Consider the following 144179-nt stretch of genomic DNA (forward strand, 5'->3'; position numbering starts at 1 on the left):
ACTTTGATAGTTTTGCCATAAGGATGACGCAAAACGACAAAATTAAGAACCGAATGAGATGTAGAGAATAACAAAAAATGGCTCTGAGCACTATGGGACTCAACATCTGTGGTCATAAGTCCCCTAGAACTTAGAATTATTTAAACCTAACTAACCTAAGGACAGCACACACATCCATGCCCGAGGCAGGATTCGAACCTGCGACCGTAGCGAGAGAATAACACAGATGAGACCAGTTGAATGTAGGTTCTAACAACCCTATCACAACAAAGGTAAAAAATCAATTATGATTCTAGTGTTGCTCACGCTGCTAAATATTGCATTTTCGGGCAACAACAAAGTTATATTATATGGCAGGTGTCATTAGAGCACAGTTAATAAAGTCATTTCTTGAAATAATCGATAAACTAGGCACTCATCTTTTCGTGTTTCCCGCGCTGGTCTCGTTGTGAACTGATGGCTCAATCGTCGAAAATCTAGGTAGTGATGATTCCAAGCTCGGATGCAAAGAGGCCTAGGTGTTATTCTGCGATATTCAAAAGTTTTATAGATGTGTTTCATAAACCATTCTTGAATATTAAACTTTTGCAAGTTAGGACAATGGTGATGTAAAAAAGTAATCAGCACTTCGAATTTAAGTTTTTATTATTTTTGTTGCAATATCACGTAACTCGTTCCAAAACATCACTTCACAATATAAAACATACTTGAAAATATCTTCTTCAGTGTTAAAGTTCACATTTCATAAACTGACTACAATTTGCGTCTTTTTAACATGACGACCAAAACTTGACTCTCTAATAACCGCTTACGCGCCCAAAAATCAGAGTTACTAGTACGTCAAAGATCATAGTGATAAAAGAAAGAACACACATAAGAATAATATCACTGCAATATTTAGACATCGATGTATCGAAGTACCTCTACATTAATGAAATCAAATCTGAATGTTGTCACAGAAATATGTTAACAATTTTACAGAAACACAGTAGAATATTGCTGGTATCGAGAGGTTGAGGTGAGGTGTCGTAATGGTTACGTAATTCAGATACCATTATAAGGTTTAGAACTAGAATTTGGAATGAATAACTGATGAGCTAACGACAGTAATATTTAACAAATTTCGTGACAGGTTCGAATATCAGGATAACATATAATTACAGAAGAGTAATATATGTTTTAAACTAATCAGTCTATTTAGAAATGTAGTGCACAATGACACAAAGCTACAGAACAAAGAGCATGAGTAGGATGCGACAGCCAATACAAGACGCGAGAGACGCATTTAAGAGAGAATTTCGTGTGTTTTTCACTTCATAAAAAGTAGATCACTATTTTCAAAAAATTCTTAGTTATTCATCGAAACTTCATCGCATGTAAACGTAACAAATTAGCAAAAGATTTAGGAGAAAGATATCCTAACATTTATTCCCTCAGAACCAAACGTATAGCACTGACATCAGTTTTTCCACGATTCTCTCTCTCCGGTTTGCAATGAAAGGAATGACCACTTCTTTCATACCTGATGAATGTTTCATTGTGGAGTGTAGAACATGAAATTACAGGCAGTGCAATATCGCGTGTGAGTGATACTTGACCTCGTTATCAGTTGCCTGTCTCACAGTAGTTGGAGATATAGGCCAAAACGTGACTACTTCTTCAAATGCTCGACCTTCTCAAGAGCTACCGAATGATGAAACAGGAGGCTGTTACTCAGTATTGATTGTCGGTGTGCACCATAACACAGTTGGAAAAGTTGCGTTGCTTGTGGGAATCCAGCACTCACTAGATCTCACAGTTCGGTCGACTTCATGTCTATAAAGAAAATAATGCGCCACGCAGCATCATACTGTTGATAAACCTGTGGATCTTAAAGTATTCGCGGCGCAGAGACTGATCCATTAGATTTCTATGGGCTCACTCGGTAGATGGCCCGAAAGGTACATGGCAGAAATATCAGTTGAAGCAATGGCCTTTCTGCTGCTTGAAATCTAGTGCATTCAGGTACAGTTGATAGAATATCCCTCGGACAATTTTTCTGTTCAGAAAATGCGCTCCTTTTTGCTTTTCATAATGCCACGTATGTTACTATAATTGACAACGATACGTGTTCATGTTGTGCGTGCCGATAACGGTTGCCATTTATGCGAATAATGTTTATTTATTTATTGGTGTTTGGTTTTAATATCATACAGGTAGCGGATTGTTATATAAGTGGTGTATTTTTTTGTTTAATTTGTGGTCTTCAGTCTGAAGCCCAGTGTGATGAAGAATTTCTTGCTAACCCATCTGTGAATGCCGCTTCATCTCTGTAAAACTACTGCAAGCTACATCCATTTGAATTGGATTACTGCACTCAATTCTTGGGCTCTCTCTACACTTTTCACCCTACCCCTCCCCCTTCCCCCACGTGCCAACACACACACTTTCTTCCATTACTAAAATGATCGCTGCTTGTTACCTTAGGATTTGGCCTATCAATTGATCGCTTCTTTTAGTCATAGTTTGCCAATAATTTCTTTTCTCGGCAGTTCAAATCAGTATGTCCTCGCCAGTTTGTGATCTTCCCATCTAACATTCAAATTTTATGTGGCGCCACATTACAAAAGCCTCTATTCTCTTCTTGTCTGAACAGCTTATAGCTTACTTTTCACTGCCGTAAAAGGCTACATTAGGCGCAAATGCTTTAAAAAAATTTCCTAACATTTAAATTAATATTCGAAGTTAATAAATTTCTCTGTTTCAGAAACATTTTTCTCGTTATTGTCACTCTATATTTTCAGGGCGTCATCAGTTACTTTGCTACCCAAATATCTACTACTTTCAGTATTTCATTTTGTTATCTAATACCGTGAACTTCGTCCTGTTTAGTTTGACTGCATTCCTCTTCTCTCGTTCTACTTTTGTTGATTTTCATCTTACATCTACTTTTCAAGACACTGTCCATTCAATTAAATATCCCTCCAGGTCCTTTTGCCGACCCCGAGAAAATTACAGTGTCGTTGGCGAATCTCAGAGTTTTAATTTATGCTCCCTTTGCAGCTTTCTCGTTGATATCATTTATAGCTTATTCAACGTATAGATCGAATAGAACCAGTGATAGGCTGCAACACTGTCTCACACCTTTCCCAACTATTGCTTTCTTCTCAAGCCTTTCAACTCTTAAAGATGCAGTCTGGTTTTTGTGTTATTTATAGATGACTGTGCGACTGCCTTTCTTCAACCTATCTCCCAAGAAAGTTGTAGGGTCGATAATCCGTTGCGTGTTCTGGTCTTCATTGAGATCGATTCTACTAGTCATTTCAATCTTCTGTGAATAATCTGTGTCAGTATTTTGCAACCATTAGTTATTAAACTGCTGTTTCAGAAGTATTCACACCTGTCACCATCTACCTACTTTGGAACCAAAATCACTCCACTCCATGACTACTGCAGTGGCACTGATGCAGCAACCGTAACAGATCTTTAGAACAGAAAAAACAACCTTCGTTGCTCAAGATAGGTTTATTTAACCTTCACACGTAGCGCGCTTCACCTGTTCTAAGCATCATCTGGCAATCGATAAAAATTCTTGCCATCGTAACCGAGACGTCGAGCGTAATTAAGAGTCCCATAGGGCTGGCAGGTAACAGCCAGATAGCCACTGTCAACGCTTTGTAACATAACAATAAAATTCTTTCTATTCGTAACCGAGACGTCAAATGTAATTAAGAGTCCTAAAGACCTGGAAGGCAACAGCAGCATAGTCACTGTCAGTGGTTCATTACATCACCCATTGCTATCTGACTGTTGCCTCCCAATTCTTTGGGACTCTTCATAACGTTTGACGCCTTGGTTACGACTAGGAGGAATTTTATCACTGATGTAATGAAGCATTGATTGTGGTTCGTACTTCTCAGTCCTCTGGGGCTCTTAATTACGTCCGACGCCTCGGTTACGAATAGAAAGAATTTTATTGTTATGTCACAAAGCGTTGACAGTGGCTATCTGGCTGTTACCTGCCAGCCCTGTGGGACTCTTCATTACGTTCGACGTCTCGGCTACGATGGCAAGAATTTTTATCGATTGTCTGATGATGCCTAGATCGGGCGAAACGTGTCACATGTGAAGATTAAATAAACCTACCTTGAACAACCAAGACTGTTTCTCCTGTTCTAATTTGGAACTGGGTTTATACATAGCATTCATCTGAGGATATTTAGCCTGTGTCATATATCTTGCATACCAAGTGGAATAGTTTGGCTAGCTCTAAGAAGGATCCCAGAAATTTTTAGGAAATGTCCTCTACTCAAAATGTTCAAATGTGTGTAAATTTCTAAGGGACCAAACTGCTGAGGTCATCTGTCCCTAGTCTTACACACTACTTAAACTATCTTATGCTAAGAACAACACACACACACCCATGCCCGAGGGAGGACTTGAACCTCCGGCAGGAGGGGCCGCGCAGTCCGTGAAATGGCGCCTCAAACAGCGTGGCCACTCCGCGCGGCTGTCGTCTACTCCAGGCACCTTATTTCGACTTAGGTCTTTCTGTGCTCTTTCAAATTATTATAGCAGTATTACATCTTGTATCTCATCTACACCTGCTTTTTGTTCCTTTTCTACAATATTATTTTCAGTTTTGTTTCCAAGAATACATATGAAGCGAAAGGTTATCTACAACTTGTACAGTAATTAAATAGAACTTACAGGATTAGAAGATGATGAAAAGGAGTGAGACTGTGTGACAGCCTGTGCCTGATGTTATTCAGCATGAACATTTAGCAAGCAGTAAACTAATATACTCGTTTATTCACACTGGCCTTTAATCTGGGGCTTCACCAGAAAACAGCACATATAATGCACACATCTTCACCTACCCCCCTCTCTTTCTCCGTGTCATCTGCATTGCTCTCTCTTTGCATCTGCTTCTTCCGACATCTCTCTGTCCATTCTCTTCCCCCTGTCTCGTTCCCTCTCCTCGTCACCCCGCCCCCCTCTCTATCCATCTTCTCCTGCCCTCTCTCTCTCTCTGTCCATCTCATCCTGTCTCCTCTATTTGTCTTCCGCGGCCGGCCGCGGTGGCCGTGCGGTTCTAGGCGCTCCAGTCCGGAACCGCGCTGCTGCTACGGTCGCAGGTTCGAATCCTGCCTCGGGCATGGATGTGTGTGATGTCCTTAGGTTAGGTAGGTTTAAGTAGTTCTAAGTTCTAGGGGACTGATGACCACAGCAGTTGAGTCTCATAGTGCTCAGAGCCATTCGAACCATTTGTCTTCCGCCTCCTCCCTCCACTCTCTGTCCATCTCCTCTCCCCTCTCTCTGTCCATCTCGTATTCCCATCTCTTTCCGTCCATCTCCTCCACCCCTCTTCCTGTCCACCACCACCCCCTGTCCATTTTCTCCTACTCTCTCTTCCTTATCCGCCTGACCACTACCCCTCTCCGTCTCCCACCCGCTATGCTAGGCGGTTGTTACCCCTGCTGTGTTTCTTCGCACATAAGTACGATTCACACCAAATTTTGTTGAGGAGAAAATGTGGAACACACACACACACACACACACACACACACATACAACCATCCATACAAAATTGTAATACCAGGAAGGTAAGCGAATAACGAGACTTTGCTTTCTGTGAGTATACTGCATAGTTGGAAGAATACCTGATTAAATTTGTAGGTGACTTGATGGTGTACAGGGTAACAAAAATAGTTCTAACATGGCTGGACATCGAGTTGAACTGAGCTTCGATGATATTGAAACAAATTGGCCAATAAGAGTCCGTCAATTAAGTGACTGACTGGGCTCATATTGTGCTTCTTCCACCACCATAGAGGAGAAAGGAAGAGAATAGTCGTAAACAGCATTAAGAATCGCACGATATCGATTAATAACCCCTTGCAGCATCCCATTTTCTATGGGTTTAGATACATCTCTGTGAAGCAATGATTGAGAAATTGTAATCATTTATAAGTTTCTCGCGTTCTTGTTAGATTCTCTAATAGGCGCATCCTGACTGCGTGGAGAAGCTTTCTTTTTCTTCAACCCAGCCGGAAATATCGGGAGCCCTATTTGTTGCCTTTTAACAGAATGTGGGTTCCACTTGAAAGGTTGGAGTAGTTGACTCTTTAGAAATCCAGCATCATCCGCAGCGTGTTTGGAGAATTGGCGTCACGATGTCACGAGGTGTTACAATGGGATATCTTCACATTCTGTCTGCCTGAGAGCAAGTCAGTTACAAACCTAATAGCCGTGTCCGTAATACAGCCAGCGCGACATGCTTGCTTGGTCACGCGCTGATCGGAAGAGTAGGAAAAGAGGTCCTTCCTCTCGATAAAGCTATTCGTCATGCAGTATTTCTCAAAGTGTTCTCTGGCGCCGACCAGTCTGCAGCCACACCTCAACATGCAACGAACGTGTGGGATGACGATACTGGTGGTGCGTTCCTGTGATCACAAAATAGCTATTGTCACGGCAAACTGGCACCACACGTTTCGGTAAGCGACGAACTTTCCCACTCACGGAGCGTAAAATCGGATTGGCCGATCACTAAACTTCATGGGGAAGGGGATTAGAACTTCGCATTTCTCTCGCCTGACAGTTGGACCAGAGATTGTACGATTGAAAAGACGACATGGTGCCACTCATGCGTACAGTGTTAGAACTGATGCACTACTGTCGGGTTTCCTTTCTCTGTTGCCTCATCAAGGAAAGCCGCTACTAGGGTCACAGTGCTGACAATCTGTCTTGCTCGAGACGTCACACTGTCCATGTCTTGCATACCTGACTTAAGGTATATGCCATAGGTGTATGATCCTGCACGGACGAACGAAAATATCTCTCTCCTCTCGTGCGATGGTCACGTGGGTCCACTGACATCCAGCATAGGCTGGGAACCCATTGATTTCATATTCTCATGACGATCGTAGGATCCGACCAAACACGAGCAGCAATATCGTGAAACAATAAGCCGCAGTCTCGATACTCCATGGTCTGCCGCTCTCAAATTCTGACATGTGCTGGTAAACGTTTCTTCTCCTACACGAGGGGTGACACTGTCTTCTCGTAAACAGTCAACATTCACATGCAATCTCTGAATGAAACCCCGAGTTTGTGAAACAAAGTTCACTGTCAGTTGTCATTAAACGTACACTGGAGTAGCGAGCAAATTTCCACTCGACTAACGTTTACAGAAACACAATGTCCAGCAGGGAAGTGCCGCTAAGATGCTTCTATTTTCATACTTATTTACATATGAAATGTTACAAATCCTTTGAGTCAGAGTTAAAGATCAACATCACTAGCGTCTCTATGCAGTAGAATCCCACCGTATATTCTGAACTCGGATACTATGACATTACTCAGGCAAAGCATTCACACGGGTTCTGGGGAACTATTCGTGTGAAATGGAGCTTGGTTTTCGCACATTAAATGTTGCAAGTGGTGGACACGTGTAAAGAGATAGACTCTATCTTTCGATATCAACGGAAGGCATTCAGCATTGTATCAAACCATTAACTGATAACCAACATACGAACTTATACCGTATCTTCATTTATACGTAAGCGGCTCTGAGAATATTTGACTTACAGCACCCAGTCCGGACGGCGAACGTTCAAATAAAACTAAAGTGAACTCGAGAATGAAATAAGCAGTCATAAAAGTCGCTAATGTTTTGAGCATGTTAAAACGATTTATCAGACAGAATCATCAGCACTCTGGAAGTATTTGTTATTGACTATAGGAAAGTATCGTTTCTGGATTATCATAAGGAATTGCATAACGACGTGGCAGAACGTCCGCTTAGAGTAATCACTGGTGGTTCCCAGTAAACGCATTATAATACGAGATAAGTAGATAACATAGAGGAAGACCTCGATACCGATTACAAGGCCACGATTAAACTATAGGAGCTTTCCACATCACTTAAATATATATATAGATACCAAGTAAACAAATGCTATGTGTGCAAACCTTCCGATTGAATGCCCACTCACTAGCCAGCTTGTGAGTCAAGTTCAGTACTTGCTTTATCAAGTATATTCGCATTTAACCTCACGAGGCTGAGTGAATTCCATTTCTGACCTTGCCAGCAGGGTTAATACAAAGAAGGAACATGAAATGGGACGAAGTTGTGTGATCAGTCATAGGGAAGCCTAATGATGTCACAAGAGACACCTTGAGTGCGAGGTCGCAAGTTCAATCTTTAGTAAGACTCATTTGAAAGTGCTGTGTTAACAGTTATGATAGGAAAAATATCAGCTCCTAATGGCTCACGATGTACGTCAGGAGGGCGATAGAAAAAGAGTGTCCGGGAGGCGCAGAGAGCAGTATTCAGTGTGCTGTATACGCTTCACAAAATGGACATTGTCGGAATTCAGTAAACGTTAAAAACAAGCCATTAACTTACACCATGAACACTAAATGAAAAATGACGCGCCACAGTGAGCACAAAGATTCGCACCAAGAAGATCGAAGGCGAACTCCTTGGGAGTTACAAGCCGTGCTGTTCGTTCAGCTAAATATCCACTCATAAAGAAAGCACATAGGATCATGTACGTGTAACGGAGTGATGAGAACTGATAGAATGTGATGGCATGCAACCGAATGCGAAACAGTTTGTCGAGGAGCTTATCGTGAAACTTTCCATCCTTTGAGGCGTAGCTGCACATAGTGCGATAATATGTTTAATATGAACGAAAAAAAACATCCAGAGCCTGAATTTGTCCACAGGTTCAATGTGGTGTGAATTGCAATGTCACACACTTTTAGACTAGCTATTGGCCAAAAGCAATTCTCACACCACAGTTGTAGTTCTCTTACGCCCATTTTCCGAGTCTTGCTTGCTATGACGTACATATTCCCTACTGCCCTTGCAAAATAACGCACGCGAGAAAGAATTGTAGGGGCCAGAGCACCTCCAACTTCTCGCAGCAAGTTTCCAGGCAGTTTACCATCCAGATTAAGAGTCAACATAATTGTATATGAAGGCGGTAAGACATTAATGTTAGTTGATCTTGATACAACTCTCTTCGTCCTTCTAATTTCCAGGATTCTTTCGGACGCATTTCCTCTTCAAATCCCGTGTGGCTGGAGTTGAAAAAAAAATCGTGATCTCATCTACAAATTTTCGGGCCGATTCCGCAGTTTGTTGTGTGTCGTCGAGTTGACGTAGCGTTTGAAATTTCATCCTCCCTCTTCCAATTCTGTAGCACTGATAATACACTCCTGGAAATGGAAAAAAGAACACATTGACACCGGTGTGTCAGACCCACCATACTTGCTCCGGACACTGCGAGAGGGCTGTACAAGCAATGATCACACGCACGGCACAGCGGACACACCAGGAACCGCGGTGTTGGCCGTCGAATGGCGCTAGCTGCGCAGCATTTGTGCACCGCCGCCGTCAGTGTCAGCCAGTTTGCCGTGGCATACGGAGCTCCATCGCAGTCTTTAACACTGGCAGCATGCCGCGACAGCGTGGACGTGAACCGGATGTGCAGTTGACGGACTTTGAGCGAGGGCGTATAGTGGGCATGCGGTAGGCCGGGTGGACGTACCGCCGAATTGCTCAACACGTGGGGCGTGAGGTCTCCACAGTACATCGATGTTGTCGCCAGTGGTCGGCGGAAGGTGCACGTGCCCGTCGACCTGGGACCGGACCGCAGCGACGCACGGATGCACGCCAAGACCGTAGGATCCTACGCAGTGCCGTAGGGGACCGCACCGCCACTTCCCAGCAAATTAGGGACACTGTTGCTCCTGGGGTATCGGCGAGGACCATTCGCAACCGTCTCCATGAAGCTGGGCTACGGTCCCGCACACCGTTAGGCCATCTTCCGCTCACGCCCCAACATCGTGCAGCCCGCCTCCAGTGGTGTCGCGACAGGCGTGAATGGAGGGACGAATGGAGACGTGTCGTCTTCAGCGATGAGAGTCGCTTCTGCCTTGGTGCCAATGATGGTCGTATGCGTGTTTGGCGCCGTGCAGGTGAGCGCCACAATCAGGACTGCATACGACCGAGGCACACAGGGCCAACACCCGGCGTCATGGTGTGGGGAGCGATCTCCTACACTGGCCGTACACCACTGGTGATCGTCGAGGGGACACTGAATAGTGCACGGTACATCCAAACCGTCATCGAACCCATCGTTCTACCATTCCTAGACCGGCAAGGGAACTTGCTGTTCCAACAGGACAATGCACGTCCCGTGCCACCCAACGTGCTCTAGAAGGTGTAAGTCAACTACCCTGGCCAGCAAGATCTCCGGATCTGTCCCCCATTGAGCATGTTTGGGACTGGATGAAGCGTCGTCTCACGCGGTCTGCACGTCCAGCACGGACGCTGGTCCAACTGAGGCGCCAGGTGGAAATGGCATGGCAAGCCGTTCCACAGGACTACATCCAGCATCTCTACGATCGTCTCCATGGGAGAATAGCAGCCTGCATTGCTGCGAAAGGTGGATATACACTGTACTAGTACCGACATTGTGCATGCTCTGTTGCCTGTGTCTATATGCCTGTGGTTCTGTCAGTGTGATCATGTGATGTATCTGACCCCAGGAATGTGTCAATAAAGTTTCCCCTTCCTGGGACAATGAATTCACGGTGTTCTTATTTCAATTTCCAGGAGTGTAGTTACGCAACCATCCACTGCTTCCCTTGAAATGACTATAATCTATATCGCACGCATTTTGATGTGCATAACGTAGTAGGCCGTTTTGTAAACTGTATCGAGCATCCTTGAAACGCGTAAACACCAGTTTTGTCCTCCCTTGAATACCTGTAGTTTTTCTTATGCTCTACACGATCAAATTGCTGTCGAATTATTCTAAATCTGTTCATAATTGTTTTTTTACGATGCTGCAGATGATCTTCCATGTACGTAATGATGTTTATTACCCGCTCCTTGGACAACGATTCTTCTTTACTACGTTTCACTGGAGACGGGATTTATGGTTCTCTATCCGATAAGAATGACACCTGTTTTAGTATCACTTTCGCTTGTTAAACACGTATCGTCGTCATTATGCGCCTCGTGCTCATTGTCTGCACAGTAGAGCGTATACGACACCTCACATTCCACTGATCCATCTTGCAGAAACGCTAATATTTCATCTGCCGCTTCTTTCTCACTCTGCGAAATTCCTTGGGTTCGTTCCTGACGAAATGTCAACTTTGGCAACTGTTGTTTTAGATATAATGCAAAGTTTGCTTTCTTTATCGTTGGCATTGTTCTGCGTTGTATCACCACTAGCACTGTAGCACTGTTGTGGGTTACTCGCCGACGTAGTTCAACTACGCTCCGTAGCCTCATGCTGTGCTCACCATGCCTCTAGTCCCATCCCCTGTTGCCATTTTAAAAGCCAATATTGTGGTGGCATGGCTTAAGATATTTAGGGCGTCGAATGTTGTAAACATCATTAGACTTTTGCGACCTCGCAATCAAGGGGTTCCTTGTAAGGGTTACGGGGAGTCACCGTGCATCTGTGCGGATAGTTGCATGTAAGACACTAGTGCGACCAATTCAAGACTACTGCCCCAGTGTTCATGTCTTTGTCAAGTGTAAGTGACGTCGTATCAGCTTATCCGTTCTTCTAATTCTCCGTTTAAAATAACTATGCGACTGACGTTTCAGGGCTTGAGTCACAGAGTTACGTTAATCTAAGTATAGTGAAGTATGCCATAATTCCTTTTCTGCCCTATTAGTTTCAATACTTCTTTATTAGTTATCAGACTCATCTGTTCCTCAGCTTTTGTGTAACATCACATTTCAAAAACTGTTCCTTTCTTGTCAGTACTGTTTATCGTTAATGTTTCATTCTCGTAAAAGGGTACACTGGTGACAAGTACGTTTAGGAAACACTTCCACATACACAAATTTAAGGAAACCTTTTCTTGCTCTTACAAGTCTACACTTTATATCTTTCATAGTGCTGCCACTGCTATTCCGCTTTCCTGCTACGAAAATTCGTCCAACTACTCTTAGTGGCTCATTTCCCAGTCTACAGCGTGTTCCATTTATCTGATGATCCCACTCGCTGGGTGTGTTTGCCGACCACCGGAGCTGTAGGCCAGTCGCTTGGGACCCAATTACTTCCATTCCACAACGAGTATATGTACAGTGTACACAGTCCACTCGTATTGTGCGGAGGTTGTTTGAACAGAAGTTTCCAGGTGTTCGAATTCCGAGTCGTGATGCAAGTCACAAATTAGTGCACAAATTTCATGAAACGGAAAGTGTTCGTGACAAGAAGCATGAACGACTCACCGATGCTTATCGCGATGAGCCGGCCGCGGTGGACGAGCGGTTCTAGGCGCTTCAGTCCTGAACCGCGTGACTGCTACGGTCGCAGGTTCGAATCCTGCCTCGGCCATGGATGTGTGTGATGTCCTTAGGTTAGTTAAGTTTAAGTAGTTCTAAGTTCTAGGGGACTGATGACCTCAGATGTTAGGTCCCATAGTCCTCAGAGCCATTTGAACCATTTTTCAGCCATCTCGACGACATAGCATACAACCTGGAAAATTCATCAAAATGGTCTCTTAGTCGTCTTCCGCGGCAAACGCCAATTTCTTGCACCTCTTTACAAAGATTTGCTAAGTTACTTTGGCCAAGACACTATAAATTAACAGTAGCGCAGGAACTTAAATCTGGTGAACCTGCGCACAGGATTGGGTTTTGCGAATGAATTTTGAAAGAAACGCATGACTGGGAAATGGATTCTTACCACATTCTATTTCTAAACGTGGCTTGATTCCATTTACACACGCATGTTAATCCCCAAAACTGTCGACGTTGGAGCCTCGATAGACCTATTCTGCTTCACGAGGATCCCATTCACGGTCAGAAAGTAGGAGTGTGGTGCGCAGTTACTGGCAGCAAAATAATGGGCCCAATTTTTTTAATGACACAGTTAACAGTGAATGACATGTGTAAAATATTTTCCAACCTTTTTTAATGGCTTGAGTGAAAGAGAACGAGTCTTCGCGTTTTTTCAACAGGGCTCGGCAAGGGCTCATATGGCCAACGTTTCTTAGCACGCAATTCACGATGTGTTCCACGACAGAGTCTTTAGCAACAATAATATTTGCCCCCCCCCCCCCCCCCCGTCCTCGCCTCGAAGTCCTGATTTCACTTCGTGAGATCTCTGTTTGTGGTAAGTACTAAAGACTAAAGTGTACACAATAGATCCGCACACGTTGTAGGAACTCAAGGGTAATATGCGAGAGTCATTCAGTTCAATTTCTCAAAGAAAACTATATCAATAATTTCTTGAGTAGATGTCAGAAATGCGTGGAAAACGATGGCTTGCATGACGTGGGTGAGTACAAAATTATTTGCATATGTTTTAAATTTAGTACTGCGGTAGTAGATTGGCGACACGGCATCTGATACGCCGAGCAGCAGAGCGCTCGCTGACGCCATGTTCTGCGCAGCGCGTGAGGTCATCAGATAAATGGAACACCCTGTAATACCCTCAACGTCACCTGGCTTAATTTGACTGCACTCCATTACTCTTCGTTTCCTTTTGTTGGTGTTCATCTTATAAAGTTCACATTCAAATAAATTTGTACTAACTAAGGCAGTATTTCATACTGAACTCAGTGGCTCTTAAATATTCATTCGCAGTTGTCTCCCATATGGCTCGTTGGTGGATCCATGTCCTCGGGAAAGTCTTGCTTCTGTTATTGTACAATACAACATTACGACAGGGGGAGTAATATTATGGGTGGGGGCGCTAACTGTCTGGGAAATAATTAAACTTTGCAAGCAGATGGAAACAAGAGTAAAAGTTCATGTAACTAGCGTCCTAGCGTCCTGCGTATTCCCTCCTCTGAATTATTGCTACAGGCTACAAGTGCCAATTACGGCAAGTGCAATGAATATATATATATATATATATATATATATATATATATATATATATATATAGCGAGAGGGATTACGTATGTATAATAAATCCGTTTCAATATTTGCGATTTGCAACATTTCGCGGCCCTGTCAGCAACTGTATAAATATTAATTTGAAATTAACAACAGCCTCAGTTGCAATGTTTACCTAGATTTACCTAGGTTTCAGTTGGGATAACCGAACTTTCTTCAGAATCAACGGAACTACGATTTGTCCGTAATGGACAACGTCAAAAACTAAGAACTATAATTTAGTAATGCATTGTCATAATGCAATAACTTAATCTTGGCAACAGCCTCGGTCCCACTTCGCGACCGCAGTACGGCAGCAACGGATGTTGAACTGGCTATAGCCTCGAGAGCGCATGCGCGATAGTGTTCAAAAATGGCTCTGTGCGCTATGCGACTTAACTTCTGAGGTCATCAGTCCCCTAGAACTTAGAACTAATTAAACCTAACACACACGTCCATGCTCGAGGCAGAATTCGAACCTGCGACCGTAGCGGTCACACGGTTCGAGGCTGAAGCGCCTAGAACCGCACGGCCACACCGGCCGGCTCGCGATAGTGTCATGCATACTTGTTAACACTGGTACCAACACGTACTCCTGAATTTAAAATTGACGTATGTTATTCTGTAAGGAACAAAGATATATCGACTGTCTTAACACTTGTAATAATTTGTTGGACGTCAAAAATGAAGGGAGCAATGCGTTTACAATTTTAAGCCAACCTAGGATATTCGGGCTAATCATCGAACTTGACTACATGAGGATAACTACGGGTATGAAATATCAGATAACCCCAGCTATTCAGCAAACGGGAGTGCTAAAAACATGTTGGCAAGGGTATAATGGTTCGACATTCGCTGAACACTTAGTGCAAACGGCTCACGCACCCAACCCTCATTGCATTGCGAAGTGAAGGGTGCGAGGTTGGATATTTTGGAACACTATATGACAAAAATAACCTTCTTAACGACCAGCTGCAGCTGCGAAACAAAAAGTTTTTTGAAGGTTTTCATCCGTTATTCCATCCGCCATAATTGTAGGGAGTAATCATTATACCCTTGCCAACATGTTTTTAGCACTATTACGAAGCCACCATCAGCCTGCACCGTTCTTTGTTGACAGCTTGGGTCCACGGCTTCGTTGGGTCTGTGCCACACTCGAACCATAACGTTAATTCGTATCAACTGAACTCGCGACTCATCTGACCAGGACACGGTTTTCCAGTCATCTAGGGCCCACCTCTTATGATGACGAGACTAGGAGAGGCTCTGCAGGCAATGTCGTGCTATTAGCGAAGGTACTCGCCTCGGTCGTCCTCTGCCATACTCACTTAATGCCAAATTTCGGCGCACTGTCCTAACGGATACGTTCGTCGTACATCCCACATTGGTTTCTGCGGTTATTTCAAGCAGTGTTGCTTGTCTGTTAGCACTGACAACTCTACGCAAACGCCGCTGCTTCGGTCGTTAAATGAAGGCCGTTGCGCACTGTGTTGTCTGTGGTGGGAGATGATACCTGAAATCTGGTGTGCTCGGCACACTCTTGACTTGTGAATCTCGTAATATTGAATTCCCCAACGTTTTCCGAAATGGAATGTCCCATGCATCTAGCTGCAAGTACTACTCCGCGATCAAAGTCTGATAATTCCGGTTGTGCGGCCATAATCATGTCGGAGACCTTTCCACTTGAATCAGCAGAACACAAATGACAGCTCCGTCAACGCACTTCGCTATCCTATAACTATTGTCAAAAATGGTTCAAATGGCTCTAAGCACTATGGGACTTATCATCTCAGGTCATCAGTCCCCTAGACTTATAACTACTTAAACCTAACTAACCCAAGGGCATCACACACATTCACGGCCGAGGCAGGATTCGAACCTGCGACCGTAGCACCCGCGTGGTTCCGGACTGAAGCGCCTAGAGCCGCTCTGTCGCAGCGGCCGGCTAACAGTTGTCACCTCAGTGAATATCTAACTTAATATACAATTTTAGAATACTCATACGCCACATATCTTGAACTTGGCGATAGTGACAGTTATATGGAGAAATACATTTATGAACAAAATTTGTTTGCATCGAAGTCATGTACACAGGATGCGGACATGTAGCGTTAGGAGTGCGAGGAGGATTTATTACAGCTTTCGTCACCTAAGTATGTGCATAATTTTGCCTATATTAGTACGGCAATGTATCTTATTTACATTACATTTATCCTATGCTGATTCATGAGTATCGAGCAAAGCACGCTTTATCAAGTAGATGAGCTGAAATTTTTAAATTCCGTGTTTGTAATTTCAGTTTGATGTTTTCCAGCATAGTTTCTGAAGATCCAGTCGCAAGTAAAATTTTATGACTGCATCCTGTTGAAAACAAGTAAATTATGATACTTTCGTTTGTAAACATTTTGGTATTACAGTTGCTGCTAGAGCATCTTCAGCCTTCTTCATCAGTACGCCACGCAAGAGCCCTCGGTTATTCTAGATTAGATTAGATTAGATTAGATTAATACTTGTTCCATAGATCGTGAATACGACACTTCGTAATAATGTGGAACGTGTCAGGTTAATAAAAGATGTCTGTACAAGATATTACATTACACAATATTAGGTGACCTAACGCTTTTGTGGCAGCATAATTTACCCCTTTCTGTACCAAAGTCAGATTTAACCCTGCATAGTGAAGATCATCCTTTCTCCTGGTGTTATAGCTATGCACACTGCTATTACTTTTGAACTGGGTTGGATTATTGACAACAAATTTCATCAGTGAATATATATACTGTGAGGATCCCTAGATCCTTAAATAGATGTCTGCAGGATGACCGTGGACCGGCTCCAGAAATTATTCTGATTACAAGTTTTTGAGCAATGAATACTTTTCTACTCAACGATGAATTCCCCCAGAATATGATGCCATACGAAAGCAGTGAATGAAAGTAGGCATAGTAAGCTAATTTACTGAGATTCTTATCACCAAAATTTGCAATAATCCTAATAGCATACGAAGCTGAACTCAGACGTTTCAGCAGACCATCAATGTGTTGCTTCCAGTTTATCCTCTCATCAATGGACACACCTAAAAATTTTGAAAATTTTACCTTAGCTACAGACTTCTGTTCAAAGTCTATATTTATTACTGGAATTGTGCCATTTACTGTACAGAACTGTATATACTTTGTTTTATCAAAATTTAAAGAGAGTCCGTTTGCTGAGAACCACTTAATAATTTCGTGAAAAACATCATTTACAATTGCATCACTTAGTTCTTGGTTTTTGGATGTTATTACGATACTTGTATCATCAGCAAAAAGAACTAACTTTGCATCTTCATCAATGTGGAGTGGTAAGTCATTAATGTACACTCCTGGAAATGGAAAAAAGAACACATTGACACCGGTGTGTCAGACCCACCATACTTGCTCCGGACACTGCGAGAGGGCTGTACAAGCAATGATCACACGCACGGCACAGCGGACACACCAGGAACCGCGGTGTTGGCCGTCGAATGGCGCTAGCTGCGCGGCATTTGTGCACCGCCGCCGTCAGTGTCAGCCAGTTTGCCGTGGCATACGGAGCTCCATCGCAGTCTTTAACACTGGTAGCATGCCGCGACAGCGTGGACGTGAACCGTATGTGCAGTTGACGGACTTTGAGCGAGGGCGTATAGTGGGCATGCGGGAGGCCGGGTGGACGTACCGCCGAATTGCTCAACACGTGGGGCGTGAGGTCTCCACAGTACATCGATGTTGTCGCCAGTGGTCGGCGGAAGGTGCACGTACCCGTCGACCTGGGACCGGACCGCAGCGACGCACGGATGCACGCCAAGACCGTAGGATCCTACGCAGTGCCGTAGGGGACCGCACCGCCACTTCCCAGCAAATTAGGGACACTGTTGCTCCTGGGGTATCGGCGAGGACCATTCCCAACCGTCTCCATGAAGCTGGGCTACGGTCCCGCACACCGTTAGGCCGTCTTCCGCTCACGCCCCAACATCGTGCAGCCCGCCTCCAGTGGTGTCGCGACAGGCGTGAATGGAGGGACGAATGGAGACGTGTCGTCTTCAGCGATGAGAGTCGCTTCTGCCTTGGTGCCAATGATGGTCGTATGCGTGTTTGGCGCCGTGCAGGTGAGCGCCACAATCAGGACTGCATACGACTGAGGCACACAGGGCCAACACCCGGCATCATGGTGCGGGGAGCGATCTCCTACACTGGCCGTACACCACTGGTGATCGTCGAGGGGACACTGAATAGTGCACGGTACATCCAAACCGTCATCGAACCCATCGTTCTACCATTCCTAGACCGGCAAGGGAACTTGCTGTTCCAACAGGACAATGCACGTCCCGTGCCACCCAACGTGCTCTAGAAGGTGTAAGTCAACTACCCTGGCCAGCAAGATCTCCGGATCTGTCCCCCATTGAGCATGTTTGGGACTGGATGAAGCGTCGTCTCACGCGGTCTGCACGTCCAGCACGAACGCTGGTCCAACTGAGGCGCCAGGTGGAAATGGCATGGCAAGCCGTTCCACAGGACTACATCCAGCATCTCTACGATCGTCTCCATGGGAGAATAGCAACCTGCATTGCTGCGAAAGGTGGATATACACTGCACTAGTGCCGACATTGTGCATGCTCTGTTGCCTGTGTCTATGTGCCTGTGGTTCTGTCAGTGTGATCATGTGATGTATCTGACCCCAGGAATGTGTCAATAAAGTTTCCCCTTCCTGGGACAATGAATTCACGGTGTTCTTATTTCAATTTCCAGGAGTGTATATCAAGAACAGTAAAGGACCTAAGACCGAACCCTGTGGGAGCCCGTACTTGATAGCCCCCCAGTTTGAGGAATCAGCTGTTGTTTTAACATTACATGAACCACTTATTTCAACTTTCTGCATTCTTCCTGTTAAGTATGAATTAAACCATTTGTGCACTGCCCCCCCCCCCCTCAAACCGTAATGATTTAGCTTATCTAAAAGATAGCTGTCGGGCAAGTTTCGGAAGTCGGACAAGGGGATTAGTGGACTTCCCTCGACTTTTTATGGGCACAAATTTCACTGAGCGCAGTTTACAGGACACCTGTGGGTGGAGAACAGGGAGAGGGGAAGGTGTCTGCGGAAGAAGGATAGGGAGGAAGGACGGTGACATTGGTACACTAGGAGATCACCGGAGTACGGATACACGTGTAGATGACATTGCACATTCTTGCCGTGAAGCTACCCAGGGCCGGCGCTGTTGTTGGCTGTGATACAACAGCAAGCCCGGCTGGTGGTGGCCTAGGGAGCAGACTGTGTCGCACTGCCGTGTTTTTCCGCGCTGCCTGCGTCATCGAAGGCTGTCCTTATCAGCCGATGCAGCTGACGCGACGGCCCGCGCTATCTGGCAACTTCACGAAGCGTTCTGCAGCCTCCATCTTGTCCTGATAAACGGCCTTCTTATCTTACAGGGGTCGCTCCCAGGTTCGACGAAGCAAAATCACTTACTGCAGAATTTAATGGCAGCCCTTGTCGTGACGTGGCAGCTTTGTTTATTTACTTTCTTGGAATTTGGTTATCACCAGCTTCACAAACACACACACACACACACACACAAACACACTCAATCACACACAATTTTTAGTTTTGTGACAATGGACAACATTGTACCTGTGGACAGGGACCAAATGAACAACAAAAACGCAAACATTGGGCTTCATGAAGTTTAAAATTGTAACTTTCGAGTACAGTTCTTCAAGAACTTGTATCTTGTTTATGCGTGTATTGCCACAACAGAGAAGCATGCAGCTGAGGACAAGTGAAACCTTCCCGTCTCCTCTAATTTTTTTTCCTTTTTACGCAACCATCCCTTCTAAAATAACCTATGAAACCTTTCCTTAGGATTTCTATCTCTTGCTTAATAATAACAAATGAAATCTTGCCTTTGAAATTTATTCTCTTTCTCAATCATCGCATACAAATTTAATTGCGGCTTATTAAAAGTGATTTTCTGATTATTTCGACGAAACATGGAATGTGTCGTCGTCGTGGCCCTCAGTCGTTATCTGCAATAACCCAAAACTGTTCCTTACCTTTCTTACTGTTACTGAATCGCCATCTGACTGCTACATCAAACTGCGACATGAATATGCTTACTCTGGTTTACTATACTCTATTAACTGCTGGTGGGCTGTCATAATAAGTGGCTGTCTTTATTACCAAAGCTGACGTTATTCTTTAATAGCAAAGCGACGTTATTCTTTAATTAATTTGACTGAAGTTACGTAATTCATAGTTACACTCGCAAAGTTTTACGTTGATGGTTTTTGGGATGGATTATAATCAGTAATGCAACATTGCTGGCAAAAATTAATTATATTCTGAAAACGTTTCAAATATTTACTGTCGATAATGAAATGATTTTACAAACGTTCAAATGTGACTTACTTTTTACAATGATTTTACAACTAGCATTGCGCAAACATACCTTCAGTAGTCTTGAGTTTCGCAAAGAAAATAATTCAATAACGTTAGTTCCTCTTATGATAATAGTTAGTAGATGTCTCTGTACATCTGTTTATAATATCTTGTAAATCATAGCTGGTGGCTGGCAGGCACACTGCTCCTCTCAACCTCTCGATTCAGACCTGCTACCAACTCGCTTCATATCTCGCTTTCTACTGACTCCCTACGAACGCTAAAGTGCGGTCTCTCCTGCCAACAATGCTTTCTGGTGCAGACATTCCCTGCTACCACAATTATTTCCAACATGACACATATTAATTATTCCTACTTAATCCTATTAATAAAATATAAACATCTTTCATAAATTGTGGTTTGACAATAGACAATAGAAATATACACGTCTTACACAAGTACTACGAAAATAACTATGGCAAAATATTTTTTATTCCTTGGGTCATTTCCCCATTCACAGGTTTGATGCGGCCCGCCCCTAACGTCTCTGCTGTGCCAACCCGTTCAACTCAGTATTTGATGTACTCCAATCTCTGTCTTCTCCTGCAGTTTTTACGCTCTACAGCCCCCTCTAGTGCCAAGGAAGATCATTTCTTGACGTCTTGACACTTGTCTGTCATCCCGTTCCTTTTTTCTATCACTGTTTTCCACATTTCCTCTCCTCACTGATTCTATAGAGAATATAATTTCTTTCCTTTTTTTTCTACCTGATTTTCTACAACCTTCTGTAGCACCACATCTCAAACGCTTCGATTCTCTTCTGTTCCGGTTTTCCCACTCTCCATGATTCACTAGCACACAATGCTGTACTCCAAACGTACATTATCAGAAATTTCCTCTTCAGGTTAAGGCCTTTATTTGATACAAGTAGACTTATCTTGGCCTGGAATGCTGAATTTGCGTGCGCTAGATTACCTTTTATGTCTTCTTTGCTTCGTCCGTGATGCGTTATTTTGCATTCAAGGTAGCAGAATTCCCTTACTTCGCCTATTTCGTTACACATTTTCAGTGTTAAGTTTGCCGTTAATATAATTTCTGTTGCTCCTCAATACTTTCGTCTTTTTTCGGTTAACTCTCAAACCATAACGTGTGCTCATTAGACTGTTCATTCCGTGTAACATGTCCTTCGGTTCTTGCTCACTTTCACTGAAGATGGCAGTGTCATTAGCAAATTTTATCATCGATATCTTTTCATTCTGAAATTTAGTCTCACTCTTGCACGTTTACGTTCATTATTGCTTCCTGGATGTGTAAACTGAACAGTAGGGGAGAAAGACTATATCCCTGTCTTACACGTCTTCTAATTCAAGCAGTTCGTTATTAGTAATTTATGAAATAATGTAATAATTGTCTTATAGAACCTAACTTGCTAGAAAATAAGAACTGAGTATAAGTACCCACTGCAGAGGTGCTGTAGTGTTAACGAACTTTAAAAAGATATTTGTTTGTATTATGGACGGACCTGAATTCCCACAAAAATAATGAATCTGTGCCAGTAATAAAAATTTGAGACTGACTGAGATTCTAACCCAACTTTCCTACTTTCCACTAGTAGCCACCGTTACCATTGTCATTGATGTTCCCATCTACGATTTCCGAATACTAGTTCCAGAGGTTCTCCCAGCACGCATGTGGGGATTACAACAATGGAGGATTGGAGACGGCGGAGAATATTAGCTAACCAAGCCGAAAGTAGGATACACCACTTGAATTAGATTTGTTGACATGAAAGGAACGATGAGGACAGAAATCAATGAAGACACGGAGACGTAAATTATGTAAGGGACATTTGGTCAGAAACTATCATTAGTCGCAGCATATTATTGCACTGAGGGCTCAGCTTTTCTGGCCGGTTTTCTATCATATAATTTTATGTTATTGCTGTGGTATCAACGTTCGGTATCACGCTTGTTAGGGGTTGCAGTTATCGACTGCGGTCCGTGCTAGTATCGCTGGACCCGCGAGCCGAGACTAGCGCCGCTCCGCGGCTTGCAACAAGTCACTAGCGTGCGCGCAGCCACTCTTGCTCGGAACGTCAAGTAGGAAAATACACTACTGGCCATTAAAATTGTTACACCAAGAAGAAATGCAGATGATAAATGGGTATTCCGTGGACAAATATGTTATACTAGAACTGACATGTGATTACATTTTCACGCAATTTGGGTGCATAGATCCTGAGAAATCAGTACCCAGAACAACCACCTCTGGCCGTAATAACGGCCTTGATATGCCTGGGCATGGAGTCAAACAGAGCTTGGATGGCGTGTACACGTACAGCTGCCCATGCAGCTTCAACACGATACCACTGTTCATCAAGCGTAGTCACTGGCGTATTGTGACGAGCCAGTTGCTCGGCCACCATTGACCAGACGCTTTCAGTTGGTGAGTGATCTGGAAAATGTGCTGGCCAGGGCAGCAGTCGGACATTTTCTGTATTCAGAAAGGCCCGTACAGGACCTGCAACATGCGGTCGTGCATTATCCTGCTGAAATGTAGGGTTTTGCAGGAATCAAATGAAGGTAGAGCCACGGGTCGTAACACATCTCAAATGTAACGTCCACTGTTCAAAGTGCCGTCAATGCGAACAAGAGGTGACCGAGACGTGTAACCAATGCCACCCCATACCATCACGCCGGATGATACGCCAGTATGGCGATGACGAATACACGCTTCCAATGTGCGTTCACCGCGATGTCGCCAAACACGGATGCGATCATCGTGATGCTGTAAAGAGAACCTGGATTCATACGAAAAAAATGAGGTTTTGCCGTTCGTGCACCCAGGTTCGTTGTTGAGGACACCATCGCAGGCGCTCCTGTCTGTGATGCAGCGTCAAGGGTAACCGTAGCCATGGTCTCCGAGCTGATAGTCCATGCTGCTGCAAACGTCGTCGAACTGTTCGTGCAGATGGTTGTTGTCTCGCAAACGTCCCCATCTGGTGACTCAGGGATCGAGACGTGGCTGCACGATCCGTTACAGCCACGCGGATAAGATGCCTGTCATCTCGACTGCTAGTGATACGAGGCCGTTGGGATCCAGCACGGCATTCCGTATTACCCTCCTGAACCCACCGATTCCATATTCTGCTAACAGTGATTGGATCTCGACCAACGCGAGCAGCAATGTTGCGATACGATAAACTGCAATCGCGATAGGTTACAATCCGACCTTTATCAAAGTCGGAAACATGATGGTACGCATTTCTCCTCCTTACACGAGGCATCACAACAACGTTTCACCAGGCAACGGCGGTCAACTGCTGTTTGTGTATGAGAAATCGGTTGGAAACTTTCCTCATGTCAGCACGTTGTAGGTGTCGCCACCGGCGCCAACCTTGTGTGAATGCTCTGAAAAGCAAATCATTTGCATATCACAACATCTTGTTCCTGTCGGTTAAATTTCGCGTCTGTAGCACGTCATCTTCGTGGTGTAGCAATTTTAATGGCCAGTAGTGTAGTACAGCCTCCAGCTGATAGGAAGCAACCTCTAACAAGGCGCTTAGTTTAAGTATTGCCTATGTGATAGATGCCTCTTTAGCTCTCTGTTTGTAATTATTTTCCTCCTGACTATGAAGTTTCCTGTACCACCATTCAAATACAATATATTATTTTTTACCAACGACTCCTAATTATTTTAGTCGTTGTAGACCCAGACCACGCAGCCAGCTCCTTATCGACTTGACTGACAAACCTGCTGTATAGGCAAAGAAGAGATTTGTATGCTTCTATTTAGCATTGGCCACCAGTCATTCACACAGGCGACGATTCGTTCGTCGTTATCATGACAATTGCATCTTCATTGATTTAATCCCCATCGTTCACTCTTTTTATATCAGGGAATATAATCCATCTGGAATCAGATATACACTCCTGGAAATTGAAATAAGAACACCGTGAATTCATTTTCCCAGGAAGGGGAAACTTTATTGACACATTCCTGGGGTCAGATACATCACATGATCACACTGACAGAACCACAGGCACATAGACACAGGCAACAGAGCATGCACAATGTCGGCACTAGTGCAGTGTATATCCACCTTTCGCAGCAATGCAGGTTGCTATTCTCCCATGGAGACGATCGTAGAGATGCTGGATGTAGTCCTGTGGAACGGCTTGCCATGCCATTTCCACCTGGCGCCTCAGTTGGACCAGCGTTCGTGCTGGACGTGCAGACCGCGTGAGACGACGCTTCATCCAGTCCCAAACATGCTCAATGGGGGACAGATCCGGAGATCTTGCTGGCCAGGGTAGTTGACTTACACCTTCTAGAGCACGTTGGGTGGCACGGGACGTGCATTGTCCTGTTGGAACAGCAAGTTCCCTTGCCGGTCTAGGAATGGTAGAACGATGGGTTCGATGACGGTTTGGATGTACCGTGCACTATTCAGTGTCCCCTCGACGATCACCAGTGGTGTACGGCCAGTGTAGGAGATCGCTCCCCACACCATGATGCCGGGTGTTGGCCCTGTGTGCCTCGGTCGTATGCAGTCCTGATTGTGGCGCTCACCTGCACGGCGCCAAACACGCATACGACCATCATTGGCACCAAGGCAGAAGCGACTCTCATCGCTGAAGACGACACGTCTCCTTTCGTCCCTCCATTCACGCCTGTCGCGACACCACTGGAGGCGGGCTGCACGATGTTGGGGCGTGAGCGGAAGACGGCCTAACGGTGTGCGGGACCGTAGCCCAGCTTCATGGAGACGGTTGCGAATGGTCCTCGCCGATACCCCAGGAGCAACAGTGTCCCTAATTTGCTGGGAAGTGGCGGTGCGATCCCCTACGGCACTGCGTAGGATCCTACGGTCTTGGCGTGCATCCGTGCGTCGCTGTGGTCCGGTCCCAGGTCGACGGGCACGTGCACCTTCCGCCGACCACTGGCGACAACATCGATGTACTGTGGAGACCTCACGCCCCACGTGTTGAGCAATTCGGCGGTACGTCCACCCGGCCTCCCGCATGCCCACTATACGCCCTCGCTCAAAGTCCGTCAACTGCACATACGGTTCACGTCCACGCTGTCGGGGCACGCTACCAGTGTTAAAGACTGCGATGGTGCTCCGTATGCCACGGCAAACTGGCTGACACTGACGGCGGCGGTGCACAAATGCTGCGCAGCTAGCGCCATTGGACGGCCAACACCGCGGTTCCTGGTGTGTCCGCTGTGCCGTGCGTGTGATCATTGCTTGTACAGCCCTCTCGCAGTGTCCGGAGCAAGTATGGTGGGTCTGACACACCGGTGACAATGTGTTCTTTTTTCCATTTCCAGGAGTGTATTTCCAATCCTCGGTTCTGATCAAAGTTGTAGGGAGTTTTTCACTCGTCATCTGACGCTTAAGTCAGAACTGAAATCCCTTCGAAAATATTTCCATTTTGGGAAACCTTTTGCCTCATTTTCCTTGGATTTTCCGATAAGAAATAAGTTATGCAACAGCCCACTCTGCCCTCAGGAGTAACGAATGGGATGTCAAAAAAAAAAGGAGGTTGCCAGTTACTAGACTGAATCGACAGCCATACTCGTAGCACCGTTATTGTTATACCCTGGAAAGAGAGGGACGGAGACAGCAACAATGTATACTTCGGTGTTGTTACAAATGAATAAAAGGAGATAGTAACGAAAATAAAACATCTGTCATTTCACATCACACTATCGCATTATAATGCTTATTTTTTTGATTTCTGGGAAACGTTACTTCAAATCTCTAGCATTTTATCTTCTTTCTGAGTTCAACATTTAAATCATTACAGAGCGATGTTGGCTCAGTTAATCAGGCTAGGAAATGGAAAGTTGCTGTACACAAAATGAAAACAAAATACTGTCTCCATGATCATGGTGTTAGCTGATAGAGAGTGTAGTGTTACATTATGAAATAGTGTGTGACTGTGTGTGACGATCACTACTGAGAAATTTATGAATAATGTAGCGTCATCTTTTTATGTTATTAACGAACTTCTTCGCAAAACAGTACTGTACAGTGGTTGCGGTAAGTCACCTGAAATCAGGGGAAGGATCGACTCGTGAGTTACAAAGTGCTGCCAGCAGTGCAGCTGGCACGGCGAGTGTGGGTAAAGAGTTAAAAGAATGGGGTACGTTGGTCGAGTAGCTACTCATAGGCACACATATCTGTAGTAGATGCTGAAGTAGGCTTGAGGTGGGGAAAGAGGGACGCAACGGGACAGTGGATGACTGGAAACAAGTGATTTACAGTTACTAATCAATGTCGCAATTGGATGGAAAGATTTGGGTTTGGCAAATGCCTGGAGAAACTTAGCTGCCATCAGTGTAGGGCCAACAGTGAAATACAGAGGACGTGATGTTACGATATAGGTATTTATTTATTTAATCGTATGGCTAGGGCCCCCCGTCGGTCAGCCCGTTCGCCGGGCGCCAGTCTTTCAATTTGACGCCACTTCGGCGATCTGCAGTCGATGAGGATGAGGACACAACACCCAGTCCCTGGGCGGAGAAAATTCCCCGACCCCGCCGGGAATCGAACTCGGGCCCAGAAGATTGACAATCCGTCACGTTGACCATTCAGCTACCGGGGGCGGACGCGATATAGGAATGTGTACTGCGTACAGTAGAAAAACAGTTCGGGGACGATGGTTATTTGTAGCAGCATAGTGCACTATGTCATAAAGCAGCGACTATGAGGCAATGGTTTATGAACAGTAACATTCCTGAAATGGAGTGGGTCCCGATTTGCATCCAACAGAGGCCTGAGAAGAGTTAGAAGGTCCACTTCGCTCCAGACCCCAGCTTCCGACAACACTACCTTCTCCTGTTTCGCCTCTTGGGGAAGAATGGTCTGCCATTCTCCACAGACTTTCGAACACCTCACTGAAAGTGCCCAGAGTAGAGTTCAAGCCGTCTTAAGGACGAAGGGTGGGCACACCTCTTGTTATTGTCCCTTAATAGATGTCCAGACGCTTTTAGATCAGGTGGTGTACTTGTCCCATCCTTGTAGAAATGGAACTTGTAAAGGGACATCCTCCTCTACCATTACTTTTAGTCAACAGTAGATGTCGATACCAGTATTATTTTTCAAATTTTGGACAGGTCAGTATTATCTCAGTTGCTTTTCCGAAAACTTTCACATAATTTTGTACGCAGTATGTTATATTTCAAGCTAAAATTTATGAAAAGGAATTACATAATAAAATATTTTTGTTTAGATGTTGTAATCGACAAGTACTAGTTCTGAATGATAATTAGTTACTTTTTTTAGAATTTTCCCGCCGCAATTGTTTAAACTTCACTGTACCCAAGCGCTGGTTAGGCCGCAAGGGGCCCAATGACAGGGGTTGCTTTGCATGGCCTCCACGTTCACCCGACCTAACGCCATGCGATTTTTTCCTTTGGGGCTTCATCAAGGATCGTGTGCACGTGCCTCCGCTACCAGCAGACCTCCCTGAATTAAGAAACCGGATTGAAGCAGCTGTTGCTACAATCACTGAAGACACACTTATCAATGTTAGGGAAGAACTCGGCCATAGACTTGATGTGTGCCGTGTGACAAATGGTGCTCACATTGAATATTTATAAGGTCCTTGGTAAAATTATTTGAGTTGCTCTTTCTTTTGACATATCATTTATAACAGTAAGTTTAATATAATAAATACTATAAAGCGTTAAAAACCCGATATTCATTTATAAACACCCTTTATTTACTTCTGGATTCATTTATGAAATAATAGTCGAAATTAATAATGTAGCAGAAACTAGTAGAAATTCATTTGTTCAGAAAAATTGTAAACCTTTTGGAATATTGTTTTTTCCGCAGAGTAGAGAGTCGTAAGCCTCTGATTTGATTGGACGTATTTTAGTGCGATCAATGTAATTTCGGCTTTGTTAATGTGAAAAACCAGAAGACTGTATGGTATACTAAAATGTGAGAAAATATATTTATGTAACAACAAAAATTTTGCAACAACAATCTTCAGATTTATTTAGTTCAGTCCAACCTTGAGATCCTAATATATTTTCACCTTCAAGAATCAGACCCCTAGACAAGAAGAACTGGAGCCAACTCAACATGATAAGCTAAATAAACTAGAAAGTTTATTGTGATCTTCGTTCCTCTCAAATCTCCATAAAAGACTGTTTATTAATTACTTACACTGGGCATTGTTTAATATGGACAGCAGATGGAAGAAGGAAGGAGGGGGAGACTACAACCTGTATGTATGTTTTTTTTCTTAAACGATAAAACCTTGACATCGTCAATATACTTGTAAAACTGATCTATAAATGAATAAAACTACTACTATTACTGCTACTGCCACTACTACTTTGATTCATGCTTTACTGGTGCACTCATTGCAGAAAAGACATCGTCCAGTGTTGTAAAGAGTCTAATGAAGAGTTTTAGAAGCTGACGTGGTGGTAATCCTTGCTAGCGTTTCTTGCTTTAGTTTGAATGGCAGCAATATTTTGCCTCCATGTACGTAATATTATTCCAGGTCATTTGCATATTTTATTCCATATGAGAGAGCGATCTACGATGGTTAAGCGGATAACTGATCACTTCTTTGGCTGATACTGGGTAGGGCCACATACAAACATTTTCTGTAACCAGTAAGGTTCCAGTATCACTGCTTAAAACATTTCCATTTTCAAGTACGTCTACGTTTTCCTGACGTATGTGTAACATCTGTTGTGACTTTATCTCGTGACTGTTCTCGTTACATTTCACGTGAAATTCTAAAATATTGATTGTCATGTAGATTTTGTGTTGTTTTATACAGTGCGGCGTAAATTTTGAAATAATATTTCAGATATTTCCTGCAATTTTTTTGACAGTTCACACCATAGATATAAAACATCTTTATATCTATAGATAAAAAACATCTACGTCGTTAACCGTCAGAAAAGTTACGGGAAATATCTAGAATATTATTTCAAAATTTTGATCTATACTGTATAAAAAGCATAAAATCTACATGAAATCGATATTTTAGAATTTCACGTGAAATGTAACGAGAACAGTCACCAGATACAGTCACACCATATGTTATACATACGCCAGAATGACGTAGACGTACTTGAAGATGGAATTCTTCCGAAACAGCTGTCGTAATAATCAATAAATGCTTAAGCTGTGTTACTGGAATCTTGCAACGTCTTTTCAAGACATGTATTTCACTGCAGGCCCAGTCATCAAGAAGCTATTTTTCTGCAGTGTTGCATGCCTGAGAATTATTTTGAGTTGGACGCAAACAGCAGGAAACGGTGACCGTTATGCGTTTTTGTGAAAGCAACTATCGGCAGAAGGGAGTACAGAAGAGACGCCAAGTCGTGTTCGATTAAGAGGGATGTTTTACTGCTGTAAAGAGAACGGAGTGGAGACAGCGACTTCACATCCCTGCTAGCGGCCTCCCCATAGCGAGGCTGGTGAGCTGATGGAGACTAACTCCTGCAGCTAGGAAAATCGGCGAAAACAGCCAGGTGCTAGACCGGGGTTGGAGAGCGATAGCATCTTACCAGGGAAAGAGATATCCTTTCAGTACGAAGGAATGCGCGGGGGGTCACGAACGGCGCATGCGAGTTGAACCTTCGAAGATCTTTGGAAGGTGACTACTAACGGCCATCAAGTAATGAATTGTTGCCATTATTTAAGTAATGACAGTTGTGCTGTTGTGGCCTAAACTGTTTTAACCGTAGTCCGTGAAGATGGTCTCTGTGGCTGAAACCGGTCGATATTTGGGTTTTAATTAAAAAGCACCTGATGATCAAACATGCATTTTGTACTTCTCATTGGAAATAGCGAACGACGTTTCCCGCCAAAAAACCGGAGAAGTGAATTTAGTTGGCGGAGTCCTTAGTCGGAGCAGGAGTTTTGGAATGTTTTAGAACATTGTTCTCTACAGCAGGGGTTACTAACAAAATTTTATCGAGGACCCCCTCATCAAGAATGATTGGTACCTTGTCATATCACAGTATCAAGTACCTAAGAAAGCCAAATTAAGAGTCTTTTAACACGTTTTCAATTTTTGGTACTTAGAAAAAAACATTGACATATTCATTACTGAAGACGCAGAAGTTAGCGTTCGCTAAAGCTCTGATCATGCAGGAAGCGGCCAAAACAAAAAAATCTACTATCATACGAAATATATTTAATACAGAATGAAGTTTTCACTCTACAGCGGGGTGTGCGCTGATATGAAACTTCCTGGCAGATTAAATCTGTGTGCCGGACCGAGACTCGAACTCCGGACCTTTGCCTTTCGCGGGCAAGCGCTCTACCAACTAAGCTACCCAAGCACGACTCACGCCCCCTCCTCACAACTTTAATTCCGCCAGTACCCGGTCTCCTACCTTCCGAACTTCACAGAAGCTCTCCTGCGAACCTTGCAGAACTAGCACTCCTGGAAGAAAGGATATTGCGGAGACATGGCTTAGCCACAGCCTGGGTGATGTTTCTAAAATGAAATTTTCACTCTACAGCGGAGTGTGCGCTGATATGAAACTTCCTGGCAGATTAAAACTATGTGCCGGACCGAGACTCAAACTCGGGACCTTTGCCTTTCGCGGGCAAGCGCTCTAACATCTAAGCTACAGAAGCACGACTCACGCCCCCTCCTCACAACTTTAATTCCGCCAGTACCTCTTCTCCTACCTTCCAAACGAGGTACTGGCGGAATCAAAGTTGTGAGGACGGGCCGGGAGTCGTGCTGTTGTAGCTGAGTTGGTAGAGCACTTGCCCGTGAAAGGCAAAGGTCCCGAGTTCGAGTCTCGGTCCGGCACACAGTTTTAATCTGCCAGGAAGTTTTATATTTAATACATTTTTTATTCTAATAGCATCTTGCGGACCCCTCTGGCATAGCTCGCGGACCCCTGGGGGTCCGCGGACCACCTGTTGGGAACCACTGCTCTACAGAGTACGAACTGCAGGCGACTAGCTGGCAGCTTCGTGTCCCGTGTAATGGGAGGCACTCTGCTTTTGAAACGGGTGCGGCGATTCGTTGCAGGGAGCGCACACGCAGACGCTGTAAATCTTGCTGTAAACCGGAGTACGGTGTGAAAGGGCCTCTCCTGCAGGTCTTGACAGAGGACATATCGCATGGGGAGAGACTTCTCTGACAAGAGCGTCAGTGAAGAGTCTCACTGACAGAATTTTCAGTGTCGATTTTGCCACTAACAGCGAACTACTTCTTTTCTCTGCAAGCAGAGTGATGATTCATGGAGGTATGTTCCGTTTATGCAACTAAATGAAAGGCAATTTGTTTATTGCCATACGCTTTTCGCTTCTTTTATTTGTCAAGCATATAGGCAGTAACTCTCTGATTATGTTAGCCACTAAAACAATAACAAATAGAAATCTGAAACATAACCAGAACAAATATTAATTAATCTTCCTCTCCCCCATCTCTTTCTCTCTCTCTCTCTCTCTCTCTCTCTCTCTCTCACACACACACACACACACACACACACACACACACACACTCACACACACGCACATAAATGAAAAATATCAAACCACACACACAACACACACACATCGAAAGATAAGCACACAGTTGGCACCACTACACACTGTAAACACACACATGTTACTCACAAAATAAAAAGTGCAAGTGATGTAAGTGATGTGTTGTAACAAATGTGGGTGAAAAAACGCCGGAAATCGACCAGCTGGAGCATGGGGACTAATGAGCACATCTCCAGGACCACACATATGGGCTAACAGCACTGGAAGTCAAAGTAACACCGAACGATAATTTCGCATCAAGAAATTTCTGTTACAAAATTTGATTCTAATCTGAAAAGCAAGAGAAAACATGACAAAATGTAACGCAGTAACGTATTGTAACTATTACATAATGCATTTATTATATTTATAAAATGAAACATGTATTACACACACTGAAGATGCTTCACAAATAAAAGAAGCGAAACGCGTGTGGCAGCTAAGGAACGACGGAAAACGGAAAAAATGAAGAGTGACAATTGTTTGCTTCACTGTAGAATCTGACACGTATTGAAGTGCTTCTGTACGAATGAATACTTGAGTTGAGTTTCCGTTCCTGGCTTATGAGCAAACAGAAATCTTGCCTCGTGTTCTGTGTTGTACTGAAGTAGTTTCAGCTCTAGGAGTTTGCGGCCGGTATAATACGATCCTTGTGTAGACAGAATTTATAGATACGCAACTTACATTCACTGCATGGCGACCAACAGCACTGAGCACATCGGCTCTACAATACTACTTCCCCCAGCACCGGAATCGGTGATACACGCACCACGGCTCGGCAGATAGGGAAATAATCACGGGAAATGTGTCGAGGTCCATTTGCTTCTTCTCTGAGCGCTGTACTGTCAACGTTAGTCAGGGTGAAAGTCTGTGTAACGGGTTAATGAGTATTAACCAACTTAGTGTGTCCGCCTAATAAAAGGGGGCGCAATTTTGAGAGAATTCAGATGTTCTCCCAATGTCAAAGCTAGATTGAGAGTAGGATTTAATTGATACATTTTACATTCTTCTGTTATTTGAAAATAAATAATTTTACGGTATCTAGTTGCAGTTATTCAAGTAGGATATGTATTCAACATTATCGATCTCATAATTAAGCTAGAGTAGAATATCATCACGACTAGATACCTCTTCTAATCTATTCCTCTAGGTGTAGGTTGTCAATGTCAGTGGATTCGCACTGTTTAGAATATGTGCAGCATATGTAAACGGCTGTGTTATTCTGTACCGTGTTTGTATGATGCAACAAGCAACTGCGAGCAATATGTATATGCACATAGCCTGTTGCACAAGGAACTTTATGTTTTTAAATACTTTAGCGATGACAGACTTTTTATAATGTGCAATTTTTATCCACTTGACATCTTGTACGCGAGGTCAGCGTAGAGTGAACATGTTTTACAATAAAAGATTTTAAGAGCTGAAGATGACAGCATACTCTGTTGAAACCGGTTACCTTAAACAAAAAGAAATAAAAAATGAAAAAATACAGGGTGATTCAAAAAGAACACCACAACTTTAAAAATGTGTATTTAATGAAAGAAACATAATATAACCTTCTGTTATACATCATTACAAAGAGTATTTAAAAATGTTTTTTTTCACTCAAAAACAAGTTCAGATATGTTCAATATGGCCCCCTCCAGACACTCGAGCAATATCAACCCGATACTCCAACTCATTCCACACTCTCTGTAGCATATCAGGCGTAACAGTTTGGATAGCTGCTGTTATTTCTCGTTTCAAATCATCAATGGTGGCTGGGAGAGGTGGCCGAAACACTAGCTAGCTCTGCGAGTCGATTTTCCTGGGCTGCGAACAAATGCTTGCTGGATGCGTGCTACATTTTCATCACTCGTTCTCGGCCGTCCACAACTTTTCCCTTTGCACAAACACCCATTCTCTGTAAACTGTTTACACCAACGTTTAATACACCACCTATCAGGAGGTTTAACACCATACTTCGTTCGAAATGCACGCTGAACAACTGTCGTCGATTCACTTCTGCCGTACTCAATAACACAAAAAGCTTTCTGTTGAGCTGTCGCCATCTTAGCATCAACTGACGCTGACGCCTAGTCAACAGCGCCTCAAGCGAACAAATGTACAACTAAATGAAACTTTATAGCTCCCTTAATTCGCCGACAGATAGTGCTTAGCTCTGCCTTTTGTCGTTGCAGAGTTTTAAATTCCAAAAGTTGTGGTATTCTTTTTGAATCACCCTGTATATTTTATGCGATACTGGCTTTTGAATGGTTTTTAACAATGAACAGATCGCCCTTCAGTTCTCGCAAAATGAAAAAATTCACCCGAATTATTTGTTGGATATATTCCAATCCCGTTTTCCACTATAGTTGTTTGCCCTTCACACTTCCCTCTAGTATCATGGAAATTATTCTCTGATGCCCCATCACTCTTTCCCATCTTCTTGTCAGTACTCTCCGTCTGATTCTTCCCTCGCTGATCTTCCGGTGAACTTTCTCATTTCTCCACTTAATTTTCAACATCCTTCCGTAGAACTAAATCTACATCTCAAACCATTCAATTCTCTTCTTTTCTGGTTACCCACAGTCCATGATTCACCACCATACCACGGTGTGCTCCAAACGGACATACCCAGAAATTTCTTCCTTAAATCACTAACGATATTTGCTACTGGTAGTCTTCTTTTCGCCAGGAATGCGTTTTTCGCATTTGTTTGTCTGCTTATTATGCCCTCCTTGCTTCGCCCTTGTTACTTCCTAGTTAGTAGAATTCCTTCACTTCATCAACTCGTTGGTCACCATTATCGATATTAAGTTTATCGCTAAACTCATTTTTGCTGCCCTTCTACTTTCGTCTTCCTTCGGTTTACCTTATGTCCATATTGTGACTCATTAGACTATTTATTCCGCTCTGCATGTCCTTTAATTGTTCTTCAGTTTTACTGACGATAACAATGCAATCAGCGAATCATATTGTTCATCCCGAATTTTAACCCTTTTCTGAACGTTTCTTTCATTTTCTTCTTTGCCTCTTCGATGTATAGAATGAACAGTAATGCTGAAAAATTGCATCCCTGTCTTACATGGACACGTAAATTAAAATACATTGATAAAATACTGTCCCATGCGATTTACAGTAGTGAAGAAAACAACAGACTGCCTGAAAGTGACGATGCAAAAGGCTGGGCTGACGTCGATGAACTTTACGTGGTTTTAGAACCAGCATTTATATAGCTCACATATGCCTCTTCTTCTAATGAACAAATGCCGATGAGTGCTGTTTAAACATTCCACATCTTTACAAACGTAGCCAACGACCATTCGAGGCAATGGTTCCCTATAACTACACTCCTGCTCATTAATTAATGATAATTGCAGAATGTGGTGCCACAAAACGTGGCACTACACAAAACTGGCGCTAATAGCATGGGCGTAGGGAACACACACGACACAGATCTGTAAGTCCACAGTATTGGTGATAAGTTGAGAAAACCGTCTCGAAAAACAAGTGCTACAAAACGCCACTTTTTCCTGCGCATGTACCCCGACATCAATGTGGGATATGATCACCATGCACACGTATACAGGCCGCACAACGGGTTGGAATACTCTGGACCAGGTGGTCGAAAAGCTGCTGGGGAACAGCCTGCCATTCTTGTATCAGTGCCTGTCGGAGCTCCAGAAGTGTCGTAGGGGTTTGAAGACGTGCAGCGATACGTCGACCGAGCGCATCCCAGACGTGCTCGAGGGGGTTTAGGTCTGGAGAACAGGCGAGCCTCTTCATTCGCCTGATATCTTCTGTTTCAAGGTACTCCTCCACGATGGCAGCTGGGTGGGGCCGTGTGTTATCATCCATCAGGAGGAAGGTGGGACCCACTGCACCCCTCAAAAGGAGGACATACTGGTGCAAAATGACGTCCCGATACACCTGACCTGTTACAGTTCCTCTGTCAAAGACATGCAGGGGTGTACGTGCACCAATCATAATCCCACCCCACACCATCAAACCACGACCTCCATACAGGTCCCCTTCAAGAACATTAAGGAGTTGGTATCTGCTTCCTGGTTCACGCCACATGAAAACCCGGAGAGAGTCACTGTTCAGACTATACCTGGACTCGTCCGTGAACATAACCTGGGACCACAATTCCAATGATCATGTACTGTGTTCTTGACACCAGGCTTTAAGGGCTCTCCTGTGACCAGGGGTCAGTGGAATGCATCTTGCAGGTCTCCGGGCGAATAAACCATGTCTGTTCAGTCGTCTGTAGATTGTGTGTCTGGAGACAACTGTTCCAATGGCTGCGGTAAGGTTCCGAGCAAGGCCACCTGCAGTACTCCGTGGCCGTCTGCGGGCACTGATGGTGAGATATCGGTCTTCTTGTGGTGTTGTACATTGTGGACGTCCCGTACTGTAGCGCCTGGACACGTTTCCTGTCTGCTGGAATCGCTGCCATCATCTTGACATCACACTTTGTGGCACACAGAGATCCCATGCAATGACTTGCTGTGTTTGACCAGCCTCCAGTGGCCCTAGTATTCTGTCCCTCATAACGTCATAAATGGGTGTTCTTTGAGCCATTTTCAACGCACAGTCACTATTAGCACGCCTGAAGACGTCTGCACAGTTACTCGCTGCACCGTTCTCTGACATGCACCAATACACCTCTGCGTATGTGGACTGCTGCCAGCGCCACCGTGCGACGACCGTAGGTCAAATGCACCGCATGTTCATACCTCTAGGTAATTTAAACCCGCAAACCGTCCACCAGAGCGTTGTTTCACCATGTATCAGCATTATCCTTAATTTATGAGCACAAGTGTATATCGATTTTAGCGACGTATACGGACCGAAATGTGCTGGCTCTGATGGCTGATTACTGGCTGGTGTTTTGTCATCACACGGAAGCCACCCCTGGCGTCTCCACCCTTCCCATTTTCGCATTTTTGCTTCCTTAGCACAGAGCGGTTTCCCTTTCAGCTATTCCTATCCTATCGTTACAAGTTTAGTTGTCGATCCTACACATGTTCCAGTAAAGCAAACGACATTTTCACAGATTACGTAGAAATTGTTTACATTCGTTATAAAAATATAAATAAACATAAATATTAAGAGAATATAACTCCATCATCGCAGGTCCCAAGTCCGGGGCCTCATCTCGCAAGTGATGAGGAAGGAGGAGGGTGAGGAGTAACACCTCGTAAATAAATCTGGGTCCATCTGGTTCCAGATGGTAGCACTCGGTAAGGGCCCCTGCCTAGGCTTGCTAAGTGAAACCTGGTCAACGGTCTCAAAGGCGGAAGAGGAAACTCCGATTCCCAACGGCGGAGAGAGCGGAAGAACTACCCTCAGGACTCACAGTCTTGGTTGTATTTTCTTATGGCCCTCGGGCTACCCCCAAAATAACTTCCATCAATCATGGAAGTGCGTGATGTAAACTATTTTACCCAGGTGGACGATCCGCCGTACGTCGGTACACCAGCAGACTTTCGGATTCTGGGAAGTCTGCAACATTCCACAAAGACGAATCGGAGTGTCTTGGAACCTCTTCTAAATTTCAACATAAACAGCCAACGTACTTAGTAACTTTTAATGTAAACTCATTGTTGAAGAGTGGAAAACTAAGACATCTTACAGACACGCTAAAGAGCCACAACATATTCATAGTAGCCCCTCAACAAACGCGATACATGGATACAGATATCTTCCGAAGCTTTTAGGATATACAAAGGGACGTTGGGACCGAGAACGATGAAAAATGCCACATCGTGGAACAGCCTTTATAATAGACGAAAAATATCTTCAACTCAGTAGCTGACTTTGATTTCCTATTGGAAAGATTCTCAAGTCTTACATGCACAAGCACAAACAAAATTTACACAATCATCAATGCCCATGCCCCTATAAATGAAGGTAACAAAAACAAAGTGGAAGCCTTTTGGACGTTACTAGCTGACATTATTCAGAAAATTCTGGGTGGAAACATCATCATTCTTCTTGAAGACTTTAATGCATAGATTGGTAAAGAAAAAAATACGAGAAAATTGTTAGACATCACCCTGCCCACAAAAGAACAAACAGAAATGGCACCAGGCTAATAGAAATTCGCCAAGTACATCACTTGATTATTAAATCCACAGCTTTACAAAAAACTACCACGAAAACAAAAGACATGGATATCCCCAAATCTCAGCCTAGGGGTATTTCAACTTGATCAGCAATAAAATTTCTCACAAAGAAATAATGAATGTTAGGGTACTAAGGGGTGCAAACTTGGATTTTGACCACAGCCTCTCTAAAACTACGTTCAAAGTCATCCGAGGCTGGAAACTCAGCATGAAACAAATCAAGGGTCGAAAGCACAACACCGAAAAATTTTAAAATCAGATAAATTCACAAAAGCAAAAGAAAAGATTCAGACCCAAAGTTGGGAGGATATAAAGGAAAACGTCATTACTACGGCCGAACGGATAGCACCCACCATAAAAAGCAAAATACACGCTTGGCGGTCGCTAGAATGTGATGCCCTCATTGAAACAAGAAAACAGGCATGGCAAAATTGGCAATTACAGGAAACAGAAGAAAGCAGATTAAATTTGCTTAGAGTTAGAAAACCAATAGACAAAAGTATAAAAAGGATTAAGAAGACTCATAAAAACCACACTGTTTTTCAAATTGATGAAGAATCTACTAAAGACAACACAAGAGGCTTTTACAGAGCGTTCAAACAAAGTTATCAACATACAAAACTCCCACCCTCCAATTTCGAGATGTAAGTGGGACCTTCGCTCACAACAACACGGAAAATTGTAAGATACTAGCAGTATACTTTGGAAAGCTCCTGACTTGTGAACCCATCCCTGAAAAATTTGAATCCAATCATAATAACAGTGAGAAGCCGGATTCAGAACCACCGACGACTGAAGAACTACATGAGGTAATTTCAGAACTGAAAAGCAACAAAATGTCCAGAGAAAACCGAGTAGTGGGCGAAGTATGGAAAAAAAGCTGACAAAAATGCAATTACATCCCTTCAATGTGTTTTCCATAAAATCTGGAAAGAAGAAGAGATCCTCGCTGAATGTAGAACAGGTCTCGTCCACCCCATCCATAAGAAAGGCTTAAATACAAACCCCAACAATTTTGGAGGAATATCACTGCTGGATATAACATACAAGATCCCTTTTAAAGACGTTTTGAACAGGGCAGAGCATGGTCCCGCAAATCGGGGACTACAAGGGAGGTTTTAGAAAGTGCAGCTCGTGCCCGGAACCAATACTAAACCTCGAAAAAATTATGACATACCAAAGATCAAGGGCAAAGAGGTATGTAATCTCCTTCATTGATTTCAAGAAGCATATGATTCGATTGACAGAGAACCTCTATTAGCAGTTCTGGAAGAAATTGGTTTGGATAACGAAACAACTAATATCATAACAGCGACACTAAAAAATACATTTTCAAAAGTTAAATTCTCGAGTGAATTACCAGAACCCTTCGAAATAAAAACGGGGGTGCGACAGAGGGATGGGCTTTTCCGTTGCTATCCAATTGTGCGCTTGAGAAAGTAGTCAGAGAATGGAAGAGTGGTATAAGGTTGTGTTGGTAAAAGAAGAGCCGTAAAGTAAGCTGCATTACCTTTGCAGATAACGTGGCCCTGTTTCTGAAATAGAGGAAGAAACACTGGAGCAAATCCTAGAACTAAAGAAACAAGCAGCGAAAATATATCTTCACATTTCCTCCGAGAAAACTAAGATCTTGACAAACATCAAGAACTCAGGTAAACACCTCAAAGTCCAAGAACAAAAGACTGAGTTAGTAAAAAAAATTAAATATCTCGGAGAATGGATTGATTAGAATGCTGGGGAAAGCAAAGCAATGGAATCCAGAAAAAGTAAACTTGGAGTGGCCTTCCGACTAACAAAAGATACTAACAACAAAAATTCCCTCTCATGGGGGTCCAAATTTACACATTAGAGGATAGTGATTATGTCAGAAGTACTGTATGCAGCAGAAACACTAAACATTAACTTCAGAGGCTAAATGGAGGAACTTGAGACAAAGGAAAAAAAAATTGTAAGGAAAAAAAATCGAAAAACTTTCAAATACAATGCAAAAAGGAAGGATGAATTTTTATGGACATCTTCGCCGAAAGAACTCCAGCAGATTAACCGAACAAGTACCGCGAAATAAAACCCAACTGTTTTAAAGAAACTGAGAAAGAGCTAGTAGAACTAAAGATTTCAGAAAAACCACTAATAGAGCGAACAGCTAAATTAATTACAAAAAATGAAAATATGAGGTTCCAAGATAAATCTACACAAAAAAAACCAAACTCATCATCTCGGAAGAAGAAAGGAACAGATAAAAAAGAATGGAAAAATGCTAGGAATGAGAAAAGAACAACACACACAAACAAATGATTGATCCAACGTACCCCAAAAGAGGGTGAAACAAAAGAAGATTAACAGAATATACACAAAAAACAGGAAAAACATTGGTTATAAAAAAAACTGAAAATTGCAAATGACATTTAGTGACCGAAACTGAAGGGGAGAGTGCTGTAAGTGGAGGATAGTGTACCCAGGAACTCACGATGTTTCTTGGTCGGTGTTGGAATCTAGTGATAGATTTTAGAATCACACGAAGAAAAGCGCACTATAAAATGCCATGAGCAGTTTCAGCGTTTCTATTTTTATTGTTGTAAGACATGAGGTTGTGTTTTGTGCAGCATTCGTAAATAGTTTGATTTCTAGATGTTGAAGTGTTGTATGTTTTTTAAAGGTATTTTCAGGTTGTTGTTAATTCCTCAGCGACAGAGTTTTGCAGTGAGTAAAATTCTATATATTTTTAAAACTAGTTACATAACGTGTGAACGGTTAAGCCATACTTCGTCAGTCGTGCCGCATCTTGTATCTTGAAACGGAAGGTCTCTTTTGTATGGAACACGTGATATTTGCAAATCAGCTGTGATTCTTAAAAGTATTAACTATTTTCCCGCGAAGAAATAATCCGAATGCCGTGGAAATCGACAGTTGTGTTGTACGCATAGAGCGAAACAAATGACTGCACTTCCAGAAACATTGAATGATATATTGAAGAGAAAGAGCTTCACAAGCTGACCAACAAGCAGTTAGGCGGCTTGGCACCAATGGACAGAATTGTTGGACGTCCTCCTGAAGGATATCGTGCCAAATTCTATACAATTGGAGTTTTAGATCGTCAAAAGCCCCAGCTGCTTGAGGGGCCCTGCCCATTGTGCTCCCATCGTATCAACTGGGAGAGATCCAGCGGCCTGGCTGACCAAGGTAGGGTTTGGCAATCACGAAGATAAGCAGTAGTAACTCTAGCCATGTGCGGGCGGGCGTTATCTTGTTGAAATGTAAGCCGGGGATGGCTTGCCATGAAGGCAAGAAAACGAGGCGTAGAATATCGTCGATGTAACGGTGTGCTGTAAGGGTGCCATGGATGACAACCTAAGTGGTCCTGCTATGAAATGAAATGGCCCCCAAGACTATTACTCCTGGTTGTCGAGCCGTATGGTGGGCAACAGTCACGTTGGTATGCCACCGCTGTTTGAGGAGTCTCAGGACACATCTTCATTCAGTTCGAAGCGGGCCTCATCACTTACGAGAATTCTACCCATTTCAATGAAATTCCAGGCCGAATGTGCCGAACACCACTGCGAACGGACTTATTAGCGTAACAGGTCAGTGGTAGTCGGCACAAGGGGCGTGGTGTGCTCAGCCCCACTCTGTGAGCAGCCTATTAACGATCATTAAGGTCACTGAAGCACCAGTTGCACGTCGGATTGATGATAATCATGAATCCGGGGGTCTGAGTACCTCTCTGAGGGCTGCTCGGCCCTCACGTCCAGATCGACCGCTTTCTTCTTGACGCTGTATTCCGCCAGACACTCATTCCTGCCAACATCGTCCAATGGAGGCATCACTCCTATCGAGATGTCGAGCGATTCGCCGGATACTCCAACCGTCTTCTTTGAGCCGAACTACAAGTCCTCTGTGTAATGCGGACGTCTGCATATATCGTTCAAGTGCCTGTCTGTGAGGCATAGTTACCGTCCATCTGAGTACACGGAATGAAATTCGAAAAGACTTTATGCTCTTGTATCGACGTATGCCTCATTTATTGTCCTTGTGAGCTGCGATGTTAAATTGCGCTGTAGCGTCACACATTCAACCGTTGGCCGCCAAAGTTAACAATTTTGCATTTTCTGTCAATACCTGCGTGAATATCAATCTGTGACTAATTTGCGTAACTCCATTGTGATGTATAGTCTTTTTTTGTTTTAGAGTGTACTTCTTGATTAGATTTTACTATTATTATTGGTATGTAGCAGATCAATAATGTACACTCATGCTCATAAATTAAGGATAATGCTGATGGTGAAACAACGCTCTGGTGAGCGGTTTGCGGGTTTAAATCACCTCGGAGTATGACAATGCGGTGCATTTGACCTGCGGTCGTCGCACGGTAGCGCTGGCAGCAGTCCAGGTGCACGTCAAAGTACGGTGCAGCGAGTAAGTGTGCAGACGGTTCCAGACGTGCTAATGGTGACTGTGTGTTGAAAATGTCTCAAAGAACACATATTGATGATGTTATGAGGGGTAGAATACTAGGGTGACTGAAGGCTGGTCAAATACAGCAGGTCGTAGCATGGGCCCTCCGTGTGCCACAAAGTGTGATCTCAAGATTATGGCAACGATTTCAGCAAACAGGAAACGTGTCCAGGCGCTACAGTACGGGACGTCCACAATGTACAACACCACAAGAAGACCGATATCTCACCATCAGTGCCCGCAGACGGCCACGGAGTACTGCAGGTGGCCTTGCTCGGAACCTTACCGCAGCCATTGGAACAGTTGTCTCCAGACACACAATCTACAGACGACTGAACAGACATGGTTTATTCGCCCGGAGACCTGCAAGATGCATTCCACTGACCCCTGGTCACAGGAGAGCCCTTAAAGCCTGGTGTCAAGAACACAGTACATGATCATTGGAATTGTGGTCCCAGGTTATGTTCACGGACGAGTCCAGGTATAGTCTGAACAGTGACTCTCTCCGGGTTTTCATGTGGCGTGAACCAGGAAGCAGATACCAACTCCTTAATGTTCTTGAAGGGGACCTGTATGGAGGTCGTGGTTTGATGGTGTGGGGTGGGATTATGATTGGTGCACGTACACCCCTGCATGTCTTTGACAGAGGAACTGTAACAGGTCAGGTGTATCGGGACGTCATTTTGCACCAGTATGTCCTCCTTTTGAGGGGTGCAGTGGGTCCCACCTTCCTCCTGATGGATGATAACACACGGCCCCACCCAGCTGCCATCGTGGAGGAGTACCTTGAAACAGAAGACATCAGGCGAATGGAGTGGCGTGCCTGTTCTCCAGACCTAAACCCCATCGAGCACGTCTGGGATGATCTCGGTCGACGTATCGCTGCACGTCTTTAAACCCCGAGGACACTTCAGGAGCTCCGGCAGGCACTGGTGCAAGAATGTGAGGCTATACCCCAGCAGCTGCTCGCCTACCTTATCCAGACTTTGCCAACCCGTTGTGCGGCCTGTGTACGTGAGCATGGTGATCATATCCCATATTGATGTCGGGGTACATGCGCAGGGAACAGTGGCGTTTTGTAGCACATGTGTTTCGGGACTGTTTTCTCAACTTATCACCAATACCGTGGACTTACAGATCTGAGTCGTGTGTGTTCCGAATGTGCCTATGCTGTTAGTGCCAGTTTTGTGAAGTGCCACGTTGTATGGCACCACATTCTGCAATTATCCTTAATTTACGAGCATGAGTGTAACTCATAGAGTATTAAATACAGTTTTGGCAATATTGTTTCGATTACAACACCTTTAAATTTGAATAGAAAATTTGTTCTTAGGTACATGACCAAGTTGTATCTTAGATAAGTTTTTCACACGGAAAATGCTTACTTTTGTGGAACAAGTTTTGTAGCTTCAGAAAAAGGCTGCAGCACACATAAAGTGAATGCTATCATTTCAAAATGGAGTAAGAAAATGTATCGAACTTCTATTAGAGGGCTGGATAGAGCTGAAAGTATGAAAAGTGTTGTAAGGTACAACTCTCTCCTCCACTGTTTTTCGAAAACAGTAGGAGAACGGAAAGTCTAAGTGCTTTATCTTCCATATTTTCTAGGCCATAAGAATGATGCGTAAACCTACTACAGACTCTCTAGGATGAGCAGGTTGTTCATCAAGGATTATCAAGGGAGCTTGACTTGTAGCGGAGATTCACACGTAATTTTGTGATTGCGTTGACACTGGAAATCGTGGTGTGATTTTATAAAACGTATATCTCGCCAAAAGTTAAGGACCATATTAAGAGCAAGATGCAGCAGCAAGACCAGCTCAAAGTTAAGAGATTTCAAAATATGCAAACGATTCAATGTGGCCTAGTATCTGTTGGAGGCAGACTCCCGCAGACGCAGAACTGAAGGCAAACGGAGCCCACAACTAGCACTGGGGAGCGGGCATTGTCCTACGTGGCGCTACTGGCGCCGGGAATCGAACGCGGCCCGTGGAGGGGGAAGCCCGCCGATAAAAGTCGACGCAGTGGCTACGAGACCACCGTCCTATTTCTGTACTACGCTCTCTTGACAAAAGCTTGGAGCGTGTTGCACTAGTCAATGTATGAAATACTCTCATAGGTGCTAGAGGAAGATAAACGTTTCTCGACGTGGTACGGACGAGATTGCTAACTACAAAATTTTGTTTCGTTTGAGTTGGCACATGTTGCGCAATACCTGCTACGCCTACTGCTACTCCTGCTACTATTACTACATCCATACTTTGCAAACCACTGTGCAGTACGTCCTATTGCGCCAGTTATTAGGGCTTCTTTCCATTCCTTTCACGTATCGAACGTAAGAAGAATGAAAACTTACATGTGTATTTGCACGCTGTTAATAGTGTATATCTCATGCTCACGATTCCTACGGCAACCATACTTAGAGAATCATCGTATATTTCGGTATTCATCGTTTAAAGTCTGTTCTTGACACTTTGTAAGTAGGCTTTCTCAGAATAGTTTGTATCTGTCTTCAAGCAACTGTTAGTTCAGTTTTTTCAATAGCCCCGTGACAGTATCCCATGAGTCAAACAAACCTGTGACCGTTCCCACTGCACTTCTCCGTATACGTTCCATATCTCCTGTTAGTTCGATTAGTTACAGGTTCCACGCACCTGAGTATTATTAAGGGGTATTCTATTATTCCCCTCTCACCAACGGCCCAAATAATTTAGAAATAACATGTTCTTCCAGATTTACGTTCCCACCTGAAGCTGCCTCTTCAATTTTCCACTATCTTGTCAGAAAAGACTTTCCAGAACATTAAATCATTTAACCTGTTGCCTACAACCTGTTCTGCATCATATTCAGACCTGGTAGTCAGACCAAACCACATGAACTACTGTGGAACTGTCTTGAAAATCCAACTTCCTGTAAATTCTGTAAACTAACCATATGTCTCCTAGTAGTTACAGTGTATAGTAGTTAGATTATTTTTATTTAGCTGGCTGTAGCTGCTGCCTGCTGTAATTGCTGTAGTTTGTGTTATGAAGATTTTCTGTGAAGTAAGTGATTTTGAAAAGTATAGGATATTGTTAGGATTTCTTCCAATTGAGGGCCATTCTTTTGTGTTAGTTATTTGAAGTCAGGTTGTCACTCTGTAGCAGTCAGATTGCGTTGGGCTTGTATATTATGAGTAATAAATGAATAGGTTAAGTCTGAGTTGTCTTTGTCAGGGAAAATTCTGTAGGTCAGTGTTTGAAATGATAAAAATAAGTGAACACTAAGGAGTTTCAAACTGATTAAGAACATACGCTACAAAGTATGCTATGGTCGTTAGTAAACTTTATAGTTGCTAATTCCTCAGTTCCGATATCCGATAGTATACTCCGACGTTTTGTATCACCGATGGTAACTCGTAACCTTACGTTCTCTGTTTGGTGCTGAGTTAAGTGAACTGACGTGACGTGACGAGACTGACAGTGTGAAAACACACACACGTGCCGTGACATTGGCGTTACGGTGACTGTGACGTGACGTCAGGTGACGTGACGGTCGGTGTGAATTGTCGTTTAGTTGATGGCATCCAGCCAGTACAAAACTTCTTATATCCCTTTGAATACGAGGTGGTTCTAACTCCCAATACATGTTAGTGACGCTGGGGATAATTTCTGAAAGACAAACCAAACACAGAATTTGAAACACACGAAGAAAGCTGATAAGGTAAATATAAGTTGCTGGATCGACACGGGTAGGGACAGATAAATTTAAGCAGTTTCATGTATTGGTCGAAAATGTCTGTCATTTATCTCAGAACCAACTTCTACATATAGAAAATAGATTACAACCAAGAGAACAGTTTTCACCTGAAGCAGTCGGTCTGAAACAGATCGATGGGTTGCAATCAATCTCTGTATTTATGAAAACCACGTCGAGTTGAGGAGAATTTTAACTCGATAATAGCACTATGCCTAAGAACTGCTACATTCTGGATGCCAATGGAAAGTCACGGAATATATAGCGTTGCAATTTTATTTTACGAATCTTTTAAGCTCTGTATGACTTCTGCAAAAACCGACGTTTTGGTGAGGCACAGAGGTGTTACTCATGGCGGCATGGTGTGCAAAGCCATCGGGTATGACTTCAGACCACAGCTAGTAGTGACTAAGAGAACTCTAACGGCAGAACGGTACTTTACGGACATGCTGCGTACTCACGTTTACCTCTCATGCGCCATTTATCAAAATGATTATTGTCTTTTCATACATGGAACACTACTCTATGAACTGTCTGCATGATGTTGAGGTATTCCCGTGGCCAGCAAGAGCCTCATATCTCTCCCTGCTAGAACAAGTGTGGGAACAGTTCGGACGTCAACTCTTTCCGAGAACAAGTCAGTCACCCGTTTACATGAGGCTCCCAAAGCCGGATTTCGTAAACCGATTTCCCAGTGTTGCTTCTGGGTGGTGATGTAAACACTTCAAAATCGAAACTTCTTGGCAGATTAAAACTGTGTGCCAGACCGAGACTCGAACTCGGGACCTTGCCTTTCGCAGGCAACTGCTCTACCAACTGAGCTACCCAAGCTACGATTTTGGAAATGCTCTCCTAGTTGCCGGTTTTCCGATTCCGCAATCGATTTTCAGTGCCATGTAAACGCAACCGGTTTTGAAACGTGCGTGGCCTGTGTGGTTTCGTCTTGTTTTAAAATTTTTTTAGCTAATGTTGACGTAGTGGTTTTTTCTACAGTGAAGGATAAGTGCCCGGTGGTTATGAATAAATTTTCCCTATTTAACATCTTATAACAAGGAAACTAACTGCCGTACGAGTACCAAACTTGATACCATTAATATCCATGTCCATAGTATGGGGTTCATCATATCCATGCGTCTCCGCGCCACCGTCCAGCTCCTATTACGGCCACCAGGAGCTGTGATTTGTCATCGTGATTCTTAGTCTCACATACCTGATCTGTCACAGTGCACTTGTTGACGTGTCAACATGTGCTTGGACAAAAGGAGCAGGGCATTACTGGTGAAGCTCTGTTATCAGAGCAACATTAATACTGCAGCTCCACTTCGAGAATATCGTCTGCTGTGCGGAGCATGATGAAGTTCGAATCAAATAGATATCTAGGCATCGCTCCGGGAAGAGGGCGACGACCGGTTGCACCACAGGCGGTTGATGAAATCGCTGCTGCTATAGCAGACAACGCTGCGCGCGCAATTCCCGACCGTCAGGCAGTGCGTCTGCTGTGTCACAACAGTTGAACATACAGTGGTCCACCGTACGGAAGGTGCTTCAAACCATTCTAGAATGTTATCTGTACAAGATCCATATCGTACAGCAGCTTGCACCACCGGACACACAACGACTTGTTGACTTCGCTCTCCACTTTCTAGGAAGAATTCAAGTTGACGAGGACTGGCTCTGGAGCCTGGACCATCCTATGCACAGACGAAGCTCATTCCTCTCTGATAGGTGAGGTGAACACACAGGATTGCCGAGTGTAGGGATCTTCACCTCCAGTCACTGTGCATGAAGTTACTCTGTATGGTGTGGCTTCAGGCTACGTTCATCATTGGCCCATTCTTTTTTGAACAGGTTGGCGCTCAGGAACCAAAGACGTCGCAGTGTGACTGGCCAGCATTACTGCGATATGCTTCGCCAGCATGTCATACGCGCCCTACAGGAGAGAGACGCAAGATGGGGCCTCATCGCACATCGCTCGTGAAGTTCGCCTGCTACTCCGAAACGCATTTGGAAACGATCAAATTATTAACCGGTCGCTTCCAAACGCTTGGCCAGCACGATCACCTGATCTTGCTCCCTGTGATGTCTGGTTGGGGGGATACCTGAAGGACAAGGTTTACCAGGGGAACATTTACACATGTGCTGATCTGAAGCGCAGCCTATCAAGACAGGTAGCCAGCATACCTGCGGACATGCTTCGTCCTGCTGTTCAGAATGCAATCTTCCGCTTTCAGACTCTTCTCGACACTGATGGGCGCCATATTGAGCCCCTTTTGTAACGGAAATGGTACCGATATGTAATGGTATGATGTGCTGTAGCAGAGCATTAAAAGTGTTTCAGTTGAACTGATTCTTCATTATTTCTATTCCCCATGTTCTTGACATTAATGCTACCGAGTTTGATGATCGTACGGTAATTAGCTTCCTTGTTATAACGTGTGAATAGGGAAAATTTAATTACAACCACCCGGTAGAAATGTTTAACCGAAGCTGTTTACACTTTGTCTAATTGAAGAGAAATAGTGATTGTGCTGACTAAATCAGAAACTGTTTTCCAGGAGCCATATTTAACTGGGGTAGGAAATCCACTTCAGACCTTAACACGTAAAGGCGACATCGAAAAACTGTTTTCGTCTTTCGGAAGATGTGTCACATGTAAACGTAGTGATTATATCCATGATATCAAGGATTAGTTGCAACCGCTGTGGGGCAGTTTGCCTTAGGAGAGAATGCAACGGCTTTACTGCACACATCCCATTCGAATCAGTGTACGTATTCAGGGCAGAAGAGGGTGCAACTTTATTGTGATAAGTGGGATAACGCTTTCACGTTCTTTGACAGTTTAACTCGATTTTGTAATCACTGAAATAACGTCACTTACCCTCTAAACTCTGAAGTTTCATTTCATTTTTCTCCTCCCCTTCTTGGCGTTTCACTTATTTTTGCCTGACAGTATATGCGGGATGCCCGCGTGATCTCAACATTTCGCACGAAAGTGGCGAGAGTGACACTCATAGAATCGTCTCGGAATTTCAGCGCAGTCATCCGGATGGAAGCCCGAGAACATTTCATCAGCTGTATACGCTGGGAATGTCTATAATCAGAAAGACACGACCACAGGAAGCTCCCCACCAACACTTCCCGGGGGAGGGGGGGGGGGGCAATGCAAAAAAGAGTTACAAAAACAATATGTTTGGCACTGAAAGAAGTAGTTCGTAATGCCATGTGACGTTGCTCAGTCACATGTAGTGTAGCTGTGGGTTTGACATACGTCTAAAGTACCACAGTGGTTTGATGGTCCAAATTATAGTGGTGCTGTGCGCTCCTGTTTCCACACGTTCCTGTCAAAATCCTAGTGGCACCGTTTTCACTGTGGCTCAGATGAAATCATACAGGCGGCTATGACAGTCATCGTACTAAATGTGGAATTTAAAAAAATGGTAATGCGTATGGCTTTGACAGCTGGGAAATCCCACTGGGCTGGTTCAGCTACTTTCTCCACGCGCATTGTCCCCTTTCCTTGCGGTATGTCAGAGCTGTTATAAGTGCATTTGTGGAGTGTGGGTGAGTGTAATGGATGCGTGTATAGTACAGTGTTAGGTTTGTGATATACGATGACGATGAGACAAAGGATGTGAAACCTTGTGCCAGCACGTAGCCTACTCCCCTCGAAAGGCACCTGGAGTGCTTCTAAGGTTAAAGTCAGAATCTGATGGACAGACCACCATCAACAGTGTCAAATGCTTATACTTCATGGGACACTGCACAGAGAGTTTCAATTTAATCCAGAACATTGGTGCATAGACTGGTGGTAAGGAACTTAACGCCATCACCTCTCCACCGCTTGCTGCCCAAATTCTGGCACTGAGAATTTCATTCACCACCAGGATTCGAACCGGCTTACCTCCGAGTCGAGCTCCTCCAACCAGGCGTTCTTTAGCGACCTCAGCTACAGTGGCGGGTCATATGTTAGTAAAACTGCGTCAAGAACAAAGTAAAAATAAGTGGACGATGTGCCAAACTAACACGTGGATGTCGAACTCACTGAGGTACGCTAAAATTCATTGTACCAAGTAACCAGGAATTTTATGTGTATCCGCGCATTCGTTATGTCATTAAGCAACCACTAAAATGTAACTTCGACTTTAAAACGTTAGTGCCCCAATAAGAGGAACGTAAACCAAATTTATTGAACCTTTAACTTACAAAATGTGGCAACCAGTGCATGCTGTAATTACCAGAATCTGAATATGCCACCTATAATGAGGAAAAGAAGCTTGAGGATGTGTTAGATGACGATCAGTTTGGCTTTGGGAAAGGTAAAGGCACCAGGGAGGCAAATCTGATAACGGAAGTAAGACTAAAGAAAAATGAAGACTCGTTCATAGAATTTGTGGAAATAGCGTTCGATGGTGTAAAATGGTGCAAGGTGTTAGAAATTCTGAGAAACTTTAGGGTAAGAGAAAGTGGGGTACTATAGAAGGTGTACAAGAACCAAGAGGAAACAATAAGAGTTGAAGAGGAAGGATGAAATGCTCGGATTAAAAAGGGTGTAAGACAGGGATGTAATCTTTCGCCGCTTCTATTCAATCCGTACATCAAAGGAGAATTTACGGAAATAAAAGAAAGAAAGATTCAGGAGTGGAATTAAAATTCAGAGTGAAATGATATCGATGATAAGATTCTCTGATGACATTGTTATCCTCAGTGAAAGTCACGAAGAACTGCAGGGTCTGCTGAATGGAATGAACAGTTTAATGAATACAGAATATGGATTGAGAGTAAATCAAAGAAAGACGTAACTGACGAGAAGTAGCAGAAATGTGAACAGCGAGAAAGTTAACATCACGAAATAGGTGAAGTTAAGGAATCCTGCTATCTAGGCACCAAAATAACCCATGATGATCGGAGCAAGGAGTACGTCAAAAGGAGGCTAGCACTGGTAATAAAGGCACTGACCAAGCCAAGTCTATTAGTATCAAACATAGGTCTTAATCTGAGGAAGAAAACTTCGTGTATGTACGTTTGGAGCATAGCGCTGTATCGTAGTAGTGAAACATGGATTGTGGGAAAACCAGAAAAGAAGAAAATCTAAGCATTTGAGATATGGTGTTATAGAAGAATGTTGAAAATTAGGATTGATGAGGTAAGCTTCTCCAGAGAATCGGTGAGGAAAGCACTATATGGAAAACATTGGCAAGAAGAACAGGTAACTTTGACAACAGGCAGCAAAAAGTCATTACTCACATTGTTGAGAATGGCTGTGATTGGGATCTGAGTGGGGCACAGTCAAATGGGAGGTGCCTCAGGGATCGGTGTTGGGTCCACTCCTGTTCGTTATCTAAATAAATGATATGCTCTCTGGTGTTACAGCTAATTCTAAAATATTTCTGTTTGCTGATGACACTAGTTCGGTTGTAAGGGGTGGTGTGTGCAACATTGGCTCTGTTTCAAATAATGCAGTTCTTGATATAAGTTCATGGCTAGTGGAAAATAAACTAACGTTGAATCACAGTAAGACTCAGTTTTTACAGATTCTAACACACAATTCAACAAAACCCGACGTTTTAATTTCACAGAATGGTAATATGATTAGTGAAACAGAAGAAAAAACGGTTCAAATAGCTCTGAGCACTATGGGACTTAACTTCTGAGGTCATCAATCCCCTAGAACTACTTAAAACTAACTAACCTAAGGACATCACACACATCCATGCCCGAGGCAGGATTCGAACCTGCGACCGTAGCGGTCGCGCGGTTCCAGACTGTAGCGCCTAGAACCGCTCGGCCACTCCGGCCGGCGAAACAAAGCAGTCCAAAATACTAGATGTTCAGATAGATAGTAAACTGTCGTGTAAGGCCACGTACAGGATCTTGTTCAAAGACTTAATACTATCATTTTTACTAATCGAACAGTATCTGAAATAAGTGATCGTTCGACACGCAAATTAGTCTTGAACCCTGTTCACGAGTCTGGGTATTTTGACATTGGCCTATCAATATATATATTCTTTACTGCTGTTTCTTATTAACATATTAGCTTATTCCCAAGAATTAGCAGCTTTCATTCAGTTAATACTAGGCAGAAATCCATCTGCATTTGGATCGCACTTCCTTGACTCTTGTGTAGAAAGGTGTGCAGTGTACTGCTGTACCCATATTCAATACACTACCACGAGGATTCAAAAATCTTAGCCACAATCCATACGCTTTCAGATCGAAACTAAAGTGTTTCCTCATAGGTCGCTACTATGCTGTCGCGCAGTTCGTTGAAAAATTAATCTGATTCCTATGTTAAATTGTTGATTGTGTTTACTTTCGGCTTATCTTCTTTTGGGTTCATAAACATTATATTTTATCTGTTATTATTTTTATATTGTAATTTCATGTACTGACACGTTCCGTGACCTACGGAACTAGACGTGTAAAAAAAAAGGTCATCTGTTAAGACATCACGGAATAACTTCCATGATACTAGGGAGCTGTAGAGGGCAAAAACTATGGAGGAACACGGAGACTGTAATACATCCAACAAATAGTTGAAGATGCAGGTTGCAAGTGCTACTGCGAGACGAAGAGATTGGCACAGGAAAAAAAAGGAATTATAGCATTTTTTATACAATGTTGTGTCGGAAGATGGGATTGGTGGTGCTCGAGTTGATACAATAGCACACATTTAAAACAAAACCCAATCAATAGAGATGGCCGCTCTTTTAGCCTTACAATTGTACACTGAAAAGCCAAAGAAACTGATACCTGCCTGCCTAATATCGTGTAGAAGACCCCCCCCCCCCCCGCAACACGACGCGGAATGGACTCAGCTAATATCTGAAGTAGTGCTGGAGGGAATTGATAGCATGAATCCTGCAGGGCTGTCCATAAATCCGTAAGAGTACGAAGGGGTGGAGATCTCTTCTCAACAGCACGTTGCAAAAGCATCTCAGATTTGCTCAATAATGGTCATGTCTTGGGGGTTTGGTGGCCAGCGGAAGTATTTAAACTCAGAAGAGTATTCATGGAGCCACTCTGTAGCAAAAAAAATGGTTCAAATGGCTCTGAGCACTATGGGACTCAACTGCTGTGGTCATAAGTCCCCTAGAACTTAGAACTACTTAAACCTAACTAACCTAAGGACAGCACACAACACCCAGCCATCACGAGGCAGAGAAAATCCCTGACCCCGCCGGGAATCGAACCCGGGAACCCGGGCGTGGGAAGCGAGAACGCTACCGCACGACCACGAGATGCCACTCTGTAGCAATTCTGGACGTATGAGGTGTTGCATTGTCCTGCTGGAATTGCCTAAGCATATCGGAATGCACAACGGACATGAATGGATGCAGGTGATCAGACAGGATGCTTACGTACGCGTCACTTGTGAGAGTCGTATCTAGATGTATCAGAGGCCCCATATCACTTCAACTGCATACTCTCCACACCATTACAGAGCCGCCACCAGCTTGAACAGTCCCCTGCTGACATGCTGACGGTCCAACAATTGCGTCAGATACTTGTTATCTTATATAAGGTGTTGCCGATTGCAGCGCCATATTCTGCCTATTTACATATATCTGTACATGAATATGCAAGACTATATCCGTTTCTTTGGTGCTTCAGTGTATTGCCACAATGTATAACAACACCAGCGCATAATGATAGTAACAACCTGGGTTGTTAAAGAATTTAGAAAATATTTTAATTCTCAGAATAATCGGGATTAAACGGAACAGCCTTGAAATAGTAGATACACCCTAACATCTACACTCCCTCTTGAAACAAGCATCAGTATTAGAAGATGTAATTGTGGTTTCAATTCAGGCTGACTGATATACAAGATCAAAACGTAGCCACTTGAGATAGAAGGGAACGCCTTAGTTTGACTGGGGCCCACAAAATGTACAATAGAGAAATAAGGGGCACAAAACAGTAATCATTAATCAGTCGTTCTTGAAAGAACCACTGCAACGGCCGTTCAGTTGGTCACGAAAGTTAACATAGAATCTGTCACTGTCAGTTAGTAATGAATAAAGGATTTGTAGCAAACACGCATATATCAGTGAAACACAACAAGATATTCATGGAAGACAAAACAAAGCACACAAAATTACGAAGCACTTGAATAAACAAGAAGAAATGACTTAAAAACTGATAAATCCATAAAGGAATAGTTAAAGTCCATTTAATATTTATGAACTGATAATGAAGAAGAACCAAAAATAAACACCAATACGAGTGACTCTGTAGATCTAAGGACAATGGATGAACTCGAAAAAGAAATCTAAGAAATAAGGAAAAAAGTCACTGTGCACTGTTGATATGAACATGGAGTTGATTCAATAAACATCTGATGAACTAAAGCATATACTTTTAAATTTATGAATATTTGCTAGCTGAGGGGGACATGAGCCATACGAGTGGAATGAAGCTTTGAGATGCCATATTTACAAGAAAACAGATAAAGCTCAATGCCCAGTCCGCCAAAGAATAAGTCTGCAAAATACACGTTACAAATTGTATGCTAAAATTTTCAGTAAGAGATCAGTGGACATCAATAGCGGGAGTACGCATGTTATAGGTGCAACATGATTCCAGAGCAGATAGATCATGTTATGATTATATTTTTATTTTGGCAAGTCACTGAGAAAAGAAGAGAATTTAGATTACCAACTTATTATGTTTTTACCGACTATGAAAAGGCGTTTGACAAGATAAAACACAAATATTATGCGCATCACTAAAGGAAATGGGAATTACACCATATCTGATCGTGGTAATTGACTCATTCTACAACAATAACAAAATAAGGATCTGTACTGTAAAGATTGGGACAGAATGTCTACATTAATCGGAGTTAAACAAGGCTGCCCACTGTACCACACCTTTTCAATTTTTATTTTGACGATATCGTTCATAAATAATTGATTACATTAAGCGATTTATGATTAAGTAATAATTTTAGTTTCATGGCTCTGCTGTTTGCTGATGATCAGCTTATAATAGGAAACCCATTAGAAAAGCTTCATGAAGCAGCACGTAACTTAAGTCAAATTTCTCCTAAATAAGGAATAAGAATGTCAGAAATAAAACATGATATCATTGCGAGTGCTGAAACCCATAAGAGCCAAAATTAACTAGCCGCGCGGGGTAGCTGCGCGAGGACTCGAACCTCCGACGGGGGCAGCCGCGCGGACCGTGACAAGGCGCCTCAGACCTGAGTTTGGTCCCATAGGATCTTACCAAAAATTTCCAATTTCCAAAATTATTATAGATGGACAAATGGGGGACTGAGAGTACAACGGTACGAGCGACATTTCACAAGAAAATTATCTAAAACACATTTGGAATTCTAAATTAGGGATCTCTTCTGAGTAGAATTACAGTCGATTTCCTGCGTAGTGACGCACTCTACAATGATAAAGTTCAATTTTTAAGTCAGTACCTGGTCTGCATTTACAAAACAACTAGCAGAAGTGAAATGGCAGACAGAAGGAGGATTGGTGCTATCTTTAGTGAAGTTTCAGGTACGTATTTTTTTAAAGTACGGCAATAGCCTAATGTGCATCTTTTAATAGTACTTATTGTAATATTTAATGCATATTTAAATAAGTCATATATTGAAAAACCGCTTGTACATCTTGACACAAAATCAGCATATTGACACAACAGATCATGAAGTCCTTGAGCCTGCCATACATATATGGAATGTGATAATAATTTTGGTCTATCGGAAAAGGCAGAGAAGCACCTCATCCGCGTATTTGTTCCCTGAGACGGAGTGGAAGCAATGAAGCATGTCAGCAAAAAGTATTCCGTAGTGGAAACGATAACAGAAAACTTTCTTTCAATTAAAGTTGTCGATACCAAACCAAAGAGTAAAGTTGGGAACAAAATACAACGGAGCACTACCTGGTGGATCTGAATCAGCAAAGAAAATCCTCGAACGGTGCTGTCCAAATAGTCACTAAACCGTGATCTTGAATTTATAGAAGCGTATTTTACTATGCCCAAAACTGGTCCCTTATATACAACTTTAGCATCAAGATGACTTTGAAATAAAATTTGGGAAATGGAAAAGTCTTCAGGAGAACTACATTCTTATACTTGAGCATGAGTTCTATAGCAATGTATCCCATTCCCAGACAGCAATTACCACGAGTGTAAGAAGAGGGAGTGGAGAAAGAAGAGGGCGTGGTTAAAAAAGGGAAGGAGCAAGGCTGAAAAAAGCATGACACGATGGTACAGTATCACAAGTGTTGCCCAGGAAGGGCATTCTTCAAAAAATACCACAGGACATGATTTAGATTCTACACCCGCTAAATATGAGGGGATTGCTCAGTGTAAAGTGACTATGAATAATCTGTCGTTAATGTTGGAGCCATACCAACATATTTTCGTTTTTGTATTTTAATTTTGTTTGTTATTCCCCTATTATTTTTCAGTATGTTGGATTAATTTGGCATTAATTACTCATATATATCCTTGTTTTATAATGAACAAATATTGTAATGTGTATATCATGTATGTTTTACCAAAAAATCTTCAAAATAAAGCTTACCAAAAAACCTTCAAAATAAAGCACATTAAATAAAATGTTTTTGCACTTGTATCTGTTTGAAGACACACCGAGAATAAGTATTTTTAATATATTATAAAAATAATGCAGGGGTACTACAATCTCTAACCATACCTACAATTATACAAATATATCATACTTATTACCCTGATCATTAGTCAGGATATTGACAAAACAGGTGATTAAAAGGATACCACACACATCCATGCCCGAGGCAGGATTCGAACCTGCGATCATAGCAGCAGCGCGGTTCCGGACTGAATCCCCTAGAACCGCTTGGCCACAACGACCGGCTAAATATCTGTTTCTGTAGTAACTCACTTATAAATAGCCATTAAACTTTGGCATCATTTAGTCAGTTAAATTTCTAGGGAGCAATTTCAAATTTTCCATGTCACGTGTAGAACTAAGATTGTCCGGATCCAGACATTTCTGGGGAACCAGACAACCTACATTAAACATAACGTGGGGATAGTATTAGCCTTGCACTTACTGCTACATGGTAGCGAATGGTGGACCCTAACATCAGATCACTTACGATATATCGAATATTCAAAGACGAAGTTTCTCCGCTTTGTAACTCGATATTCTTTACTGGAACATAAAAGAAACCGGAAACAACTATAATTGAAAAATACAGACTGAACAGGAAAGATCTTGTCCAGTGTATGTCTAATAATGGATTAACTAAAGATGCAGTTAAATGTAGCCCAATAAGAAAGATGGCATGAAGAATCCAGAGGCAGAACAGATCAAAAGGTCGGATCCTTGACGACGACGGCTATGAATAAAGTAGAAGATTTTATACATTTTACTGTTATTATTATTATTATCATCGTGCCACGCCTAGCACATCGAAAATTGGGCAGAGGGCAAGTTAAGTTCGGAGTTTGGGAGGTGAAGAACGCTGCAACAAACTGTCCCCCCTCCCTCGTCCCAGAACCGAACCTGGATACTTTCCTGATGCACCTTTGGTGACGCCGCTCGAATGGTGTCAGCTTAGTTGGATGGAGAATTCCAGCTTAAGTCAAGCGCCATTTGACGGCACGTTGTCACTCATCCCGTTAAGTGACGTGACGTGCTGTGTGAATGGGGGGTGCCCTTGTTTACCCGCAACCAAGGGCGCCGCAGCAGGTAGCGGCGAGAGGCAAGCAGCGCAACAGGGTAGCGGCAACAGGGTGCACGACGTGCCACGCGACGCCAAGCCGCGTCGGTCAAGGTCACCCCCTCCTCTCCACCCTAGCCCATCACCCCTCCAGGTGCAGAAGCTGCGCGGGAAAGGGGCGCTAGTGCAGCGAGGGCTGCATCTCAATACCCACGGCACAGCCACGCGCCAAAACTTCCAGGTAGTATGGCTGCCCTCTGCAGAGTTTGTGTACTTGGAACCAACTTCAAGGCGCAAGTCTTACCTGCCTCTTACGTCCCGAGTTTCGACTGGCGTACCACAGACGTTTCTGAACTTTTCTGTTCTAGGAAGCTCGACTTTTACAGTTTATTGTGTAGTACTTGTACAGCCGTGGGCAAGGTATAAAACAACGTAAACAGTTATGAGAGAAGAAATAAAACTGTATTCTTTATAACATTACATTTTATAATATTTTGAACATATGAAATCTATAACTCTTTAGCCAATGTTCAAAAATTAACATACTTTTATTGCTGTTTGAGGTGGTTTTCACTTTGTTATCCTCCATTAGTGTGTAATGTTACGTGCAGTGAAAAGCTTTCCAAAAATAAATAATTGGCCAGGCGCGAGTAGGACTGGCACATTGAGGAATCGATACAGACTTAATTATGTATACAGACAGTTAATTCATTCCAGGATTTGAGAATCCCGACGATTTTTTCCTTTTATGGGCACCAATACTCGCAAGATATTGATCCCAAGGATTCCAAGACTTTCGAAAATGTTTTAATTTTAAGTTTGAAGTCAGGTAACAAATGACAAAAGGAATATTTTTTGTGTGTTCTTACTACAAATTAACAATTTTTGGATTTTTTCCTTTGGTTTTACTACGAAACCTTGCTTCTTACCAAATTCCATGATTCTAGGTCAACAGGAAGTATCATGTACGTTTTGATTTGTGAGTTTGCGAGTATCAAAATATGTGATATAAATGGTCGTATCTTTTGTTTGTATTGACTTAGAAGCTTCAGTTTTTTTACACCACCAAGGGACCATAGACCTTAGTATGTGACACAAATTTCAACTTGATATGTCCAGCTGTTCCTGAGGAAAACGGTTTTTAACACTCGAACAGACGACCAGACAGATGAACAAGAAATTGATCCTATAAGGATCCCTTTTTTACTAGTTGAGGGAGGGAACCTTATAACCACCACAAATAGCTAAGACTGCAAACATATTTTATATTTCTTTTCTCATTCTCGCAGTTTTACGAAACTGAATCCAAGCTATTGTTCAATACCAGTTGGAGCATATCGAATAGATTCTCAGATACGTGTGTGCCTCGAAGACTTTTTAATTAGTAGAACCCAATATTTTGCCCTGGACGGCGAGTGTCCATTAGAGACGAATGGTTCTTAAGTAGTTCCACTGAGAAGTGCGATAGAACCTCTATCTTTCTTCGTGTACATAACTGGGGGACTGGGTGAGCAGCAATACGCGATTATTACTGATGCTGTCGTGTACGAGTACGTCGTTGAGTGACTATAGGGACGGGGACGTAATTTCTGTTGGGTGCCACGAACGGCAGCTTACTCTAAATGAGGTAAACAGTAAGTTTTTTTCTGATAAGAAAGACAGGTATGTAATATCCGAATACATTATTGGTACTGCGCTGCTTGAGCCAGTCACGATGATTGAATATCTATTCGTAACGTTGCAAAACGACATGGAATAGAACGGCCACGTATGATCGGTTGTAGGGGAGGTGAAAGGTCGACTTCGGTTTATTAAGTGAATGCTAGGGAAGTGTAGCTCACCTATGGATGGAATTTGGTACGGAACACTAGTAGTAGTCTATCCTGAGTACAGCTCGAGAGTCAGGGTTCCACTCTGGGTTGGATTAAAGGGAAACAGCGAAGCAATACAGAGTGTGCTGTTAGATTTGCTACGAGTAGGCTCCATCAACAGCATTACCGAGATGTTTCGTGAACTCAGATGGGGATCCCTGGAGGCAAGACGGCGTTCTTTTCGCGAAACCCTATTTAGAGGACCGGTACTGTCGACTGACAGCAGACCGAACTTACAACTGCCGACGTACACTTCACATAAGGACCATAAACACAAGATAAGAGAAGAAATCAGGACTCGTACAGAAGCATACAGACAGACGTGTTTCCCTCGCGAGCCGGCCGGGGTGGCCGAGCGGTTCTAGGCGCTACAGTCTGGAACCGCGCGACCGCTACGGTCGCAGGTTCGAATCCTGCCTCGGGCATGGATGTGTGTGATGTCCTTGCGTCATTTGCGAATGGATGGGAAAGGGAATGATTGCAATGTTACAAGGAACCCTCTGCCATACACCATATATTGGGCTTCGGAGCGTGTGTGTAAATGTAGATGCAGTTTGTTTTCTAATTCTCAACCATCTGCCATGCACCGTATGGTGGACTTCTGAGCGTGTATGTAGATGATGCAGACGTAATTTGTTTTTTAATTCACAAGGAGCCACATTTTAGCCAAAAGTGCAAAAAAGTTATCACAGACGTATGTCTTTAATGAAGACAGTTATGATACAAGTTCCTAGAAAAAAAAAACAAGAACTGTTAACTAAAAAGAGAAAAAAATAGGATAAAAGATACTGATTCGCCTTATAGGCCTAATTTCCGTTTAACACAGACTAAGCCACAGTAAAACACATTATCAGATGTAGATATTAAGTTGCATTAAAATTTTAACTTTAATAATGCAGGCAGATAGCAACACAAGAAATATGTTTCTCAAGTCTACGTTTTTTAAAAACTGTCTGTCGTACTGACAGCCAAGGTCATTCTAGTAAGTGTTTTTTAGCTATGCTAATAATCTTTTACAGTGAAATAAAGAAAAAGCCATTGAGGATGATGTAACAACTCTGAAAGTGTTTGGGAAATAGCGAGCAGAAAGAAACTCTCATACTTACTGAAGGCGATACTTTCTAATATATTTTTATAGTTAAAGCAACTATGAGCAAAAATAGTGAGTGTTTTGAGAAAAACCACAAGATGAACGTTTAGGTAAGGTAGGACATTTACCAGACACTACACTGATGTAATATTAAATCATTTTATTGGTTGTTGCAACTAAAAGATTACAACTAAGAGAAATGGGTTGTTAGCGCATGCCAGATTTTAGTGGAAAGTGATTGCGATGCTAAAGCAGATAATACGCGAAAGTTACTCAAGATCAAGATTTTAATGCTTGAAAAAATAGCTAGACTTTTTCAGACCCAAGAAGTCGCAAAACTGCATACAGCAAACGATGAGTGAGGCCTTACTGTAAACGTATCATAGAAATCTCAACTGCGTCATTTTAAAATTAGTAATTGCAATGAATAGCAAAACAGTCCAATGATTGGTTGCTGCTTTATAAATTAGTTTTCTTGCTCTGGAGGTATGCTCTTCCTATAGATGTCAATTATTGACCAAGGAGCATAAAAATACACTCAAACTGGATTGATTGAGATAATAGCCTAGAAAAGTAAAAATAATCGCACACTTCTATGTCGCGCTTGATTGAAATAAATATTTGTGCAAAAGTTAATACTTTTTAAGGTGCTCTTTTGTTATTTCACCATGTATATTCGCTTCTGTGCCTGAACAATACACCTGGACGCCCGCTTCCCCATTCCCTAACACTTTTAAAAATAGTCCAGAAGTTTGCTTTAGTTATTAAGTCGGATTTTGTAATATTTCATTCCAGTTATTCCATATCAATCGTTCCATGTTTATTCTTGCCTTATGTTTTGAGCAGTTACGATGTAAGAACATATAAATCGTTTTCGCTTTAACTTTTATAGTACTCTGGTTCGTATTAGTGTTCCCTGCATAGTTATAAACCAGTTTCTTCACAGTGCCACTAATGAATGAGTTTTCTAACGAACTTTGACACAGTTCCATCATTAAACTAGATGGTTCCAACGCCTCCACGTGCGATAATAATTAAAAATGCATCTCCTTTATCCCCTGTATGAGAGTACCCTTTATCTAACTTCATTGTCTATGTTAGCCTGTCGCCACCTTCTGTGAAGGTCAAAATTTGTAAAAGTATTTAACTGATCTCCACTGAATGTTAACTTTTTACCCTGACAGCTAGGAGTCGCTGCACATAGTGTTTATCTTAAGCCATTGAAGAGGTATATGTTCTTCCCCGCAGCTTAACACGTTTCATCTGCCTATTCCCTCAGATTTCTTTGTGGATGGTCAGTATATTTAAACTTGTCAACGGCACATTGAACTGAGAATTTCGTTTTCGTAACTGTGCTTCCAGTTTTCCGGACAGAAAAACACTGCTTTGGACTCATCACTGCAGTGTTTCCGTGAGCGACATTTCTCCAAACATGTCAAAGTCCAATAACTGTACTATGAATCAAGAGTAGTGACTCAGCTAGCTAGTATAAACAGCCTGCAGAATCTTGGATCTTGTTGTTGTTGTGGTCTTCAGTCCGGAGACTGGTTCGAATGCGGCTCTCCATCCTAACTAGTCTGTTTTCTGTACGTCTCTTCATCTCTGCTTGAATGCTGCAACCTTTATCCAAATGAACTTGCATGCAGTGGACAAGACAACCCTTGATCTCCCTCGACTATTTTTACCCCCTCTCCCCCCCACAACACTTCCTTTCATTATCAAACTAACTATTCCTTGATCTTTGAGTGTTTCCTGTCACTTCATCCCATCTTTTAGTCAAATTGTGTCATAAACTTTTTTTTCTGCCAGATTCCATTCAGTACCTCTTCATTAGTTATTCAATATGCCCATCGGATCTTTAGTGCTCTTCTGTAACATCACACTTCTAAACTTTCTATGTTTTCTTGTCTGAACAGCTTGTCGTCCACGTTTACTCCCGTTTAAGACTACTCTCTAAAGATACTTGTCAAAAGACTTCCAAACACTTAAATTTATATTAGATGTTAACAAATTTGTACTTTTCAGAAAAACTAACATAGAGAGGAAATAAAGCAACGGATGGACTTTCTATTATCTCTTCCCAAGCTGCAGAGTTCAAATTGGTGGCCTCAAATACTGGTTCAGTTCTCCTGAAGTACACTGTTCACGGACCCTTTTGTGAAATTAACATCAAGAAGTGTGGCTGTCCACCACAGACATCATGGGTTAGGACTTTAACACCGACTAATCCTACTCGTATACAGCTTAAGAAACTGTCTGGCGCCATGGAGTTGCTTCTCTATTTAGCTTCAGTGCATTTTGGGTACTATTTATCCCTAACTCAGTACGAGGCCACAGAGTAGGCTGAGGAATCCGAATTAAATGATAGCAGCAGCTTAGATTACACTGAGAGCAACGTGAATTGTGACCAATGAAGCCAAATATTGGTACTGAAACTTCGGTGATATGAAGCCACAAAATTATATGTATTCCTTGTACTTAATATTATATGGAGCCACAAAATTATATACATTCCTTGTACTCAATATTGTTTTTCACTAAGCGCAGTAGCTAAAAATGTTCTGTGCCATGTGACAAGAATACCTTATTGTATGTACCTTGTTATACAATAAACGTATCTCTTAAGTCCACCACCTGATTTATAAAACTTTTTGAACCCTTATATGTCTCCTGTAAAATTTACTTTGTGTGGCTTACTTTATCTAGCCCCGAGGGCCTCTACTTTAAGATTTATGAGTATTTACACTGCCTAGCAAAAGAAGTCAAGCACCTAGAATGGGAGGAGGATAGTGAAATGAAACTTCACGAATTGAGGGGGCATGTGGTGTTATTTCAGTGATTACAAAATCGAGTCAAATGTACAAAGCACTTGGCAGTAGGTTTACGCTTCTCAGTATGACGTTGCATCCTCTCTGGTCTGTATGGAGGCATTGATTCGGTTGCGAAGGGTGCCATAAAGCCGTTGTAACATCTCCTGAAGCAAACTGTTCCATAAATGATGTGACTGGTCCTTGATATACTGGGCACTGGCAGTGGGACACAGTTGATATTTGAGCTGGTCCTACACATGTCCTGTTGGGAAGAGATCTGGGGATATTGCTGGCCACAGGAATACCTCAACACCAGGCAGATGGATCAGCATGCATTGTGTGTGGATTAGGATTGTCCTTTTGAAAAATTGCACCACGATACTGTCGCTTGACAGGTAACACAGGAGAGTGCAGGATGCCCGTTATGCACTGCTGCGCTATCAGAGTTTCTCAGTCTCTACCAGCAGTACCCTGAGTCATACGCAATGGTTCTCCAAACCTTGATGGAGTAACAGCGGTAGCAGCACAATGCCTCTCCAAAATACTGGAAAGTGGGAGCTCTCCCCAGATCGCCATCATACTCGCTGATGACGGTCATCTGGGTTAGTGCAGAATCGCAATTCATCGATGAACATAATTCGATGTCATTATTCAGCAGTACATGTTTCCCTGTCACGGCATCATTACAAACGCAGCCGTTTGTGCTGTGGTGTTAACAGCAGCCTAGGAACTGGATGCTAATTCTACAGTCCAGCTGTTACTAGTCTACAACGGAGGTGGGGGATGACACAAAACTTTTCAGTGAATGCAGAGCTCTACCAGTCTAGCGACGGACAGGTCAAACTTGAGGAGTTTAGATGGGCTAAAGCATAATACGAGGAAGCGCTCTTCTGAGCTAAAAAGACGATGGGAGAATTACCTAGACAATCAGTTGAGAGACAACCACTGGGGCGAGCCGTATAAGCTCTTGACCAAGAGAATAAAAAGACCATTAGTATTTTCAACACGGACGAGGGGACCTTCTGGGAGGTGCATCGAGTTATGAGCTTCCACTTCGCCTGCTTATAGTGTGGGTAGGCACCTGTCACACCCTAAAATTGTAGGTGCCAATGCTGCCTCGTTTTTGAAATATTGCCTGTTAAAGTTTTGGCAGCTCTTTATATACAGAAAAGTTTCACTATTGTGGCAAGTGAGCGAGTAGCCGACTGGCAAGCGAGCGAGATAAGCAACTTTGACAAAAGGCAGATTGTTGTTACGTAGGGCCTGTGACCGAGTACCTCGAAAACGGCGAAGCTGGTCGATTGTTCACGTGCTACTGTCGTGAGCATCTACCGAAAGAGGTAGAAGGATAGTTGTATATCACTAGGCGCCAAATGATTGGACGTTCAAGACTCTTCACAGAAAGTGTGTTTCGGAGGCCTGTCCGCTCTGTAAAGTAGACAGTCACCTGTGTGATCTCCGCAGAAATAGCACAAAGCTGGTCCACACACAAGTGTTTCGGAGCACAGTGTACATTGTTAACAATGAAGCTCTGTAGCAGACCACCCCTAGGTGTTCGCAAGTTGACCGAACGACGTCTCAATTACGATTGCAGAGGGCACGGGACCATGGGGCGTCGACCGTCGATGAATGGAAATGTGTCGGTTCTATGGGCGAGTCACAGTTTTTCTACACTAGGTCGATAGTTGTCTCCACAAATACCGTCGTCGAGGTGAACGGCGGCTCGAAACGTGCAGCTCGCCAAGGACGCAGGATGCTGAAGGCAGTCTTTTGCTATAGGAGACATTCTCCTGCGCTTACATGGGACTTGTGTTTTTTTTTTTTTTTAATTTAATCGTATGGCTAGAGCCCCCTGTCGGGCAGACCGTTCGCCGGGTGCCAGTCTTTCAATTTGACGCCACTTTGGTGACCTGCAGTCGATGAGGATGATAGGATGATGATGATGAGGACAGCACAACACTCAGTCCCTGAGTAGAGAAAATTCCCCGACCCAGCCAAGAATCGATCCCGGAGGAATGACAGTCCATCAAGCTGATCATTCAGCTACCAGGGGCGGACGTGCGACCTGTGGTAGTAACCGAAGACACGCTGACAGTGGCGATCCACCTAAATCCCTTCGTGCTTGATGTCTTCACCGACGCGACTTCATCTTTCAACACTATGGCTGAGCACTATGGGACTTAACATCTGAGGTCATCAGTCCCCTAGAACTTAGAACTAATTAAACCTAACTAACCTAAGGACATCACACACATCCATGCCCGAGACAGGATTCGAACCTGCGACCGTAGCGGTCGCGCGGTTCCAGACTGAAGCGCCTAGAACCGCTCGGCCACACAGACTGGCTTCAGCAGTATAGTTGTCCGTGTCTCAGAGACAGACAGTGTTGAAGTGGTTCGAGGAGCATTATAGTCAACTCATGTTGACGTCTCGGTGACCTAATTCACCTGATGTAAATACTTTGGAACCCATCTGATACCCAAAATCAGTGATGTATTTCGTTCCATAGACGGACAAACAGTATTTGCCATTTTTGACTGATAATGAGAGTATAACTGGAAAAATGTTGCATTATTAAATACTTTAAGCATGTTAACAAAAAACTGTTGCTGATAGGAGTCTATGGAAAACCTATTCCTAAATATTGACACCTTTCTAGATGCGTCCCCTTTTCGTCATCATCACAGGAAGGACGCCCTGTGACACGGAGTCCACAAGACATTTGAACCATTACTGGGGATTAATCCTGAACCATGGCCGTCCTCATTCATAGAGACTGGTCGCAGCTAATCCCCAGGTGCATACATCTCACACTATAGGAACCCATTAGGATTGGGGTTAAGTGACTTTACATCCACACATCTTTTCATATTTGCATCCTTATTTTTCAATTCTTTGAGAAGTGACTGTCAGAGGGTACTTATCTTCGTACACTGTATTAGTGTTTCTTCCCGTTCTGTTCCCGAATGAATAGCGGGAAGAATGACTGACTGAATGCTTTTGTGTGCTCTGTAATTAGTCTAACCCTGCTTTCACGGCCCCTAAGGCAGCGTTACGTAAGAGACTGCAGTTTATTCCATTAATTCCTCAGTATTGACCAAAGATATAGAAAATACATAGGAAGGCTGAGGAACGTTATCCGGCGTTCCCTCCGCTGCTACGCCGTACTATTCGTTCTCATGTTGTTGTTTTGAAAGTGGAAGAGTTCCTCTATGGTTTCGTAAGCTATTCAGTTGCTGAGCTTGTTGCCAGAATCTTGTCTCAGGTGTGTTCAGAGTATAAATGCACGCACGTATCTCGAAAAAAGATTGAAGAGCGGTGTAAATATTTTTCATAAGTTCTGTAAGTCTGCGGTTTTTGTGTACAGTGTTGTATCTGTTTACTTGTATAGTAAAGCTTGTTTCAACCAAGACCTACATGCCAAATATCTTAAGCTGCATGATATTCCAAGAATTTTGTGACGATGGGGAGCCTAACAAAGGCTTGCATCATTCTTTGTATCGTTTTCGAAACCTCAGGAGCATAAGACGTAAATTTTCTTTTCTGCCTGGAAACGTAGCTGCTGGGGAGAAGGTATGATGAATTACGTCTCTTTTATCATTCAGTTACTGACAGTTGCAATGGGCATTACTCCAACAGTTGTTTTTATTTATTTCTGGAAACTTTAAATGAAGTACGCTTTCACATTAGAAAGTGAACAGAAGGTTACTTATTTTAAACTGTACCCTCAGATTGTAATAGGAACCCTCTATATGCAAAGTATAAAGCGCAAATTACTCTGCGAAGCAAACTTGGAATGCTTTTATACATGCTTGTCAGTTTCCAAAGTTTGGATGAACAATTGGTGGTTACATATTTTAAATTATAACTGTAGATAATCACGTAAATAAAGTAAGATGTGGAAAGTCTAAGTTAATCTGATATTGATTATTTAAAACCTAAATGTAGATGGGTAGTCATGGGGCTAATGTTTGATATTGGACCCACACCTCTCTCCGAAATCTTGGTTGTGGTGGCAGACTGACCTGTTGCATATCCTGATGTTTACTTTCGCCGCTTACTTAACCACACTCGACCGTATTTAACGTTCTTTTCACTATAAAATCTAAAGTAAAGTAAAGTAAATGCCGAAAACGTATGTTAGATAATGGGCGAGTCTCCAAGTGTTTGGATGTATAAGGTGTATATACACTCCTGGAAATGGAAAAAAGAACACATTGACACCGGTGTGTCAGACCCACCATACTTGCTCCGGACACTGCGAGAGGGCTGTACAAGCAATGATCACACGCACGGCACAGCGGACACACCAGGAACTGCGGTGTTGGCCGTCGAATGGCGCTAGCTGCGCAGCATTTGTGCACCGCCGCCGTCAGTGTCAGCCAGTTTGCCGTGGCATACGGAGCTCCATCGCAGTCTTTAACACTGGTAGCATGCCGCGACAGCGTGGACGTGAACCGTATGTGCAGTTGACGGACTTTGAGCGAGAGCGTATAGTGGGCATGCGGGAGGCCGGGTGGACGTACCGCCGAATTGCTCAACACGTGGGGCGTGAGGTCTCCACAGTACATCGATGTTGTCGCCAGTGGTCGGCGGAAGGTGCACGTGCCCGTCGACCTGGGACCGGACCGCAGCGACGCACGGATGCACGCCAAGACCGTAGGATCCTACGCAGTGCCGTAGGGGACCGCACCGCCACTTCCCAGCAAATTAGGGACACTGTTGCTCCTGGGGTATCGGCGAGGACCATTCGCAACCGTCTCCATGAAGCTGGGCTACGGTCCCGCACACCGTTAGGCCGTCTTCCGCTCACGCCCCAACATCGTGCAGCCCGCCTCCAGTGGTGTCGCGACAGGCGTGACTGGAGGGACGAATGGAGACGTGTCGTCTTCAGCGATGAGAGTCGCTTCTGCCTTGGTGCCAATGATGGTCGTATGCGTGTTTGGCGCCGTCCAGGTGAGCGCCACAATCGGGACTGCATACGACCGAGGCACACAGGGCCAACACCCGGCATCATGGTGTGGGGAGCGATCTCCTACACTGGCCGTACACCACTGGTGATCGTCGAGGGGACACTGAATAGTGCACGGTACATCCAAACCGTCATCGAACCCATCGTTCTACCGTTCCTAGACCGGCAAGGGAACTTGCTGTTCCAACAGGACAATGCACGTCCGCATGTATCCCGTGCTACCCAACGTGCTCTAGAAGGTGTAAGTCAACTACCCTGGCCAGCAAGATCTGCGGATCTGTCCCCCATTGAGCATGTTTGGGACTGGATGAAGCGTCGTCTCACGCGGTCTGCACGTCCAGCACGAACGCTGGTCCAACTGAGGCGCCAGGTGGAAATGGCATGGCAAGCCGTTCCACAGGACTACATCCAGCATCTCTACGATCGTCTCCATGGGAGAATAGCAGCCTGCATTGCTGCGAAAGGTGGATATACACTGTACTAGTGCCGACATTGTGCATGCTCTGTTGCCTGTGTCTATGTGCCTGTGGTTCTGTCAGTGTGATCATGTGATGTATCTGACCCCAGGAATGTGTCAATAAAGTTTCCCCTTCCTGGGACAATGAATTCACGGTGTTCTTATTTCAATTTCCAGGAGTGTACATCGTAAATAGACTACGAAAAATCCAAGGGGGATCCATTACATAACTTTGAAAAAATTAGCTCTATACATAAGCAGAGTAGTCTGATTTATGAGAAAGACAGGGTAGTGTAATGGTTATTATTTTAACAAACTTACGATGAACCAAAAACTTCATTGCATGCTCGACTGGCTTGGTTGCTTCGATCGTAATATACCTGTCGTGTGGGGTGCTATTTCCTTGCTCAGTATCATACAGTTTTTGTTTTGAATATGAAATGAATGGTAGATAAATCGAAAATAACGTGCCGGCCGGAGTGGCCGAGCGTTTCTAGGCGCTACAGTCTGGAACCGCGCGACCGCTACTGTCGCAGGTTCGAATCCTGCCTCGGGCATGGATGTGTGTGATGTCCTTAGGTTAGTTAGGTTTAAGCACTTCTAAGTTCTAGTTGAACCATTTTTGAAAATAACGTAATCTTGTTCGTCTCTGGAACCTTTGTCATTCTTCTAAAGTTTTCTGTAGAAAAGGATGTGTTAAAACATATGAACGTGGTTCCTAAACTACATTTTACAGTCATAAACTTTTAATTGTAATGCTCTGCTACTGATCGAGTGAGGTTATAGTATTTAAATGAAACCTGCTGACGCTCTCAGAAGGCGATACACAGGGTGTTTGTTTCAACTTGAGACAGATAAATATGTCGAGAATGGCGCATCGTACGAAAAACACGTCCTAGGTGAAAACTTAATGTTAGTAAAGGAGACATCTGTTTGTGCTACAGCTGGTCACCTAAGAAAAAAATGGTTCAAATGGCTCTGAGCACTATGGGACTTAACATCGGAAGCTGTTACTGCTGCTCTGCTGACACGAAAAACTAGAGGTGGAGCCTCTCCACGCCCACACCAGCGTGATGGCCAACTCAAAAGGTCTACTGCCATCTCTACATAAGGGTTAGTTTTCACTAAAGTGAGGTGTCCAGGATGTGAGTACTGCGATGTTTGCGTACATCTGGATAAGGTTAACCATTAATACGCGCTCTTCTGGAGATAGATTGGGTCGAAAATCGAACGAAGGGTAGCGGTTTGAAGGGTAGAGAGAAAAAAGTGCCAAGGCAAGAGCCATGGGAAAAAACCCTGCAATAGTTAGGTCGGGTAGTAAGAGAAGTTGCGGATGTCTTCTGCCTGCGACAGCTCACGCAATGGTAGGCTTTGTTAGTAGTGGGTATCATGCATGGCGATACCTTCGACGTTGTGCGGTGCTGTTGGTCGGCGGCTGCTGCTGGGTACCAGTGCTGATCTTTCGGTCAGTGTCAGCATACCTGTAACAGTTCCATCATCGTTTTGTGTTCGATAGGTCATAAATCAGATGCACAGTGTAGGGTGATGTTGGCGATTCTTTTGTTCGTCAGTGTGCCAGCTGGTCAGTTTCCCTGTTCTAGCCTGTTGGTCGGCTTTGATAGCAGCTGGCATATCCAGTCAACGTTGCTGATATGCAGGGGCTTGCCGACATTTGTCGCTTGTTGGTGCCCTAGCTAGTAGTACCTTTGGCCGCTTATGCTTCCACCTATGGTTGTGATCATAGTTTCCCAGAGTAACGATGAAAGGATTGTTCGAGTGTCTCGAGTTCCTGTATAGTCGTGGGGCGTGATTTTTGAATATTTCCTTGAGGGTTTTAAGGCGGGTTTTCATTGTGAAGATACACGGTGCGTGTGTAGCGTGGAGCGTTGCTAATGATGCTTAGCACTTCGCTGCAGGCGGTGCAGGCGTGTAGGAGCTGCAAATCCCCAGACGGGAGCTGCGTACGTCATCACAGATCTAATCGGTGTCATGTATATGGACACCCTCCTGTTCAGTGTACTTTCCCTGTTGAGCATTGGGCTGAGTTGTTAGTCTAGCGTGCCCTCTGTTGGCAACGTATTCGATGTGGTCCCCTCCCCCCCCCCCCCCCATGTAAGTTTCCGGTCCAGCCGGACACCGAGATATCCGACACGTATTGGGCGTCTATGTAGTATTACCTGTCTACAGCGTTGATGTTCGCGCAGTAATTTCTGTCTGCGTGTGAACAAAACTGCTTCGCGCTTGTCGACGTCTACCTTAATACGCCTTCGTTCCAACCAAGGTTCGGCTGTTCTGAGTGCCATCTGTATTCGTGAATTAATGTTTGATGGTTTCCAGTCTTGCGCAAGGGTGGCTGTGTCATCTGCGTAGATGGCTAACGTCGTGTTTTGTGTTGCTGGGAAGTCGTTAATGTACAGGCTGAACAAGATGGGCCCCAGGATGCTTCTTTGGCGTACTCCAGCTTGGATACCGTGTTGTGTCGATTGTTTGCCCTGGACGTCAGTGTTAAAACATCTGTTCGTGAGATATGAGTGTATGAGACGTACGAGTCCGTCCGGGAAACCAGCTTCGCTTAGTTTGCGTATAAGGCCATTGTGCCAAAGACGGTCGAAAGCATTTTCGATGTCCAGGAACACGGCCCCTGTGGATTTGTTCGTGTTGTAGCCCTGTGTTACATCCTCGACTTCGCGGAGGAGTTGTTGTGTTGTTGAGTAGTGATTCCTAAGGCCGAATTGCTACGGTGTTAGGGTGTCATTGGCGATGCAGTGCCTAGTGATGCGTTTTACGAGGGTAATCATAAAAGTAAGGTCTTCTATTTTTTTATAAGTACAGAACTCTGTTTATGTGGAAGTTGGTCATACTGTTATAAAGAGTGCTTCACGTGCTGTGTGTAATCAAGCGCTAGCCACGCTGAGGCGCTTAGTATTGGCTTGGCAGCCGTTGAGAATGGAGCTCCCGTTGGATGTTACCGCCAAGTGAGAATTGCACGCAGTTATTCGGTTTTTGAACGCAAAGGGCACTGCGCCGATTGAAATCCATCGCCAATTGACAGAAGTGTTTGGTGAGTCGTGCATGGATGTCAAAAATGTTCGTAAGTGGAGTAGAGAGTTTGCAGCTGGTCGGACCAAAATTCACAACGAACAAAGGAGCGGGAGACCGTCAATTTCTGAGGAGACAGTGTTGAAGATTGAGCAAAGCATGCGTGAAGATCGGCGGATCACCGTGGATGATCTCTGCACGTTGCTTCCTGAGGTTTCCCGAAGCACCGCTCACAGAATTTTAACGGAAACATTGAACTACAGGAAGATGTGGGCAAGATGTGTGCCACGCTTGCTGACTGAGGACCACATGCGGAAACGAGTTGATGCTTCCCGCGGATTTATTCACCGCCTTGCAGCCGAACAGGACAACTTTCTGGACTCAATTGTCACGGGTGACGAAACCTGGGTATACCACTTTACACCTGAGACCAAGCAACAATCACGCCATCCTTCTTCACCAAAGCCGCGTAAATTCAAACAAACACATTCTAACGGTAAAGTCATGACAACCGTTTTTTGGGATTGGAAAGGGGTATTTTTGGTCGACTTTATGTCCACTGGGACCTCAATTAACGCTGAAAGGTACTGTGAGACTCTGAAAAAACTCAGACGGGCAGTTCAGAACCGGAGAAGAGGAATGTTGAGCAAGGGCATACACATTCTCCATGATAACGTTCGCCCACTCGTCGCTCGGCAAACCGTTACTCTCCTGCAACAGTTTCAGTGGAACATAATCACCCACCCTCCTCCTGACTTGACGCCCAGTGACTATCACCTGTTCCCTAGATTAAAAGAACTTTTGGCCGGGAAGCGATTCAGCTCCGACGACGAGGTGAAGGAAAAGCTTCATAACTTTCTCAACAGCATGGCGGCGAGCTGGTATAACATGGGCATACAAAAACTGCCACAGAGTCTAAAAAATTCATCGACAGAAATGGTGATTATGTCGAAAAATAGCTAAATGTTCAAGCAGTAAACTGACGTAAACCATTGTAGAAATAAACAGGTCTATGTACTTATAAAAAATAGGAGACCTTACTTTTGGGATTACCCTCGCAGTATTACCTTCTCAACAATCTAGCTGAGCGAGCACAGCAGACTGAGCTCTGCTGACACGAGGCTCCCTGCCCCCATTTATAGTGTGGGTCCATCTCTCTTGACATTTAGAGGTCATTTCCGCATTACATAGAGGTTTCCGGATATTTTGATAAGATGGTGTATGTACTACAATAGTGCATAGGATGAGGGAAATCAGGACCCTCTGGCGGATCAAAGGAAGATGGTTTGTTTTAGTTCTCGTCAAGGTAGTTTTTTCGTAACGTCTGGTTGCAGTAGAGTTGCCGGATTTACGACGATTTATGTAAATGTTAATCTTTCATTATTATAAGTGTTGTTTATACGTATATGTTATAAGTTGCAATGGAGTACCAAGGCAGAAGCGATGACCGGTATTCATATTACGAGCGGCAGAGTTCTTACCTACGTCGGTGGCGGAAACCATTGGCAGTCCGAGCGGCAAAGATGCTACAAGTAGCAGCCGCCCATGAGAAGAAGAATCGAGGACCATCTGAAATAATGAATTAATTGTCAAAAATAATGGTATGGATCTACGTTTGTATGTGTCAATGGCTTCAAAATAGTTTGACATGGATCTTATGTTCAGTTCAGAGGGAAAGTTGTGGAGAATTCGTGCTGGACAGTCAAGTACACATTCGGACATTCTCAGCGTACGTGATGTGCTGGCAGGTACAGTAAGCTGTTGTATGAATAACAATAACGGAATAATAGAATTCACAGTAATAGCAAAGTTTAGTTACTTAAAGGATAGAGTATTTACTAGCTCGAATTCATTTGTTTAGCTTTGCGAGTTCCGGCAGTGAAATACTGTTCAGAGGGTCTCATTGTGTGTTGTTGAATTGCTAGTGATGGAGATCTGGCTACGTGATGGTAAAGAATGTGCCTAACTAGTTCTTTGGATGTCAGGAATGTTTCATTATGAGGATTGTACTAAGGCCAAGAACTTATTGTTGATTTGTGATTGGTTTTAAGGTCAAATACTGATTTGGATTGTTCGGTATTTTCTACCTAGTGTTCCTGTGCGCGAGTTGTGGAGATTTTACTTCTGCTAAGCGGACAGTGTGATGCCTTATTGGTATAGAGGAGTGGATTCTTATTTAGCGTAGAGCAATAGTGAGTGACCCGATATGCAGTATTTTGGCTTGAACAGGCGCTAGAGAATTTCAGACAGAAACTGTTTATTAGTCGTACAGCGTTGATTTTCCTTAAACTATCGAGATCTTTCCTGTAACTATAAACTGTAGTCAACTGGAACAATTTATACAGGTACGTCACCGAATTATCATTACTTTCGTTTTCTTAAGTGGCGAGGGACCATTCAGTTAGGTAAAGACAGAGGGTCACAATTTGCCAACATGTGAAGAGACTTATATTTGGCCTTGATTGTATAATTTCAGTTCTAAAGTAGTGGGAGCACATTGTTTTTTTGTGAAAATTGTACCACTATACTGGGGGACACGGAATTGTTGGCACTCGTCCACTATCGTCGACCTCTTATGTACGCGAAAAAGTCGAAATAAAGCTTTGGCGCATTAAAAAAGTTAAAAAAAGAGAACTCGCGAATATTATTTGAAATTTAGTGAATTTTCCCCAAAAGAAACTTCTGATGCAAAAAAGTAGTTTTCAGATTCATGTGAAAACCCAAACTTTCATAATTTCGTGAAAGTAATTCAAACAAAATGATGTTATTGATTTACAGTTAGTTACAGGATACTATAAGCTAGGATTATGCAAGGAGGTTAGGATCTGTGGAAATGCCCTAACAGCGAATGTGTGAAGCCATTGACTTACGCAAATTGCCATGTTTTGAGACCAAAACAATGTGAGTATCGTGTGTGTTTGTAATGTTATTCATCGAAATACAAGGTTAAAATTGAGTAAAATTGGTTACTCGTGTTATGTGTGGAAAGTCTGCTGCTACTTTCTACAGGTAAATGCTTTAGCTAACATAATACTATTGGTTTAAATATGAACTATACATTTCGATATTTTCTCTCACTGACATTTATGTTTACAATATATAGGTTCACGAAGGACAGTGTAAGGAAGAGCATGTGGATCAAGGCTTTGCGACAAAATATAGCACATCAGTAAAATACGGCACAATGCGTTCAAAACGTTTCCACAGTGCTCCATTTGATCGAACTTCAAGGTCATACGTTCGCATCAAAGTCTTGCATTTTTTTTCATCGTTTCTCTCATACACGCAGAATGTAAGTTGCACCCACTTTTTTTATAAGCGATTGTAATGATTCAGAATCTGTAGTATTTATTTGACAGAATTTGCTGTTAAACTCTTTTCCTTTCCTGTGTGCAGCTGGTGTCACAGCAACTGCCTATGCATTGCATATTCTATTTAAATCTTTATGTTTGAGATAATCCATCTAGTGAATGTTAAGCATAGGCAACAAATTACTCATTTAAAATTTTCAGTATCATAATTTTTTATTATGCATACATGATCCTTCTGCTCTTTGCTAATTGCTATGTTGGAAGATCTTCCTTTACTTCCGAGAACTTCTGCTCCAGAAAGATTAGCCATACATGTGTATCAATAACTTTGACCTGTAATGCTAATTTTAAGCATATCTTTGTTCCCCTTAATCTTGGTACACCACCTCATGACACTATTGCTCATATCAATAGAAAGTTGTATACTGTGTGTGAAGTAATTGAATCCTGTGATGAAGACCTTGCAGAAGAAGAACTACATAATTATATGAAGAGGATTTCAGGGCATAACAGTGTGTCCTTTGTAAATAAAGAGTTATCACGTCAGTCTGACAAGACAACATGTTATGTTGTTCTTATAGAATGTGGCCCAGCTTTGAGATATTTTGCATCAACCCTTAACTTTTGTTCTATTAAAGTATATTATGATTGTCGGGATTATATTTCATCTTGCATGCTACATCCCAGAACAATAAAGGGTAGTAAAGTAGGGCACCTATCCCAGAACAATAAAGGGTAGTAAAGTAGGGCACCTGGTTTCACAAGTGATGCAATGTGTATGTCCATGGAATTCCATTTACTTAATGTTAGTGAAGTTATAAGTGTTTATGCAAGACTTTATTTATGAACTTGAGTGCTCACATGAGACATCAATGGTTACTTGATAGTTACTGAGTATTAACAGTCTAGTATGACTCATGCACTAAGAATGCTGAGAGCCATTTCTCACTGAAACAATAGTGAATGCCAACACAATTATCTAATTACCTTTGAAGAACAGTGAGCTAGATTTGTGATCAAGTATAGTTTTTAATAAGTTGCAAGTTTGTTTTGTTCGTGAAAGTGAAATAAAGATTTAATTTCACAAAGTACTGGAGTACTGTTTAGTTGCATACAAAAAGCTCATTTAAGTATAAAACCCAATGTTGTTAAGTTATTTTTGCAAACATAATAACCGAATGTGTGAACACTAATGATTGTAATGGTAAGTTAAAATTATGACTCTGCATATTGTGTAAAGTTTTCAAACGAAATTGGCAGTACACTAGTTTGACATAATTATGAAAAAGTTTTTCAGCAATCCAGAAATATATTTGCTTTGCTATAATTTCAGTCTTTGATCAAAATATTTATTATTAATCAGGTTATTAATTTCGGTCGATAACGACCATCATCAGACCCTAATAGAAACGTGTTGCATTATGTATATCGTGCCATTACATGTTATGATGCTGTCAAAATCATTAACCATTTTGGCATCATAAAAAAAAGTATCGTTTGTAAAGAGTACCACTGAAGCTCACATACTGCACATGAAGAGAGACTGTTATACTATATAAAGAACACTATTATTTTATTTGTTTCATGGAGTAAAAATGGCTAATGATTTTGACTGCACCATCATCTTAATGGTGTGAATGTGTAATGCAGCACTTTTCTACTCAGATCTGAAGTTGGTCATAACTGACTGAGATAAATAACCTGATTATAAATGTACATTGTGATCCAAACCTGGAATTATAATAAAGCAGAAAATTCGTAGCATGTAGAACGAACTAAACATTCTTAGAAATGTGTTTGAGAGAGACAAAGATAGGCTGCACTTAACATTGAGTGTAATCTTTGGATATTAGTGATAATGCTTAATTGAACATGTACTCAATCAGTTTTATACAATACTGTCTTATTCCTGCTAATATTCTGAAAATTGTACATTTTGATAGTGAAATGATCAGAAGGATCTTATGCCATTTGTACTGTTAACTGTTACAGCTAATAGCTCGACAATCGGCTGTCTTGTTGCGATGTAGTCAATGCATAACAAATTAAATTTTGTGTCAACAAAATTAAGTTCTCAACTGTCTGATTATGAGTATTCCCGCACAAAAGCATGTGTTACTCCAATACATACTTAGATGTGATTGTCAGAGCAGAAGCTTTAAGCACAGTTTAACACAGGGTTCGATAGGAGAAACCTTTGTTTTGTTCTCAACAAGATGGTGGACTACCCTGATCCTTGGCTTCAGCTAATGTCTTTGCTCAGCGTAGGTAACGCTATGTCCTTTTATTATAATCTTCTTGGCATTATGTTTTGCTTCATATTACCTGAGTAGAATGTTACACAAAATAAAAATAATTAAAGAAAGAATGTTTTGCCCAACATGTAATTAATATCGAAAGAAATACTTCACAGTAAAGTATTTACGGATGTAAATAAACAAGACATAATAAAAAAGAAATTTTTATTCCATACTGAAACAAAATAGAGATAAATAGTGTCTACTAAAATTGCATCGCTGACTTATTATTCAGTTACCTCCTTGGTTTAAAATTGTTGACATATACACCATTTTATGACACACTTCACGCATTTAAGTACTATATTATTGTAAGTAAATAAATTTCTTAGATAAACCTGCTCAGAATTAATTAATTATGTGCAATAGATGGTTGCTAGACATGATGTTTAATTAGACATGTCACCGACTACATAACATAAATTTATTACACTCAAGTCCACGATATAACAAGAGACTGACTGCACATTTAGACTCACCTCCTTGTTGCAGTTTGAGTCCAAAAATCAATATTAACACAACCATTTTATGCAAAATAAATCGATTAAAGCTACATATTGATAAATAAGCATAGATATTATGAACAGTAATGCAGAGTACCACTAATTGCTGTGTATAACTGTAGAGATTGTAATCTATTGTTTTTTCTGAACACGAACCTCGTACTTGCAACTTATTAGCGGCACATGATAGTAACGATCAATATGAAGGTCAGATGCGATTGTGCTGAGAGGCGCCCACATGCCTTGCTCATACTGTGGCATCAAGCAGTCAGCCTTGCAAGATGAATGGTCTGCCAAGCGAGTGGATTTTTGTTTTTATTTCTCGAGTAAAATTAATGAGTGATTATGAGCTCTAGTACCCACAATTAAGCTACAAATTATTCTCCTGTTTGAATATTACGCAACCGAAACGGATAACGCACATCTGACTATTTGGAATTTACACAACTCTGATTGTTCAATATGCTCTGGCAATACCACATTTTCTTTCTTACCCAACGGCTTTGATCAACACGTGGCCATCGCACTGAATATGAATGGCGCACACATTATAAATTCTGGATATCATGACTACACACTATTCGAAGAACAAGGCCACCAATCTTTTCCTTTTCACTATCTTTTTTATTGCGATAACTTCTATTATGATTCAAAGATAACCTAAACACACAATTACATTTTATACAACAATTACACATGAGAAACTCTGCCCAGTGGGCATGGTTTTACATTGGTGATTCTCTATCTTATGGCCTCGTAATTATCTAACGCTACAGTGCACTTTCTGGATAGGATGGTGGATCTTTTTCTGTATCACACACTTCGACTCTCACACCCATCATCACGAAAATTTACTCCGGTCCGAGCGGTAGAAAAAGGAACATGCATAACCCACTGCCTCTGAACCTATCTTGCTACTCTCCCATGCAAACCACACATACTTAAATTACATGAAATACATCACACTGGCAACATATAATACATCACAAAGAATAGTCACAACGTTAGAATCACTTCACTTTCAGCTTTCCCACTTCAATTAGTATTCATCCCAGTTTCACACGACACTGCCCCACTTCGTAACTTTTCTTTCCTACTACGAATTCTGGAGGATATATGCACGTCTTCCTGTGCAATTTAAGCCAAGTGGCGGTGCTGGATAGACGGCTGACTCACCTTGCTTCTCTCTCAGAGTATTAGGGTTTGAATCAAGCGTCACATGGAAACATAACACGCAAAGTAATATTAAGAACATATTCGTCACACACGCGAGTCCTCAACTGGTACCATGGACGAGTACTTCTCCTTATCCTTTGTCTCATACACAGATTGAGACTCACACAGTACTCACCACGTGGAAGTACTCGTCTCTAATTTCAAGTCCTGCACACGCGATTTCTTAAATATTTCCAACTTATAGTACACACCCCAGTAGTTCAGCTTAACTTTAGCACTCGGAAGTATTTCAGTTTAGTACTAGCACTCGCAAGTATTTCAACTTATTGCTACATGTGGTTTCATTGCGACCGTTGGTCACTTCCGAAGATTACTACAATCCCCTTAATATTACCTGCCTGTCATTTAATTCTCCCCCAAAAGTTCCTGAAATAGAGAAATAATTCTTCCAAACTACTCTGCTCTTAAGTATTTCACATGCATACCATTTTCTCCACTCTTTTGTCTTCACAGAGCACACCTAAGGCAGGTCTTACCAACACAAGATCCAGCGCCAGAGTGCTGAAACATGGCCATTCTTCAGGTCATCTTGCACCTCCGCCGAGGTGGGGTTGCACCATGCTACTGTATTGGTCAGCCACATTTCAAGTGCTCAAAGCTCAGGTAAATTTCATCTCTTAGGTTCCACCAAAGGTGACCAAAGGACCGTCTCAAAGATGATCATATATTGCACATTCACTATCTGCAGTTAGCAGACGACCATACATTCATTCATTTCACAGATCTCACCAAATTGGATGTGGGGATTTATTTTGTGGGAGTGCACATGTGATCAATTAAATAAATAAATTGTCCTTCTTTCCTACATTGGTATCTGGCTTCGGTGTATTAAGTGAAATTGAGTTATTATTACAAAAAATATGTTGTTCTGACAAGAATAACGAAGAATGTTGTACCAATTTCAATGTTGGGCGTTACTGTACCCTTTCAGTGCCAACAGCACCATGTACGAAATTTCAAATAAAATTCGTATTTCCTTATATGTAGATACATTTCAATCGTTGTGTCACAGTTTAGGTTGTGAATCATTGTACACTACTAGAATCCCTTTTCTTCGAAACAGTGCAAGGAGTGTTGACTATAGTTCCAGAATATTGCTTCATGTTCTCACGAGGAGATCCTAGCATGTGCAGTAAGCTACTTCCCCAGAAATTTCGCTCAGCGGAAGAGGAGTCGTATATAATAAGCAAACATGTGTCCCAACTTATCCGCATGCATTGTATCGTTTATGAGAAAATGACGGCCAAAGTTTGTGAGCCACTTTAGTCTTTAAGCCGATAGTTTCTTCAGGCGTAATGGTGGCGCAGTGGCTAGCGTCGCAGATTAACAGTTTTGTGACCTGTGTTCGAAACCCGACTATTAATTACATTTTTGTTTTCCATTTATCTACCTGTGACTGATGAATGCGAATGTTTTCCAATGAATATTAAAATAACATTATCCATGTTCGCCTTCTAATTGCATGTCTGGTGAATACATTTAAAAAATCAATAAATGAAAGAAGAAATTATTTGAAACTGTTTTAGGTGAAATTCCTGTAAAGTATCTTCATTAATAATCAATGGCAAGTGTCACTTTCCGGTAAGGTGATCCGTTATGTGTGGTTTGCTGCGAAATTACTGCAAATGCGTGAAATCTTCAGCAGTGTTAAAGATGCTTTTTGCCGAGTGAGTTTCGTAGGAATAAATGTAAGTGTGGCAAAACTACCTTCGTGCGATGCACCTGGTCTTCGAAATTTCTATGCTTCGAATGTTTCTACAATGGATATCATCCAAGGGAATGCACCAAATCTTCCTGACGAATAAACACAAGAATAAAACAGAAGACTTAATACAAGAATTGATATAATCATGAAATATAAGAATATGAGACTTTAAAAAGATTGGAACCCCTGAAAATACTGTACATTCACATATTATATAGCAAATCGGTAAGAGTTAATGTGAACCACAGTTGCGATTTTAGTTAATATAACGCCTGTGTGTCCTCTAACATGATGAGAAACATTCGTGTAAAAATGTTCAACGGACATGGCTAGATAAATGAAAAAACTAAAAAAAATAAAAACAATAACCCAGTTTCGAACACGGGGCATACATGTCAGACGCCTCGACGTTAGACCTTGTACCACGAGTAGTGTACGGTAAAAGGCGTCTACATTAAACTGAAGCGCCAAAGAAACTGGTATGTTGTTGTTGTGGTCTTCAGTCCTGAGACTGGTTTGATGCAGCTCTCCATGCTACTCTATCCTGTGCCAGCTTCTTCATCTCCCAGTATCTACTGCAACCTACATCCTTCTGAATCTGCTTAGTGTATTCATCTCTTGGTCTCCCTCTACGATTTTTACCCTCCACGCTGCCCTCCAATGCTAAATTTGTGATCCCTTGATGCCTCAAAACATGTCCTACCAACCGATCCCTTCTTCTAGTCAAGTTGTGCCACAAACTTCTCTTCTCCCCAATCCTATTCAATACCTCCTCATTAGTTACGTGATCTACCCACCTTATCTTCAGCATTCTTCTGTAGCACCACATTTCGAAAGCTTCTATTCTCTTCTTGTCCAAACTAGTTATCGTCCATGTTTCACTTCCATACATGGCTACACTCCATACAAATACTTTCAGAAACGACTTCCTGACACTTAAATCTATACTCGATGTTAACAAATTCCTCTTCTTGAGAAACGCTTTCCTTGCCATTGCCAGTCTACATTTTATATCCTCTCTACTTCGACCATCATCGGTTATTTTACTCCCTAAATAGCAAAACTCCTTTACTACTTTAAGTGTCTCATTTCCTAATCTAATTCCCTCAGCATCACCCGACTTAGTTTGACTACATTCCATTATCCTCGTTTTGCTTTTGTTGATGTTCATCTTATATCCTCCCTTCAAGACACCATCCATTCCGTTCAACTGCTCTTCCAAGTCCTTTGCTGTCTCTGACAGAATTACAATGTCATCGGCGAACCTCAAAGTTTTTACTTCTTCTCCATGAATTTTAATACCTACTCCGAATTTTTCTTTTGTTTCCTTTACTGCTTGCTCAATATACATATTGAATAACATCGGGGAGAGGCTATATCCCTGTCTTACTCCTTTCCCAACCACTGCTTCCCTTTCATGCCCCTCGACTCTTATAACTGCCATCTGGTTTCTGTACAAACTGTAAATAGCCTTTCGCTCCCTGTATTTTACCCCTGCCACCTTCAGAATTTGAAAGAGAGTATTCCAGTTAACATTGTCAAAAGCTTTCTCTAAGTCTAAAAATGCTAGAAACGTAGGTTTGCCTTTTCTTAATCTTTCTTCTAAGATAAGTCGTAAGGTCAGTATTGCCTCACGTGTTCCAACATTTCTACGGAATCCAAACTGATCTTCCCCGAGGTCGGCTTCTACCAGTTTTTCCATTCGTCTGTAAAGAATTCGCGTTAGTATTTTGCAGCTGTGACTTATTTAACTGATAGTTCGGTAATTTTCACATCTGTCAACACCTGCTTTCTTTGGGATTGGAATTATTATATTCTTCTTGAAGTCTGAGGGTATTTCGCCTGTCTCATACATCGTGCTCACCAGATGGTAGAGTTTTGTCATGACTGGCTCTCCCGAGGCCATCAGTAGTTCAAATGGAATGTTGTCTACTCCCGGGGCCTTGTTTAAACTGGTATAGACATGCGTATTCAAATACAGAGATACGTAAACACGCAGAATACGGCGCTGAGGTCGGCAACCCCTATATAAGACAAGAAGTGTTTGCCGCAGTGACAGGTTATCAAGATTTGAGTGAGTTTGAACGTGGTGTTGTAGTCGTCGCACGAGAGATGGTACACAGCATATTCGAAGTAGCGATGAAGTGGAGATTTACTCGTACTACCATTTCACGGTAGTACCGAGAATATTAGGAATCCGGTAAAACATCAAATCTCCGACATCGCTGCAGCCGATAAAAGATCCTGCCAGAACGGGATCTGCAACGACTGCAGAGAATTGTCCAACGTAACAGAAGTGCAACCCTTCTGCAAATAGCTGCAGAATTCAATACTCGGCCATCAACAAGTATCAATATGCGAAACATTCAACGAAATATCATCGATTTCGGCTTTCGGACCCGAAGACCCACATGTGTTCCTTGATGACTGCACGACACAAAGCTTTACGCCTCGCCTGCACCCGTCAACACCGACATTGGACTGTCGATAAGTAGAAACATACTGTCTGGTGGGGCATGCCTCGTTTCAAATTGTATCGACCGGAATGACATGTGCGGATCTGGAGACAATCTCACGAATCTGTGGACCTTGCATGTCGGCATGGGACTGTCCAAGCTTGGTGGAGGCTCTGTAATATTGTGGGATGTGTGCAGTTGGAGTGATATGGGACCTCGGATTCGTCATAGACGACTCAGACAGGTGACACGTACGTAAGCATCCTGTCTGATCACCTGCATCCATTCATATCTATTGTGCTTTCTGACTGACTTGGTCAATTCCACCAGGACAACGCGACACTCCACACGTCCAGAGCTACTACAGAGTGGCTCCAGGAACACTATTCTGAGTTTAAACTCTTCCAAATCAAATGGTTCAAATGACGCTGAGCATTATGGGACTTAACTTCTGAGGTCATCAGTCCCCTAGAACTTAGAGCTACTTAAACCTAAGTAACCTAAGGACATCAGACACATCCATGCCCGAGGCAGGATTCGAACCTGCGACCGCAGCGGTCGCGCGGTTCCGGACTATAGCGCCTAGAACCGCTCGGCCACCCGGCTGGCTTAAGCTCTTCCACTGGCCACCAAACTTTCCGGACATGAACATCATTGAGTATATCTGGGATGCTTTGCAACGTGTTGTTCCGAAGGGATCTACACTCCCATATACTCTTACAGATTTATGGAAAGCCCTGCAGAATTCATGGTGTCAGTTCCCTCCAGCACTACATCAGACGTTAGTCGAGTCCATGCCACTTCATGTTGCGGCACTTCTGGGTGCTGGCGGGGGTCCTATTCTCTATTAGGCAGGTGTACCAGTTTCTTTGGCTCTTCAGTGTATATAGTAAATCTGTGACAGTTATTGTGAAACGCAGTTGTTATTTTAGTTACTATAACGCCCGTGTGTCCTCTAAAGTGATAAGAAACATTCGTGTAGATAAACTAAAAAAAAAGAACAATAACCCGGTTTCGAACAGGGGGCATACATGTCAGACGTCACGACGCTAGCCTTTGAATCACGATTTCTACCGGCAGTAGTGCACGTTTAAAGCCCTCTAAATTACATTCAAAACATCGCCCATCTGTTTGTCAGAAACGGGTAAAACGAGACACTTGATCGCTTATACGAGGTGCATTCAAGTTCTAAGGCCTCCGATTTTTTTCTAATTAACTACTCACCCGAAATCGATGAAACTGGCGTTACTTCTCCACTTAATCGCCCTGCAGACGTACACATTTTTCACAACGCTGACGCCATGATTCCATGGCAGCGGCGAAGGCTTCTTTAGGAGTCTGTTTTGAGCACTGGAAAATCGCCGAGGCAATAGCAGCACGGCTGGTGAATGTGCGGCCACGGATAGTGTCTTTCATTGTTGGAACAAGCCAAAAGTCACTAGGAGCCAGGTCAGGTGAGTAGGGAGCATGAGGAATCACTTCAAAGTTGTTATCACGAAGAAACTGTTGCGTAACGTTAGCTTGATGTGCGGGTGCGTTGTCTTGGTGAAACAGCGCAGGCGTAACCCTTCCCGGACGTTTTTGTTGCAGTGCAGGAAGGAATTTGTTCTTCAAAACATTTTCGTAGGATGCACCTGTTACCGTAGTGCCCTTTGGAACGCAATGGGTAAGGATTACGCCCTCGCTGTCCCAGAACATGGACACCATCATTTTTTCACCACTGGCGGTTACCCGAAATTTTTTTGGTGGCGGTGAATCTGTGTGCTTCCATTGAGCTGACTGGCGCTTTGTTTCTGGATTGAAAAATGGCATCCACGTCTCATCCCTTGTCACAACCGACGAAAAGAAAGTCCCATTCATGCTGTCGTTGCGCGTCAACATTGCTCGGCAACATGCCACACAGGCAGCCATGTGATCGTCCGTCAGCATTCGTGGCACCCACCTGGATGACACTTTTCGCATTTTCAGGTCGTCATGTAGGATTGTGCACACAGAACCCACAGAAATGCCAACTCTGGAGGCGATCTGTTCAACAGTCATTCGGCGATCCCCCAAAACAATTCTCTCCACTTTCTCGATCACGTCGTCAGACCGGCTTGTGCGAGCCCGAGGTTGTTTCGGTTTGTTGTCACACGATGTTCTGCCTTCATGAAACTGTTGCACCCACGAACGCACTTTCGACACATCCATAACTCCATCGCCACATGTCTCCTTCAACTGTCGATGAATTTCAATTGGTTTCACACCACGCAAATTCAGAAAACGAATGATTGCATGCTGTGCAAGTTAAGTAAAACGTCGCTATTTTAAGTATTTAGAACAGTTCTCATTCTCGCCGTACGGTGCTGCCATCTCTGGGACGTATTGACAATGAACGTGGCCTCATTTTAAAACAATGCGCATGTTTCTATCTCTTTCCAGTCCGGAGAAAAAAAATCGGTGGCCTTAGAACTTGAATGCACCTCGTATTGACCCTCTTCCGTTTGACCGAAGTTTCTGTGAAATCGTTTTATGGCACTTGCCCTGTTCTGATCAGTGCAAGTACCGACGTAGTAGCGACTGCTTTATAGCTAGTTACGTAGGTGTTACTTCCGTGACAGTGCTGCCCTGGTGAGTCCCACTGTGACTCTGTGGTGCGGTCAAGTGGTGAGCATCAGCCGCCGGCCGGCGCTCCTGGCTCGCCGAGACGGCGTCGCGTGGTGGCGCCGGCGCGTGTCACGCGCGGGCAGAGCACCGGCGCGCCGCGGCTATTATAAACACCCCCAGCCAGGGCACGCCGAAGTCGCGTCTATCGATCACGCGGCCCGTCGGCAACGCCGTGGCCCACGTCGCAGGTCAGGACACGGCCTGAAAGCCGCGGCCCGTCGCCGTTTCTGACTCCGTCGCAAAATCACACCCCACCCGTGGCGCCGATAGATGGCACAGTGGGTCAGCTCGCTTTACACGAGCGACTTTCCGGTCAAAAGGGGCTACTCGTAGTCGGTGTGCGTCACACAGCACACGCGTCCCTGTAAATCAGCGTCGCGACTAGGCCACTGCGGTCATCACTTAAAAAAAAAAAAAAAAAGGTTCAAATGGCTCTAAGCACTATGGGAGTTAACATGTGAGGTCATCAGTCCCCTAGACTTAGAACTACTTAAACTTAACTAACCTAAGGACAACACTCCCCCCTTCCCCCCACCCCCAAATCCTTTTGCATTCCCCTCCACCGCCTTTTCCCACTCCCTGTCGCGTCTGCCCAGCCCCCCCCCCCATCTTATGGGTCCTCGTCCTGTGGTGCTCCTTCCCCCCCCTCTCCCAACTTCGTTTTTCCTCTCCTTCCCCCTTTTCTTTCCCATCATCTGTCCAGGTTCCTCCCCCCCCCCCCCCCAACTGCCCTCGGCTGTCGTGTGTCATATTTGGGCCAACTTTTTAGTGCAGTGTTCAAGTGAGTGTTCAGTGTTGTGAACAGAAATCATGCTGTCGCTGGGTGTGATTTTTATATCTCTGGCGAACAGAAACCAGACTGTCGCCGTGTTTTTTAACTGTCTGTCTATTACTTTACCTGTGTGCTTCCTGTGTATGTTATTAGCATCGCCAACCCTTAGTTTTATGTTTTAAGTTCCACAATTTTCCACTATTTTACCATGTAAGTCACCGATTTTATCGCCTGTCTGTATTATTTATATCTTCATTTTTAAAACAAATTCTGTAGGATGAAGTGCGGCGTACTAAGCTGCTGCCAGCCCGCCCTCTTCGGGGGGAATCGAATCTCAATGAAGGAGAAAAAGGACATCACACACATCCATGCCCGAGGCAGGATTCGAACCTGCGACCGTAGCAGCAGCGCGGTTCCATACTGAAGCACCTAGAACCGCTCGGCCACGCGGTCATCACGTGACTGGGTACAATCAGCTATCTCTTTCTAGGCTTCTAGCCTATTGGTGACTAGTAACTTACAGGAGTCTATCTTTCGGCTATGCCTGCTCTTCTGTTTTTAATTTTTGTGTCTCCTTAGCTTACAAGGCGACCATACGAACTTCCCCTCACGGCTTTGATCCACACTGACAGGGCAAGTACGACATAACTAGAACAATATAAGTAAACTGGAAGACGCACTCTCAACCGTTTTCGAGAATGTCGAGTTTGAACATTTTGCGTGTGCATGTACATACACTCCTGGAAATTGAAATAAGAACACCGTGAATTCATTGTCCCAGGAAGGGGAAACTTTATTGACACATTCCTGGGGTCAGATACATCACATGATCACACTGACAGAACCATAGGCACATAGACACAGGCAACAGAGCATGCACAATGTCAGCACTAGTACAGTGTATATCCACCTTTCGCAGCAATGCAGGCTGCTATTCGCCCATGGAGACGATCGTAGAGATGCTGGATGTAGTCCTGTGGAACGGCTTGCCATGCCATTTCCACCTGGCGCCTCAGTTGGACCAGCGTTCGTGCTGGACATGCAGACCGCGTGAGACGACGCTTCATCCAGTCCCAAACATGCTCAGTGGGGGACAGATCCGGAGATCTTGCTGGCCAGGGTAGTTGACTTACACCTTCTAGAGCACGTTGGGTGGCACGGGATACATGCGGACGTGCATTGTCCTGTTGGAACAGCAAGTTCCCTTGCCGGTCTAGGAATGGTAGAACGATGGGTTCGATGACGGTTTGGATGTACCGTGCACTATTCAGTGTCCCCTCGACGATCACCACTGGTGTACGGCCAGTGTAGGAGATCGCTCCCCACACCATGATGCCGGGTGTTGGCCCTGTGTGCCTCGGTCGTATGCAGTCCTGATTGTGGCGCTTACCTGCACGGCGCCAAACACGCATACGACCATCATTGGCACCAAGGCAGAAGCGACTCTCATCGCTGAAGACGACACGTCTCCATTCGTCCCTCCATTCACGCCTGTCGCGACACCACTGGAGGCGGGCTGCACGATGTTGGGGCGTGAGCGGAAGACGGCCTAACGGTGTGCGGGACCGTAGCCCAGCTTCATGGAGACGGTTGCGAATGGTCCTCGCCGATACCCCAGGAGCAACAGTGTCCCTAATTTGCTGGGAAGTGGCGGTGCGGTCCCCTACGGCACTGCGTAGGATCCTACGGTCTTGGCGTGCATCCGTGCGTCGCTGCGGTCCGGTCCCAGGTCGACGGGCACGTGCACCTTCCGCCGACCACTGGCGACAACATCGATGTACTGTGGAGACCTCACGCCACACGTGTTGAGCAATTCGGCGGTACGTCCACCCGGCCTCCCGCATGCCCACTATACGCCCTCGCTCAAAGTCCGTCAACTGCACATACGGTTCACGTCCATGCTGTCGCGGCATGCTACCAGTGTTAAAGACTGCGATGGAGCTCCGTATGCCATGGCAAACTGGCTGACACTGACGGCGGCGGTGCACAAATGCTGCGCAGCTAGCGCCATTCGACGGCCAACACCGCGGTTCCTGGTGTGTCCGCTGTGCCGTGCGTGTGATCATTGCTTGTACAGCCCTCTCGCAGTGTCCGGAGCAAGTATGGTGGGTCTGACACACCGGTGTCAATGTGTTCTTTTTTCCATTTCCAGGAGTGTATGTACTTCGTAAGATCGCTGTTATTCAAGGATTCCACAGTCGATTAGCCGGCAGAGTAGCTCAGTATGTCCGGTGAGAGCGCTGGCTGCCCTCTCTAATATACAGGGTGATTCACGAAGATATACAAATATTTCATTACGTTATTCTATAAGTAAAACTAAAGAAAAAAGTTTATATAAACATAGGTCCGCAAATGTTTAGTTACGGAGTTATGGCTAATAAAAGATTTTGCCTGAAATTTAGCAACTTTGCTAATAAGAATCCATCGCAAAACTGTACAAGGTTAAAGTTAAGCACTATTTCCATTTATTTTGATGTTATTGGTCTGGTGAATCTAATAAAACATCTCCCAGACGTGTGTAGCAGTAGTTTTCCAGAACATCCAGACAAGCAAAGATTATTATACAAGTAAATTTGTTTACTTTCCATTAAGAATGTAGAAACGTTTATGTCATCGCTGGGAACCGTTGGTGAGTTGTTTCAGTCGTTTCCTAACCTAGTATTAACACGGTACAGCTTCCTTAACACTGAGCTTTGTTGTTCCTGGTTTAACATGAATTCACGTGTGCTATGGTATTAATAAAAGCAGATTATCTGACACATTCATACGGTTTCAGTAAACGTTATTACCATCATTTTTCCAAAATTAAATTCTGTACAACTTCTGTTGAAAACTTTGTGCAGTTTTCTGATACACGTCTGGGACATGTTTTATTAGATTCACCAGATCATTAACAACAAAATAAATGGAAATCATTCTTTAACCTCGTACAGTTTTACGATGGCATCATATTAGCGAAGTTGCTAAATTTCTGGCAAATTCTTTTACTAGCCGTAACTCCTGTAAGGTGTCAGGCAAATGCAACACCTTCCATGAAATCCCTGACATGATAAGCAAATCCAGTAGTATGTCACATAGCTCCGAATAAATCGTGACATTAAATTAACCAAAGTAATACGAGTAACGAGTGAGCAAATGGCATAACACCGACTAACACAAGAATGCCTAAATGCATGTCATACCTTCCCACCGTGAGACAGACGCAGTTCCGAGGGGAGAAAGGAGAACAGAAGCCGAGAGCAGAACCGTGTTAAGCTGGAAGGCCCTGCGATAAGGGACGGACACCCACGACGCCAGCTAACCGCGAGGACCACCCCCCAGCCCATGTTAAAAGATAGAGCCCTCCAGAAGAACAGTATAGATCTTACGATAACACTAAAAGGACCACACCAGCTGCAAGTTTTAGCGTGAGACTTTTTCGCGTCTCTGTTACGTTGCAAACTTTAAAAACATTGCCCCACCACGAAAAGTATAACGTTTCTCATTGGATAGACAGAATTTTTGTAGGCGGAGATTAAGGTTAACATTGAGACCCTGATTGGTCAGATGAAAACACAGCCAGATAGTTTTTTTAAACCAACTTCGGTAAATTGTAGTAAGGAGAAATTAGAAGAGAGTTGCTTCCGAGGCGGCGAGGTGAGCGGAGCTGTGCTGTCCGCCGCCCCCTGCCGAACACCGACAAGGTAATGAACACACGCGATACCGCATAGCAGCGCATAAAGCTTCACTCAGAACTGCAGAAGTATCATCTGTTACAACCCCGATCGTCAATTAAAGCTCATGGTGTTCATATTTGCCACTTGAAGTAAAAATCTGAAACGCGATGATTTTTCTGTTATGTAGTTATTGAGATGCCACATCAGCCACTGTAATTTACGACAAGTTAAATAAATAATTAAAGATAATTGAGGGTCACTGTAGACCATTTTGATAGTTTTCTCTTTTGTGAAACTTAATTTAAACCTAGATTATAGATGTGATATGGCATAGGTCATCCTTTGATCCATTGTAGAACTTGGAAACCCACTCAGGGAATATTCGTTCACATTTTTGTTGAACGCAGTTGGTTTTTATCATCCTGCATTAAAACATTTCCTTTTATCAATAGTGCAATTTATAAACAATGTTTTGTGAGTAGAATAAAATTTCCAATGGTAAACTTAACTGCTTTTTCGACGTTATTTTAGCAGCTAACTAAAAATAGGAAAGCCTTGAACCCCTTCCACTAAATTTAGTTAGTATTAAGATTCTTTTACAGGGAGTGCAGTGGAGCTGACGCTGAAATCATTAAGTATTTGGTTATATCATCGCTAGTCTCACTGAACTCTTCTGAATTCTACATATCATGTGTGGTCTGACGTCTCCTTACCAGCAACAGGTCCCAGGTTCAAACTAGTCAATTCCCTAAAAAACACGCTCAGAGCGTCGTTGCGCGAAAGTGGTAGGGAGACACGATATAGAACAAACAGACACCACGCAGAATGTTAGACTCCGTAACCAAACATTTGCGGACCTATGTTCATATGAACTTTTTTCTTTGCTTTTACTTCTAGAATAACATATTAAAATATTTGCATCTCTTCGTGAATCACCCTCTATTGAGGATAACAATTATTTAAAAAATTATTAAATAAAATTGTCATAACTTCTGAAATGTTTGCATTGGGACGTTCGAACTGCACGGTTAGCCTCGGGGCATGACGGGAATTAGTATGGTTAGGTTTAGCGACGAAACCCACTTTCATTTGGATGGGTTCGTCAATAAACAAAATTAGCGGATTTGGGAGACTGCGAATCGCATTTCGCGATCGAGAAGTCTCTTCCCGCTCGACGGGTTACCGTATCGTGTGCAATCTCCAGTCACGGAGTAATCGTTGCGTTATTCCTTGATGGCACCGTGACTACCGAACGGTACGTGAAGGTTCTGGAAGATGTTTTCATCCCCATTATCCAAAGTGACCCTGATTTCGACATTATGTTGTTCATGCAAGACGGAGCTCGACCTTATCGAAGCAGGAGAGTGGTTCAAATGGCTCTGAGCACTATGGGACTTAACATCTGAGGTCATTAGTCCCCTAGAGCTTAGAACTACTTAAACCTAACTAGCCTAAGGACATCACACACATCCATGCCTGAGGCAGGATTCGAACCTGCGACTGTAGCAGTCGCACGGTTCCGGACTGAAGCGCCTAGAACAGCTTGGCCACCACGACCGGCGCAGGAGAGTGTTTGATGTCCTGGAGCAGCATTTTGGGGACCGCATTCTGGCTCTCGGGTACCCACACGCCAATGGCACAGGCCTCGTTTGTCCGCCATATTACCCGGATCTGAACATATACGACTCCATTTTGTGAGGCTATATTAAAAACAAGGTGTACAGCAATAACACCAAAACCATTGCTGAATTGAAAACAGCCATTCAAGAGATCATCGACGTCATCCACATTCTGACACTTCAGCTGGTCATGAAGAATTTCGCTATTCGTCTGCGCCTCGTCATCTCCAATGATGGCAGGCACATCGAACATGTCATAACCTAAAGCCTAATATGTTTAGTTGCATGTTGAATAAAGTCTCTGTACGCCGTAGTTTGTAACTAATTGACGTTTTTTTCATATAGTTCAATAGTTGTCACCCTGTATCGGTTACTGATGCTACAATGGCGGGTAACCGAGATTTAAGCAGGATGACTACGGTTTTTTTTTCCCGCTTTGCTCACAGCGCAACTGACGCTGCCTGCCGTGAGAACTGCATAGAGTAACATTCAGGCGGTACGAAAATTCATACCCTCTACGAATCTAAGTAATCCATGTTAGTTATTATTCGATTTTGTACAAGTTTGGTACACAGCCTTTAGTTATTAATGGAATTATGCTGTCAAAATTTCAGTTTTATATTAGTTCTAGAGATAATGAAAATAACCTAAAAGTCCTAAAACCGACGCTTATGTTTTAAACCTCAGTTAGGAACAATAACAAATTGACTTTCATTATCATTTGAAGCCATTACAAGGTTATAAGTGCATAAAATCAATTAATTAGAATTTTCTTTTCAAAACTTTAGTTACTTTACATTACGTAATACAAAAATCGGTCAAAATTATTATTGGTTTATAATTTTGCTGTGTGAATACACGAGAATGATTGAGAAAGTGTATGTGGGATATACGTTAAAACTTAATATGTCGTTTTATATTAGACATTGTACATATGAACTGCGGGAAAGTTATGGTGCAACCACGATTCAGATGACGTATGTCGGTGTGAGCTTGCTTTTGCATAAAAGCAGCCAGAACGAAAGAGGCGGAATAAGTTTATTTATCAATTTGGAGAATATTTTGAACTTCGCTTATTTTGATTAAACAATATACTAGAAATTAAAGTTTTAATGACATTAATTACTATCAGATTAGTGATTGGATAAGGCAAGTTTGGCCAGGAGAATGAACTGCAAGGAACATTCTGATTGGTCGTTTGGAGCAACAGCCAATGAGAATTAAGTTGTTCCTGCGCGAACATAGCAAGGTGGGCTGAGAGTAAAGGAGCTCGAAATAGTCGCTTGCTAACCGCCCTATGGATAAGACCATATTAGATAGCTCCGTAAAAATAGTCTTTAAGATGAAAAACTAGTGAGTTCATTTCGGTTAGAACGTGTCGTGACTGAAGCGACTGGAGTTACGAGCATTTTAATGAAAGTTTGGTGTTTCTAAATTAAATAGTTGGAGATTAATGAGCGTGTGAACTTTCTGGTCGTAGTAACAATTCCGCGTGCCATATTCCGTGCTCTGCACAGAAAACTTTGGTGAGCACTTCTTAACAAGAAGACCACTGAAACGATCGAATGTTTAACTCGCGAAGACTGGTGGATCTGTGACTGTTAGATCGTGAAAATTATTCGGGTCGGCCTTGCAAATTCTGGCTGCTTTTCGAATGAAAATGTGTTGTACAGAGAGTGAATCTAAATTTTAAATTCTTTCTGCAAGTAGACTGCATTCTCCGGACGTCCGATTTTTTAAATATGAACTTTCAGGAACTGACTTTAAACTCGAGTTACGCGGTCTCTGTGTTGTAGGTAATGAGTGTTGGTTTCATCAACGCTGCTTTACACTGCCTAGAACGTATCTGCTACTACAGAGTGAAGGGACGTCGAAAGAAAGGAATATCGAGGTAGGTGGACTTTCGATAAGTGATAGAGAGAATGATGACGACCGACACTGCCACGCCACAATTGATACATCTAGCGTCCCGGAAAAGTGAAGTTTAAGTGAATGCCAACTTTAAAAGCAGCAGTGTAATTAACCCCATAAAAGAAACACACAAACCTGCACAAATAAACTTTGATTAGAGAGGACAGCAATAACATAGTGGAAGATTTAGCGGATAGGACAACCGGTGGAGAAGGGGGCTGACGACAACGGCAACAGGTGAACATCACGCGGCTACGAGCAACAGCAACCGGGAGTCTGCGGCAGTTGGCAGCAGTGGACGGAGTGTGGACCCAGAAACTACATATGCGGGATCAGAGCTTGGCGAAAGGACCCGCTGTAACGTTTCGCAGTGCTGATGTCGATCGAGAAAAGCTAAGTTGTATTCTACTTCGTTTGGTGTGTGTGTGTGTGTGTGTGTGTGTGTGTGTGTGTGTGTGTGTGCAAAGAAACTTGTGTACATAGCGGAAAATAATAACCATGCGACGGTAGACGAGAAGGTGGGGTAAATTTGAGGAAAGTAATATAAGCAGATGATGCAATGGCTGGTGAATTTAGTTTTGATGCATCACAAGCAAATGAAAGTGGCTTGCCAGCTTCAATGTATGTTAATTATGGGACACACAATGAACAGAATATGGTGGAAACCGATGTTAAGTTTACACCGTTTTGGGTTCAAAGGTAAAAAAAAAAACGAATCAGAGGTTAAGTACTCCACACCTATTCCTATTCGGGAGGAAAAAAGTGAAGCAGAATCTAAGGTTAATGTTAAGTTTACACTTGTTAGGTTACAGAAATAAAGCAGGAACCAGTGACAGTTGCTTGTGAACAGAAAGATAGTGTTTCAGAAATGTTAGCAAATATTTTGAAACATATGGGGGATATGAACACTAAAATGAATGGGTTGCATACTGAAGTTAATGGATTGGGTTCTGAGATGAACACTAAAACGAAGGAAATGGATACTGTATTGACACTAAAATGAAGGAAATGGGTTCTGATATAAAGAATTATTTAAGTTCGGAAATTAATCAGTTATTCACTAACATGTCAGTAGAAATGGAATTCAGAAAGGAAAACAAAATTTCTAAATTAAGAGGTTCGTGGAAAAACGATATGATTTTGTTTAGGGACAGTGTAAAAAGTGAAATTAGTTAAGTAAAACAAGAATGTAATAATACTGTTGTAACAGTAAAAAATGAATTGACCTCTCAGATTAAGCAAGTTGCTCATGACAGCAAACAGTTAAGGAAACAAGTAATTGCAGAGTTAAATGAAATGCAGGAACAAGTAAATAATGTGGGGAAACAATGTGAAGATAGACAGACTATAATGGAAAATCAAACCAAGGAAGGAAAGGATGTATGTGAGAAATTTGGTGTGGAAGTGGCTGCTAAATTTACTAACCAGAAAACCAATATAAATCAGTTTAGTACAGCTGTAGATGAACAACTGTGTAATCATGATGGCAAACTAAAAAAGAGTAAAACAAAGTGTTACTAACAGTAGCGGCTATGTAATATCTAATGGTGTGGTAGAATCCTCAGAAATTGCATATGTGACACACTGGCAGTTTTGCGATTTGATCCAAGTAAAAATGTACACCCTAAAGAATTTTGGGGTGGTTTTGAGGACGATTTGCCCAAATCAAGGAATGATAAACAAAAAATTGGTTTCATTACGTCAAATTAGATAGGTGAAGCTAGAGTGTGGGGAAATTGGGCAGTAGATAAATATGACAAAGTATAGGATTTTAAACAGGCATTTTTCGAGGAGTATTGGGGGAAAGAAAAGCAGATGGAGGTTTTGAACAAATTTTGGTCTGGTGAAAAATATGTTCTGAGGAAAGATACTATTAAGAGGTCTGCGCAAAAATGGGTCACAACTTTGTCATATTTGAGCTCTAAAGTAGAGACAAACAGATCATTATGGGGATAGAAAATAAGTTGCTCTTGTACTGGCGTGATAGAATAATATCGGCACCTAGGGATGATATTGATAAATCTATTCATTATCTTGAGAGGGTAGAAAATGTTTTAAAGGAGGAGGAGAATGCCAGGAGTGATTAAAGGCCCCCCATTAAGACAAATGAAAACAGAACCGAAGCACACGTAAATAGAACTGCAAAGATCCAGTAATTGCAAAAACAGGTACCGAGGGAGGTCCGCTGACTGGACGGAGTGGTGCATATGGCCAGCAGAAAGGAATGTCAGTGGCAATGACCGCGTAGGAGAGGGGGAAAACTAATGGCAGTCTGTAATGATGCTAGCGTTCGCAGGCTGCGGTAGCATAGGCTAAATCCACAAGCAAAAACTTTTGTAAGGCAACCACCAGCTGAACGTCTTGGGGATGGTATAGTAGAAACCAATGTTGTAGAGGAGAGGGACACTGTTAAAAACTGTGTTTCTCAACGAAGTATAGTAGATTTTTGCGAAAACGGTCATAACAGCGATTCCAGGAACCTCGTTAATGAGGAACAGCTATTACAAAATAACTATTCAGAACAGGATGTTAGTATGAGTGAGCACTGCAAAGCAGATGAGGAGCTTACAGTGAAGTGTGGAATTAGCACGATAATAAGGGAAACGGTATTAGAAGTACCTGAGAAGAATATAAAATGGCAGAGGAAGTTTTACGAAGATTAGAAGGAGTAGTTTCTGATAATGATGAAAAAGGAACAGAGGTGGAGGAAGTAGGGGGTTACTTTGATCATTCTGACAACATGACAGGAAGGGTTGCAGAGTCTGATATTATTATTAAAGAAGGCGAGTGCTTGGAGAAATATTTTGATTTTTCAGTAGTGAACAGACTAATTAAAGCTGCTACAGTTAGAGAGGAAGTAGACTCCATAAATATGTGCGTTATTTACAAAGAAGGTGTAGGATTCAATAGACATGACGTAGTGCAAGATTTGTTAGATGAACCTGATTCTGAAGTCAGAGAAAAAACTACAGGACAATCTAGAATAGAAGTTACTATTTTTAATGAGAAGGTCCTTGTTTACTGGATAGTGGTTACGATTTATGTGCAGTGTCACAGTGTTTTGTAAATGCTCTCCCTCCTAATGGATGTCGTTATAATGCCAGTGAGTGGCATAAACATTATTGTAGCCACAGGGAAAAGTAAGAAAGTAGTTAAACATGAAATAATGCTACCTGTCAGGATCGGTGATGTACAACTGGACCAGAATTTTTTGATTATAAATGGCTTAAGTGTGGAAATGGTGGTGGGAGCAGATTTCTTACAAAAGTACAAAGGGAAAGTGGATTTTGGACGTAATGAAGCGACCATTGTGGTACAGGGAAGAACAGTAGCTATTCCTTCTACTGGTAAAAGGCAATATGAACCCGATGAGCAAAGTGACATGCCAGTAAGCTACTGCAGAAAGAAAGAGGATGTTGTGGGGTATAATGAATACGGCGAATGTAAGGAAGTAGATCCTTCTGAAGTAGAGGGATTGCGAAATACCATTGATTTGAAGAAGTACATACTGGAAGATGATGGGGACAGTAGTAGCTAACAGGCCTCAGGGGACGCGCATTCTTAGCGTCGTCAGGTGTTTGATGAACACCAGGCATCCAAACTTGTTGGCAATATTATTTCCTTTTCGTTTCGTATTTTCAACCTAACTCTTCAATCATTCGGAACATTTCTGCTATTTTTCTTCTTCTTCCCTATCGTAGTAATTAATGTATACAAAAAGGTACATAGAGAGTAAATGCCATCCGAAAATAAGAGAAAGGGTAAAAGAAAGACATTTTTGGAAGTAAATGACAACTAAAGACTAACACGAATGAATGTGGAATGTTAGTGATGTAATAAGGTACACAGGAAAAAAATAATATAAGGTGACTACGTAATAAGTGATTTCTATGCAATTTTCGGAATATGTAGAAATGTTGTTGGAAGATGTTTGTGGTAAAGGCATAAGAAATGCGCCTAGTAGAAGTAAGGAAATAAAAAATGTTCAAATGTGTGTGAAATCTTATGGGACTAAACTGCTAAGGTCATCAGTCCCTAAGCTTACACACTACTTAACCTAAATTATCCTAAGGACAAACACACACACCCATGCCCGAGGGAGGACTCGAGCCTCCGTCGGGACCAGCCGCACAGTCCATGACTGCAGCGCCTTAGATCGCACGGCTAATCCCGCGCAGCGGTAAGTAAATAAATTATGTATCTGATGTGGTTTTGAGAGCCACATACGTTGGCGTAAATATTTTCAACGTTTCCAGTAATTCTGCATTCTATGTGTATAATACCTTATTTTATGTAAAGTCATGAGATTTTAATAGTAACTGTAAAGTAAATATTTTTTCCGAGAAGAAAAGTTAATGAATAAAATGTTTGTAAATTTTTGGCTTCCTTACATAGGAATAAGTATTGCTTTGAGCAGGAGCTTGCTTAAGAATTCTCTCACTATAAAATACCTATAATAATTTTCTGAAAAAGAGTAAAGTCATAGTGCCAATTTGGCTACTGTTGTTATTTTTGCATAATCGTTGATTCATTATTTACTGAAAATAATTAGTACTGTATAAGACTATTTGAAAAAAGGTGTTGAATTTCAATGAATGTTGAGATTTTTTGGAAAAAAGTTTTGTGAAAATAAGCAATAAATTATGAATACATTAAAATTTTGGAAGGTTCATCGCAAAGTTTTTCCTTTAGATTCGAAAAAAACTACGTACTATTATACGTGTATATGTGTAACGTTAGGGTGCAAAAATTAAGAATGGTGGCTTAGATGTACTGTATTTTGCAGGTACGAAATTTGGAAAAACATAATACGAGACTATAGGAAACCAGATGTAGGATTGATGATTGGACGCTGTATCACAGTGAAGTGCCTCTAAAGGAACCGAAGTGTCAGTGAGAAAATTGTTATAACCCAGTGCTGCTTCAGAAAGTCAGTGTTTATAGGACGCTCCCCAAAGCTGTTATAATAACATATTAGGTTACATGAACGCTAACATAGCGACTGTAAAGTGTTTTTCATTTCAAAACGAAATAGAAATTTGTAAACTAATTCTTCAAATAAAAATTTAATTTCGAGGAAAACTTGAATGTTTACTAATGTAAATAGTTTGATAAATAATTTTTTTGGAAAATGTTAAAATGGGGAATTTTGTACAAAAGGTATTGTTTCTGAAGAAAAAAAGGAAATTTTGTGATTCCCTATCAGGCCCAAGATTCTGAAATCTGATGTTAACATTGTAAGAAACTGTAATGTAACTTTGATATTTCATTCATTTGAAAAGAAAAAATTGAAAGTAGGAACAATTTTCATTAGAAATCCCATAGTTAAATTTTTTAGTTCAATTAAAGAATTCAGTAATAACATTGCTGTTATATGAGCCTTAAACCCACTTAAAAGTAATTTTAGGTTCGTAGGCGGTGTGTAACGTAGCAAGTTATTACCAAATGACATTCGTTGCAGTAAGGCACGCAGCTGTTTCGTACGGTGGCTGCAGGATGGCTACTTTTTTCTTTTTTTTTCCCTTCGTTTGATCACAGCGCAGCTGACGCTGCCTGCCATGAAACTGCACAGAGTAACATTCAGTCGGTACAAACATTCATACCCTCCACGAATCTAAATAAATGGTATTAGTTATTATTCGATTTTGTTCAAGTTCGGTACACAGCCTTTTGTTATTAATGGAATTATACTGTCAAAATTTCAGATTTTTATTTATTATAGTTCTGGAGATAATGAAAATTACCTAAAAGTTCTAAAACCGACGCTTATGTTTTAAAACCCAGTTAGGAACAATAAGAAATTGACTTTCATTATCATTTGAAACCATTACAAGGTTATCAGTGCATATAATCAATTAATTATAATTTTCTTTTCAAAACTTTAGTTACTTTACATTGCCTAATACAAAAATCGGTCAAAATTATTATTGGGGTATAATTTTGCTGTGTGAATACATGAGAATGATTGAGAAAGTGTATGTGGGATATACGTTAAAACTTAATATGTCGTTTTATATTAGATATTGTACTTATGAACTGTGGGAAAGTTATGGTGCAACCACGATCAGATGACGTATGTCGGTGTGAGCTTGCTTTTGCATCAAAGCAGCCAGAACGTAAGAGGCGGAATAAGTTTATTTATCAATTTGGAGAATATTTTGAACTTCGCTTATTTTGATTAAACAATATACTAGAAATTAAAGTTTTAATGACATTAATTACTATCAGATTAGTGATTGGATAAGGCAAGTTTGGCCAGGAGAATGAACTGCAAGGAACATTCTGATTGGCCGTTTAGATCAACAGTCAATGAGAATTAAGCTATTCGCGCGCGAATATACACTCCTGGAAATGGAAAAAGAACACATTGACACCGGTGTGTCAGACCCACCATACTTGCTCCGGACACTGCGAGAGGGCTGTACAAGCAATGATCACACGCACGGCACAGCGGACACACCAGGAACCGCGGTGTTGGCCGTCGAATGGCGCTAGCTGCGCAGCATTTGTGCACCGCCGCCGTCAGTGTCAGCCAGTTTGCCGTGGCATACGGAGCTCCATCGCAGTCTTTAACACTGGTAGCATGCCGCGACAGCGTGGACGTGAACCGTATGTGCAGTTGACGGACTTTGAGCGAGGGCGTATAGTGGGCATGCGGGAGGTCGGGTGGACGTACCGCCGAATTGCTCAACACGTGGGGCGTGAGGTCTCCACAGTACATCGATGTTGTGGCCAGTGGTCGGCGGAAGGTGCACGTGCCCGTCGACCTGGGACCGGACCGCAGCGACGCACGGATGCACGCCAAGACCGTAGGATCCTACGCAGTGCCGTAGGGGACCGCACCGCCACTTCCCAGCAAATTAGGGACACTGTTGCTCCTGGGGTATCGGCGAGGACCATTCGCAACCGTCTCCACGAAGCTGGGCTACGGTCCCGCACACCGTTAGGCCGTCTTCCGCTCACGCCCCAACATCGTGCAGCCCGCCTCCAGTGGTGTCGCGACAGGCGTGAATGGAGGGACGAATGGAGACGTGTCGTCTTCAGCGATGAGAGTCGCTTCTGCCTTGGTGCCAATGATGGTCGTATGCGTGTTTGGCGCCGTGCAGGTGAGCGCCACAATCAGGACTGCATACGACCGAGGCACACAGGGCCGACACCCGGCATCATGGTGTGGGGAGCGATCTCCTACACTGGCCGTACACCACTGGTGATCGTCGAGGGGACACTGAATAGTGCACGGTACATCCAAACCGTCATCGAACCCATCGTTCTACCATTCCTAGACCGGCAAGGGAACTTGCTGTTCCAACAGGACAATGCACGTCCGCATGTATCCCGTGCCACCCAACGTGCTCTAGAAGGTGTAAGTCAACTACCCTGGCCAGCAAGATCTCCGGATCTGTCCCCCACTGAGCATGTTTGGGACTGGATGAAGCGTCGTCTCACGCGGTCTGCACGTCCAGCACGAACGCTGGTCCAACTGAGGCGCCAGGTGGAAATGGCATGGCAAGCCGTTCCACAGGACTACATACAGCATCTCTACGATCATCTCCATGGGAGAATAGCAGCCTGCATTGCTGCGAAAGGTGGATATACACTGTACTAGTGCCGACATTGTGCATGCTCTGTTGCCTGTGTCTATGTGCCTATGGTTCTGTCAGTGTGATCATGTGATGTATCTGACCCCAGGAATGTGTCAATAAAGTTTCCCCTTCCTGGGACAATGAATTCACGGTGTTCTTATTTCAATTTCCAGGAGTGTAGTTAGGTGGGCTGAGAGTAGAGGAGTTCGAAATAGTCACTTGCTGACCGGCCTATGGTTAACACCATGTTAGAGAGCTCCGTGAAAATAGTCTGTTAGATGAAGAACTAGTGAGTTCATTTCGGTTAGAACGTGTCGTGAGTGAAGCGACTGGAGTTGCGAGCATTTTAATGAAAGTTTGGTGTTTTTCTAAATTAAATAGTTGGAGATTAATGAGCGTGTGAACTTTCTGCTCGTAGTAACAATGCCGCGAGGCATATTACGTGCTCTGTACGGAATACTTTGGCGAGCACTTTTTAATAAGAAGACCACTGAAACGATCGAATGTTTAACTCGCGAAGAGTGGTGGATCTGTGATTGTTAGATCGTGAAATTTAGTTGGGTCGGACTTGCAAACACTCTGGCTGCTTTTGGAATGAAAATGTGTTGTACAGACAGTGAATTTTGAAGGATAAAGTTTAAAATACAAACTTGATAGCCATTTCATGTGTTTCTGTATGAATAAAAAGCAGATTAAATCTTATTTTTAAAGGCTTTCTGCAAGTAGACTGCATCCTCCGAACGCCCGAGTTTCTAAATATGAACTTTCAGGAACTGACTTTCAACTCGAGTTACGCGGTCTCTGTGCGGTAGGTATTAGGTAGTGGTTTCATCAACGATGCTTTTTACTGCCTAGCACGTGTCTGCTACTACAGAATGAAAGGACGTCGGAAGGAAGGAATATCGAGGTAGTTGGACTTTCGCTAGGTGATAGAGAGTATGAAGACGAGTAACCCCGCCACGCCGCAGAAGCCATCAAGCCTATATTGAGGAGAGTTGAAAGTAAATTGTCCTCTGGTGCCTTCCCCGCTCCCAGTCGATCAGTTTGATATCCTACCATCCCGTAAAAATTCACAATATTTGGAACTGGGATAATAAGAGTTACTCACAGAATTTGCACTCTTTATTGCCTATTAGCTAATAACTCTCTCTTTTCTGTGACATAAAATTACATATAGGAAATATAAAGCCAGTAAAGACAAGAGACAAGGAAGATAAGTTAAATATAGGAAACATAAAGCCAGTAAAGACAAGAGACAAGGAAAATAGTACACATTTCCTCAGTCCTAGGGCTCAGAATTTTTTCTCTCTAATATTGCTACAGCTTTACAAGGGCTGATTTCCTTTCTGCGAAAGAATCTGTTACATCGTCAAAGTTCGTCAGACGTTTTGCTGCACGAAAAATCGAAATATCGTTTTCTAATACTGGAAAAGCTGTTAATACGATTAGTATCCAAGACAGGTAAGGTTTCTCGATTCTATTACTTCTACTTTGTCACTGTCTGCTAGATAAAACGAAATAGGCCTTTCTAATATTGCAGCAATTCTAATACACGCCAAGTAAGTGAGACTGTTTTGGCACAAATGGTCACGAAGTGCCAATACCAAATGCCTATGAGGCCTACTACAAACAAAAATTTTTATGATAGAAAATAGTTTCACGTTTCATTCATATGCTCCAGTGTCTCACACGTGATATCGAAAAGTAGTTGTAGTACCAAATTTTTATATAAATTTAGAATAGTCAAATTCTTTCATATAATTTGTGTGACGTCCCCGTTTCTTCTCCTTCCTAATCCTGTAACTATTCCTGCCATTCTCAAAACTTATTCCCCCGTTGATTTCACTAACCCTGCCAGAATCACCGGTTCAGTTATCCCGCGTTTATTCTCCGGTTAGGCGTTAATACGTGTCCCCACAACACGTTTTCCGCGCTGTTCCGAGAATAGAACTGAAGCGGCTCCTAACCGGGGACTGTACTTAGTAGTGTAGTGATATGGCAAAAGTTTTCTTTCAAAATTTCATTTTCTTGATACAACGAGAAGATAACATGTAATCTGTCTTACCTGTTATTCCTGTTAGTCGTTTATTTCCACTGTGGCAGCCTGAATCTATGGATTTCGCTAGTAATTATAATAACCCTTATCATTCGAACACCCAGTTGACCACATTAACTAACAGCGATTGGCATTCACCCTTTCGGGTTTATTTTCCCCCATTTGTAATAGTCCCGTTTCCGTCTGTCTGCAGGAAAGTTTTTATTTCTAGATGCGACGGGGATTCCCCTGGCAGAGACATCACCTGCACTATGCACGCATTCAAAAGTCAATTTATGATTCGTGCGGAAGTCAACTTAGAATATCTTCAAAAATGTTCAAAATCCAACAGGAATTCGTTCCAAAATCATATGAAAAATCGAATGACCTACGTACGCTAGATGCCAGGCGCTTTGTGAAACAAGGTTTGTTTCCGCAAGAATGGCGTCCGCTGAAATTACCAGCCGGGGCAGATACCCCTCTTCATCCCCCCCCTCTCCCCTCCCCCTAGATCCGGAGGTGCCACCCATGCCCGCTTTTCCACATTCTGTATTATCAGAGTTTCTCATTTTATCTTATTATTTCTTCGCGTGCTGCCGGAGTATGTGGAGCACTGGTTGTTTCCTGCTGCTTCGCATAACTAATGACTGGAAAAGTTCCACGAGGCGTGGAATCTCCTCCTGACTCCTTTATTTTACTGGGACTGTAGCTTCTCCGACCATGTCTTAACTGCTGTGTCCCATTATCAGCTTACATGGTTCGTGATGGGTCTGATGTTTATCCTGATACCGCATTCTATATGTATAGTTTTTTCTTTAATCGGCGGGAGTAATGCAAAACGGGCCCCCAGGGTTTTCTTGCAGATCTCGTCGATGTGTTGTCTCCAATGGTTGACTTAGCCATGGGCGAAGTTCTAAAAGCATGAGTATACTGCAGACGGTGCAGTCGCAGCGCAAACATTGGGAATTAAATTATACTCAACGCGCTAATTCCTATAACAGTAATCGACTTTGCGCTATTGAGTCTCCTTAATCTCTGTTCTTCAATTTGCTTTCTTTTCGTGGCACATTGCAAAGATTGCACGAAGACCTGGATCTTTCATACTAGTGCGTCTACCCACGAAAGCCCAAATATCTGAAAATAAAAAGGTATTTAGGATTCACATTAACTAGACAAAGGAAAATGCTACACAGAGCATAGATAATAATGTGAACATATAAATATTTTTAACAAAAATTATTTCAATAATGAAAATATTAGATCTGTTGAACGAGAAAAATAATTTTCGTTGGCAATTACAAGGCGACCTTATGCTCTCGGAAATTCAGTTCGCGATGAAACTTCGCAGGTTAGTAGTATACCTCAAGGGTGTCCACCCATAAAATTTAGAATCCTTTTTCGGTTTCTTCTGGCTAGTGCACTTTAGAGCTTTTATGGGTGGACACCCTTGAGGCGTGCTATTAACTTGCGAAATCTGAATTTCCGAGACCGTAAGACCCCCTTGTTAGAAAGAATACAGCACACAAAGGACAAACTAGAAAGCGACGTTTATTGTTACTTATTTCTATTTATTTACATGTCAAGTTCCGTAGGACCAAATTGAGGAGCAAATCTCGAAGGTCATGGAACATGTCAGTACATGAAATTACAACATAAAAGAACAGATTAAAATAAAATGTTTATGAAGTCAATCTATATGTTTAAGTAAACGCAATCAACAATACAACAAGAATCAGATTAATTTTTCAAGGAACTCCTCGACAGAATAGAAGGAGTGATCCATGAGGAAACTCTTCAGTTCCCATTTGAAAGCGCGTGGATTACTGCTAAGATTTTTGAATTAGAGCGGTAGCTTATTGAAAATGGATGGCAGCAGTATACTGTACACCTTTCTGCACAGGGGTTAAGGAAGTCTGATCCAAAATGCAGTGAAACGCCCCCTTAGAACAACTATACATGACTGTGCTTAAACTGACACACAATATCTTTAGCGCAACGCAATCTGACTTTCAAAAATCCCTACAAAAGATGGCCCTGACTAACATTAACCTATACCTTTCACAAATCACTTACCCACAAAAATCTTCGTTACTCGAACTACTGCAATACAGCGAGCGCCACTACTGCCAGCTAAATAAAAGATTCAAACTACAGAGGGTACTAACTACTGGTAGGGATAGTTAGCAAATGAAAGATTTTAATAGAGAACAAACAATGTATTTACCTTAATAGTCATAATGTATATAGCAGTTCATGACATCCAGTCTTACAAATTTCAAAACTCCATCTCTCTCCTCACATCCACCACTGCTGGCGGCTCACCTCCAACTGCGCAACGCTACGCGCTGTTAACAGCCAACTGCCCAACACTACAATGGCAGACAACAATGCAAACCAGCCACAGACTGCACACAGCACAGCCAGTGATTTTCATACAGAGCGCTACGTAACGTTGCCAATAAGAAAACATAAACAGCCTACTTACAGCAGATTTGATTTCTGCCGGGTATTAACTGAGTGAAAGCTGCTTATTCTTATGAATAAGCCAATATTGTTAACAAGAAATGACAGTACGGAATATATATATTGAGAGGCCAATGTCAAAATACCCGAACTCGTGAACAGGGGTCGACAAGAGGTTCGTGGACTTACACCCCTTACTGCCCGAACCGCCCGTTTCTGAGCCAAAAATATCCTTTTAGAATGGGAAGAGTTACCCTAAAATATAATATCGTAGGATATAAGCGAATGAAAATAAGCAAAGTAGCCTAATTTTCGTGTCGAACGATCACTCACTTCAGATACCGTCCGAATAGTAAAAATGGCAGCATGACGTCTTTGAGCAAGATCCTGAACGTGGGCTTTCCACGACAGTTTACTATCTATCTGAACACCTAAAAATTTGAACTGTTCAGTTTCACTAATCATATGCCCATTCTGTGAAATTAAAACGTCAAGTTTTGTTGAATTGCGTGTTAGAAACTGTAAAAACTGAATCTTACTGTGATTTAGCGTTAGTTATTTTCTACAAGCCATGAACTTAGGTCATGAACTCCTCTAATTGAAACCGGGCCAACATCCTTTACTATCAAGCTAGTGTCATCAGCAAACATAAATATTTTACAGTTACCCGTAATAGTAGAGAGCATATCATTGTCTTCTCAACATTGTTTGGTGTATTTGTACGTACGCTGGGTGCTAAAAATGATATTGCATATTTTGAGAGGTGCTAGTGAGGATCAAAACAAGAAAAAAAAATGCGGCAAACATGGACTCTGAAAAATGTTGAAATGTGTGTGAAATCTTATGGGACTTAACTGCTAAGGTCATCAGTCCCTGAGTTTACACACTACTTAACCTAAATTATCCTAAGGATAAACACAGCCACCCATGCCCGAGGGAGGACTCAAACCTTCGCCGGGACCCGCCCCACAGTCCATGACTGCAGCGCCTTAGACCGCTCGATGGACTCTGAAATGCATATCTTAAAAGGTATGAGCACTTGTTCATCTTTGTTACTATCAAACATATCTCTTCTACTGTAAGATCTTTGCTATTACGAACAACCTATAGGCCGCAATAAACAAATGAATCAACAGATGTGAACACATTACTCAGTTGCTGTGAAACAACAGAGTTTCTAATGTAATCCGATTGCTACTACATACGACCTTTGCCTGTGAGCCATCGCTAAAGGAGTTTTGAATACGGCGTCCAGTCATAGTAACGCATGCGCGAACGTCTTAGGGAATCACGCACGCTCTGAAAAAAATCCACGTTAGTCACGGATTCGGTGGTAGGCATTTATGACACGTTGCTGTAGTATTTCTGCGTCATTATTCCTTTATTTACAGGCTGGACTTTGTAGTCCTGGTAGATTCTGTGCGGAATTAATAACTCAACAGTCCGTAAGGAAAGCCAGGTCGCTGACCATACAATTTGTGGTTCCTACGTGGATGTCAGTACAGCCTGCGCCCCATTCCAAAGCCTATACATCAACCTGATATGTACATGCGCCTGATATGTGAACAGCTGCATTGCAAATGGATACTTACGCAAGTAAAAGTACGGTTCATATATGAACTGAGGTGAGTGATAATTTCTGTGTAGTTACCTTTATACACACTAATTTTAATGTTGATAAAATATCAACATAATACCCTTCCAGTACTCAGTTATAACGTACTCAATTATAACATAAAATACACTCCTGGAAATTGAAATAAGAACACCGTGAATTCATTGTCCCAGGAAGGGGAAACTTTATTGACACATTCCTGGGGTCAGATACATCACATGATCACACTGACAGAACCACAGGCACATAGACACAGGCAACAGAGCATGCACAATGTCGGCACTAGTACAGTGTATATCCACCTTTCGCAGCAATGCAGGCTGCTATTCTCCCACGGAGACGATCGTAGACATGCTGGATGTAGTCCTGTGGAACGGCTTGCCATGCCATTTCCACCTGGCGCCTCAGTTGGACCAGCGTTCGTGCTGGACGTGCAGACCGCGTGAGACGACGCTTCATCCAGTCCCAAACATGCTCAATGGGGGACAGATCCGGAGATATTGCTGGCCAGGGTAGTTGACTTACACCTTCTAGAGCACGTTGGGTGGCACGGGATACATGCGGACGTGCATTGTCCTGTTGGAACAGCAAGTTCCCTTGCCGATCTAGGAATGGTAGAACGATGGGTTCGATGACGGTTTGGATGTACCGTGCACTATTCAGTGTCCCCTCGACGATCACCAGTGGTGTACGGCCAGTGTAGGAGATCGCTCCCCACACCATGATGCCGGGTGTTGGCCCTGTGTGCCTCGGTCGTATGCAGTCCTGATTGTGGCGCTCACCTGCACGGCGCCAAACACGCATACGACCATCATTGGCACCAAGGCAGAAGCGACTCTCATCGCTGAAGACGACGCGTCTCCATTCGTCCCTCCATTCACGCCTGTCGCGACACCACTGGAGGCGGGCTGCACGATGTTGGGGCGTGAGCGGAAGACGGCCTAACGGTGTGCGGGACCGTAGCCCAGCTTCATGGAGACGGTTGCGAATGGTCCTCGCCGATACCCCAGGAGCAACAGTGTCCCTAATTTGCTGGGAAGTGGCGGTGCGGTCCCCTACGGCACTGCGTAGGATCCTACGGTCTTGGCGTGCATCCGTGCGTCGCTGCGGTCCGGTCCCAGGTCGACGGGCACGTGCACCTTCCGCCGACCACTGGCGACAACATCGATGTACTGTGGAGACCTCACGCCCCACGTGTTGAGCAATTCGGCGGTACGTCCACCCGGCCTCCCGCATGCCCACTATACGCCCTCGCTCAAAGTCCGTCAACTGCAAATACGGTTCACGTCCACGCTGTCGCGGCATGCTACCAGTGTTAAAGACTGCGATGGAGCTCCGTATGCCACGGCAAACTGGCTGACACTGACGGCGGCGGTGCACAAATGCTGCGCAGCTAGCGCCATTCGACGGCCAACACCGCGGTTCCTGGTGTGTCCGCTGTGCCGTGCGTGTGATCATTGCTTGTACAGCCCTCTCGCAGTGTCCGGAGCAAGTATGGTGGGTCTGACACACCGGTGTCAATGTGTTCTTTTTTCCATTTCCAGGAGTGTATGACTGGGACTTAGCAGTTTCGTTTGGTCCAGGGCTGGGACTTCACAAGTTGAGGTTGCATTGACTTTTTGTTGCTTTTTTCTGATGTTTACAGCTTTTGCTACTTTCAGAACCTATTATAAATAAAATATATTTTTGGTGAGGACAATATGGCACCTAATTTAAAAAAAAACAATGGAAATAATGTGTGAGTTGTAAAAGATTAGTGAACTTAGTAAGATTTTGTTTTGTTGCAGGTTACGGCTACCTGTTACACAAGATGTCTTACAGTCGAAGAAATTCGTACTCAGCCAGGAAACTTTCCAGATGGGTATTGATACACCATCTGATGTAGGAGTGACAGTGAAGATGAAATGATGCATGGCACTCTGCGGAACTGTAGTGCAAAAACGCTACAGTCTTGTGCTAGTATATAAAAATTACAGAACCTAAAATAAGTGCTAAGGAAGACAATGAAGAAAATGTTCAGAATGTATCTCTTCAGGTATTTGCTATTACTTCACTGAATATGGATGGACAACAGTCCATTTTCTTTCAAATTATCATGGAAATGAAGTATGCAGTGTCTCCAGAACCCAGAAACCTGGAACAAAGATTGAAGTGTGGGCACTGACAGTTGTACACGATTGTAATGAACACATAGGTAGCGTATATACAGCTTGAATTGTGAAGTCTGTTGTATAAAATGGTGGAAATGCCCTTGTGAATTCCTATATTTTATTCTGTGACGTAAAAGGCACACTTCCATTGATTAATTTCAGACATAGAACTACACTTCATTGCTCACACTTGCGTAGCAAATGTACAAAAAACCGAGAAGGACTAAAAAGGAAACAGGATCTTACTGGCCAACATTTGTCTATTCAAGAGGCAGATATGACCTTTGGTCATCTACAGAGTTGGACTCTACTCCCCATTGAAAGTGTTCAGAGCGTAATATTTTGTGTGTGTTAATAAAAAAAAGGACTATTTTTGTAAGTATCACAAGAAACCATAACCCTAACTGTATGATTCGTATGTACTTCGCATGTATAATCCTGTCGGGACTTACTTGCTATTAATTCAAAAAGAGTTCATCAAGTGTTACACCAAAGATTTCAAGCGTCGCCACAACCAAAAATCCAAGGGATTAAGATCGGGGGAAACAAACTGGCCGACGTACTGGACCTCCTCTACCATTCAATTCTCGTTAGTAATAGCAAAGAGCTTACGGTATGAGAGATGTTTTTCACAGTAGCTCTTAAAGATGCATTTTAGAGAACAAGTTTACTAGACATTTATTGTCTTTCACCACCTCCAAAATATGGAATACTTTTCTTAAACACCGTGTATACTTTTTCGATCAGATAAATAGTGTTTTGAAATATTTTTTTTTCAGGTTTCAGCAGTGTGGAGAATCGATCATATTACCTTTGTCATGGATATCCACTATGCATTTTGCTTTGTTCATGAATAAACTCTATCTTCATTGTTAGTTCCCTAATACGGTCACTATATTTTCCATTTTTTTTATAAAAAGAGTGGCTCCTCACAACCTCGTTTTCACTTTTTGGGTGACAAACTGCACAGAACACAGATTTCACACAACACATAATCTTGGTGCGGAAACGACATTCGTGACAGGCGGGACTCAGTACAGCAATAAAACGCCGCAGCGCTGCGGTAGACTCACTCACCACGAGTTGTCGATTGAGACAAGAAAGTCGGTCTTGTAAAAAGGGCTTAAGGCATTGAATTCGCACACGGGAGGACAGCTTTTCAATTCCACTTTATTTAGGTTTTCCATAATTTCCCCAAGTTGCTTACAACGAATGCCGGGGTGGCTACTTTGACAGGGCACGGTCAGTTTCCTTCCCCATCCAACCATAATTGAATATTATTCTGCGTTCTTCATGACGTAAACTCCTAATCACCCATTCTTCATACGTAGATGAAAGGCTTCAGTTACGGCATTTTGATCCAAGTAGGGGACTGGTCTGATATATATCTTGGCATTGGTTATATCTTCCATATCTAAAGTTTTCTGACTCAAAAAATATGTGATATGAATTATATGTGGCGTTAAGAAAATCCTGCAGAGGCCTGTTCAGTGAACTGGAGACACTATCTACTGCTCACCAATACTGAACTTTTTTCGCTTGGGAATATCCCCCCTTTGAAGACATTGCAACGACTGTTGGACAAATTATAAGCGGTAAAATGCTTGCTGTATAAATAGAGAAAAACAGAACTTCGATATTCTAAGGCTTTTAACCGATGACACCTCAGAAAAACAAAGCTTACTTGCAGTCAATAGGCTCCAGAGTAAAGAAGAGAGAGGTCAGTAGAAGAGAACAGGGAATGAGATAGAAATCTGACAGCTCTAATGTCGTTACCCCAATAACGGAACAATGAAGGGAGTTGGGCACAGGATTACTCGAGAAGAATCAGTGATTCTCGGCGTAAAGATAAGCAACTCGGCGTAAAGATAAGTAACACATTAAACCTTTGATCTCTTTTCCTGTTGTAGAACCGCCCGTTGCTTGGCGCGGCTTTTATCAGCGTTGAACTGAAGACGCACGTGGGCTTCTCTACTTCACGAGGAGTGATGAGTCACTTGGGCGGCCATACATTATTTACATTTACATCGTTGAAGGCATTCTGGCAGTTACTTCGTCGATAGAATGTACTGGAGTCAATTGGTGAGTCACGCGGCTGTTATCACGCAAACTGTCCGCAGGGTGAGCTATTAATCAAACACAGACCGTCTAATGACAGCCTCAGTTTATCCGGCAGCCTAATTGCCGCCACCGCTGTTTGTCATCAAGGGTGAGATCCGTATCCTCGAGGCGACGTGATCGCCTCACGAAGCGGAAGTCACTGGCGACTTCACCTTGGGATAGGTGCGATATGCAAAGGTGCGGTGAGCTATAAAATTAATACCGGATGTTAATATAATTTCGTAGTCTTTCGCGGACAGAGTCAGTCGACATAAAAGTTTTCTGGATATGGTGCCGCGTCACATTGCATAAAACTACTGCTGGAGGAAACGAACGTTTCGGCCACGGTTGCAGCGGCCTTCTTGTGGGTCTAGTAGACTACCAGTAGACCCAGAAGAAGGCCGCTGGAACCGTGGTCGAAAAGTTGCTTTTCTCCAGCAGTAGTTTTATACAATACGACGCGGTATAATACCCAGGAAACTTTTATGGCGACTTATACCGGATGGATATAATTAAACTTTCCCTATTTAAGACGCTATAACACGGAAACTAATTACCGTACGAGTATCAAGCTCGATAACATTAATGTCAAGGACACAGGGAAGAGAAATAATGCAGCATCAATCCAATTGAAACACTTCTAATGTGCTGCAACGGTACATCACACCATTACATACCGGTATCATTACTGCTACTAAAGGGGCTCAATACGGGCGCCCATCAGTGTCTTATGCTGGCTACCTCTCTTGATATGCTGCGCTTAAGATCAGCACATGTGTGAATGTTCTCCTGGTAAACTCCGTCCCTCAGATAGCCCCACAACCAGAAATCACAGAGAGGGAGATCAGGTGATCATGCCGGCCAAGCATTTGGAAACGATCGGCTGATAATTGGATCGTTTCCAAATGTATTTGGAGGAGCAGATGGACTTCACTATCGATGTGCGGTGGGGCTCCATTTTGCATGAAAACTGTTGAGTTCAAGCGTCTCTCTCCCGTAGGGCGGGTATGACATGATGGCGAAGCATATCGCAAAAAAATGGTTCAAATGGCTCTGAGCACTATGCGACTTAACTTCTGAGGTCATCAGTCGCCTAGAACTTAGAACTAATTAAACCTAACTAACCTAAGGACATCACACACATCCATGCCCGAGGCAGGATTCGAATCTGCGACCGTTGCGGCCGCTCGGCTCCAGACTGTAGCGCCTAGAACCACACGGCCACTCCGGCCGGCAAGCATATCGCAGAAATGCTGGCCAGTCACACTGCACGTCTTTGGTCCTTGAGCGCCAACCTGTTTAAAACAGAATGGGCCAATGATGAATGGAGTCGTGATGCCACACCATACGGTGACACGTTCACTATACAGAGAAACTTCATTGACAGTGACAGAAGGTGAAGATCCCCACACTCGTCAGTTCCGTGTGTTCACCTCGCCCATCAGAGAAACGGAGCTTCGTCTGTCCATAGGATGGTCCAGGGCCAGCCCTCATAACTTCAGTACTTGAGAAGAAGTGGAGAGCGAAGCCTACACGCCGTTGTGCGTCCTGTGGTGCAAGCTGCTGTACGATATGGATCTTGTACTGATACCATTTGAGAATGGTTCGAAGCACCTTCTGTACAGTGGATTCGTCGGCCTTTTCCCAGAGCGACGCCTAGTTCTCCAGTTTTTTCGAACTTCTTCATCATGCTCCGCACAGCGGGTGGAGAAAGAGGATCCTTCCGTAATCCTTTCAGCCGGCGATATTCTCGAAGTGCAGCTGCAGCGTTACTGTTGCTTTGATAATGGAGCTTCATCAGTAATGCCCTGCTCCTTTTGTCCAAGCTCATGCTGATACATCAACAAGTGTACTGTGACTGGTCAGAGACTATGAATCACGACGATTGATCACGGCACCAGGTGGCCATCATTAGAACTGGAAGGTGGCACTGTGACGCATGAAAATCAATCACCCCATATTCTGTACATTAATGCTACCAAGTTTGGTACTCGTACAGTAATTAGTTTCCGTATTATGACGTGTTAAATATGGAAAGTTTAATTATAACCACCCGGTAGATAGCTACTGTGGGTGTAAGCGGAGTAAACGTATCAATAGATTTCTATTGATCCCTACCTCCCCCCCCCCCCCGCCCCCCACCATCATCCCAAGATATACACACACACACGCTGACACACACACATACACACACACACACACACACACACACACACACACACACACACACACACACACACACACATCCAAGCTGGACGGTATCGGTGTACCCCATAAGTGTGTGTCTAGAGTAAATCCTATATGAAAGTCTGGGAAAGTTTTCTACATGTTTGCATATCGTGTATCTGAGACGGATGTGGAAAACCATGTAAAAACCATAGCTAGGCTAGCTGCCACACCAGCCCACGTTGTGAATTCGACGACGGCTTAGAATCAGGGCTGGCATGCCTCCCGGTGTCTGGGAAGCGTGCGCTTTAAGTCACTTAGCTGTCTTGTTTTCTGGTTACCTGACATGATTATTCAGTCCACGAGACAATCTATAAATCGTCTTCTGGCGATAACGAATTTATTTGCCACGTCCGCTATGTTGACAATTACTTTATTACTGGTTTCGGTAGTACGTATTGCCATTTTCAGATAACAAAACCGGGTAGTGGTAGTTACATCACACAATGCGTAAACCACTCTGTCTCGTTAGGATAATGGAGTATGAATACAAAACTCGAGGCATTACAGTGACATGCCAGGTGTGCTATCAAAATGTATATACATACTTTCTTATGCATATTGTATAGTTCTAGCGTGACAGAGTGGTTTAAGCATTGTATGATGTAACTACCGCTACTATCAGAAGATGACAATACATACTGGCGAAAACAGTAATCCAATAATTGGTGACGCAGCGATCTTTGTAAATAAATTCGTTTTCACAAGAAGGTTACAGCACATCTCTTTTCAGCGTTCTATTTTTCTGGTTCTTTGACATTTTTCGTCATCATTTCTTCTGTCCGTAGTCTCATGACACCTCTGAAACTCTATCGACGAGGGAATGTGACTAAACCAACTAAGCTCAATATTCGACACCAAAGCGTCGATCTCACTATCCATATCGAAACAGAGCCTTGAAAAAAGGGGTAAAATGTCAAACACAAAATGATTAAAAATTCATTTTATAAATTCAAATGCCTTTTTGCATGCTGTAATATGATATTTATTTGACTATTTCGTGCCAATTACCGGTTTGTTCGCCGATAACTGTCTTTTTTCTACTCCCAGATATATATCTTTCTTTCTCCACTACACCATCACGACCATGGGACCATTAATAGCTCACAGATGCTAGAGTAATACTCTGGAGTTATTGTGAATGTCGCAAAAAATGTCCCTCTTTTTCTCTCATCCGTTCAGCTTCTTTCACTGCAACATCTAGGTACATTGGATTCAACGACTTTCACAAGAACTATCAACATGAGGACCAGCAGCAACTGCAGTATGAGCTTCCACAAATGGACCAGTACAGCCATCTGCACCCAGACCAACATCACCATCATTGGTATGAGCTATAACAACTACAGAAGTTTCCACGAAAGAGCTTCACTGCCCACAGCAACACCTATGGCAGGAGAACCAGACTCTCACAACTTGCCTGTAACACGAGTTGGGACATATTTGCAAAAATGTTTCACAGCGATCCAGAAAATATGCGTTCTGTTCTAAATCCAGTCACGAATCACAAAAATTTGTTAACCAGGTAAATAATTTCTGTCAGCTATGACCATCTTCAGACCAGAGTGAATCAAGTACATTACATAATTCGTGTCATTGCCTGTATAGATCGTACAGTCACAAACATGAAAGTTGCGTTACAAAATATAAAAAAATTTCTGAGTAGCGTATTAGTGTCCACGGTATTCAGAAAAATTTTTCGATTTTGCGACGAAGTTTGTACGGTTGATTAATGTGACTGTACCGCCTATATATGCAATGACACGAATTAGGTAATGTACTGGAATCGCTCCGGTATGAATACGGCCATAGCTGACCGAAATTGATAACCTGGTTAATAAATTTTTGTGACCATGACTGGGTCTATAACAAAACTATCTGCCTGTAACAATTCACCCCTTCTAGAGCAACCTGTAATTATTTCAAAAGGTAATTAAACCTAGACATTCGATACTTCCCCCACTTCCGTTCGATGCTGAGGTGCTATTCCAGAACATGGAGAGCCTCGGCAATTCTGTTCGTGTGCAAGTGGGAATTTAAAGTAGACTGGGGCGGCAGTGAGAATTTGGACCGAGGAGAGAGGCGTGCGAGGATAATCCGTGCAGTTGTGTGAACCGTTGCGCCAAGGTGGTTTACTGGCTAACGTACCTGCTGTATTTCGTGACTTTAATTACTTATAAATGATATTTCAGGTAGATCAAAAAAATATAAAACCAGTTACCTATTGGCAGCGTAACAGTTCGTTTGATCTCAAAAATGATTATCCCGGCTAATATTTGTCACTCTGCTAAAGAAATCTCCACTTGACGTCGTGTAGAAATGTTGTCTGTCAAGTCGTGTGAGTGGGACTAAATTGCATATCATTTAGCAGATTTTACACAACTGTTTCTTATGATGGAAGCCAAAATGAACATTTAGTCACAAAATACTACCCACGCACAACACTGACGTATGTCTCCTATTAAAATATTTCATGTAAATCGTCCGAAATAATTAGGCTTCATATATCAGCAAATAAGAAATTAATATTACGTAACGTGCTGTGAGCACTATTTTTAAAGGTACAATCTGAGTTGAATTCTGTCTTTTAAAGTAGATTCGGGACCACCGGTGCACATTTATTTCCATTCATTTATATCTAACAACATTTATGTTTGTTAAAATTCTCGATTCAAAAATGCCGCGGAGATATTTTTGCTAAGATGGCGGCAGACAGACGATAGTCAATTTGTCTGTTGTTATTCTCGATTCCTTTTAGATCAAGTTAATATATTTAGATAAAACTCTTTAAGCCCTTTATCTCTATTCTCTAGCATTTAAAAGTATTCTCTAATAATTTTAAATGAAATAACTTCATATTTTTTTATACCAGCTACTAGTAAACTCCGCTGTAAGTTACTAGCGCTAATGGCTGCGCTCCCAATTGCGGAGCTGAAAATTAACACTTAAAACATTAATTAGATTGGATCACAACTGAAATAAATACAAATCCACGTCTAGACAATAGCGACTCTATTTTTCAAATAATAATTAACAATATAGTTCCAGGTTTTCTCTTTACAGACCTCACACGTCTCACGTCCGAGCAGTTCATCGGTTAGCACAGGAAGGACAACTGAATCACAATTATCACAGATAACAAACAAAGATTATAATTGTCGTTGTCCATGAATGTAGTTGTCTGATAACAGTTTTAATTCAGACAGAAATTAAATTATTACAGAAATAACGAAATAATTATCGTCATTTTTTACACGATAGTCTTTTTATACGTAGTATCGATAATATTTGTTGAAGTTTGTACACTTAGTTCATTTTAACATCTTGTGGCTAGAACATAGTGTCATAGATATTACACTGCCTAATAAGATAGGGACCTGGGTTCGATTCCTGGCCTTCGTACAAATTTTCACTCGGCGCTTATCTATATACATAAAATAAACCTCAACACTTCGACTCAGAAATACCAATGCCAAGTCAATAACACTGAAAATATACTACCTCTCTACACTAGACCTGCCTACGTCAGCCTGTGAGCTCGGATTTGCACTTTCATCCCGTCTTGGCCAGATCTACAGTTTGTATAAACACAGTCTTTCTCCCTTGTAAGGGAAAAGTATTACGACTAAACTCACGGGACAGAATATTAATAGCCCCATTACAATAGCAAAATGGTTGCTTTGGAGAGCGGTAGCCGTTTTGGAGCTGGTACCAGGCGGTTATGTCGCCCTTCACTGCTGACGCATGTCATGGCACTTTAGCAGTGTCTTCGTGCCAGTCGGTTATATGGAATCACCGCAATTAGTATGGGTCGGTATGGAGACGTGAGAAAATTGTAAAAGGAGCTATCGTATTTTATCTGATCTGAAGTCACCGTTATGTAATGCGGAATCAACCACTAAATGTCGCTAGACAGTATAAAACAGTGGTTGTCAATCTGCCGGCCGCGGGCAGTAGGCCGCCCGAATCAACAAGTATTCGCGCGGCTCGCAGTTCTCAGTCGTATTTTATAATAATACGCATCAAGCAACTAACAGCCGATTAAAAAAAAGTCAACTAACGTTAAGAGGTTCTTAGGAGTGTACTTCTCTTGCTCAGTAGCAAATAGAGATACTTACTGAGCCAGTAATGTTTTAATACGTACTTAGTTTTAATTGACGCTGGTGAATTCTGACTTGAGCTAAGTACAGCTTTGCTAACGTGGGGGTCAGAGTGGAATGCAGCGCGGGAACTGCACGGTTAATAGAAGTGAGAGGAGGAATATTTTGTTTGTCTTCCAATGCTGACAACACAGGAGCGTGAGCGTCTAGTACCGATCAGCGGCTACGGTATAAACAACAGACATGGATTCCTAGTGATAGACGGTATATCATCGAGTAGAACAGAAGTGATACGTGGCGTTCCGCAACGTAGTGTCATAGGCCCTCTGCTGTTTCTGATTTATATACATGACCTAAGTGATAATCTGAGCAGCCGCCTTAGATTGTTTGCAGATGTCGCTGTAATTTACCATCTAGTAAAATCATCAGACGATCAATTCCAATTACAAAATGATCTACAGAGAATTCGGTATTGTGCGAAAAGTGGCAGTTAGCACTAAACAAAGAAAAGTGCGAAGTCATCCACATGGGTACTAAAAGAAATATACGATAAATCTCACAAATCTAAGGGCTGTCAATTCGACTAAATACCTAGGAATTACAATTACGAGCAACTTAAATTGGAAAGACCACATGGCTAATACTGTGGGGAAGGCGAAACAAAGACTGCGCTTTGTTGGCAGAACACTTAGAAGATGCGACAAACCCACCGAAGAGACAGCCTACAGTACACTTGTCCGTCCTCTGCTGGAATATTGTTGCGCGGTATGGTATCCTTACCAGGTAGGATTGATGGAGGACATCGAAAAAGTGTAAAGAAGGGCAGCTCGTTTCGTGTTATCGTGCAATAGAGGTGAGAGTGTCACTGATACGGCAAGCGAGTTGGGGTGGCAGTCACTGAAACAAAGGCGCTTTTCTTTGCGGCGAGATCTATTTACTAAATTTCAATCACCAACTTTCTCTTCCGAATTGGAAAATAATTTGTTGACACCCCCCTTTGTAGGGAGAAATAGTCATCATAATAAAATAACAGAAATCAGAGCTCGAACGGAAAGATTTAGGTGTTCCTTTTTCCCACGCGCCATTCGAGAGTGGAACGGTAGAGAAGTAGTATGAAAATAGTTCGATGAACCCTCTGCCAGGCACTTAAGTCTGAATTTCAGAGTAACCATGTAGATGTAGATGTACAATGCGCATTATAGAGACCGGCTCTTCAAATGTGGTACGTGTTTGCAGCAAGTGATACGCAATCAAATTAAGTATGTTGTAAAACAATGCCGTAGGTAAAAGAAAAATATCATTCAAAACATTTGTGATCAATCTTACACTATGTGATCAAAAGTTTCCGGACACCACCAAAAACATACGTTTTCATATTAGGTGCATTGTGCTACCACCTACCGCCATCGTGCTGAAAGTGCATCCTTTGTTTCCAAGCAGACCTTGGAGCCAATCATCAGCACACAGAGCAGTTTTCCATGTCAGTGCACATTCCGTCAGCGAAACCGACGCAACAGATAATTCCAGCAGTACTAACAAAATGTTCCCTAAGAATTCAAGTTGACTTCAGAGAACATATGTTCCTTACCGAAACATATTTGTTTTGATGTCCTCTACCTCCTGTATTAATCTGAACGAATAGTTTCGGGGCTCTCTGTACACATGTATACCCCTGGCCCTTTTTAGTAAGACAACGCGTCTTAAGTAAAATACATTTACCAGATGCTGATCCACGGGTATAAATCATATTTTATAATTATTTTCAAATATGCTTTGTCACGTAGAAGAGGCACCGTTTTTTAATTCCCTGTTTGTAGTTTGTTGGTAGTTTTTGAAGATCCAGTCATGGCCAAAACTTTGATTATAAAAATTTTGGCACTGCTGTTCTTGTTGGAGCAATTCCAGTTCTCTTCATCAGTACCCCACTAACAGTCCTCGGCTTTTTTCCTTCCAGGCAAATTGCAAAGTTCGGACAGGGGATTTAGTGGACTTTTCCTCAACCTTTCCTGGGCACAAATTTCACTGCACACAGTTTATAGGATGCTGAAGAACCTTACCTCCGAGAGAGGCTTATGCGATCGGCCGGTGACTTCTACGTCGCAACCTGGGTATCAGACTGCAGTGTCACAAAGCAACCAGGTGGCCACACCATCTGGTGAAATAATGTGTTCTTGAAGTATATTAACGTAATTTCGTTTCATGTGTTTCAGATCGATACCAGAGAGGACAGCCAAAGAATAGAAGAAGCTAATAACGGAATGGCGAACATGCGAATGAACAGCCCACATGGTTAAGCCTATACAGGGGACTGGGAGAAGAGGAATGTCGTTATGATTCTCGCATTCAGCTCGGGTCTTTAGCATATTACATTTACTTGTTTTTTATTTACGGCACTGAACATTTCGTTTATTTCACATTGCACAAAGACTCACTTCTATAAACGACTCAGTTACATTTTGCTCTCCAAAGACTCGGCAGCAGAAGTATTGGCAACCTCGTTTGGTACTTAATTAAATACAGACTCTTTCACTTGTTTAATTAAGAGAAAGCCGTGCGGGGTAGCTGCATGGTCTAGGGCGCCTTGCAACGGTTCGCGCGGCTCCCCCCGTCGGAGGTTCGAGACCTCCCTTGGACGTTGATGTGTAGTTGTCCTTAGCGTAAGTTAGTTTAAGTTAGATTAAGTAGTGTTTAAGCTTACGGACCGATGACTACAGCGGTTTGGTCCCATAGGAACTTAACACCAATTTCCAATTAAGAGAAAAAGAAGGAAATGAGAAACACTTCATCATAAAAGACCCGTTTCATGACGTAGGACTAACAGTCTTGCTTTTGCTACGGGCTTCGTCAGTACATCTACTAACTGATCGTCAGTCGAAATACGCTGAATGCCTAACTCACCTTCTAATTACCTTTTATCAGACGCATTAATAAGCGAAATCTCTCTCTGTGCCATAATTCTACCCTTCTGGCTATTACATACAAATTACTTCTTCTATGTCTCCGTATAAGAATGCTGTAACACATCAAACTGTATGATATGCTGCAAGTTTCTGCTCTTTCAATTGCAATCAAGACTTTAATAAAATGGCAAAGGTAATGTTAATCAGAACACGGGAGGAGTTGCGGTCTAAATAACAATTGATTTATTCATTCTTCACATGATAAAAGATGGCTAAAGAAACGCCACACAAACATTTTTATCTGACAAACGGTTTCAATAATATGTGAGCTGTGATGAATAAAGTGATCAGCTGGGATCAACACACCACCCTTACCAGATATAATCGCTTTATCTGACTTCACAAATGTGAATCCGTGGTATGGCCCAAAAACTACACTACTATCAAGCATCTATGCTTACTATTCCACAAAGAAAAATATGGTTTCAAAGAACTTGGTGCTGACAAGGGAACCTCCCCACCGCGCCCCCCTCAGATTTAGTTATAAGTTGGCACAGGGATAGGCCTTGAAAAACTGAACACAGATCAATCGAGAAAACAGGAAGAAGTTGTGTGGAACTACGAAAAAAATAAGCAAAATATACAAACTGAGTAGTCCATGCGCAAGGTAGGCAACATCAAGGAGACTGTGAGCTTACGAGCGCCGTGGTCCCGTGGTTAGCGTGAGCAGCTGCGGAACGAGAGGTCCTTGGATGAAGTCTTCTCCCGAGTGAAAAGTTTAGTTTTTTATTTTCAGACAATTATCAAAGTTCAGGCACTCACACATAATCAACTTCGCTCTCCAAAATTCCAGGACATGTTCAGATTTGCTTGGACATGTGCAGGATTTGACGGTCTACACACGGAAAAATTTGAAAACGTAAAAAAAACATATGTTTTGACAGAGCACAGGGAAAACTGTGCGACTGTGAAACTGTTGCATTCATTTGTTACAGTTTATGTGACAAACTCTTATGTTTTCATCAATTTTTTGGGAGTGATTATCACATCCACAAGAAAACCTAAATCGGGCAAGGTAGAAGAATCTTTTTACCCATTCGCCAAGTGTGCAAGTTAGGTGGGTCGACAACATATTCCTGTCATGTGACGCACATGCCGTCACCAGTGTCGTATAGAATATATCAGACGTGTTTTCCTGTGGAGGAATCGGTTGACCTATGACATTGCGATCAAATGTTTTCGGTTCCTATTGGAGAGGCACGTCCTTCCGTCTACTAATCGCACGGTTTTGAGGTGCGGTCGCAAAACACAGACACTAAACTTATTACAGTGAACAGAGACGTCAATGAATGAACGGATAGATCGTAACTTTGCGAAAATAAAGAAAGCAAAATTTTCACTCAAGGGAAGACTCGAACCAAGGACATTTCCTTCCGCAGCTGTTCACTCTAACCACGGTACCACGGCACTCCTCAGCTCACATTGTCCTTGATGTTGCCTATCTTGCGCATGGACTACTCAGTTTGTATATTTTGCTTATTTTTTCATAGTTCCACACAACTTCTTCCTGTTTTCTCGACTGATCTGTGTTCTGTTTTTCAAGGCCTATTCACTGTGTCAATTTATAACTAAATCTGAGGGGGGTGCGACGGGGAGGTTCCCTTGTGAGAAGCATATATTGGAGCCCTATGCCATAGCAGCGAATACTTCACCCATGTGCAGGTGAGGGCAGCACAGCATGATGCAGTCACCAACTGGGGTCATGGACAGTGACAATCTGTTATTAACTGTACGCGTGCAAAAAATATGCAAATAGGCGGTCTTTCTCTCGGCTGATTCGGAAAGCAGGTACTTCCCTATGAGCCTCTGAAACCCTGCTGAATTCCAGTGTGCAGGTGGACCCGTTTGCTGGTCCGCCAAACCAGTTTGACTCCGTGACACGACTATGTGTAATGGAATATGTCAAATGTTTAGATGGCCAACTCAAAAGAAATAAGTACACCCAAGCACCATCCTTGTGTGTGTGATGCAAGAAGCAGTACCTCTGATGGTTCAGATAGTGACTGGCACAAGCTCTAAGTGGCACACTAGTACAGTTACAAGTCTCACCATTTAGGTAAAGACCTGCCGTTCTTTACCAGCTAAGCGCCATTACAAGAGTGAGTTCTCTCTCTCTACAGCTTTCCTCCCCAGCTCAAGAGTGAGTTCTGTTTCTCTACAGCTTTCCTCCCCAGCTCGGTAGCATAGCACATTTACATGCTTAGACTACGTCCACTTTAGCACAAGGCAATCACGAGCTGGAGAGTGGCATTCGAAGCTGGGATACTGCCTCCTGCTCTGCATACACTGATCTGACCAACCAACGACTTTAAAAATTTATTGTGAGAAAAAGAAAAAAGGTTCAGCTTCGCGGCCTCTTCCCACGCGTTTATGCTGTGTCTTTGCTAAAAGCATGACCTCCATAAAACGCGCCTTCACAAATATGTTTTGTAGCAGAGTCTGGACGCCTGGGTGCCACTGCCCTGTCCCACGGAAATTCGCAGAAACTCACAGTCGTCTTATCGGCTTCCTACCTAACAAGGGGTCATCCTCTCCTTTATTGCCGGTCATCAGTTCGTACAAAGCCCTGCTCACAGCTGCAGCAACTCCTCGGCGCTATTCAGCCTACCTGGACGCGGCTGCTGACCGACCAGCGCCAACCAGTGTGTCTGCTCGCAAATGTTTTCATCCAGGTTCCGCAGAAAAATCGCTCCCCTCGGCCCTCAGCCGCTGTACGCCTTTACTGCAGTCAATTAACTCGGCACCCTCTTCCTCTGAACACAGGTAAAGCTACCGCTATGCCTTCACTAGAGCACACAAGCAATAGCGTTAACTACTGCCAACCATTTCATCATATGAATGGCGTCAGCTCGTATCAAATATAGCAAACAAGTAATAAAGATCATCTTCCCTAAGAACATTAAGCAGCATGACACCGTATTAAAAGTGAGAGTGCCCTGCACTCTCTCAATGCATCTTCTCAACTGTAGCAACACTTAACATTGAATGAATTTTGCTCAGTTTAGCTACTGGACTGATGGTTTCACACTAATCTACACCATATCATTGATTAAATCCTTTGACGATACGTCTTGCTTTATGTTCCTTAATACTGCCATCGGGATTGATCTTCACACGAAAAACTCACATAGTACAGCTCTTGCTCCTTTTGGTAGAGCAGTCAATTCCCATGTCTGATTCTCTTGTAGTGATTTCATTTCATTTTTCGTAGCTTGCTTCCAGTGAACACTTTGTGTACTATTTATTGCTTCTTCATATGATTCTGGTTCTTCATTTGTTTCATCATAATTTCTTCAGTTAGCATTACAAAGTCATTTATCCATGAAGGTTTCATTAATGTTGTGCAATTTCTCAGCTGTCAACGAAGCTGGATAGTGTATTTCTCTTCTCTGGTATTGGCGCTGTCCTCTTCAGTTTCTGATTCTTCAGACTCTCCTTTGCTGGCGTTTGCTCCATCTTCTTGAGCTGCATACTTTCCCTGATTACTTTGCTCAACTTCTTGCAACGGTAATTTGATTCGTTCTTCACAACTTGCAGGCTTTTCATGGAAGGTAAGAATGACTTTATTTTTTCTTAACGAATTTGCCTTTGCCATCTGATTTTTGTTTATTTACATTTACCATTAATACTTCTCTTGGCGTTTTGTCACTGTTCGGATTCTTCATGAAGCTCCTTTCGAGCATACATATCTGCACTCTCAGTTCATCAAATGTTCTTTTTTCATCTGTTGTGAACAACATCCAACTTGGTTGAAAAGTTTCGAATTCACTTGGTAAAATATGCGAAGCCTTGCAAACTAGTGTAAGATCTGGTAAAAGATTTTAGTTTTTAGCTTTCAGCCAATTGTTTAAGTTTTAAGTTTCGCTATGTGGGTAGAAACATCTTTACCTTTTTTCCGCCTGAAACAGAGAAATTCTGTGCAGATTTTGAACAACCAATCCTTCGATGATGCTTCCAACTGTTGATTTCAGGCATTCCGTGTATCACCAGCTGTTTCCTTGGCCATCACCTTTTGATGCACTTCATTACTAATTCCACTAGTTTCCGTAAACTTTGCGTAACTATTGACCTTTCGATACCCATCAATCTGATTTTTATGCTTTTCGGCTTCTGTTCGGTTGCTCTGTTTTCCAGCGGTTTGAGCTTCACTAATCTCTTATCAGTGACATCTAATGCACCTTCATGGTAATCCAGCAAATCACCAAATATTCTTTGGCACATCCATTTATGCAGAACTATATCTCCGAATACAGTATGCTGCCAAAATTACTTACTGAACACAAATCTTTTAATCTAAAACTCAGCTCTCGATGTTCCTAAACTCAAAACTCAGCTATGCTCCACTCAAAACTCAGTTGGCTGAACTGTATTCAGTACTTAGTTGACGGCACTTTAACCTCAAATTCTGACTACTGTATTTGCTGGTAGGCGTAAAATCTCTCGTTTCGACGCTTACTTACACTAACACAGTTCAAATGAAGGTTTTACAAAAACACATTTTCACTCTAAGCACTTATTGCCGAATTTTTACTAACTTTTGGTCACTGTTTCGGGCCAAATACTCCGTTGAGCATCTTTTGTTTCACATTGCATAAAGAACACATCTATAAACAGCTCAATTACATCTCTGCCTCTTCAAAGAGTCTTCGGTAGAAGTGCTGCCAATTCGTTTGATACTTAATTAAATACAGACATATATATATGCGTCCAACGCGCACCGGTGAACGTTATTTTACCGTTCGTCACAGCACGCACTGGCTAAATGGCCGGCAGCCGACGCACCATCAACAGCCACTGTGCTGTGGAGAGGGAGACGTTAGGCTTGCAGCTGTGGTACCTCTCCGTGACGTCACTACAACGTGTACCGTGGCCAACGATGAATACAGACCTGAGCGCACGTTTGTGTGACGTCAGAAATGTAGTGTTCGAGGCCAACGATTAATACTCGTCAAAGCCCTTTGATCAAATCTTTCACAGTGTGGTAGGGAACATTTTAGCAAAGATCCTTGATCAAAGTTCGTCGTTGTATTTGTGTCGCTTTGCTTGCTTTAATGTATTTAACCTATAAAATGACGAAGTATATTTGGTGCTTGGCTCCTACCACAGTGACCATTGCGAAGTATGAAGAACGTGAAATTATTCATAAAACAAAGCACTCTTGCTACAAAAACCGCAATAATCTGATGAAATCTTACAAAGATATAGCTACAGCCATCTGCTGCATTCGAAGTGGCTGCACTGTGAAAGCTTACATATAAAAAGGAAGGATTGGAATGAGATGGAAAAGTGAAAAGCCAAGGGTGTAAAAAGTGTACTTAAGTGAAAGAAATGTATTTATTTGTTCTCTAAATAATCTATTAATCTAAATAGATTTCTCCTTAGGTGATTTATACATTGGTGCACATGTTTTTGGAATAATAAGTAAATTGGTACACTGTGGGCTTCGAATACTATACTGGGAGCTACAACAGCTCCCGGCTATTGCTAAAAATATTAACCTATGAGATGATCTTTAGCAGAAACAGCATTCATGATTTAAATAATGAAACTCTGCAGCGGTTACGTATTTTATAATCATTTGCACCATACTTTGCTACAATGTATTCTCATGATCAAGTACAAATATTCACAAATGTATTTCATGTAATGTTTCGGAAAATTGGAAAAAAGAAATCTGTCCGATTGCAGTGAATCATAAAGACACAACTGCAGGTCGAGAGAAGCAGAAAACCACACATACAAATACCACGTAAAATACCTATGTATATATTTCCTCTTGATAATGAGAATAAATTCTCGTAACGCATCATATTAAGCACGAACAAATACGTAACTAGTGCAGTGTTTCATTACTTAAATCGCGAATGACATAATTGCAGACTTTTCAAAAACATCGCTAATGATGAATGAAATTAAGAAGTGGCATTTATTAAATGAGTATGATATGCAAATGTGAGGGACCATTTTCATGAGGGCAAATTGAAATGTTTTTCCATTCTCAAATAATTTTCGTTGCTTTTTATGTCCTTTCACTTAAGGTTACAAAGCAAATTCTGGCCAACTAGCTATCCACGATTCCACACACAATTGTTTCCATTTCTCTTTGTTTGAAGGCAATGTACCCGCCACCAACATTAGCTGTTGTAAATGTGATAAACTGTCGGTTTCCAACACCAAACATCTGTAAAGCAAAATTTTACAATCGTGTTATGGCTGCAGTGAAGATGTTTGGTCAAAGAAGTTTGACGAAATCTTTGACAAAGATCTTTAGCAGGCTTTATGCTTTTGTGTCGGCTGACGTCACACAAATGTGCGCTCAGGCCTGTATTTGTCGCTGGCCACGGACATGTAGGTACCCAGTTTCGGCAATTGGGTATGTCTATCGACCTTCGTGATCGTATCGAGTCCTGAGAATGAAGAGCCGAGTGAACATCTCTCATACCATGATAGTGTTAATACAATGCCACCACATAGGGGACGTTTCTGTAATAGCAGTTTACCGATTTATACCAAGTATAGTAAGAAAGTAATGTGGCTCGTCGCATCGGCTATAATTGCTGCCGTGACTTAATAATTTTTAGAAATAATGTGACTGGTTGCTAGCAGTGCTGATACCGCGGTCACTATCAGCCATCTTTTGTCTCTGTCTTCAAGTGGGTGCACCTCCCTTGGATCGCATTTGCGGCCACATGTCCACAAGACGCTTTTTGCTTTTTATCCTCCCAGGATCGTTTTCTTTAGTTTGTTCTCATTTATCGAAATCACCCTAAATATTGTATTTCTAAAAGATTCATCCGATTTCACAAGATTTATCTTCTAAATCAGTGGTTCCCTAACTGGTGGTAGTTACTCCCAGAGTGAAATTTTCTTAGGGGTAAAAACGATAGTGTTCAATCATGTTTCGGGAAAGAAACTAAATTATTTTTAAAAGACTGTTATTAGTATCATTACTGTTTCAAAAGACCTAACACTGATTGCATAAGTTGCCTATAATAGCATTTTTTCCCAAATACTAGCATTAATGTTAGAAACAATGTAGTAGAGGTTATGGCTTGTGAAACGAATGTGTGATGAACGTCTTTCTCGCATAGTCCACACATTACAAACTTAATTTGTGCTTTCTACCATGTATTTATGACAATAAAATTAAGATATATACGTCACATACACTTAATTATCTCACGTAAACGACTTTTCAGAGTCCAGGTAATTCCCGCGATGAACCAGAAATTGGTTCCTCATCGTTTGCAATAGATAAACGAATTATTGACAGCTCAACACAAGAGTAATTGTTTAATGCCTGCTACGTTGCTGTATGGTAACCAAAATATTTTTCTTAAAATTGTAAAGGAGCCACAATTTGCATGTCACTTTTCCTTTATTTTTGCATGTTTCACTCGACAGAGCACTGAAAGATCTGAGTCGAAACAAGGTCCCGGAAGTAGACAACATTCCATTAGAACTACTGATATCCTTGGGAGAGCCAGTCCTGACAAAACTCTACCATCTGGTGAGCAAGATGTATGTTGTTGTTGTTGTTGTTGTTGTTGTTGTTGTGGTCTTCAGTCCTGAGACTGGTTTGATGCAGCTCTCCATGCTACTCTATCCTGTGCAAGCTTCTTCATCTCCCAGTACCTACTGCAACCTACATCCTTCTGAATCTGCTTAGTGTATTCATCTCTTGGTCTCCCCCTACGATTTTTACCCTCCACGCTGCCCTCCAATACTAAATTGGTGATCCCTTGATGCCTCAGAACATGTCCTACCAACCGATCCCTTCTTCTGGTCAAGTTGTGCCACAAACTTCTCTTCTCCCCAATCCTATTCAATACTTCCTCATTAGTTATGTGATCTACCCATCTAATCTTCAGCATTCTTCTGTAGCACCACATTTCGAAAGCTTCTATTCTCTTCTTGTCCAAACTATTTACTGTCCATGTTTCACTTCCATACATGGCTACACTCCATACAAATACTTTCAGAAATGACTTCCTGACGCTTAAATCTATACTCGATGTTAACAAATTTCTCTTCTTCAGAAACGCTTTCCTTGCCATTGCCAGTCTACATTTTATGTCCTCTCTACTTCGACCATCATCAGTTATTTTGCTCCCCAAATAGCAAAACTCCTTTACTACTTTAAGTGTCTCATTTCCGAATCTAATACCCTCAACATCACCCGACTTAACTCGACTACATTCCATTATCCTCGTTTTGCTTTTGTTGATGTTCATCTTATATCCTCCCTTCAAGACACCATCCATTCCGTTCAACTGCTCTTCCAAGTCCTTTGCTGTCTCCGACAGAATTACAATGTCATCGGCGAACCTCAAAGTTTTTATTTCTTCTCCATGTATTTTAATACCTACTCCGAATTTTTCTTTTGTTTCCTTTACTGCTTGCTCAATATACAGATTGAATAACACCGGGGAGAGGCTACAACCCTGTCTTACTCCCTTCCTAACCACTGCTTCCCTTTCATGTCCCTCGACTCTTATAACTGCCATCTGGTTTCTGTACAAATTGTAAATAGCCTTTCGCTCCCTGTATTTTACCCCTGCCACCTTTAGAATTTGAAAGAGAGTATTCCAGTCAACATTGTCAAAAGCTTTCTCTAAGTCTACAAATGCTAGAAACGTAGGTTTGCCTTTCCTTAATCTTTCTTCTAAGATAAGTCGTAAGGTCAGTATTGCCTCACGTGTTCCAGTATTTCTACGGAATCCAAACTGATCTTCCCCGAGGTCAGCTTCTACCAGTTTTTCCATTCGTCTGTAAAGAATTCGTGTTAGTATTTTGCAGCTGTGGCTTATTAAACTGATAGTTCGGTAATTTTCACATCTGTCAACACCTGCTTTCTTTGGGATTGGAATTATTATATTCTTCTTGAAGTCTGAGGGTATTTCTCCTGTTTCATACATCTTGCTCACCAGATGGTAGAGTTCTGTCAGGACTGGCTCTCCCAAGGCCGTCAGTAGTTCCAATGGAATGTTGTTTACTCCCGGGGCCTTGTTTCGACTCAGGTCTTTCAGTGCTCTGTCAAACTCTTCACGCAGTATCGTATCTCCCATTTCATCTTCATCTACATCCTCTTCCATTTCCATAATATTGTCCTCAAGTGCATCGCCCTTGTATAGACCCTCTATATACTCCTTCCACCTTTCTGCTTTCCCTTCTTTGCTTAGAACTGGGTTTCCATCTGAGCTCTTGATGTTCATACAAGTGGTTCTCTTATCTCCAAAGGTCTCTTTAATTTTCCTGTAGGCAGTATCCATCTTACCCCTCGTGAGATAAGCCTCTACATCCTTACATTTGTCCTCTAGCCATGTCTGCTTAGCCATTTTGCACTTCCTGTCGATCTCATTTTTGAGACGTTTGCATTCCTTTCTGCCTGCTTCATTTACTGCATTTTTATATTTTCTCTTTTCATCAATTAAATTCAATATTTCTTCTGTTACCCAAGGATTTCTACTAGCCCTAGTCTTTTTACCTACATGATCCTCTGCTGCCTTCACTACTTCATCCCTCAAAGCTACCCATTCTTCTTCTACTGTATTTCTTTCCCCCATTCCTGTCAATTGTTCCCTTATGCTCTCCCTGAAACTCTGTACAACCTCTGGTTCTTTCAGTTTATCCAGGTCCCATCTCCTGAAATTCCCACCTTTTTGCAGTTTCTTCAGTTTTAATCTACAGGTCATCACCAATAGATTGTGGTCAGAGTCCACATCTGCCCCTGGAAATGTCTTACAATTTAAAACCTGGTTCCTAAATCTCTGTCTTACCATTATATAATCTATCTGATACCTTTTAGTATCTCCAGGGTTCTTCCATGTATACAACCTTCTATCATGATTCTTAAACCAAGTGTTAGCTATGATTAAGTTGTGCTCTGTGCAAAATTCTACCAGGCGACTTCCTCTTTCATTTCTTAGCCCCAATCCATATTCACCTACTACGTTTCCTTCTCTCCCTTTTCCTACACTCGAATTCCAGTCACCCATGACTATTAAATTTTCGTCCCCCTTCACTATCTGAATAATTTCTTTTATTTCATCATACATTTCTTCAATTTCTTCGTCATCTGCAGAGCTAGTTGGCATGAGATGAGATGTATGAGACCGGCGAAATACCGTCAGACTTCAAGAAGAATATAATAATTCCAATCCCAAAGAAATCAGGTGTTGACAGATGTGAAAATTACCGAACTATCAGTTTAATAAATCACAGCTGCAAAATACTAACGCGAATTCTTTACAGACGAATGGAAAAATTGGTAGAAGCCAAGCTCGGGGAAGATCAGTTTAGATTCCGTAGAAATATTGGAACACGTGAGGCAACACTGACCCTACGACTCACCTTAGAAGAAAGACTAAGGAAAGGCAAACCTACGTTTCTAGCATTTGTAGACTTAGAGAAAGCTTTCGCCAATGTTGACTGGAATACTCTATTTCAAATTCTAAGGGTGGCAGGGGTAAAATACAGGGAGCGAAAGGCTATTTACAATTTGTACAGAAACCAGATGGCAGTTATAAGAGTCGAGGGACATGAAAGGGAAGCAGTGGTTGGGAAGGGAGTGAGACAGGGTAGTAGCCTCTCCCCGATGTTATTCAATCTGTATATTGAGCAAGCAGTGAAGGAAACAAAAGAAAAGTTCGGAGTAGGTATTAAAATCCATGGAGAAGAAATAAATCTTTGAGGTTCGCCGATGACATTGTAATTCTGTCAGAGACAGCAAAGGACCTGGAAGAGCAGTTGAACGGAATGGACAGTGTCTTGAAAGGAGGATATAAGATGAACATCAACAAAAGCAAAACGAGGATAATGGAATGTATTCGAATTAAGTCGGGTGATGCTGAGGGAATTGGATTAGGAAATGAGACACTTAAAGTAGTAAAGGAGTTTTGCTACTTGGGGAGCAAAATAACTGATGATGGTCGAAGTAGAGAGGATATAAAATGTAGAGTGGCAATGGCAAGGAAAGCGTTTCTGAAGAAGAGAAATTTGTTAACATCGAGTATAGATTTAAGTGTAAGGAAGTCGTTTCTGAAAGTATTTGTATGGAGTGTAGCCATGTATGGAAGTGAAACGTGAACGATAAATAGTTTGGACAAGAAGAGAACAGAAGCTTTCGAAATGTGGTGCTACAGAAGAATGCTGAAGATTAGATGGGTAGATCACATAACTAATGAGGAGGTACTGAATAGGATTGGGGAGAAGAGGAGTTTGTGGCACAACTTGACTAGAAGAAGGGATCGGTTGGTAGGACACGTTCTGAGGCATCAAGGGTCACCAATTTAGTATTGTAGGGCAGAGTGGAGGGTAAAAATCGTAGAGGGAGACCAAGAGATGAATACACTAAGTAGATTCAGAAGGATTTAAATTGCAGTAGGTACTTGGAGATGAAGAAGCTTGCACAGGATAGAGTAGCATGGAGAGCGTCATCAAATCAGTCTCGGGACTGAAGACCAGAACAACAACACTCGACAAATGCGAGCATCTTCAGAACTGTGGAAATGTGATGTGTTACACCATCATACAACAAAATAAACTTACACATTCAACTTACACCATGATAAATTATGTTTTGTATCCGAGGGAGACACGTTACAAATATCGTGCTGCGTATATCGCCGCCGTCATATATAAAATTTAAATTGGTTGTGTGCAGTTAACGTAAACTCTATGGTCAGGTACATTCCAAGATTAAACAGCAAGACATATTATTTCTTGTTTAGTGAGTCAAAGCCCTATTGATAGCGGCTTTGGCTCAAACTACCTCATGAAGTTTAATGTAAAATAATGTGATACTGAAAACGCTAATATCATTAAACTATGGCAAACATCCGCCACTTCGTTCGCGTTCACACATACAAGTCTAAAACACATACCTGGTTATTAAAGTAGTTTTACCACAAGAAAGTAAAATTTCAAATTAAAATTATAAATACCACTTTTGCAAGTTGTAATAAACTTATATCACGTATATAACAGTTTATTAATGCTATTAAAACTGATCTGTATTAAGGTAGATTAAACATATCGTTCAGATATGGTAACATGAATCCTCTTACGCCTACAAAATATTAAAGCACTGTACTTTGACAGGAAGGTATTTAAAACATACGGTACAAATTTATTTACAACGTACGTATTTGGTACATATAGATTTGTGTGTACTTAATGAAGATAACAAATATTAAATTGCGTGAAACTGTCGTATTTAAACCAGATGGAAATTAGGAATACCATTCACATTGGCTCTGCTGACGTCGTAGAAGTAGTAAAGAGTAGCCGCTTTTACGAGTATCAACACATTTCTAAAATTCATAACTGGTTACAAATAACTTTTAACTAAACATAAAAAAGAAATTAAAACTGCAGTTTTCTTCAGACGTTGACTTACGTATATCTGTTTGTAAATGCTCGTTAAAATCACCTATAAATAACGCTGAAGTCGAACATAGCAACATTATTCGTCTAAAGATTACAGTTTATTAAGATAGAATAACGTAAGAAGCTTCAAATTACGGTACATAAAATTTTCGCACTTAAGCAAGACGGCAAATAGACCATTCATGTTGGCTGTGAATACATCATAAAGTTAGTAACGAATCGCCGCTTTCATGGGCGTAATGACACATATCGAAAATTAACCACTATTTTGATAGGATGGAGTAAAAAACACAAAAATTGTAATTGCCGTTTTAACTTGCGTTACTGTGGCAAGCACAAAAAGCTGCCATGCTAGCATTGACAAAGTCGCACATATTTTTCAATTACTATGATTATAGTGTGATGATGGTTGCAAACAATGGGATAGTTTGTTCCCATTATGGCTCAGAGAGGGACAATTATTATGATCGTCAAATACTGTTAGCGTGACGCTATTAACGGCATGCAGCACATGGAACGCTTTATCTACTATTTGCAAGTGAACTGGAAGCACCAATTACATACGTGTTGCAAACAGAGTAATAAGCGTCATATTTCCACTGTGTGTAACTTTAAGGCAACAGTGTATGGAAACAATTACACAATTTAAACTGAGGCTTGGTTGAACTTGTTTTATTTAAGCACATGAGTTGATGACACACTGAGGAGACAGCAGTTACTGTAAAAGCCGACGTTTACAGTAAGGTATTGGCATATATTCTAACGCAACTTGCATATATGCACATAAAAGTGGCAATTATAATTTTAATTTGTAATTTTACTGCCTTCTCAAAGTTATTTTAATAACCAGGTCTGTTTTTTAGACTTGTATGTGTGAACGTCCGAAATAGTGGCGGATATTTTCCACAGTTTTGTAATACACTCCTGGAAATTGAAATAAGAACACCGTGAATTCATTGTCCCAGGAAGGGGAAACTTTATTGACACATTCCTGGGGTCAGATACATCACATGATCACACTGACAGAACCACAGGCACATAGACACGGGCAACAGAGCATGCACAATGTCGGCACTAGTACAGTGTATATCCACCTTTCGCAGCAATGCAGGCTGCTATTCTCCCATGGAGACGATCGTAGAGATGCTGGATGTAGTCCTGTGGAACGGCTTGCCATGCCATTTCCACCTGGCGCCTCAGTTGGACCAGCATTCGTGCTGGACGTGCAGACCGCGTGAGACGACGCTTCATCCAGTCCCAAACATGCTCAATGGGGGACATATCCGGAGATCTTGCTGGCCAGGGTAGTTGACTTACACCTTCTAGAGCACGTTGGGTGGCACGGGATACAAGCGGACGTGCATTGTCCTGTTGGAACAGCAAGTTCCCTTGCCGGTCTAGGAATGGTAGAACGATGGGTTCGATGACGGTTTGGATGTACCGTGCACTATTCAGTGTCCCCTCGACGATCACCAGTGGTGTACGGCCAGTGTAGGAGATCGCTCCCCACACCATGATGCCAGGTGTTGGCCCTGTGTGCCTCGGTCATATGCAGTCCTGATTGTGGCGCTCACCTGCACGGCGCCAAACACGCATACGACCATCATTGGCACCAAGGCAGAAGCGACTCTCATCGCTGAAGACGACACGTCTCCATTCGTCCCTCCATTCACGCCTGTCGCGACACCACTGGAGGCGGGCTGCACGATGTTGGGGCGTGAGCGGAAGACGGCCTAACGGTGTGCGGGACCGTAGCCCAGCTTCATGGAGACGGTTGCGAATGGTCCTCGCCGATACCCCAGGAGCAACAGTGTCCCTAATTTGCTGGGAAGTGGCGCTGCGGTCCCCTACGGCACTGCGTAGGATCCTACGGTCTTGGCGTGCATCCGTGCGTCGCTGCGGTCCGGTCCCAGGTCGACGGGCACGTGCACCTTCCGCCGACCACTGGCGACAACATCGATGTACTGTGGAGACCTCACGCCCCACGTGTTGAGCAATTCGGCGGTACGTCCACCCGGCCTCCCGCATGCCCACTATACGCCCTCGCTCAAAGTCCGTCAACTGCACATACGGTTCACGTCCACGCTGTCGCGGCATGCTACCAGTGTTAAAGACTGTGATGGAGCTCCGTATGCCACGGCAAACTGGCTGACACTGACGGCGGCGGTGCACAAATGCTGCGCAGCTAGCGCCATTCGACGGCCAACACCGCGGTTCCTGGTGTGTCCGCTGTGCCGTGCGTGTGATCATTGCTTGTACAGCCCTCTCGCAGTGTCCGGAGCAAGTATGGTGGGTCTGACACACCGGTGTCAATGTGTTCTTTTTTCCATTTCCAGGAGTGTATTAGTGTTTTTTGAATTATTTTGATTTACGTTAGGCTTCGTGAAGTACTTTCAAACAAACCCCAGTTCCTCCATGACCCCCTATTCAGTGCTAACATTGGTGCCTCTTCTGATGTTATACCTATTACTTCAAAATCATTCTTAACCGAATCCAGGTACCTTCTCCTCGGTCTGCCCCGACTCCTTCTACCTTCTACTGCTGAATCCATGAGTCTCTTGGGTAACCTTGCTTCTCCCATGCGTGTAACATGACCCCACCATCTAAGCCTGTTCGCCCTGACTGCTACATCTATAGAGTTCATTCCCAGTTTTTCTTTGATTTCCTCATTGTGGACACCCTCCTGCCATTGTTCCCATCTACTAGTACCTGCAATCATCCTAGCTACTTTCATATCCGTAACCTCAACCTTGTTGATAAGGTAACCTGAATCCACCCAGCTTTCGCTCCCATACAACAAAGTTGGTCGAAAGATTGAACGGTGCACAGATAACTTAGTCTTGGTACTGACTTCCTTCTTGCAGAAGAGAGTAGATCGTAGCGGAGCGCTCACTGCATTAGCTTTGCTACACCTCGCTTCCAGTTCTTTCACTATGTTGCCATCCTGTGAGAATATGCATCCTAAGTACTTGAAACGTCCACCTGTTCTAACTTTGTTCCTCCTATTTGGCACTCAATCCGTTTATATTTCTTTCCCACTGACATTACTTTCGTTTTGGAGATGCTAATCTTCATACCATAGTCCTTACATTTCTGATCTAGCTCTGAAATATTACTTTGCAAACTTTCAATCGAATCTGCCATCACAACTAAGTCATCCGCACATGCAAGACTGCTTATTTTGTGTTCACATATCTTAATCTCACCCAGCCAGTCTATTGTTTTCAACATATGATCCATAAATAATGTGAACAACAGTGGAGACAGGTTGCAGCCTTGTCTTACCCCTGAAACTACTCTGAACCATGAACTCAATTTACTGTCAACTCTAACTGCTGCCTGACTATCCATGTAAAGACCTTTAATTGCTTGCAAAAGTTTGCCTCCTATTCCATAATCTTGTAGAACAGACAATAACTTCCTCCTAGGAACCCGGTCATATGCCTTTTCTAGATCTATAAAGCATAGATACAATTCCCTGTTCCACTCATAACACTTCTCCATTATTTGCCGTAAGCTAAAGATCTGGTCCTGACAATCTCTAACAGGCCTAAACCCACACTGATTTTCATCCAGTTGGTCCTCAACTAATACTCGCACTTTTCTTTCAACAATACCTGAGAAGATTTTACCCACAACGCTGATTAAAGAGATACCTCTGTAGTTGTTACAATCTTTTCTGTTTCCATGTTTAAAGATTGGTGTGATTACTGCTTTTGTCCAGTCTGATGGAACCTGTCCCGACTCCCAGGCCATTTCAATTATCCTGTGTAGCCATTTAAGACCTGACATTCCACTGTATTTGATGAGTTCCGACTTAATTTCATCCACCCCAGCCGCTTTATTGCACTGAAATCTATTGACCATTTTCTCCACTTCCTCAAATGTGATCCTAGTTCCATCATCATTCCTATCCCATTCTACCTCGAAATCTGAAACATTACTGATCGCATTTTCACCTACATTGAGCAACTCTTCAAAATACTCCCTCCATCTGCCCAAGGCATCCACAGGATTCACCAGCAGTTTTCCTGACCTGTCCAAAATACTTGTCATTTCCTTCTTACCTCCCTTTCGAAGACTGCTAATTACACTCCAGAATGGTTTTCCAGCAGCTTGACCCATAGTCTCCAACCTGTTTCCAAAGTCTTCCCACGATTTCTTCTTGGATGCTGCAATTATCTGTTTGGCTTTGTTTCTTTCTTCAACATAACTTTCTCTGTCTACCTGGGTTCTGGTATGTAGCCATTTTTGATACGCCTTCTTTTTCCTTTTACAGGCTGCCTTGACTGTATCATTCCACCAAGCTGTTTGCTTCATTCTACTTTTACACACTACTGTTCCAAGACATTCTTTAGCCACTTCTAGTACTGTGTCCCTGTACCTTGTCCATTCCTTTTTCAATGACTGTAATTGACTACATTCAACTAACTGGTACCTTTCTGAGATCGCTGTTATGTACTTGTGCCTGATTTCCTTATCGTGAAGTTTCTCCACTCGTATCCTCCTACATATGGACCTGACCTCCTTCATTTTCGGCCTCACAATCCCAATTTCACTGCAGATTAAATAATGATCAGCGTCATCAAAGAATCCCCTGAATACACGTGTGTCCCTCACAGCCTTCCTGAATTCCTGATCTGTTATTATATAGTCAATGACAGATCTGGTTCCCCTGCCTTCCCAAGTATACCGGTGAATGTTCTTATGTTTAAAAAAGGAGTTTGTGATTACTAAGCCCATACTGGCACAGAAATCCAAGAGTTGTTTCCCGTTCCTGTTGTCCTCCATATCCTCTCCAAATTTACCCATAACCTTTTCATACCCTTCTGTTCGATTTCCAATCCTGGCGTTAAAATCGCCCATGAGCAGAACACTGTCCTTGTCCTTTACTCTAACAACTACATCACTGAGTGCCTCATCTTATCTTGATCTGTCCCTTCACAATGCGAATATACTGACACAATCCTAATTTTCTTGCTAGACACTGTCAAATCTATCCACATCAGTCGTTCGTTTACATACCTTATTGCAACTACGCTGGGTTCCATTTCTTTCCTGATGTAAAGCCCTACACCCCATTGTGCTATTCCTGCTTTGACTCCTGACAGGTAGACCTTGTATTCTCCCACTTCCTCTTCTTACTCACCCCTTACCCGAATGTCACTAACAGCTAAAACGTCCAGCCCCATCTTACTTGCAGCCTCTGCCAGCTCTACCTTCTTCCCAGAGTAGCCCCCATTGATATTAATAGCTCCCCATCTCATTACCATTTGTTTGCCAAGTCGTATCTTAGGAGTCCCTGGTTTGTCAGTTAGAGGTGGGACTCCGTCACCTCCAAAGTACCGAGGCATTTTGCTATGATTGTTGCCAGCATCATATTTAAAGTACCAGGGAAGCAGGTTGCTAGCCTTACTTGCCCCGAGTCCCATTGGGTTTTACCCCTAACGGCTGAGGGACTAACCGGTGGATTTGGTAGTCTTTGCCGTATGAGCACAAAGGTGACCACGACTCAGAATATGTCCGAGATGCCCAGCCTTATTCCAAAGTAACTGGTATCCCGACTGTCGGGACCACTTACTTGGCCACTCATACGTTGCCCGTGGTTCATGAACTAGGACATGACTACAGGAACCCACACCATGAACCATGAAAATTTAAATTTACAACAAATGTTATTCTCTTTCCAAAAGTATACAAATATTGTGTACCACTGCTTACTATTTTTGAAATATTTACAGCATATTTTAATAAGAGGAGCAAGGTAATATTTCACCAATTGAAGTTACATAACAATCTCTTCAAAGGTTCTGAGGAAACAGTCTTCAAATACATAGTCCACAAACATTTCTTAAATGTGTTTCACTAAAATGCAGCAAATAATTGAGATTTACATAAAATGTTTTTTTTTAATGAAACAAGAAAACAATTAGAGCTGCTCTGTATGAAGCCACCACACTTCGGGCAGTGTCGCCCGGCCAAACGGAAATGAAATTCCTTAGGGCAGGCCCGAAACGCTGTTCACCACGTTCCTCCTTTCCTAGGTAAGCAGTGGGAACACACCCCCAGGCACAAACATGCAGTAGTCTGATGAACAGAGAAGCTTTTTTCAAGTGTAACGAGTAAAACGTAAGTCTTCAGATTACGCGCTAGCAGCGTAGACAAACGTTTCTGAAAAAGCGCTAAGAAATAATAAGGTAAATGGCCAAGGCAACCACCCCTACTTATGCCTGTTAGTAAAGAAGTTCAGCGGCCAACCGAGTTTCAGATTATTCAGATCAAGCCACGAGGCGGAAGCCGTAAATACTTAACCGTCGCGCAGGACGGGAAACATAGGTGGAAGAAAGACACGAACGACTGACTGATGAACCTCAGGTCGTAAAAACAGGTTCGGTTGGAAGTATAACCCACTAAAATACAAGCAACAAGGTTTGCCTCGGTGAGGCGCATAAGCTCGCTGGCTCCTAATATCTAAAGAAAGCGACTTGGCAATTTAGTACACAAGGCATTAAGCAAGAAAAATGTTTTGGGCGCCGCAGTTTATCACAATGAAGGTACAAGAAATTTACAAAACTCCAACAATTTAAAACACACAATCAAATTATAACTATGGCAGTTACCAAATGGAACCTACTATGCGAACGTTTTAGGTTAGGTTTTACCGTGACTGTTATTGACATTAAATGAAACAACGAATTTATTGTTACCAGTCACTGTTTATTTATCTCTACGACGCGTTTCAATGGTTTAAACCTTTAAATTTTTGTGAAAAGAAACCCAAAACCATGTTCTGAAATAGTGTTTTGTTTCTCCACTAGACAACAAGTTTCTCCAAAAAACCGTAACACAACACACACAGAAATGTCATATTAACAAATGTAAATCCACCTGATGAAGGAAGTTTAAACCTTTGAAACGCGTCGTGGAGGTAAATAAACAGTGATTGGTAACAGTGAACTTGTTGTTTCATTTAATGGACGCTACCATGTTTTGATACGAGCGACACGCTCCTGAAATCGCATGGCCAGATACAGGAACAGGGAACAACAACAACAGGAAACTGAAGCGAGTCCAGTATAGAAGCAGCAGGACACAAACACGCGCAGGAAGCGAACCAATCACAATTATCACGTCACAGCGGGTAGGAAGGTCAGTCTTTACGAATGCTGCGCGGTCTCGGCACGGAATCAACGACCTAAAAGTAACATAAAAGCCGCTGTGGGATGACAAACAGTGGAAAACTTGGAGCCACCAGGGGACGTGTGAATGAAGACGACTCACAGATCTGGTCGCCCAAAGGATTAATTGTCCATTCTCGTTTCCAGTGCACGTCCCTCGTGTCCGGAAGACGCTCAGCCAGAGCAACTTGGAACTCAGACGCGCGGTAGAACAAAGAGCCGGCCATTTGCTCCGCATACCTGCGCTGTCCGTCCTGCTTCACTTACTGTCTCTACCGGGAAATGCTCTTGACGGCACTCGCGGCAAACGTGCCACGCTCCCCCCTTCACGCCAAAAATTGTGTTCAGGAACGTGGTTCGAGCTACCGATCGCGCAACGGTTCAGTTAGTAACAAACGTCTACCCTCAATGTGGATAGCTAGCTTCCTTTTCTGAGAAAGGAACTGTAAGTAGCACTCGAGATGCACTGATAATTGCTTCATCATTCTATAAAAAAGGTTGTTAGAAATAAGTGGTACCAGTTGTCTCCTTGACTCGTTATTTCATGATTCAATAAAAAATCTGGAAAAACTAAATACCATTTATATTTCTTCATTTTAAAAATAAAAATGTTGAAAGAAAATTCTTTTTCACTCTAAAGTTTAGAAGGGGGGAGGCAGAGGGTACTATCCAATATCTGGTTGCACTCAGGAAAACTGTTCTCAGTTGGGAACCACTGTTCTACATAAATGAAGATAGAAACTAGAGGTGGACTTGAACTATTCTATCACTTGAGCCTTGTGCCACAGTTACGTAGAGTCAGCTATCATTAATCGGATTTGGCATGTTAATGGTGTAGGGGTGGCCAGATGCCCTTCCTGCCGCCAGCCCGTACCCCCTGGGACGGAATTAGTGTACCCCAACTGTCTGCGTCGAGTGTAATCCATGGAATAGTGCGAATGTGTTCAGATGTCTGCGAGCCGTGTGACTGAGGGGGAACATAGGAACCAGTCCGGTATTCACCGAGCGGGATGTGGAAAACCGCCTAAAAACCACATTTGGAAATAATTTCGTGAAATAATGGGGAAAGTTTCGTCTTTGAAAGAGCTACAGTCTCAGAGGAAATTTGATCTTTAGATTCGTTCAAGGAATAGGTGATTTTACAACACCGTCAAATGCAAATACGGAATGTGTAAATGAACATTTCAGTTTAATAAACGTTGTGCATATTCTGGGGATTTAAATATTAGATCCCAGAAGCGTATAATTTCAGATGGATCAGAATTTGATTTCCTTAGAGCGTACAGGATTGGGAGTGCGTGACCAGGTAGAAGGTTTTAAATATTCTTACACACGTCCCGAAAACAGAAACGCCCCACAGGTTCAAATATTAATTCTATAACAGTTCCCCCAGACTTGACGTTACATCGCAATTCGCTCGTCAGGAAATGGGGGCGTCTTTGTCTTGACCTGCGAACCGTTACTCAGCAGAAATACTTATCTCTCCGCTTGCCAACACCTGTCAATCACAGACTGATTCCATAAGATACTGGAAAATCGTATGCTCTATGTCTCATTATGATACGACTTAAATGTTGTTGCTGCTTCTCCGGAAGCTGAGAGACTGATTTCAAAGCCTAGTAACACCACACGGAAAAGAAAGTAGACAGTGTGATAAGCGCTTATCAAAAATACATTTTTTTTACTTTTCAGCGGACTGCCTTAAAAAATGAGAAGGTTAGTGTACTTCATTTGTTAGTATAAATCACGATATGTTCATAAAAATGCTGCAGCCCTCACTCTTTAACAGGGAAAATGGGCCTTCTGTACAAAAAGGGATCTTTTTAACCTTTAAATTATAGTATTATACAATTTTTCATGCTTCTTCAATTTCTTCGTGAGTGACTCTGTTTCTTAAATGATACTCTTGCTGTTGTGCGTCCAAACCAAAATATGATTTGCATCTCATTTTAATTAATTTTTTGCTATTATTTAATTTCGTACTTATTTTGAATATCATTCTCCTGGGCCAACTAAAATACTAAGCATAACTTGAAACGAATATTAATTTTACTGGTTTATAAATACGATTTTCAATATAGACGCTCATTAGGCATTATGCACAGTTAATGTAAGCATTTTATATATAACTTGTTTTCCTTTGGTACAAATGACCAGAGGATGGTCAGCGTGTGACCAAAATCGACTCTCAAAATAAAAGTAAATATAGCTGCGTATTGCCTGATATGTAAGATAACGATCAGTTTGGCTTTAGGAAAGATAAAGGCACCAGAGTGGCAAAACAAGACACGTTCATAGGATTTGTTGACCTGGAAAAAGCATTCGACAATACAAAATGGCCCAAGATGTTCGAAATTCTGAGAAAAAAGGAGGAAGCTATAGGGAGAAACGGGTAATATGCAATATGTACATGAACCAAGAGGGAACAATAAGAGTGAAAGGCCAAGAACAAAGTACTGGGATTAAAAAGGGTATAAGACAGGGACGTAGTCTTTCACTCTTAATGTTCAATTTATACATTGAAGAAGCAATGAGGGATATAAAAGAAAGGTTCAAGAGTGGAATCAATGTTCAAGGTGAAAGGATATCAATGATAAGATCCGCTGATGACATTGCTGTCAGTGAAGGTGAGGAAGAATTAGAGAATGTGTTGAATGGAAGGAACAGTATAATGGAGAATGTGTTGAATGGAAGGAACAGTATAATGAGTACCGAATATGGACTGAGGGTAATTCGAAGAAAGACGAAAGTAATGAAAAGTAGCCGAAACGAGAACATCGAGAAACTTAGCAGCAGAATCGGGGATCATGAAGTGAACGAAGTTAAGAAATTATGCTTCCTTGGCAGCAGAATAACCCATGATGGACGGAGTAAGGAGGACATAAAAAAAAACAGATTAGCACTGACAAAAAGGCATTTTTGGCCAAGAGAAGTCTGCTGATATTAAACATAGATCTTAATTTGAGGAAGAAATTTCTGAGAATATATTTTTGGAGCACAGCATTATATGGTAGTGCGAAATGCATTGTGGGAAAACTGGAATAAAAAAGAATCGAAGCATTTGAGATCTGATGCTACAGACGAATGTTGAAAATTCAGTGGACTGATAGGGTAAGGGATGAGGAGGTTCTTCGCAGAATCGGCGAGGAAAGGAATGTATGGAAAACACTGACAAGAAAAAGCGACATGATTGTAGGACATATGTTAAGACGCCAGGGAATAAC

Source organism: Schistocerca cancellata, chromosome 5 (assembly GCF_023864275.1).
Source record: "Schistocerca cancellata isolate TAMUIC-IGC-003103 chromosome 5, iqSchCanc2.1, whole genome shotgun sequence".
Taxonomy (NCBI): domain Eukaryota; kingdom Metazoa; phylum Arthropoda; class Insecta; order Orthoptera; family Acrididae; genus Schistocerca; species Schistocerca cancellata.